The sequence below is a fragment of the Malus sylvestris genome, chromosome 6, assembly GCF_916048215.2.
Source record: "Malus sylvestris chromosome 6, drMalSylv7.2, whole genome shotgun sequence".
Taxonomy (NCBI): Eukaryota; Viridiplantae; Streptophyta; class Magnoliopsida; order Rosales; family Rosaceae; genus Malus; species Malus sylvestris.
In genome coordinates this window covers 5,530,040-5,651,288 of record NC_062265.1, presented here as the reverse complement: position 1 = coordinate 5,651,288, position 121,249 = coordinate 5,530,040, and the positions used below count along the sequence as shown (strand labels likewise).

Genomic DNA, 121,249 nt, shown 5'->3' with positions numbered 1-121,249 from the left:
AATATTTTTATTTAAAATTAAATATAAATAATACCTAACAAAAACTGACTACACGATTTACGATAAACGAACACAATTTACGAATCCGCACGATCCTCACCAAAAAGATTTGAAGAGAATCCTGTTGGATTTTAATTTTTTAAACTTACTAAAAAAACTTACTATAAAATACAATAGATAAGTGGATATGTATATATTGTTTATTAATTATTAATTTTAAAAATTTAAGTTTTATTTATTTATTTATTTTTATAGAATACTATAGGAGATTTAAAAATTATAAAACACATTAAAAATAAAAATATCAAGTAATTTAAAAATACCAAACACATTAAAAAAATTAATTAATTTATAAGTGCGAAAAATGTGAAAAAAAACTTGCAAATGCTTGTAATCACATCCTCTACGCTTTGAGGATTGTTACATTGTCGTTTAAATTTTTAAAACCATACAAACCCTCATGAATAGTATTTTTAAAGGAGTTCAAAATAAATAAAATTCATAATCATTAATGTATAAATCTGAAAAATGTGAAAGCATATATAAACACTCATGATTGCATCCTCTACACTTAGACGATGGTTACATGGTCGTTTGGATTTTTAAAACCCTCCCAATCTCATGAATAGTGTTTTTTATTTGAGTGCAAAATTAATAAAATTAATAATAATTATTGTAGACGTGTGAAAAATGTAAAAAAAATAAATACAATAACTCGTAATGACAAACTTTACAACTTTTGTCACAGCCCGTCCCGAATTATTTTATTGATGGCGTGAAATGACTAAATTGCCCTTGGACGTCGAGTACGTTATATAGTGTTGTGGTTTGAGTTTGGGTTATAGACTAATCTAGTTAGTTCCTAAGTTTTTGGAACTTAAAGTTAGTGGGTTTAGTTGTTGTTAGTAACCCAAAACAGGACCGACCACACACATACTTACTCATACCCATACCCAACCCCGTTGACTCTTTTTTCTCTCCCCCTCTCGAGTTTCTTCCATTGTCTGTACAATATGTATGGACAAACCTCACCAAACAATTTCTTCACGGATCGAGGTTTTGGAGGCCATATTCGTGTTCCTGGTGAGCTCAGGAACTCATCCATACCCTTAGTTGAATGTGAATCCTTAAAAAACTTGAGAACCCAGGAACGCTGATCGTGGGTACTGTTCATGCACTCGTGATAACGGCATTTTCTTCAAGTTTTAAGGTTCTAGGAAGCTTTAGGATGTCTTCACGAAGCTCGGGGAGTAATTTTGAAGCGTTTTGGACATTGGGAATCTTGGGTTTGGTGAGTTGCAGGAGTGATCGGAATATCAAAGGATTTTCCAGCAACTTCATGTTGGCTTTAGGACTTTTGAGTGGTAAGAACTTGTTCCTTTTGTCCCAAGCTTCATTTCGGTTTAAGTTTCATGAGTTTTGGTTGAGAATTGAAGAATATATGAAATTTAAAATTTTCCCAGTTTCCGACAATCGCAGTGGTGACCGACGCCGGACTCTAGCGAACCAAGGAAGAAGGAGGAGAATATTGACGGAATATTCTAACGCCGTCAGGTAACTTTAATGGCATATACTTATATTTAATGGAATATTCCCTACGTCATTAGGGAATCTGTTTGGTGTGCCAGACACGTGCTTGCGCGTGAGCAGCGCGTCTGGCCGTGCCTTGGCAGGTGCGTGAGGGCGCGTGGGTGCTCGAAATTTTTTTCTAAAAATATGGGAATGTTCCTGAGGTTGAGTAGGTCATAGTGGTATATTCAAATACCCCATTTGAGCAATGTATGAGAAGTTATTTCCTAGTTTTGTATATGTGCTTTAAATAACGCTTATTTAGTTATTTCGCATATAGGTGAAACCTATCCGGAGGACGAGTGCCATCAATCGAGACTTGGAGGATACGACCCTTCGACATACCAGTGAGTGGGCTTTTGGTTTTCCGTATATACACTTATATGCTTGAGATTTTCCCAGAAAATGAATTTGAATAATTATACGTTTTGAAATACCATGCAAAGTATCTGCGTATTTTATTTATGCATTAGTAGTTGCATATATTTATGATTGGTGATGCGGACGCACAAGTAAGTGCCAGGTAAGTTCATGAATTAAAGATATGAGATTGCTTCAATTATGTGAGATACGATGTGATGTATTGAGAGCTCATAAACCTGCACCCTGGTGTTAGTGCTCCCGCCTAGAGTTAGGGCATAATCATTCACGTGATGTTCACCTTCCGCACCATATGCTCACCTTGGATCCAAGTAGGTTCACATGCTTATCCTACAGACCACATTAGGTGGTTCCTACTCGTAGGTGACCCGCGATCATTCGCACAACCTTCATGTGATCGTAGCACTAGAGCATATTTATTTTACACCTACTCTTGTCGTACATACCACTTTAGGTGGTTCCGACTTGTGTGCAGGATTTGATATGATTAAGATTGGTTATGAGCTATATACGCAGCCGCGCAGGTGACATTAGGTGGATCCGGCTGATATGATATCTGGCATTGATACATTTTAACTGAATTATTTGTGGCATTTTATTGAGATACTTTGGCATGGTATATTTCTAAGGATTTTGTCCTGAGCATGATTTCTGATATAGCATATATTATATTTTCTAGGAAATTATACAGGTTTTACAGCAAGAGGTTAAAACTTTTGAGAAATGAAATGATTTTGAAAAACTTTGTTTTTGCCCACTCACACTTTATGTTTTGCGCCCTTCCAGGTTTTAGGTAGAAGTGCTTTGGTGGCTCACGGAGATTTCGACGGTGGTTTTGACAGAACATCTCAAATGTAGGATCACTTTTAGGTGTAGTATAATTAGTACTTGTCCAGTTAGACTGCACTTAGGCTATTTATGCTCTGATTGTATATTTCACACTTAATCTCGCACTTGCACCTTATCTTATTTAGTACTCTAGTTGAATTGGTTTTTGTTGATTCACATTTCCTTATATCTTTATTGCTTCCGTACTGTGCACATGGCTACGTTACCTTCACGTGATGGCTAGCATGCCTCCATTCTGGTCAGGGTGTGTCAACTTTCGTGAAGGGATCAACTTCGAAATTTGACACCAAAATCCATAAACCTTTGATTTAAATTTAACCATCCATTGTCGTTTACACTTTATTCTACTCACCAAATTTCATTTTTGAAAAATGGTCTTTTAGCAGATGTAGAAAAATGAAAGGTTCGGATTGTTGGTATGACATTCCTATATTTACGGTTAACTAAAACATGAGTTGATGTTATATAGTTTCTACAGACTTTATAAACTTTGAGCTATATTTTCACTAATGGTAAAACTCTGAACGTAATATCAATAATCCGAACCGTTCATCTTTCTGCATCCTCTAAGAGATCATGTTTTCAAAAAAGAAAATCCGAAAAAAAAAATTTGGTGAAAAGAATGGAGTGCAAATATAAACAACAATCAACGGTTAAATTCAGATCTATAGCTTATGGATTATGGAAAATCTTAGTGAAAACATCATCAATATAACTCTTGAAGATAATATATTAGCCAAAGTTGCAATATCATTTCTCTTGGTGATTGATGAAAATTGAAGGTTTTATTTTAAAAAACATGCAAGGTTCCTCAACCTTGAAACACAACTCTCTTCATTTTGCATATATTTGAACATTTGTATTTTGTAGTATGCACTAATGTTTTTTCACTAGCCTCTTATTTTGGGGTATGTAAACTTGAAAGACAAATGTTTTTTTTTATATTTTATTTTATTTTTTTATAATGTTTTGAAGTAATATTTATGTGACAATGTGATATGTATATACTAATTTAGTATTATGTTTTGGGTCAAATTAAGTTTTTCATTTTCATTATTTGTTGATTTAAGTATATTTTTCTTAACAAGTAACGGGTTTGGTTATATTACCTGATAATATTAACAGGTTGAGTCATATTACACGTTTATTTTAACGGATGTTACACGAGACGACCCGTTAAGTTATCGGGTATGACATAAAAACGAAACAAAGATGAAAAACATGGCACAAATGTCAAATCTAAGTACATTTCCACCCGTAAAATAAATTATCTCAAAGCTATTAAAACATATTATACAAACAAAAAAAAAAAAAAAAAATTTCACTTTCTTCTTCCTTTTTCCCTTTGCCCTTTTCTTTCTTTCTTTCCTTCACCTTCTCGAGGCCTCTCCCCCTCCTTATCTTTCCTTCCAGCTTCTCGAGACCTCTCCCCCGTCTATTTTTCTTTCTTCATATAGTAAGTGAAAGCTTTGAACATTGGAAGACCAACAACAATGGCTATGCTCTGAAAAAAATAAAATAAATTTAAGGTAACAAACATTTTGCCCATCAAGTTTGGATATAATTGTAACTTCATATGACATTTTTAAAACATTTTAATTTCATACGTCTAAAAAATCAGTTTCAATATAACGGAGTTGAGCAAGTACAATTAAATAGTTTAATTGTTTATGGCTATGATTAATTAATAAGTTAATTAATCGAATGAATAGGTTTGTATTAGACGTTGAGTTAGTATTGAGCTTTAAGGCCCAATGATATTCGAACTGTTAAGCCCATTAACTTAAGTTTTATAACAACTTAAAACTCAAAGGCCACAAAAGCTCAATGGCTTTACACAGCCGGTCATAGAGAGGGTAAAGATTTTTCTCTCTTAACTCTCTCCTTTCTCTCTAGTAGGCCGGCCACCATAGGAGAGGATAGTAGCATCTTCCTTTCCCTTGGTCACTCATCTCGCCAACATGGGAGAGGATACCATCATCTTCCTCTCCCTTGGTCACTCATCTCTTCTTCCCATCTCACATCAACATCTCTCTTTGATGTGGAGATATTAGAGGATCCCTATTTTGAGAAATTGGAGATTCCTATTCAACCATCCAAATTAAAGAAGCGAAAGGTCCAAATGAGCAAAGGAATGAAGACCCTGAACAGCCTTTGCAAATGCAAAGAGGATCTACAAAGGTATTATGGATTCTCAACTCTCTTGTAAATTTGAGTTGAGCCTTGGTTTACCACACCACTAGACTTTGAATTCCATGATTAATATTTGTTTTTTAATACATATGAACATACTTCCGCTTTTTAATTGTTAATATTTCTATGTATATTACTCGAATGATATTTGGTTTTCCTAAATTTATACTTCAATAATCCATGGTCCTTAAATCTTTATTTATCTGAAAATGGAGAAAATTGTACCCCCAAAAAGGAAATTAACGGACAAAATTGTGCTGAGCAGATTACTGCTTAAGGAATGGAGAAAAAAAGAAAGAAAGAAAATGCATGGTGGAAAGAAGAAAATGCATGGGAAATGATTGATTAGCCAGTTATGGCAGAGTTGAGAGCACTATGAACATCAACTCCAATCTGAGCCTCAGCTTTCTCCAAATCAGTGGTAGCAGAAGAAAGCTTCTGGGTGAACTCCGCAAGCCCCTTTTGTACTAAGCTTGCGTCAATCTGGTCAATCGGCACTGCCTCCACAGCCACTATATCAGCAACAGAATTTGCATGAATGAAAGCAAACCCGCTGCTCACAAAATACTTTGTCACGTCGCTGCCTTCATGCACCAATAGGACCCCGGGCTTGAGCTCCGCGATCGTTGGAACATGGCCTGGCAAAACACCCATTTGCCCAGTTGTTGCTGGTACCATGACCATGTCAACCTGACACACATTCTTCAGCTTGTTAATAAATTGTGGTTGGAATCCAATAAAACAACCATCAATGTAGTTAAGCAGCTAGCTATCTGAAAGTTTGAACATTATAAGTTAGCCAGTGAATATATCACGAATACTATATGTTCACCAAGGCGAAACCAATAAACTAGAAACAAATCGAGTGTCAAGCTGCATTTTCAAATGTAAGTTCAGCCCAGACGAGTTTCGAACCCTAGCTATGCAGCTATGCCGGCCGAGTTTCAAACCCTAGCTAGTCACACAGATAGATATGAGAGGAAAGATTGCCATGAAGGAGGACCTGCTACTTCCAATTGAACGGGGTGAAGCATGCATAATGATTGTATATGTTCCTGATGCCTCTCAAACAAAGCATACTGATTGTATATATTATGTTTTCTTCTTTTGGGTTGTCACACGATTGCTGTATTCATTTGGACCAAAAAAAAAAGAAAAAGAATACCGCAATCGTGTGACAACCCAAAAGAAGAAAACATAATACTAATATAATATCTGAATCATTTGACAAACTAAATCAAAATAATATCCAGATATGATAAAACTGCATGTATGTAGTGAAGTGAACCAATAAAAAAACCAAATGAATCCATGAGAATTAAGGCAAAATCCCACAACATAAAATAATCATAATTGGAACGTGAGAAGCAGATGAATAAGTATCTGCTTCATGAAGAAATTGAAGGATTTCTTGGAAATCCTACAAGATTTATTCGTTTTTTTTTTCTCTTACAGATGGTTAGAACTTCATCTGGGTTCGAATCGTAGTGACAGGTTCACTAGAGATTAGAAATTGTGGAAGAAATAACAAGATGTTTCTTTTGTCCCTTCTAGGCATCGGCAATAAAGAAATAGTTAATATACTCAAGATAATTACATATTTACAAAATACCGTCTCACTTCATCATATTTCATCATATTCATGATGTAATATGGTTCCGAATGCAGATAAAAACAATAAATGTACAAATCATAATAAAAATAAGGAAGTAAACAATCCAAATATGAGAAGATACAAACAATAAAGCAAAAAAAAAAAAAAAAAACCAAAACTTAAGTGGGAAATCACGTATTAAAAAACATGAAGGGTTAAGAAAAACAAAGCAAATGTTAAATCCAAAAGAACAGGCAATGGGGAGAAACGCAGACCGACCTCTTTGCCGGAGAGCTGGGAGGAATAAGGGAGGACGAAGTTGACGGTGAGTTTGGAAGGGAGGGAAGAAGGGGTGGGAGGGCGAGGTTCCATGTACGTTGATGGAGTGTGGGGTGGCTCCATGGTTGGACTCACTTTCTTCCATGCTTCCACGAAGGCTGAGTCCTTGTTGCTATTCGCTGGGACCTCCGTGCACATGGCTCGGACACTCGGTGGCCGACTGGATCGACCCAAGAGACGTGATGCTTGCCGGAACATGGTGCTTGCGTGCTGCCTTTCCGGGTTTCTTGTGTTAACCAAGGAATTCAGAACAAATTGAAAATGTTGAAAAAAGGCCTAGTCCCTTTTCCTAATGATTTTCCTCATTTTTATAGGACTCTGATCTGAAAAGTGAGTGGATTTTGGTGAAGTTGAGTGGATTTTGGTGAAGTTGTTACAGACTTTTGAGTTTTTTTGAAAAGAAAAAAAAATGCTTTTCATGCTTATTGGTTAATTTGAGTTTAAATTTAGTATTCATCTTCATTTGTAAGTGAGAGGTCTTAGGTTCAATTATCGCCAAATATGACTTTGAACTATATTATTGCTAGCCCAATGTTAGGCTAAGCCTAGCCATTCCCTTTTAGTATAAATGATAACGTTTGTTAAAAAAAGAACTCATCGAGCTTTTTTTTTAATAAAAAAATTGGAGTGCACAATAATTTTTTATGGAGCGTCAATAATAGCATATAAAAATAATGCATATCACTTTAACTTCTCTAAGTGTCAGATTCAAGCCACTTAGGGGTGGTTTGGTATTGCTGTGCTTTAAAAAAAAACTGCTATGAGAATAAGCGGCTGTGCTGTGAGAATAAGCGGCTGTGAAATAAAGCAGCAAAGTGTTTGGTAAACTTTTTTGTAAAAATGCTTTTAGAAAAAAAAGCTGTATGATAGTGCTTGGTAAACTTTTATGTAAAACAGTTGTAACTGTGTGAAATGATCAAAAAAGGTATAATACTCTAAAAATCTCTTTCCAATTTTATTTCAGCCATTAGAAAGTCCAACTCTACACCTTCACTCATATGAACTTCGGCTATCTATATAAACATAAGGTTTACAGCTAACATTAGTTATGGAAAAAGTAATTGTCAAAAGTATTGAAGCAAGAATTATGAAGGATGAAGCAAGAATTATGAAGGCTGAAACAATAAAATTCAAGCATTCCCCAGAAGAAACAAATGTAAATTGCATCTGGGTTCTTCTTCAAATTACAGAATTTACGAAATGCTGGCACATTCAAAGAATCACAAAAGCAAAGTGCTAAAGAGAAAACCTCAGCGCCAGTCTTGGCAGCCTTCTCAACCGCTCCAACGAGCTGACCAATTGGAATTGGTCCAGTTGAATTGGCCCCAACTTTCCCATACAGCTCCTGGTTCGGAATTTCAGACAGCACAGCCTTGGTGCAGAGACTTCTCGTTGGTTTGGCAACTGATAGTCCAAATCTTTGAAACCCATGTTGCAATTTTTGCTTTGAGTTTAGTAAAAGTGAGTGGTTAGGTCGATTGGGCGGTAAAATTGATCTAGGTATTTGAGAAATTCTCATAGGAACATTTGGGGAGAAACCTGGAGAAACCATACCCTCATTGTTTTTCCCGACACCCATACCCTCATCCTTTTGCTCTTCCCACCCCTCTTTCCCGTCAATCTCCCATCCCCAAATTGAAAAATCCAAACAAATTAATAACAAATTTTTACAAGAGAAGCTTACCAAAGGAACCTGGAGAAACCTGGAGAAGGAGAGAATGAGAGAGATCGCTGGTTTTTGGAACGAGAGGACGAGAGAGTGGTTTACGGTGCAGTTTGGGAGGTACGCGAGAGCTCTGAAGGCGAGAGCGGAGGGTAATTGAAAGTTTCATTAAACGTAACACTGTTCATCCGTGTTTTCAAAATAAGCTGTTTTTGGAAGCTGATATTTGCAGCTTCAGGTCTTCTTCACGTTTTGGGCTTTTTTTCACCCCTAACTTTGAAATAAAGCTGTTTTTCAAAGTTTACCAAACAACAAAAATTCTCATAGTTTTTTTTCATCCCATCTTTTTTATTAAGGAAAACTAATGAAAAGGGCTTGAAAACTTTGAGTTTTAATGATAAGGACAAAATAAAGGGTAAAGTGAATAGTACCAGGATTGACTTTTTAGTGTAAAAATGTGGTTTTTCGTTAAAGTGAACAGTACCGGATGCTTTTCGTTAAAGTTCCCTTTTTATTAAGCACCTCAATCCCAAACTGCACCTTAGTACTACAGTCTAATGGTCTATCTCTTTACTTGTAAATGAGAGGTCTTAGATTTGATTCTTACCAAAAACGAATATGAACCACATTATTGCTGGCCCATTGTGAGACTTAGCCTACTCCCCCACCCCCTTAGGTAAATAATATCGTTTGTTAAAAAAAAAAATGTCGGATTCAAGAACTTTTCCTTAAATAGGCGATGTAAAAAAACTTATAATTTATTTCTTAAATAGAAAGTGATAAATTGCCTTAATAGTTAAAACTCTCCCCCACTTTCCTTTGTGTACAATATCGCTTGTACACAAAAAATGGTGCTTTACTGCAACAATGGTGGAAAGTAATTACATTTATGCATCATGACGCGGGTTTGATCCTCACCGACTCTGATCCTCTTAATAATTAACTGTCTGACCCACTAACGATATTGTTCTACTAAAAAAAAAAAATCACATATCCATCGTCCACAACCACAAATTCTACTAATACAAAGTCAATATAAAAAGATTTCTTTTATCAATAATATACTAAGATTGTTTTAGCAGCTGTTATTGACACTCTAAAAAAAGTCCTCAGACACTTCTCCTAAGCATATTTTTTTTTTCTTCATATATTTCTACATGGCTATAGTGCAACATGACTTTTGTAGAGTACCAATAATATATTTTTTATTACAAACGGTATTCTACGTTAATAGGAAGTTTAAATCTAAGATTTGGTGGGTTAAAAACAAAAAAAAAAGGCTAATCACTAAGGCAATTCACTACTTGCGGGGTGACAAGGTTAACAATATTATACATATACTAAAACCCAGTTTCCTGTCACTGTTTTGCAATGTTAATGAACAGTAAAATGTCGAAAATGCCATTATTTTCTTCTCTGTTCTCCGTTGTTTTTCGTCCTTGGCACAGTAATTTACTTATTTGTCCACGCTGCCCACGTGTCGATCATCGTCGACTGCTCCGCTTCCACTACATCTAGAATCTTCCTTCCTTTTCCAGCCCTCCATTTGCTTCTGGAATCTCTCTATTTCTCTCTCTCACAAACCAGGAACCTAAACATCTCTTCTCTCAAAATCGACGAACCACAACACGATCTCGCTCAAAACCTGCGAACCACAACACGAATCCAACTGCCTCTTCTTTCCTCTCCACTTCCACCACAACATTTTCGGTAAGCTCTAAAACATTTTTATGAGTGTTAATTTCTGAATTCATGTCTAAACTTCATTTGGAATTTGGTTGTTTCCTCAATTTCATCATCAACTCCTTCTCACAAATTTCATGTTCGTGTAAGTCATTTCAAACGGATTTCAAGCTGGCCTGCGGAGATTTGATTCAAATTTGTGGATTTGGGTAAGAAATTAAGAACCCCTAATCTTTTCTTACGGTTTTAAATGCCACATCATCACAATGATCCATCTAAAATCGCATTTTATATGATTCATTTTGCTGATTTTATTTTCTAGGATTTGAGTTTTTATCTCCTGATTATTTTTTGTGGAGGTATTAATTTTCCTTTTTGACTGGAAATTTAAGGGTTTTAAGTATAATGCTATCAAATTAATTCTATTTTTCTAATTTTCAGATTTTGGTGCAAAGCACGAAGTGCTAATATACTGATCCTGGGATTTTTTGTCTTTGTAGGATTTTGGTCTTTGAAATGGGTATGTGTTGTTTTTAACATTTCGGTTCTCACGTATTCTGGTCTTTGATTTCAGTTGTCTGCCTCTTTGTAAAAATAGTTGTAGTTTTCTGAGAAGGTTGGGACTTTAGTTATATTTTCTGTGTAATCTCAATTGAGTTTAAGACTCTCAAAACAATGGAAAACAGATAAGAATGATTAAATTTTTGTATCCGAATCGAGGAATTGTTTGCAACACTAAATCATCATACTGTTCTTCATATTTTGGAAACAGATTTTTATTTTTTGGTTTTATTATTATTATTATTTTTGTTGTTGTTATTAGTATGAATTTTGTTTGATGGGAGGCTGGTTGAGTGTGGAAAAGATTGTATGGGTCCTCTGTATTTGAAGGAAGATTTTCATAAAATTCCAGTATTTTTTTGCAAGTAAGTACTTTTGTGTGTTTGAGCACTGTACTATTGTTTCTTGCCATTTCCATTCTTATTTTTGTGTTATTTGAGGCTAAGCTATACATATTTCTTAATAACGTACTACCAATTATGTTTCCATAATCTTAATGACTTGCAAAGATTTGTGTTGCAATTACTCTGTGAACTTTAGTATTGTATAATATTTCAATCAGTTGAATATATTTTCAAATTTTAGTATCAGATTCTTTTGGGGATGTGAGCAATCTATATAAATCCTTTGTTTCCCTTTTAGATTGTGAAAGAAAAGGGGATACTGGAACTTTCGTGACCTTTGATAATCAATACATTTTGGAAAGCAGTTTTTTCTGTTTCTTATTACTTGATGTGGAAGTGGTACTCGTATCAAGATTTTTTACCATAATGTTTAGCTTCATAGTTGTGCATATTTCAGTTGATCCTCTCTTTTGCTCATCTTCTGCAGAAATGGATGAGTTTGGGAAATGGGTTGTCCGAATCCAAAGCTAAAGACTTGAAAAGAAGGAGATTTGAGTAGTTGGAGCGTTTCCCAAAAGTTTGATTCACGAAATTCAGTATCTTACTAGCTTATTCATGAAAACGTTCTTATGAAATGTTATTACTGCTTCTGAGTAAGCCTTTGTTTGGAGCAGGTTGGAAAGGCTCGAGGTGTTGTGGTGTCAATAGAATTGTGCTTTTCCCCAAAGTTTCAGATGCTTTGAAAGGTTTTACTCTTACTCTCTTGCTTTTGTTCAACTGTTTTGCAGTGTGATTTGAGTTTTTGGATGGCTTTTCTGGATTGTTCTTAATTTTATATTTTCTGTTTGCATTTGATTTGGTTCTATGGAGCTAATATGTAAATTATTAGGGTTTATTGGTAATTTTACTGAATTTGGCAATAATGCAGAAAAGGGTATGAAGCAATCGCAGAATGCAACAACCGCCGCCAATTGGAAGGGTTCTTTGTTTCTGGACTCTAGCTTTACTTTTGCTTTAACTTTCAAATCATCAAATAAGCTTACGTAGAGACATGAGTTCAGCCTGAAAAGAAATATCCTAATATTGATTTTGGTTTAATTTTTGTTTCCTTATTCTTTTTATTTTTTTTATTAATTTTCTGAACAATTTTATTTATTAGTTTTAAGTCCTAATTCACACAATCAACCAACATGCTTGCTATTTTGTCTAATAGTCTAAAATTCATATAATCATTTTATAAAATGGGATGTGTGAGGAAGTGTATCTCAATTCGAAATTATACATTTATGTTGAAATTAAGCATGTGTTTGATATTTGTGAATTTACAACTGCTTAATGTTAAGGTAAATACTGATTACAAAATTTTTGTACGATTTTCAATCCCGCAGCATCTCCCGGGCTATTCTTTGCTAGTCTTTTCGAAAATCAACGTCTGAATCAATTCCAATGTTTTCCTAGATAAAGCAAAGTTAATAGTTGACAATAAGTTACAGAACATAACGGTGTTATAGTCAGTTCCATATAATCAAATGTAATTTATTTTGTCACTTAGTACTACAATTTAGTGGTATTCTTCTTTACTTGTAAATAAGAGGTCTTAGGTTCGATTCCCGTCATAGGCGAATTTGAATCCCATTATTGATAGTCTATTGTGAGGCTAAGCACACCCATTCCTTTTAGTTTAGATAATATGCTTGTTAAGTCATTCACTTTGAAAATAAATGTGGCTCAAACTTCCAACCACAATAAAATGACCAAAATAAACAAGAAATTATACGTATACGTCTATGGTAATTAAACTGATGTCGTTCTCCTATAAAACTGGATCACGAATCAATGATAATCAAATGTCGTTTTTCCTTCACTGTGATCTTCAGTTCTGCAGAACAACCCGAGATAAATTTAAATTTTGGTTAAACTTTCATGTACGTGAAATTCCGTCTCCGAATTTCACTATTTTTGTATTTTGCAGTTACTTATTTAGAATCTGTAGACCTTTTGGGAATCACTCCTAGTATTTTTTGGTAGAACACGATCTTATCAACGTGTAGGCAAAAACCGTCCACAAAACGGAGTGTAGGCAAAAACCGTCCACAAAACGGAGTAATAATGAAGGAGAAACAAGCAAGCAAAGGCAGGGTTAAAATGATCATTTGGACCATCTATTTCTGAAAGGCTGCAGCAAAGCCAGAGTAGCTTTCCCGTTTTAGAAAGCTACGTGTGTGGCCCATAAAGGTTTCCCACGTTGACCCACGACTGACCCGTTTCTGGGCAATTTTTGCAGGCAAATTTCCGGCTGCTTACGGTGGTTTGTCCCACTGAATTTATCCACAACCAAAGAAAGCTCTCTATATTAGAAACGGCGATTTTTTACATTAGACTATTAATTTCTAGTATAAACTAACTGATCGTGCTATCTACACATTCATTTTTATCGCTCACACACTATTAATTTATGCCATTGATCTTCAATTCATTCGATACAATAGAAAACCCACGAGAGGTAAAAAAAGGTGTAGATATAGCACCACCCTAAACTGACAACCTATGCTCTGTCGTCTTTAATTTGCCCTAAAATTTTTACACTCCATGTGCCTCTATGATTCCATGGAGGAAAGCTGCACACCTATAACCAATTATTTCATACAACTTTCAACCTATTTACAAAAGAAAGCAGCCACACCGATGCCGGAGCAGAAAATACCGGCGAAGAAGCCACACCGGTGCCGTGCCAATGCAAAACATAAAAGGATCCTTGCTTACAGCAGAATAGCAGAAAACCATAGAACCATCACGATCTCTATTGTCTTTCGTTTGTCTTACGGGCCAGACTCTTGTGCCCAAAAGGCGTCCGGATCTGGGATATATACAGAAGGATCTTCGATTTCCAAATTTGCTATATGCCAGTCCACAAACCGCGCTTGTATTAACTTCAATAGCAGGAGAATCGTTGGCAAAAGCCACCATTTATCATCATCCCTGAGACCACGCACAAGTCATAAGGAAATATACGTCACATTGATATGTATGTAAGATACAATGCACATATGAAGAAGATAAAAAGAATACTATTATGCAGTGGAAGAATACTAGTCACGCCAGGGCTTCTAGCAGCATAAAACCATCAGTGCAGTGAGAATATTCTTCAACTTCCAAGACTTCGACACAGTTTGTGCAGCTATGTGAGTAATAAAAAGTCCAAAAAGGAGAACCGTGTTGTGTGATTAAATTTGTTTTCTCAAAATTTTCAGTCTCTACCATAACCAAGCATGAACAGTCTTTTGGATGCCTTTCTATGCAACTACAATGGATGATTAAACTATTTTCTGTTGTTCGGTTTTGGATCCTTCACAAGGTTGTCACATTTAAGGCACTAAGGCTAACCATGATTGCACCCATCGGAAATTTAACATCAGCTCATTTCTAAAATTTTTAGTGGTTCACCAAAGTTGAGCAGAACAAAGAACTCTTCATGCTCTACAAACAGGTGAATATGGTAATGGCCACAAACCACAGATGAATTGGATTCGTCACCTTCTAATATTGAATCGATTACACTAATTTTGTAAACGTTCCCCTCACCTTGTCCTGGGCCTCCTGGCTATGCCAGTGCAATCACAGTTCTTATGGATAGAAATATTGGTCCTAACTACATAGTTTCCTATCCCAATAATGTTGTATTTGAAAAAGATTTGCAGATGTCCTATGAACTTTAGACACCCAAATCAATATAGCCTGGTGAAGCACAAGTCTTTCATTTATCGCATAGTTATGGAAGTGATCTTAATCCGCAAGGAGCACTATAAGCAATCAGGGTAAAGCGGAAGTTTTCACAGAGACATTAACATGCGTAACAAGGAATCTGACTATTAGTTTCAACTTTCAAGATAGAATGAAGTTGAGTTGAGGACTCACCTTCTAGTGTTCCATGTATCTGACTTGCCAGGTGGCCGGAAAAAGGAAAATCCATAATAAAAAATGCCACACATTAATGCGACCACCTGCAGAAGTCAAAATTGATTATATGATTATTAGAATAATACGCGACTGCAGAAGAACTGAACACTAATGCTTAGGCTCAGCCATGCATCACAGTAATTTTTAATGTGTATGTGTACATAAAAGAAGATATGTTATAATTAGATTAAGATAAAAGGAAAGCCAGGAGCATCTCATGAAACAAAATTTGCACTCTACAAGGGATGTGACATAGCTCAGCGTCTCATTTATAACCATAAGTTGGCCTAACTTGCGATAGGGATTTCTAAAGGCAATCCCGCTAAACCATATTTCAAGCTCTGAAACTCACCACATTAGAAAGGGATGTAGCATTCCACAATGCATATACACGAGCAAGTGAAGCTCTTCTAAGTTCCTTACTGAATAAAGCATTTAATCCAGCGAGGAAGGGAGAAAGCAAGGATAGAGGTAGTATAAGCAATACAGCAAGGAAAGCCCCCAGAGATATCCAGTAGAACTGAAGCAACATAAGAAGAGTGACAGAAAGGTCTGCTAAAAGCATGAAACTTATCAGCAGCAACAGGGTGTCCTGCAACATGAGTTTTATTAGGTCTTGGACAGCATCGAGATTCAGCCTACATTTAAACACCACAGAAGACCTATTTGAAGTACCTGATGACCAACAGGTCTTGTGTTGTGCAGTAAGAGAGAAAGTGGAAACAGGAAGTCCCTTTTATAATCCAAAGATTTCAAGGTAGTATGATTTATAAGACCTCCATTAATTCCTCCAGTTATCCTTTTAACAGATAATGCATGACCTACCAACGGCCAACTTTGCTGCATCTGCTTAAGACATTTTCTTGTACATGCAACATTAGACCTGAATTTTGATAGACAATGTAATCAATAATCAACCATACTAAACAATAGATACAGGGTTCAGAAATTAATCATGTGAGCATTATAAGGGTTCTAGCAGGCTATTTACTTTATCTCCAAATGACGTCAGTTACTCGGAAGTTTACACCTACAAATGATCAAATAAAAAAGGAAAATAAAAATTCATTGTTCCCTCCATATCATGCCAGTTGTACTAGTTTGATAAAATTTCCAATGAACACTGACATAATTGAATGGCGTCATCCTGATCTCACAATTGTACTTTTCGTTACTTTTCAACATGAAGATTTATTTCTTTGGTCCCACTATTTTTTCCTTCCCAGTTCTTGGTGGAGGGAGAATTTCTTCCATTCCAAATCAAAGTCCAGTGTTGGAATATATGTTGTCCCACATCCTAGCGGCTTAAGCTTTTGAGAATTTAAACAAACAATTTTATCATGGTATCACAGTGGAGACCCTTGTATCAGACTCAACAACCATCCCCTCACATTTGTCCAGACTCAGCCGTTTTGTGGATCAGTTATATCAGGTCATGCGCAGCATGCCTGGCCAAACAGAACATGTCTCGTGATAACATGCCCATGCAATACCATGTTCCATTTTAAAGCTTTCAACCAAAACTAATCGGCAAGAAGTGGAGAGGTCGAGGCTCTTATATTTATTTTATACACAGCTTATGATTCCAGATGTAGGATCGTATTTATGAACACATTGTACTTTCAGTTCCATTTTGTTTTCGATTTCTCAACTAAAGGAAAACTAATCTATTACCGTGTTCTCAACTTCAAATCAAACACAATTTTCATATAGGTAGATTAGACAAGGAAAATTAACATCTTCATCAGAAACAATCAGTCTGAAAGGTTCAAAGGTTGCATCTTAAATTGGTTGTGGAAACTCAAAATGGAAAACGGATAATCTCATTATATGTGTTTTGAAACATAAAAAATTGGTGATCCAGTGTCTGTTAGCAATCAACCTTCTCTTGAAAAAAAAGAAAAGAAACAAAAGTGCAATTGCTCAAAGTTACCTTGGTAGCTCGTTACCATTTCTATCCCCCATATCAGACTGGTGCACACTTTGAAGAGGATAATCCCCAACGACTACCAATATCCCCAGCTGATAATAACCAGTAGCTGTTGCTTGAAACCATCCAAGTTCAACTTTAACCCCATGAAATGCAAGTTGAGGGTTTGCATGGCTGTTTATCCAATTAATCACAGGAATGAGGTGAGAACGAATAGATCCATGCCTCACCATCCTCAACTGGGCATTCAAACCAGCCACCAAATGATTCCAAACAGTTTCTGGAACATGCTGAGAATAGAATGACATAATTTACATCAGATATAGATAACAAAAATAATGATTATATGGTTACTTAAGTATCATGTGAATCCACAGACCTGACCAAGGAGGTTGGTCAACAACGTATCATTGTGAAGATTGTAAGGTGACATATAGCTGCCATCACCACCAAAAATTATGCACATGGGAAACCTTTTCTGTATGATTGATACCATATCTAGACGCTTCTCATCACCACCAAGGAAAAAATCAATATATGCCACCATTAAGTCTGGTGTTGCTCCAACCTGCATCATTTTCAATTCTGAATATGAGAGATAGAAAACATAGACCATTGAATAGCTAAGTGCCAAAAATAGAAAAGTGAAGAACCAATGAAAACCCTATTACACAACAGAACCAAAATGACCAACGAAATTTGACAAAGTAGGAAAGGAAGTACAACCCGTTTACTCATTCATAATGAGACCTCGACATAACCAGTTCATACACTCAATGTTTGTTTCAATGCCTTGAGAGGATTTTTTTTTTCTACAGTTCCTCTCCTAAACAATCTACATAATCGAAGAGACATTGCTCCACAAACATCTACTTTTTTCTCCCCTAAGCCCACTTCTAATGCACCTTTTTTTTTTACTTTAAAGTGAAGTCAGTAGAGGAAAGATCCTAATCTATTAGTGAAAAGGAACAGGTAAATCGTGAATGCAGCTCCATTACAGACTGAGGTATAACCAAGGGAACTTTGGAAACCTAATAGAACCTACAATACTTACTTTATTGTTCACTACCAAGGATTTGCAGTTAAGGAACTTGATGATCAATTCAAAAAATCATCCCACTATGATTTTATGATATGCAAGCAGATTGATAGAAAAAGCGGCACATCCAGATAACAATGTTCAATGACATGTAAAATATGTTATAATTGCCTGACAACCTTTTCTATGGTCCAGATAATAACCTGCTAACTGATGGACTTATTTTATTTTCTTTGGTAAAAATTCTCACATAAAATGACCACTTGGGAGTTGGGATATAATCCTTGTGTGATTTATTTTCATTTCCAGAGATCGTACCATTTTTTTTCGTTTCAGCAGTGAATGATAGCTTTCACTAATGCTTGAGCTTGATTGATCCTAAGCTGATAAAGGAATGAATCTTGCCAAGAGTTGAAGACAGGAATCCGACTTTCACATTACATTACAGATGGATGCATCAAGAAAGATAAACGAAAGATCCGCACTCAATTAATGATGTTAAACGGCATCTGTAAGTTGTCTACTTCTGAGAGCTCGAGCAAGTTCCACAGAAGGTGTTGAAATCTTTTTGGATTAAATTTTCTTTTTTTATTTCTAAATCTGGTGAAATGAGCATCCAACTGAGAGGAACAGCCAGCATTAGTCTCTAACAACCACTAGAGGTTCGCCAATCTTGAAAACCTACGGAGTATGTATATGAACTATGAAGCTTGAAAAGAAATTATTCATATAATAAATGTAATTACAAAAATACTGGTAAGGAAGTGTAATAGAAAGAGTAAAACCTTCATCCCTTTGTACAAGGCTCGTGATCTGCAAGACCGAAGGCATGAATGGTCATATTCTGACTTCACATATTCCTGAAGGCGGTGAACTTTATTTCTTTGCCGCCACTGTTTCCAGGACCAGGAACAAGGATATGCAAGAACTGAAAGTATACTATGCACAGACCCTTCCCACCAATCATATGCAGCAACAGAATTGATCTCATCAATAAATCTGTTAAATGCATCTTCGTACCTGTACCAAAAGTAAGGGTTGAAAGTTGAAACACAAATAAATATTGTAATTTAGTAGACAGAACAACGGAATACTAACCTAAGTGGTGCTTTCGATTCAAGACTTATCTTGGACCAACAGTTAACTAATTATAGTAGTTTTAAGAGAGAAATGTGTTATTTACTAAAGCAAAAAGTCCGGAGAGAAAAAAAAAATCAAATCAAATGATTAGAACCAACATGTTGGTTTCAAGTGTACTGATACCAATGGGCAATACCCACCCCAACCATAATCCCAGTATCAGATATACTAATTCAAAAGATCAACACCGCATAAAAATTATAGTGTCGTATGGTCTCAAAGTTCAGTTATTTTCTTACACAATTTCAATGACCGCACTAGGTGGAGAGTATGGAAGATGCCATGGTTCTCTGAAAGTATTTGGACCCATAAAGTACATCCGATGAACATGGCTTTGAGTTTCTTCAACTCTGGTTCCCCGCACCTAAGTTATTATTATTTATGAAAAAAAACACATAAATAGGTCAAAAATTCTGAAAGTCAATAAAATCATCTCTGATTAAAAAAAAAAAAAAAAAGAGCATAAAAAATGAAGTGATACTTGTGTATACCTCAGATAGGGAAAGAAGATAGGGTAAGTGATGATGACTGTGCTGTTCAATTGAACCACCCCTCTGGTAAGAACAGGTTCCAACCAATTTGATTCTCAATGTACTTAACAACAGAGCAAGAATCCCCAAAATGCATGACAGTAAAATTGCAAAAGGCCAGGGACCCCCAAACGTATACAAAAGCTCCTCAAGAGGTGTATAGCATTTTGGCATCCTATACTTGTCTGATACACATTTATAGGGACATGATGGCTGAGTCACCCCACCTGCAGCAAGTGCGCACGATTCATGAGATGAAAGCCAGCATTTAAAAAGAAAGATCATAAGACAAAAACTCCATTGGTAAATTTGGGAGGGGGGGAGGGGGGGGGGGGTGGGGGTTGGACAAGGTCATCATAGTACCTCGCACATAGATAAACTCAGAACGACTGGGAAGAAGATCAACAGAACAGGGAGTACAAAGATGTGAATCAGAGCCATCAACATTTTTGAATGAGCCAACAGGACATTCCTGTAAAAGAAATCAATGCTCAAAATCCTTCAAACAAACCCAAATGGATCAATAAACCTCTGATTTCTATATATAGAATCTGCAACGCTGAGACTCAGCCCAATTCTGTCCAAGGGTTCAATCAATTCTTTTATGATGTCTTACCCAGAAAAGGAAGGGAAGGGCAAAAATTGTTGAAAAGGAGTCCAAGAAGTCAAGCTTGAGGCCAAGAAAAGCCCCTGCTGCTTTCCTTTCTGTTATAGTGGTTTCTCTGAATTTATTAGTAGAATAAAGCTAGTCGTGTCAAGGTGATGTGTTTCTTAGGTCCAAGGTCAAAGACACAACAGATGTGAAATCCAATTTTTTTAAGCATGTCCAATTGGTTTAGGTTGGGTTCATGTGAAAGTGCATGGGGTTTCCATCATTTGTTACGACAAATAAGAAAAGGAAATATCAATTACAAAAAATGCCACATGAATTCCTATTTAAATGGGTTGAGGTACATATCAAGCAGTCCTCTTTTAATTCCTTTCAGGTTGTTTTGGAAATCTAAGGTTGCAACCAAGATTAGGTTTTGTCTTGGTTATTGGTACACGGGAAGGTTAATACCTGAGATTTTCTCCAGACACATGCAATAGTTTGGGGGAGAATGCACCGTGTTTTCTTCTCTTGCTCTTTTAGCTCGAAGTTACAGCTTTTCATAAATGGTATAAAGTTTGTTCAGAGGTGGCAAAACACTGTTTTTCTTTGTTTGGTGAGAATTTTAAAGTATTGGGTGGTGGATAAAGGCTTAATACATATGGATCATATGATGATGTAGATTATTAGAGCTATTTGGACAGAAAGGAGTCAGCAAATCTTTGAAAATGTTAGAGGGTGGAAGTGGAGGAGATGTGGGAGAAGGTCAAGTATTGGGCAGCGCTTTGGTCTTCTGTCTCTCCTGTCGTTAGGCACATATCTCTATCTGATATTATACCAGGATAAGAAAGCTGTAGTGTCATTATTAATTTTGGTTTCTTAACCTAGAGACAGTTTCTCTTACGAAATAAAATTTCATTTGTTTCGTATAAAAAGAAAAGAAAAGAGACAATATCAAATAAAATTTACCTTGCAGAAGGTGCCGTATAGGCCCTTAGGGCATTTTTTTCCAGTGATAGTGCCATCATTTCCATGACGACCTCCATCATCCCCAGCACCTCCACTAGACACCACCAAGAAAGTAAATGCTGTTATTGGGTTTTTTTGGTGCTATACCTTATTAAAAAAAGAAAACCATTCAAGAAACATTGATTCCAAGATGAAAATTCTGAGCTCAAAGATGCTTAAACCAATATGCTGCATGTAGATCTGAATGGAAACTTAAAAGACAACATGTAATATTGAAAACAGAAAAGCATGTTTTAAAACACTTTTAGCATAGCATATAATCACTTCCACATGCAGCGTATTGGTTTTAGCATAGCAAATTATTTTTTGTATATGGAGTTTCTGCATTTTATGAGAGGCCCCACAGAATCTGGCATTAAAATCATGCACAGAATTTGGGTGTAAGGAAGTGATAGTGCTGTTTTCCAAGAGTATAAGAACAAAAAGCTGGAAACAACACACAGCGTACTGTGTTAATTAACCATTTGTCATCCAAAAAGGATATTCAAAGAGTTGAAAGCAGCACCAAGTGTACCAATGTGCAGCTTATGTAAAATATAAAGAAACTAAATTTTACCTGCTGTTAATGGAGCCACTTATACTAGCAACCGGAACATATTCATCTCCAAAATCTATCTTAGACCAATGAAAATGAACTCTTCCACCCCCACCTCCACCTCCACCCAGCGGACCACCTTTTCCCCCAGCAACGGATAAAGATGAACTCTGTGTAAGTAATCTAAGCTCCTGAAGGAAAATAAGGATTGTCCCACCTGAGCCTCCACCAAGTCCACCAATCGAAGAACCATTACCCTTTCTAGCTGCTTTATCAAAGCTTTGACCATCAGCACTCAAAGTTCCAAAGACATCAAGCCTTAAGAGTGGCCACTGGATGGACCCCATGACTGACAAGCATGAGATTGATTGTAAGTGAGATCCAAGTACTATGTCAAATATATCTAAACTATTAATCCATAACTTCAGCCTCTTGGATCTTGTATCAACAGAACAACACCAAATTGCATGGCGCTACAATACATTAGTCCCACTAAAGGGGGTTCTGGGAAGGCATATCTAGCTATGGTCCCAACATTTGACATTTTTATATTAATTGACTGTTAGAAAAATATTAATAAAGTTATGCTGAACTGTGCAAGATCTTTTACTGTTGCAAAATCTTTGTTACGTCGGGGGTTAACAATAACCTTATATCCTAACACCACCCGCATATGCAGGACTCTTTCACCACCAGAGCCTAACACATAAATTTCAGCGTCTGTTGGCAGGTTGCAGTTGCATGGATTTGAACTGAAGATCTCACGAATACTATGAAAAATTGCTGGTTTACCTCTATTCTTAAAAGCTGCTATGATGTGGGCACAATTTAATCTATACTATAACATTTACCAATCATTCCCCCCTCCAACCACATATTTGAACTGAAGATCTCACGAATACTATGAAAAATTGCTGGTTTACCTCTATTCTTAAAAGCTGCTATGATGTGGGCACAATTTAATCTGTACTATAACACTTACCAATCATTCCCCCTCCAACCACATTCCCATACGACGGATTCGGACCCTCAGCTCCACTCCCCAATTCACATGGGAGATCTGCATTGCCATATTCATTACCACCATTGCATACCCTCCCATTAAAATATCCAGAGCCCCCTCTTCCCCCATGTCCAGCACCACTACCAGCTCCATTTGAATAGTTTCCACTTCCAATACCTTTACTGCAACCTGAAAAACATGGTTTTGATTTAGTTAGATGCTTAAAAGATTGCACATCTTAGTTCCCGAATAAACTCCTTTACCTAGTTCTGATGCAGTGATCAGGCCATTATTATTAACAATAATAGTCCTCGCCCTGTGGATGTGAATAACACTTCCCTTCACAATGCCATCTACAAGAAGATCCTCAACACGACATATCTGTAAAATGTTAACAAATATTATTTTAACAATAACAATGAGCCTACAAGTTGATACTTCAAGGGGTAACCAACTGGTAAGAAAAAGTTATTTCATTAAAGAGTTGAAGCCGGATATAGAAGAAAGTAACCAAAAACAGAAGTGTTGGTATTAGAAAAACTCATGGCCAGCACCATAAGACCATAAATGGAAGTCTGTACAAACTTGGACCAGTGTCCTGCTTTTACTCTACAGGGACAAAATATAGATAGATAGAAAGAAAGAAAGTAAGAAAGAAGAGACGGGAATTCCTCTTGCAGGTAAAAAATAACATTATGATTTATTATTTAAACTTAGTAACTAATATGGTTCCACCCAGGAAAGGTTAGATTCTGTATAGGAATTAAATGACTAGAAATCTAAGCATTCAAAAAATAGAGACTTCTAACCTTAAAAAGTAACAATAAAACATGCATAAGAAAATAAACAACAATTAATATACAGCAGATATCGCTGAATATGCATTAAAATCTCCATGTATCTCTAATAAAATTCTGCCTCTTACTTGAAGTGAAAAGGAAAGTGTATAATTAACATGGCAATCATCTGGCGGAGTAATCAAATCCAACGGGCATGTTTGACTCTCACACAGGGATTTTGTTACCCTACAAAATTGGATTCAAAACAAATATTCATAGAACTTCTCAGGCCAAATAAATAAGAAAACGTAAGCTGAGAGCAACAATACGCTAAACTTCATACTCACACATTTCTGCTAGCATCATCATCCAATGGAGCCTGAAGTAAAGAACCAGCACCAACCTGTTGTAAGAAGCATAAAAAGTTGTAAGGCGGTTTGACAAATGGAATTCAAGAGTTTCACATCCATAGAAAAGAATGTAGCAGAAGAACTCATACAAAAATATCCACTTTGGTCAGAATAAAGGAAACAAAATGGAGCACTAGGGAGAAAAACACACATATAAAGTTAGTAATAGCAAAAATGTCACAATCTAAAAGCATTGAAAACAAAAACTTCTCATAGGTTCTAGATAGGGCCAAGTGTCAATACCACATCTTATTTAAAACAAATATCATATAGGATTGATGTGAGGATGATGATGATGTTGATAATGATGACAACAACGAGATAATGTATACTTATAAAAGAATCGATAGACAAACAGGATTGATTTTGCAAATCTATGAGCTCTTGCTTTTTCAAATTAGAATTGCACTAAAATATTAGAAGCAAACTTTTAGAACATGATAGAAAGAAAGTAGTAAAATAATTTCTTGATACAAATTTATCCACGAATGGCTTACTGTTATGTTATAAAAGAGAGACAAGGAGAGTCGCTGGGCTTTTATTGCATCACCATGGCCGGTCAACTTCAGTAGTCCCTGACCATATACACCCAAGTTTGTATTTGAACTGATGACAGAGTTATGCTGCAAAACACAAAGCACCAACCCAGATTTTCAATTCCAAGAAAGGTGAAAGGTATAAGTGCAAGAAATTTAAAGCATAAATTAGGATGAGGTTCAGACAATCATACCCTCAGAACAATCAGATTCCTGACTTCAAGAACGGAAGCAGTAACAATGGTATTTCCACCACCATCTATTTGAATTTTGGAGTTCCACATGAGTAACATCTTGACAGAAACTCTAAATGCACCAAAAACCTTCATTTTAATTAAAACAAAGAGAAAGCTTCACTCAATTAGTTCATGAACAACACTCATGAGTCAGCTTATAACATAGGCAGACATGATTATATTACAGCTATAATACACAGAATCTAAAAGTACAAAAAAAAATTCTAATAAAACTACATATAGAAGTTGGATCCACTTTGGTGTTCCGCCTAAGAAACCAATTCTATTCCTTTTGACTTTCTTGGTCGGGTACCATAAAAAAGTTATGTTAGCAATTTGTAAGTGCCATAAAAAAGTTTGAACTTGAGCTTAGCCTCATCTTTCTAAGGCAGCTTGAGCTTTGGTTCGAGCCCCTTCATAGAGGTAATGGCTCAAGCTTAATTGAGATTAGATCAACCCAAACTCAAACAAGTCAGATAATGAACCTGTCTTGGCTTTCTTGGCTTGTTTTCATCAAGGATTTAAACTCCAGGCAATTGCTTGTAATTCAATAGAACATTCTATTTACGAAAATGAAATGTTCTAATAGTTGCTTGCCTTTATGATGGAATCACTCATCAGAAGTTCTTCAGCAACAAGCTCAAATTCTGAAATTGGATACTCAGACAGTCCAAAGATGATGCTGCCTCCACGGTATAGACTGATTTGGCCTCTCACCTTTCAATCAAAGAGGATGTATTCATAAGTTCAGTGCATGTATCTTCTGTACAGTGTATAAAATACAGGAATCCACTTATACTAAAGGTGAAATAAATACACGATAAAAACGTAATACTAGACACAACCTTCTTGAACAAGTCTATGGACATGCCATAGTACCTTTAAGATGAAAAAACAGGTGCCTGAATCAAGTCTATATAACAGGGGAGATCCCACAATGAAATGTTATGAAGCCAGATTTTATGCATTATATAATTGTCACACCACCGTGGGAACAGAAATATTTTTATAAAAACAAATAAATTGTCACATGAAAACTAATTAATTACTTGAGAAGACTTAAAATTGGCAACCTGAACTCTGGTCCAAAGAAGTGGAACCAACACTTTTGCATTATTCTCCACAAAAACATGAGACCATAACGGCCTGGTAGGAAAATCGAGCAAAGGGGTTTCAGTTGCTGTTGTGATATTGTCATTTCCAACTCTTAAACTAAGTAAATCTGCATTAAAGTATGTGCCAGCTGCTCCTGCATTCCCAGGACACCCGATACTCAAACCACCTGACATGGAAAAAGCATAATAAATTCAAAAGCTCCATTTTTCTGTAGAAAATAGCTTTACAAAAGAAAACGAATAGTTCTTGTAGAAATAATCAATGTTGGAAACTAGACATAAGCTTGTGTTTGTGAGTCTTTATAAACACTAGACGCTTAGAAACTGAAAAGTTTATTACTTGAAAGTACGTATAGCAATTAATAGAATAACACAGATATGCTTTTTATCATTAAAAAAGAAACAATTTTATTAGAAGCAAACTAGTACAGACAGTAAACAAATGTCCACCAAGAACCAGTTACATACAGATTAACAAAAACAATACCATAATGGTACCGTTATCCTAAAAAGGCCTTCCAATCTAGAAAAATAGACGACAGAGAACAATGAACAATCCATGTACTCAAGCCCAAAGTGAAGTCAACAACCTCATCCTTTCCCACACAGCTATTCCTCCATATGTTTTAAGGACGTATTTTCTGCATCTTGAAATAGGGGGAAACAATGACACCCTTGTTAAGGGCATATTTGTAGTAGTGACACCCCCTTATTATTGTTAAAATATTTGTATTGTGGTAGTGCTACCCCCTTATTATTTGTTAGAAAATTTCATATTGTAGTAGTAGTGCCACCCCCATATATCAACATAAGGCTCTGCCTCTAAAAGTCATACCATTAGAGGCAGGGTGCGTTATACAGTGGTGCCTGGATATATATTGGAGGCAACTAGCTACAAAAGAAAAGTGAGGCCGGAACATCCTTAGTCAGGAAAAGTTTTTACATCTGTCCGATAAACAATACAGATTGAAAGGTCTCATACGTATACTTTCTAAGGTTTCACATAAATTAGGACTTTTGATCTACTTTCCAGTAGATAGAACAAAGTATGTAAAATAACATTACCACATTATGAACAATTTCTTGTACGCAACCATTCAGATGGATATATTTACAACTCTAACATAAGAACCAAACATTTATAAGTTTAAAATTTTTTGCTCTATCTACCAGCTAAAGATGTCTGAAAAATGGTACAAACCATGCACAGTGACCGTTACATCTTCTTGTATGCTGTAGCAATCAAGTGATATTCTTCCACCACCACCTCCACCCAATCCTCTTCCGCCAGCAGCACTTACAGTACCATATCCCTTCCTGTGGACAGGACCAAAATGCAAACAATTGAAAAGAATCAGAGAAGTTAATTTAGTTTGAATGCATTCTTTGAAGTAAATAAATGCATAAGCATATCAACATTCATCTACCAACATTCTCAAGAAAAAAACAAAATGAAATAAGAAGAAAGAATGTTAATCCTATAAAGGTTTTGACGAAGTGTTCATCATTATGGAAATTGATATAATTTTAAATTGAAGGTGAAGTGAACAATGAACAAGAGAAACAAATTGTTCAGTGTCCATGTATCTCTATAAAAATGCCAGTGGATAAACATTTTCAGCCTTGTTGAGTGAAGGGCATGCAAAACTGGAAGGTGGGAACAGAATAACTTTTGAAAAGCATCAGGGCAGAGGTCGAAGATCTGTGGTATAGAGTGAATGTTCGGTCATCCTTATGGTCATCTTTCCCTAAACACTTGACTGACGTTCACGTTAGTCCAACTCATATTGATTTGGCTGGAATTTTGTAGTGTGTGGTTTTCTCTGTTTTGCGCTTCTTAGTTTCTCTTGCCTAGGTCAACTATTGTCCTCTATGAACTTTCTTTTCCAACCCATAAAATAATAACAAATAAAAAATGTATCGACCAGCCCTTAAACAGTTTTGTGCATCATCCACACCCAAAGTAGAAGGACAATATAAAAAGTATCTACTCACAACTTTACAGCATGTACAAAAATACTTCCACCAGATCCTCCTCCGCCAGTAGTCCCTCCGTCCCCTCCTTCTGCAGTTACAGACCCATTTATATATACCATATCCTTGACTAGAAGCTTGACACGTCCTCCACCATTCCCTCCAAATGGAATTTTAGTAGATGTACCACCACCCTTGCTCCCATAACTCCATGGCTCAGACAAAGTTGACCAAGTATAAACATCACCACCCCAGTAACTTGTCTGGTTATTTTTCAAGCAAGAAGCACCTCTGCCGCCATGCCCTCCACCACCTCCATCATAGCCCACTGGAGTCCCACTAGTTTGAGAAGGCGGCAATCCACCCAAAGATGTTGTATTAATAGAAGAGTTGTATTCCATAGTCAGATTTGCCGCCGAAAAAACTACAGAACCAGCAACTATTTCCGCAGAGTGACCAATTTTAACATTTCCTGACATATTAAATGTAATCATGCAGCCTTCTATTGGACACACAATTGATACATGAGGGAGAATCTCCAAGTTTCCAGTCCCACGAATGTAAAGGTCAGAACTTAAATACAAGTTTGAGTTTAGCAAGCACGTAGTATTGAATGATCCAACACCCTCTAGGTCCTCACAAGATACTTTATCTTTCAACGGGGATGATGGCATTGGGATCTTGTAAGTTGAGGTGCTTCTTTGAAAACCATCTATTATATCTGAGCTGAGATTATGCAACCAGTCTTTTGAAACAGCTCTTGCACTTCTGTACTGCCCTGAAGTAAGAGAAAGGGCAGAAATGCAAACATGCCCCGCCAGAATGCAAAACCAAAGGTACCATTTCATTTGTAAAGGAGACATTACCACTCAGAGTGACGGAATAATTTACTCTGTCATATGCACATAGATTTAACATAAATGTAATTTTTCAGGTCAGCTTCAGCATGCAGTAGTAGTTGCACAAAAAAATATCAGGTTTGTCAAACCATCTTCATGAACATTGCCACTTCTACTGTCCATTAACATTCAATGTTGTCCTGCAACTACAGCCATCAAGTTAAAGATGACTTTGTATCAAGGAATGGAGAAATCAAATAAACATAAGAAAACAAACCAATAATCAGACTACAGGGTACAGGGAAACACAAAACAAAACGGACAATTTAAAACTCAACACCTAAAACAGCAGCTTCAAGTTACAAAACGTCTAAGTCTTGCAGCAGCCATATCCTTGACCCACCGAATCAAGAACCAGTAAAACAAGCACCACCTGATGGAGATAACTCAACAACACAACTCAATAATATAACTTTTACTCCCCTTTCTATTGTTGAGACTTGAGAGCGAGACTTCAACCTGGGGGGGCACTAAATAAAACCGCAAGAAAACCGCTTCAGCTAACAGTATCTATTTTATCCCCTTTTCTATCTTAAAATAACTTCTTCAGTCTCAAGCCTAGTTGATCAGAATGCATAAGATAAGATCTAAATATTATGTTGGCATAATCCTTTTAAAACCCACACTTTCAGTTACTGCCGCCTCTAAAAACATTATTATTATCAGTATTTTGCTATTTTTGTGGAGTAGTTTGATATTTTACCGCTACAAAATATGCTTCTATGTGCCCAATCTACCTTCCAGGCCGTTTTCCATTTAAAGCTGTTCAGCAGAATCTCATAATAACGCTAGACGTCTGTTGTTTAGTCTGTAAGAGTCATCCTAAACCCGAAAAACTGATGTAAATAGGAAATTGGAAAGTTCTTCTAGAGTAAGTACGACATGGATGAGACACCAATCATTGGAGGGGCCTAGATTCTAAGGAAATTCCTACAATACACTAATAACAACGGGGAGTTTCTACGAAACAGTACTTAATTACCAAACAAACAAAGAAACATTGCATAATTTTCTGATATTTCTAAGCGGCTGTTTAGTATCCCAACTCCCTAAAAGTTACACAATAAAAAGCTAAAAAGAATCCTTGACTATCCATTAGATTCCACAAGTGATTTGCATCAAAAACACGAGTGCTCAATGCAATGACATGAAACCACATTGAGTAAATTTCCTAAAAGACAAAGTTTTAATCACGTACAAATGCATTAGTTAGTTTACGTTCAACCCCACTAGATAAACACTTTGTGTGTAGAATACTAGAATGTCATACTATAAGAGAAAAACCTTAGTATGGAACAATTCATTTACATTCAAAGACTCTTTAATGCATTTTCAACACCCCGTCCTTTCGAAAATACCAGCCCCAATTCACTATCCAGATATCATACTAGTCTTTCCAATTAATCCCGCACCGCAATTACAAGCTTCATTCATTGCCCGGAAGAAAAAAGCACAATAACGGAAGAGAGCTAAACAATCACTCACAAATTCAAGAAGACATACACGCACAAACGCAATCACTCAAACCAAGTGAACACAGAAAACAGTAGAGAAAAGGGGATTCGGCGTTCCATGATGATCTGCCATTTCAGCTTCTGGACTCACATTTATACAATAACTAGCAGAATCAAGCAAACTAAACCACGAACAAAAAACTTCGAACACATCTATCAATTCAAGAAAGAATCAAACAATTCAAATTCCGAATTCAGTCAGCAGAAATAGCATGAAAATTGTACCGTTCGGGCGGAAGAGAGAAGGCAGCAGACGAAAATTCCCAAAGCGCTGGCAAAGGAAGCTTCGCTTTTTCTTTTTTCTGCGCTTTGCTTTTATGTACTGTTTTTAATTGGATTGGACTGTTTGTTTTTCCTTCTCTGTTTGTTTGTTTTTGTATTTATTTACAACTGTAGAGAGAGAGAGAGAGAGAGAGAAAGAGAGAAAGAGAGAGTAGAGTCGAGTGGAGAGTGAGTGAGAGAAAAGTCTGTTACGGACGAGTCCGAGGTCTCCACGGCGGCAGAGGCTCTCTTCTCCTCTCCCAAAAGCTACGTTTTGCTAGCTGGACTTTTATTATTATTCAATTCTTTTTTCCATATATTTTTAATTGTGATCATTTCCCGTCATTACAATTATCTTAAAAGGATATAAATTTAAATTTTCAAATTTTGTCTGTCATTTTTTTTTTGACTCCACAAAGTCCAATTTTTTCTTTTTAGACTAATCAATTTGGCGGGATATCTTATTCAAGCCAACTCCCAATTCTGTTTTCCATATATTTTTAATTGTGATCATTTCCCTTCATTACAATTATCTTAAAAGGATATAAATTTAAGTTTTCAAATTTTGTCTGTCAAAAAAAAAATTTTGACTCCACAAAGTCCAATTTTTTCTTTTTTAGACCAATCAATTTGGCTCTTATTTCTGCTGCCAAAATTTGATAACCTTCACTATCAAGCCAACTCCCATTTTTTTGCTGATTTTGGGGCATATGATTTGATTTGATTTGATTTTGGGGCATGTTTATTCGTAATAAAGTTATTTACTAAATGATTTGAAATTAGAAATGACGTTGATTTCAATTAATTGTTGACATTGTTTTTGGGAAAAAGAAAGAGATTTTATATGAGGAATTTTTTTTTTTGGAGTTGGCTACAATACATATATGTAATTAATACATTTAGGGTGTGTTTGTTTCATCTTCTTAGATGAGACTGGACTAGACTAGAATAATTACTAGTGTCGTCCCATGTTTGGTATGCACATGGATTAGGTTTAATGAGATTACACATGACCCCCTTGGATTATCACATTTTTCATTATTTTAGTGATTTCGATGACATTGATAATTATTTAATCTTGCGTTTGTTGCATTATTTAAACTTCTATATTCATATTCATCTTTTAGGGTTCATATTGAAAAATAATGCATAGTGGAGTAAATAAGTCATTTAATATTAAATTTTAATATGGGATGCATTTAACATTTTATTTTTTTTAATGCGGGTAGAAAAGAGAGAATATAAATTTTTTTTAAAAAAAAAAACCTAATAAGGTCAAAATTGTCATTGCATAGTGGAGTAAATAAGTCATTTAATATTAAATTTTAATATGGGGTGCATTCAACATTTTGTGGGTGTTAATATAAAAAGCCTTACTTTTTCTATTATTTTGAATGATTAAGTTTAGGGTTTGTATGTTTTTTTTTTTTAATATTTGTTTTATATGTTTTAACTCCGCTTGTGTAAGTTTATCTTACATTGCCGGTCCCAAGCCTGGGTAAAGGAGGAGGGGGAGGGCGTCTGGTAGTCGACAGCCGGCACTCCACAGTTACGTCGAATCCTTATGAAAATGAATCCAGAACGAAATCGCGCTAAAGCTAGGGCGTCACCCGTAAGTGGCGCGCTGTGTGGCCCGAGCACAGTGATAAGTGAGCAAGGGTCGCTGTATCTCCATCGGCACCCCGATGCAGTGTTAAATGAGCAAGGGGGCCATAGAAACTTCTTTTCGAACGACTCCACTCAAAGTTGTTTGGGAGCATATGCTCCTATCAACTTTACACAGGACACACAAAAGAAATACTTTGATCCTATTGGACGGGGGAGGGTGAAGAAGCTAGGACAGAAGGGTAGAGTTCAAGAGAGTAGAATGCGTTTAGGAACGTGGAATATAGGAACCTTAAAAGGGAAAATCTATGGAAGTAGTGGAAGTTATGGTGAGGAGAAGGATAAATATTATGTGCCTACAAGAAACTAAGTGGGTTGGTCTTAAGGCAAAGGATCTAGAAAATTCAGGGTTTAAACTTTGGTATTCGGGCACAAATAGAACGAGAAACGGTGTTGGCATCATCGTGGACAAGACCTTGACACAAGATGTTGTAGATGTCAAAAGGGTAGGAGATAGAATCATGGCAATCAAGATTGTAATAGGACAAGAACTCATCAATGTGATTAGTGCGTACGCACCTTAAGTAGGGTTGGGTATGAGTTCGAAGGAGAAATTTTGGGAAAACATTGGAGACTTGGTGCAAGGAATTGCCCAAACGGAGAAGTTATTTATAGGAGGAGATTTAAATGGACACGTGGGCAGGGAGACAGGCAACTATGGAGGTTTTCATAGTGGCCATGGTTTTGGGGAGAGAAACGAGGATGGGGAAGCTATCTTGGATTTTGTAATGGCATATGATCTCTTCTTAGCCAACACCTTCTTTAAGAAGAGAAAAGAACATGTGATCACCTACAAGAGTGGGTCGTCAAAAACACAAATAGATTTCCTTCTAATGAGGAAAGGGGATCGTATAACTTGTAAGGATTGCAAAGTTATACCGGGAGATAGCTTGGCTAATCAACATCGCTTGTTGGTGATGGATGTACATATCAAAAGAGTGAGAAAAAAGAACAAGATTTGGAAGTGCCCAAGGACTAGATGGTGGAATCTAAAAGGAGAAAAACAAGCCATTTTCAAAGAGAAAGTAATCACCCAGTGTGGGTGGGATAGAGAGGGGGAAGCTAGCCAAATGTGGGATTCCATGGCTAGTTGTATCCAAAAAGTAGCAAAAGAGGTATTAGGAGAGTCCAAGGGCTTTGCCCCACACAAAAGGAATCTTGGTGGTGGAATGAGGAGGTACAAACAAAGGTGAAGGCTAAGAAGGAATGTTGTAAAGCCTTATACAAGGACAGGACCGATGAAAATGGTGAAAGGTATAGAAGAGCGAAGCAAGAGGCGAAGAAAGCTGTGAGAGAAGCTAAATTAGCGGCTTATGACGACATGTATAAGCGACTAGATACCAAAGAATGAGAGTTGGATATCTATAAACTAGCTAGAGCAAGGGAAAAGAAGACAAGGGACCTAAACCAAGTGAGGTGCATCAAAGATGAGGATGGAAAGGTTCTTGCTACAGAAAATGGGGTCAAAGACAGATGGAGAGGTTATTTTCATAATTTTTTCAATTTAGGACATGAAAGGAGTACTTCTTTAGGGGAGTTGAGTAACTCAAAAGAGTGTAGAAACTACTCCTTTTATCGTCGAATCAGGAAGGAAGAAATAGTTGTAGCTTTGAAGAAGATGAAGCATAGAAAAGCAGTGGGCCCAGACGATATACCGATCAAAGTGTGGAAAGTCTTGGGAGAGACAGGTATAGCATGGCTCACTGACCTTTTCAATAGGATTTTGAAAACGAAGAAGATGCCAACTGAGTGGCGAAAGAGCACTTTGGTGCCTATCTACAAGAATAAGGGCGACGTACAAAATTGCATAAACTATAGGGGTATTAAGCTAATGAGTCATACAATGAAGCTCTGGGAGAGAGTCATTGAGCATAGATTGAGGCAAGAGACACGGGTTTCGGACAACCAATTCGGGTTCATGCCAGGACGCTCAACCATGGAGGCAATTTATCTCTTACGAAGATTGATGGAAAGATATAGAGATGGGAAAAAGGATTTACACATGGTCTTTATAGATTTGGAAAAAGCATACGATAGGGTCCCAAGAGACATTCTTTGGAGGATTTTAGAGAAGAAATGAGTACGAGTAGCATATATCCAAGCTATAAAGGATATGTATGAAGGAGCAAAGACTGCCGTAAGAACTCATGAAGGACAAACCGAAAGTTTTCCCATAACTGTAGGATTACATCAAGGCTCATCCTTAAGTCCTTACCTTTTTGCATTGGTAATGGATGAGTTAACAGGACATATTCAAGATGGTATTCCTTGGTGTATGCTTTTCGCAGACGATATAGTGTTGATAGATGAAACTCAGGAAGGGGTAAATGCGAAGCTTAACCTTTGGAGAGAAGTGTTGGAATCTAAAGGTCTTCGCCTAAGCCGATCAAAAACAGAATATATGGAGTGCAAGTTCAGTGCAAATGGAGGCCAAAATGAGTTAGGGGTGAGGATCGGAGATCAGGAAATACCAAAGAGCGATCATTTTCGTTACTTAGGATCTATCTTGCAAAAGAACAAAGAATTAGATGAAGATCTCAACCATAGAATACAAGCTGGATGGATGAAGTGGAAGAGTGCATCCGGCGTGTTGTGTGACCGTCGTATGCCACTGAAGCTCAAGGGAAAATTTTATAGGACGGCAATAAGGCCGGCGATGCTGTATGGCACAAAATGTTAGGCGGTGAAGTATCAACACGTACACAGAATGGGTGTAGCGGAGATGAGGATGCTTCGTTGGATGTGTGGGCACACGAGAAAGGATAAGATTAGGAATGAGGATATCCGAGGTAAAGTAGGAGTAGCCGAAATTTTAGGAAAATTGAGAGAAAATCGGTTACGGTGGTTTGGACATGTGCAAAGAAGGTCTACTGACGCTCCGGTTAGAAGATGCGACTACGGGACAAAGGTTCAGGGCCGAAGGGGTAGAGGAAGACCTAGGAAAACTTTGGAAGAGACTCTAAGAAAAGACTTAGAGTATTTGGATCTAACGGAGGACATGACACAAGACCGAGCACAATGGCGTTCTAAGATTCATATAGCCGACCCCACTCAGTGAAGAAGACTTTGGTGTATTTAACACAATACATTGAAATGAAGCAAAGCTTATTTATTGATATCTCCGATAAGTTACAAATATGTACATATACATGAGTCAAAATAAACAAACAAGAAGGAGCATTCACAAAGGTTGCTTAGAAGAAGTCTCAGCAGTCGGTAGAGCCCCAGAAAGAGAAGGCACCGGAGGGGGATCATTCGGAGCCTCAGTACTGGACAGAACCCTAGAAGGATGAGGCATCGAAGGTTGATCATTTAGAGCTTCATTACGCGGTACAGTCCCAGAAGATGAAGGCAATAAATGCCTTTGGAACAAACCCACAAACCGCTGATGATCAAGTAAAACCTGACCATCAGATTCCTTCATCTGGTCAAGCTTCCTCTTCATGTTTGTAGCATAGTCATGTGCGAGCCGGTGCAACTGTTTATTCTCATGCTTGAGCCCTCTAATCTCCTGTTTGAGACTCATCACTTCAGCCGCCAATGATTCAACTTGGCGGGTTCGAGCAAATAGGCGCTGGGCTATATTAGACACTGAACACTTAGAGCCAGAGAATCCTTAATAGCCAACTCATCAGACCGTTTGGAAAGTAGTATGTTATCTTTGGAAGTGAGAAGGTTCCTGGCCACCACCGCAGCAGTCATATCATTCTTCATCACAGAATCCCCAACGGTAAGAGGACCAGTAGGGGATAAGAAGGATGGGCGCCATATGTTGTCTGGAGAAGGCGTGGTTGTCTCTTCAACAAGGTTCAAGTCAAAACAACGGTCGGATGGGCCAGACATTTTCAAAGGTGTTGAAGAGAGAAGAGGTCGGACAAATCAAGATCTTAGAAGTGCAAGAAGGGAGCTTCTACTGGTGAGGATTCAAGTGTGCTTTGGAACTTAATGCCAGCCTTTATAAAAATCTGCACTCGACGGAGCTTCAGAAATCGAAGAGGTGCCTGCCCAGAAATCGAAGAGGCGTTTGCTTTCTCAAAAGCTGGGCTGCTCAGAGACCACGAGGGCCGATCTCAGAAATCGAAGAGGTGTTTGCTTTCTCAAAAGCTGGGCTGCTCAAAGACCACGAAGGCCGATCTCAGAAATCGAAGAGGCACTTGCTTTCTCAAAAGCTGGGCTGCTCAGAGACCACGATGGCCGATCTCAGAAATCGAAGAGGCACCTGCTTTTTTCAGCCTTGTCAGCACCTGTCACATGCACACTCAACTTTGCTGAAATTACGGGCATTCTGTTAAAGATTTCTGGTGAAGTAGAAAGCACATGAATCTTACTGTTCAATCATCCACTTTCCATACGCACCATCAGCTCATGGGTACCACAGATAGTTTTGCTAAAGATCTCTGACAAAGGTTAGACACGTGAAGCTTGCAGCTCCCACTACATCGCTATGACCAAGAAGGGTAAAAGAATAGCAAATAAATAGCACTAACAAAGTTTAGACACATAACTTTTGAAGGTCTAGCTACCATATTATTACTCACAAGGGTAAAGGAACAGCACCGTTGCTGGATAATTGGAAAGTCCCTGTGTGTCAACCTTTGTGCTCTGTGGCAAGGTAGACTAGCAAACATGCCCAACCTTTACTTACATTCGAGAAAACACTCCCACCAAGATTGCTTGCTCCAAAATCGAAGAGGCACCGTCCTCCGAATCTCTAGAGCCAGACTCCCAACATGATTACTTTCTCAAAAATCGAAAAGACATCGTTATCCGAATCTCGAGAGCCAGACTCCCAACAGGATTGCTCTCTCAAAAATCGAAGAGGCACCGCTTTCTCAACTTCGAGAGCCAGATCTCCTTAGATAAAGCTTGTCTGTAATCTTCACATGCAACATCAGCTTTCCCGATACCACAGACCACCTTTTCAAAGTGCTCTGACACACGTGAAGCTGGCAGCTCCCACTACCGTGCTATGACCAAGCAGGGTAAAGGAATATAATTACTACTTGTTGTTAGGGAAACTCCTATATATGTCGACCTCCATCCTCAACGAACAGGCAGACCTGCAAAAATGCTCAACCCTTCCTCATATCTGAGAGGGCACTCCTAACGAAGCTTCTCGAAATACTCAGCTTTCTTTCCCCCCGATAATACCTCTGCAAACAAGCTACACCAGAGCAAGAATATCTCATATCATCAGGGTTAAAAGCAAGAGTATCCCATATCATGCTTTTTCCCTGTCTTTTCCTTTGACCTTGTTCTTACCTGCAAGACAAGGAGAAAGAGAGCAATCAGTCAGCACTTGGAATCAAGCTTCCAGTCAGGAGGATACCACATCTGCCTGAGGAACAGTCAGGAGGATACCACATTGCTCTCGAGTACTCATCTTCAACATCTTATGCTTCCAGGGAAGATACCACATCTGCCTGAGGAACAGATAGGGAAAGTGAGAAGGATACAAGGAAGCATATGGAGACAAGCGTAACAGAACACGTGCCGATACATCCACTACTTTGTCAACAGCAAAAGTATCTCATATTAGCAGGGTCGAACGTACTCTAGATTTGATGGACTTGTTTTGACCCTCAAATTCTTCAGTCGGCCTTATACTCTGGAGGAAACCAGACAATCCTCCAGCCCAGTTCAAGAATAAGCCTGTGGAAAGTTACTTCTTCAAAAGAAAAAATATCTCATATCATCTATTCTCCTTTTCTTCTCTTTATCCTTCATGTTGCCTGCAAGATAGGGAGAATGAGAACAATCAGCCAGAACTCGAAATCAAACTTCTGATCTGGGGCTGATTGCTTGGAGCTCTGATTGCTTACCTTGTCTGTCACCTCTTTCAGCAGATCCCCTAGCTCGGCGACTTGGGGGACTCCCACTACATGGTTTGTATCGCGCTTGACCAAGCCTGAAACTACAAGTAAGCTTCAAGTGAAATTGATACATTACCTTGTGCATCTCCACCAGTTAAAGATACCACCCCTGGATGGAGGAAGCGTACTTCCAGAGAAGATGCCACATCTACCTATGAGATAGATAAGGCAAATGAAGACGAGAGCTTGAACATATGTCATTTGTACTAAATCATTCACTTGTACTCACTAAAGGAAAGCTTGAACCTATGTACTTGTGTAAACCCTTCACAATTAATGAGAACTCCTCTACTCCGTGGACGTAGCCAATCTGGGTGAACCACGTACATCTTGTGTTTGCTTTCCTATCTCTATCCATTTACATACTTATCCACACTAATGACCAGAGCAATCTAGCGAAGATCACAAACTTAATACTTTTTGTTGTACCAAAGTCTTCACTGATTTTGTGCATCAACAATCCTTAAGTCATTACCTTTTTGCGTTGGTAATGGATGAGTTAACATGACATATTCAAGATGATATTCCTTGGTGTATGCTTTTCGCAAACGATATAGTGTTGATAGATGAAACTCATGAGGGGTAAATGCGAAGCTTAACCTTTGGAGAGAAGTGTTGGAATCTAAAGGTCTTCGCCTAAGCCGATCAAAGACAGAATATATGGAGTGCAAGTTCAGTGCAAATGGAGGCCAAAATGAGTTAGGGGTGAGGATCGGAGATCAGGAAATACCAAAGAGCGACCGTTTTCGCTACCTAGGATCTATATCTTGCAAAAGAGCGGAGAGAATTAGATGGAGATCTCAACCATAGAATACAAGCTGGATGGATGAAGTGGAAGAGTGCATCTGGCGTGTTGTGTGACCGTCGTAGGCCACTAAAGCTCAAGGGAAAATTTTATAGGACGACAATAAGGCCGGCGATGCTGTATGGCACAGAATGTTGGGCGGTGAAGCACCAACACGTACACAAAAGGGGTTTGGATATGTGCAAAGAAGGCCTACTGACGCTCCGGTTCGAAGATGTGACTACGGGATAGAGGTTTAGGGCCGAAGGGGTAGAGGAAGACCTAGGAAAACTTTGGAAGAGACCCTAAGAAAAGACTTAGAGTACTTGGATCTAACGGAGGACATAACACAAAACCGAGCGCAATGGCGTTCTAGGATTCATATAGCCGACCCCACTTAGTGGGAAAAGGCTTTGTTGTTGTTGTTGTTGTATTTGTTTTATATGTTTTCTTTGTAAAGATTTAGACAGAAAATATAAAAAGGTGGTCATGTGCCAAGCACATGACACTTTCTAACAGAAAATTAGATGGAGTTAAAGATATTTAATGGTAGGGGGTGAATTGGCCACTTTAACATAGTTTAGGGGGTCAATTGGCTGAAAAAATAGTCCAGGGGGGAAATTGACACTCACATGATAGTTTAGGGGGTTAAATGACAGTTTACTCAAATTTCAAAGACGAGATCCCTTGCCCCCTTAACTTTCCCTAATCGGTTGAGGCGGGGTTGAGTTTCAAATTTGACTTTAGCTTTGCTTATAGTCATGCTCTTTTCTTTCCATTCCCTTGGCTCTGATGGAGCATGTTCTAATTGGTTCTCTATTTAGTCTATGCATCTGGCTCGGTTTATTTTCTAAAAGCTTAAGTTTATAGTGTTTGTTTTCTGTTCTTTTTTTTTCAAATTGGAAATGTTGATGTTTCTTAATGTGTTTTGGTGTTGTCTTTGATGTATTTTGCAGTTGTCTTGGTGTAGGTAGATAATGTTTCAGTTTCGTATTTTTAGTTTTCTTCCTTTAGAGGCATCTAGTCCTTACCATTGTATCATCGCGTTTTATTAGTCAGGTCTTGTTTCCTATTAAAAATTTGAAAAGTGAGAGAAGTTGTTCATTTATGTCTTTCCTACTTTCTTTTCTGGCCATGATACTAGGTGTTATACATTTCTTGATGATTTCTTTCATACGAGATTTATAAAAATAAAGTTGCATGCCACGTGTAAGTTAGCAATCAGGGCCATGGCTCTGAGTTCTTTACAAAGGAAGATACTCAACTTTGCTCTGTTTTATTTTCCTTGCTATTGCTTGATGTTTTATTTTTGTTGTTGCTGTTTGATGTTTTGGTTCTCTTTATATCATGAATTCTTTTGATTTAGTTCATTTTATAGTATAATTAGTTCTTTTGTCAATGGCTTTAATAAAAGAGATATTATATATATCATGTCTTCGTTTTTTTCCCTTTTGTTTATAGTTTGAAAAGATATGGATTGAAGGAAGCTTTTTTTGATCTTTTTGTTAGAGATGTCTCATTTAGAGACCATTTCTATTTGTATGATTCTTGTGTTGATAATGCTAAAGGCCAAACAAAGACATGCTAAAAGACGCGCTTTGATTGACCATTCATTTGTTAGACGAGAGATTGGTTTGTGTTATCTGGATGGTATAATAAGGAATAGTGATACTGAATGCGTCAACGAATTAAGAATGGATATAAAGACCTGTGGTATATTATGTGATGTACTTTGTCAAGATTGGAGGGTTAAAAAGGATAGTTTGGTGTCTTTGGAGAAGTAGGTGTGTATGACCTTACAAATACTAACACATCATACTAAGAATCATAGTATTGGTGGTAGATTTATTAGTCGTGAGAGGCTATAAGTAGGTATTTTAATAGTCTGTTGCAAGGAATTTTGTGATTACAGTATCCCACTAAAAGCCCATCATCATGTGCCTAGTGATTCTACAAATCATAGGTGGCGAAATTTTAAGATATATGTGTTAATGATAATATTTTATTTTAGCTAATACTTTTTTTATGCATATGATTTTTATTATGCAAAATGATTGGATTGTAAATTATTGAATGTAATTCATTTTAGTGATTGAATATTATGCAAAATGATTGGATTGCAAATCATTGAATGTTATTCATTTTTATTGATTGGATCTTATGCAAATTGATTCGTTTTATTGTGCTTTAGTATTTTCAAATATTTGTTGTTTAGGTATGGATAGTGACAATAATCTGAATGCTACTCAAGAGCCGAAAGGAAAGAGGAGTAAATGGGAAGCATTTGAGGAAGAAGCTTGCTATCCATTCTTGGGGATTTTGTTACTAGGAAGCACCAGTGTGACACAAGTGCTTTCAAAGAAGGTACTTTGATTGTAGTTGCGAAAGCTGTCAATGTTTTATGTCATAATTCGAATATAAAGACAAGTCCACATATTGAGTCAAAGTTGAAGAAATGGAAAAAAAAACATATAGTCTAGTCCTGGACATGGGGATGATGTCAACAAGTGCTTTGAAGTTGACAATGATGAAGCATGACAAACTTATGTGCAAGTTCATATCCTATATTATTTACTGATTAGTTTTATTCTTGTAGCTCTATTTTTAACATATGCTAAATATTAATATTGCTATGTTGATATAATCTTAGAAAGATAAAGATGATGAGGGATGAAGAAGCACACATTTTCTACTGTATGATAGATTTGCATATATATTTGGAAAAAAATCATGCTATGGGTAATGTTGTTAAAACCCCTACTGAAATGATGGAGGAGCAAAACCATAATGAGGTTGATGCAAGTTATATTGGAAATAAAAATGATGTTTCTCCAATGAACCAGCAAATCCAGCAAAGCAACCAATCTGCAAGTAGTCAAAGAAAGGAAAAGAGGCATGAGAAGTTTAAATCATGGAACTGAGGTAATTATCATGGATTGATAGAATTTTATGTTGAAAGTGGAAAAAGGATGCAAAATGTAGGTACTGCAGATCATAGTGACATAGTTAACAAACTTAAAGCAATAAGTCTTTCTCCTATGGATCAAATTGATGAATTGACTCTTATTGTGGGAGTGTTCAGGTCAATAGATTCCGAACTCAAAAAAGTGTTCGTCCAAAAGCTTTTAAGCGACAAAGCAAGCAGATGATTATATTATGTGGTGCCTTTTGATATGGATTTTATTTTACAAATTGTACAACCTTAGGTTCTAGCTTCCAACTTAGTCTTGCACTGTGAAATATTTTGCCTAATGTTGGCTAGTTTTTTGTGAATCATGAAGATCTACATTTGAATGATAATATTGTAGTTAGCTATTGCAAGTATGTTGCAAATTATTGTAACTAGCGTATATTGTAGTTATTGTAAGTATGTTATTTGGTTCTTGATTTGCTAGAAAGTCGTTGGCTTTAATGGAAGTTTGAAGCAAATCTGGTATAAGGTTGTTTGCCAGTTTACAATAAGCAATTAAATTTTTTTATTCATTTCTTTTCAAATGTGGTGTCTGGATTTCAAGCTGAACAATTAAAACAAAAAAACAGAAAAGATAAGTAGGAAGCATCCAAAATTATCTTTTTATACAAGCATTTGTATTGTTAAGTTGATGACAATTTATGTAAAATAGCATTTTAGGTCAATTTCAAGCTGGACAATTAAAACAAAAAGAACATAAATAGAAAAAAAATAAACATTCACATTCCAATATCAAAGGACTTTTGAGTATGTTTAGGGAAATTCCAGTATCAAAGAACAAGAAAGGGTTGAGTCTCACTCTCATCCAATATTGTTAATTTTGATAATTTCTTTAAAATAGATCAATAATTTAGTCCCAGTCCGAGCATACACCAAAGTTGTGAAGACCCGTCCCTAATTTTTGTGTAATTTCTCCCTGAGTGTGTAAATTGACCTTTATGCCCTTGTTGGCAAAGTGACGTGGATGTACTTGTTTGACTTTAAATTATTTTCCCCATTATCGTGATTAAATTGTACTTGTTGTTACAAGTGTGCTTAAATTATTTAGTGTTAAAAACACTGTTTTTGATGAGGTACGGTAGATTTCTTGGGATTTCATCTGTACAAATCTTATCGCTTCTTTTCTTTAAAAATTGACCTGTGCCTTACTCACTTTCACCAACCCATCAAACTTTCCATCAAATCCTTCACAACCAATCAAGTATTTTCCTTCATTTCACTCCCTACCAATTAGAAATCACCATCACTTCTTTCCCCAATCAGATTTCATTCTCACTCTATCTTTCTTCTCATTCTTTCTCCTTCTAACTCGTACTTTACCCTTCTCTGCAACAAAGAATAACAACACCAAATCTTCACAAATCGAACCAGTGACCACCACCATCGTGCTCTACTCGACTTCACGAACACAACCGTACCAACTGATCACGAGTTGGTTGAATTTTGAGTGGTCAACGCGGAGCAACTTGGAAGCTTCGACTTGGTGGGTTTTGTTCCGACGAGTTTCAGGCCAAGTTACAAGGTTTTAGGACGTGGGGAAGCTTCTACACAACTCCTTAGGGTCCCTAGACTAGTTTTGGGGTCGAGTTGACATCGAAACCAGCGAGTTCGAGGAGTCGACGTTTAGGCTGAAAGCTTTTGAGGCTTTTTCAGTCCTCTTCCATCCACCTTTTGGACTTTTAAGAGGTACAATTTTGTTCTCTTTGTCATAAGCTTTAAATCCATATAAATTGCATGGAAAATGGTTGAGAAATAAGCAAGTTATGAAGGTTTGAAAATTTTCCAAAAACCGGCGAAAATCCCCAATTTCTGATGAACCAGATGGCAACGCCGGCTGCGGCAGACGGCGGTAGACAACGAGGGTCACCGGAGAAGACGACGAATATTCCGTTAGAGTTAATGGAATATTCTAATGGCGTCAGGTAACGCTGTTACTATTTAACGAAATATTCCTAATGTCTGTTAGGGTTCTGTCAAGCGCGTGCCTGCGCGTGGTCGTACATGTAGCCATGGGTTGGGTGGCTCGTGAGGGCACGTTCGGCCTCCGGCCGGCGAGTGGTTGACATGTGCGGGTCCGTGACTTCGAGTAGAACATTTTCATATATTCAAACCTTCCGTTTGAGCAAGCTATGGGGAGTTTTTCCTAGTTTTTCCGTATATGTGTTAATTAAGTAATTATTATTAGTTGTTTCGCATATAGAGAAGACTTATCTTAAGGACATACAAGGACAAGCGAGGTTAGGGGGCTACGATCCATCGACATATCAGTGAGTGGGCATTTTGTTTTCATATATATGTATATAACCTTTCTAGTTTCCATAAATGCTTTTAAATTGGTTTATGCTTTTATGCCATGAATTATTTAATTTTTAAAATGTTGTTATGTGGTTGAGATTTATATATTGTCATGGCATATTCATATGCATTTTTCCTACTCATAACTGTTGCACTATGTGAAATGCTAAAATAATCCTACGGGATGTGCAGGTAAGTTCAGGTAAGTTTATTATGCTGATTGGAATCATTGAATCATTATGGCATGCATATATTCATGTAGTTCGCTCATCATTGTTGCACCTCGATGTTAGTGCTCGCCCCGGGCTAGGGTCAGTCATTCACGTGATGTTCACCTCCTGCATCACACGCTCACCTTGGATCCAAGTAGGTGTCAGTCATGTCGTACAGGTTGTATTAGGCGACTCCGACTCGTAGATGATCGCGATTATCGCCAGTCTTCACGTGATCGTAGAACTAGAGCATATATTTATTTTACACCCAGTCATGTTGTATAGACCACATTAGATGACTCCGACTTGTGTGCTAGCATAGATTGATGATCAAATTAGGTCAGTCGTACAGGTCGCATTAGGCGACTCTGACTGGTATGCTATCATAGATTGTTGAGCGTTTGATTTCACTTATACTCCTGTCGTGATATCGTGATTTGGCTTGCTTTTGGTTTTACTGCTGAGTTGCATTTGATTTCATACCTATATGTAGTATGATTTTCTAGAAACTATACATGTTTTACAACGAGGGGTTAGTATGTTCGGAAAATAATTGTGTTTTACAAACCTTTATTTTTGTGCCTACTCACCCTTCTGTTTTTCGCCATTCCAAATCCTAGATAGCCGACCTACTCTGTGGACACGAGGATCACCCGACGATTCTGACATAACTCTTTTTAATGTAGGGACTGTTTCTAGTTGTCTACTAAGTACTTTTCTTCCACTGCACTATTTGTCATCTATGCTTTGAACATTTGTATTCTATGGGTCCTACACACTTCTGCATACTCATTTTAGTAGTTTAATTAAGTTCTAGTTTCAGTTTTAATTTATCCACATTTTTACATCATTCACACTATGGTTACGTCACATTCAAGTGATGGCCAACGTGCCTCGACTCCAGTCGGGGTGTGTCAAAATTGGTGACATTTTTATTTTCATTATCTTACTTCTTAGTCCGACACTGAAGTAAACGCTTCACTAAGTCAGTCAAGCTTAATCTATTCTAAGCAAATCTAGCTTAGTCCTTGAAGCTAGTCTAGTCTAGTCTAATCTGAGATAGTCTGGTGCAACACAAACTTATAACATTGATCATGAGATACATCCGATGGCCAGTAAAATTTGGATAAAGGAATTGGTTGACCCACAAAAGGAAGAGGTGGTTGTGTAGAGGAACTGGTTGACCTGCCAAGTATTTTATTTCTTGCACATATGTACTTGCAAGCTCAAAGACATTGCATCAACTCTAAAAACTAAAGTATTGTCCCAAACAACTTTAGAGAAATATTTAGTTCATCTTAAAATTTTATTTGTGAAATTGAATATTTTTGTACTCATTGACAATTATTGTGTAGAGGTGTGTTTCCTTGATATGGAACTAAGAAAAATTATAACTTATTATAAAGTGGAGTTTATTCCTATACATAACTCGTTCCAAGTTGAGGCCGGAATTTTTATGACTTTAAGGAGGTTATTCCTTTATAGAATACTACTCTAAGAGAGATTTTACTGTTTTGGTTTAGGGTTAGCATGACAAATCATGGGAGGTGAGGTCAGAGGTCACATCCATATTTATGAATTGTATTCAAAATATTGGAATTTACTATTTTGTTCCTAACTAAATAAATGATAATGTTTTGAAATCCTAATTAAGGAGGGCAAAATTTGGTACAATAAAACCTTTTATAAAGTCATAAATCTGGGATCAACCCAATTTTACAACTTTAGAAAGGTTATTAATTAATAGAGGTATTGACTTATTCATCCTTAATGGATATTGTATTTCCTAAATATGATTCATTGGGTGCCACGTATTTACTTCTTGCACATATGTACTTGGATGTTTAAAAGCATGACATCAACTCTAAAAACTAAAGCATACACCAAACAAATTTAGAGAAATATTTTAGTTCATCTTAAACTTTTATTTATGATATTGCTTATTTAGTGTTCAAAAAAGTAGTCTAGGCGGCGCTTAGGCGTTAAGTGGAGGGCCGCTGCCGCAATTAGTCACAATTGTTTACGAAATTAGAAGCCTATTAGGCTGCCGCTTGGGTAGGATTAGGCGGGGCTAGGCGAGACAATGTGGATCTAGGCAAGACAAGGCGGGATGGATGGGGCTGGGCGAGGCCATGTGTAGGACTTCATCGAAAACTGGAAATCTTTTAAGTGCAGAGGAGACGACAGAAACTCATAGAGAATAAGATGTTGAAGTTATTTGTTTGATTAATATAACGCTATGACGTCATCGTTTTTCAGCCAAAACTTGCCTCTTTTACTGACTTTCTTTCTTGTTTATATATTCAATTCTTTTCCTCTCATGACCCCACCATTTCATCATCCGTATAACTTTTACTTTTACTATCTCTTTCTTTTCTCTTGTAAGGCCCCACTTTCCCACCAAACAAATAAATATTTATAAATATGTTTCAAACTTAGCAACATATACTTATATTTTATCAAATATCTTACATGTTTTTATCAATAATAACCAAAATTTAACACCTAATTTCATAAATGTCACTTTTTATAACTTCTTTAAAAAATAACAGAAACCCCACTTAAATAGACTTAAATACCCTCCCTTGGTATTTAAACAACCAAAAGCTTAAATGCGCTCCCTTGGAAGGCAAGAGTAAAAAGATTCTTGTGCGATAATCAAAATCTCCCTTAAATAGACACAAATACTCTTAATTCATACAAATAACTAGTTGTTGATTAAAAGATTCTTGTGCGATAATCAAGCAGTGCTTTCCCTAATATTTTTCTCATTTTTTTATTAGTACAATTAATTGACAATTTGTAGACCAAAATAAGAAGAATAAAAACGCAAAGAAAGAAAATTTTCTATATCGTAAACCCTAATTTTTCTAATATGCACTAAATGAATTTCAATTAGCTTTCCACTAATAGATCAGCAAATAGTATTAGGTTTGTCAATCTTCTCTTGACAAAAGAAACATAATTTTTCTAATATGTACTAGAAGAATTTCTATTCTGTAAACATTAAAATTAAGTTATTTGCACTTTCCAAGAACACAACAGATCTCTCGATTCACTACCACAATCAATGATAACTTTCAAAATAGAATTTGGACAAGAACAACACCCTTAATAATGCAAAGGTGTGGAAATTAAATACGAAGCACATTTAATCTAAAGGGAAATTGAGATAAATAATGTTACAAAAATTGACAGTTCATTATTCCATAAATATTCAGTTGAAGTAAGAAATTACAAAAGTAAAGAGAAAACTTAGATGAGATAAAATGCAAAAAAAAAAAAAAAAAAAAAAAAAACCATGTACACTCACCTTCGTTTAGGGGTGCACAAGTCTCCACCAATAGTTGGTGCTTTTACTAGGTCTCCACCAATTTTTAGGTTTAATCGTGAGAACTCTTCATCTAATTGGGTTTTAGTTTTTTAATTTATTAGGTTTAAAGTTTAAGGGTATTTGTGTCTATTTAAATGATATTTTGGACATATTTGAAAGTTTTTATAAAAACTGACATTTTTTAAATTAGGAGCTAATATTTGATAAATACCCATATTATCTATATACTAAAACTGGGTTCTCCGGACACTGTTTTTCACTGTTTGTGAACAATGAAATGGCGAAAATGCCCTTTATTTATTCTCACTCCCACGTTTTGTTGTTTGCTTGGTACAACAAAATTCCAATTTTGCCCATCTTTACCACGCATCACTCATCATTTAACCCTCTTTTTTTGTTCATTTTTCTTGATCTTTCTTTTGGCTTATGCTTCTTTCTTTCTTGGCCATACGTCGATCATCGTCGAAGGCTCCAATCAGACTTTCTTCCCGACTTTTCCTCCCGTTTCCATTTCTCTCTCTGCAGTCTTCCCTCATCTCCTCTCCTCATCTGTCACTTTTCCTCTGACTTTCATTCTCCATTTAAAGGTCGGAGACCAAAGCTTAAATATGGTTCTTGACAGGTTGCTGGTTTTTTGGCCAAAACCATCGCCTCCACTAATTCATCCAAATCGAAAGAACCCTCTCAATCCCATAATTCTTTTCAACTTTTGCAGAAACGCTTATGTGCCGTTCACCGTCGGTCCCCTTTTGCCTCAAAGGTGTCAATCTCCTAAATAATCGACCGATTTCGACCTTTTTTTCTTGATTTCGATCAACTCCGACCACCTCTAAAGTCGGGTAAGGTATCAATCTCTTCTTCTGCTCACAAGAGGTAACTTCTCAAAATTTTCAATTTCAACTTCCGGATTTGAGAATTTCGAATTTGATTTTTCATCTTCTGATTATTTTTTTGCAGAGGTTGTATTAGTTTTTCTTCATTTGGAATTTTGGGTGGGTGTTTCTTACAGCATAATGTTATCAAATTTGATTTTTCTAATTTTTTATTTTGGGGTTTTGCAGGGAAACTCCGCATGTGTAAGTTTATCTTACATTGCCGGTCCTAAACTCAAATAAAGAAGGAGGGGGAGGGCGTCGGGTAGTCAACAACTGGCATTCCTAGGTTACGTCGAATCCTTATGAAAATGAATCCATAACGAAATTGCGCTAAAACTAGGGCGTTACTTGTAAGTGGCACACTGTGTGGCCCGAACACAATGATAAATGAGCAAGGGTCGTTGTATCTCCATCGGCACCCGGATGTAGTGTTAAATGAGCAAGAGGGTCATAGAAACTTCATTTTGAACGACTCCACTCAAAGTTGTTTGGAAGCATATGCGCCTATCAACTTTACACATGACACACAAAAGAAGTAATTTGATCCTATTAGACAGGGGGGTGAAGAAGCTAGGACAGAAGGGTAGAGTTCAAGAGAGTAGACTGCATTTAGGAACATGGAATATAGGAACCTTAAAGGGAAAATCTATGGAAGTAGTGGAAGTTATGGTGAGGAGAATGATAAGTTTATGTGCCTGCAAGAAACTAAGTGGGTTGGTCTTAAGGCAAATGATATAGAAAACTCAGGTTTTAAACTTTGGTATTTGGGCACAAATAGAACGAGAAGTGGTGTTGGCATCATCGTGGACAAGACCTTGACATAAGATGTTGTAGATGTCAAAAGGGTAAGAGATAGAATTATGGTAATCAAGATTGTAATAGGACAATAACTCATCAATGTGATTAGTGCGTACGCACCTCAAGTAGGGTTGGATATGAGTTTGAAGGAGAAATTTTGGGAAGAACTTGGTGCAAGGAATTGCTCAGACGGAGAAGGTATTTATAGGAGGAGATTTAAATGGACACGTGGGCAAGGAGACGTGCAACTATAGGGGTTTTCACGGTGGCCATGGTTTTGGGGAAAGAAATGAGGATGGGGAAGCCATCTTGGATTTTGCAATGGCATATGATCTCTTCTTAGCCAACACCTTCTTTAAGAAGAGAGAAGAATATGTGATCACCTACAAGAGTGGATCGGCAAAAATACAAATAGATTTTCCTCTAATGAGGAAAGGGAATCTTATAACTTGTAAGGATTGCAAAGTTATACCGGGAGAGAGCTTGGCTAATCAACATCACTTGTTGGTGATGGATGTACATATCAAAAGAGAGAAAAAAGAACAAGACCTGGAAGTGCCCAAGGACTAGATGGTGGAATCTAAAAGGAGAAAAACAAGTCATTTTCAAAGAGAAAGTAATCACTCAATGCGTGTGGGATGGAGAGGGGGAAGCTAGCCAAAGGTGGGATTCCATGGCTAGTTGTATCCGAAAAGTAGCAAAAGAGGTATTAGGAGAGTCCAAGGGCTTTGCTCCACACCAAAAGAAATCTTGGTGGTGGAATGAGGAGGTACAAACAAAGGTGAAGGCTAAGAAGGAATGTTGTAAAGCCTTATACAAGGATAGGACCGATGAAAATGGTGAAAGGTATAGAATAGCGAAGCAGGAGGCGAAGAAAGCTATGAGAAAAGCTAAGCTAGCGGCTTATGACGATATGTATAAACGACTAGATACCAAAAAAGGAGAGTTGAATATCTATAAACTAGCTAGAGCAAGGGAAAAAAAGACAAGTGACCTAAACCAAGTGAGGTGCATCAAGGATGAGGATGGAAAAGTTCTTGTTACAGAGAACGCGGTTAAAGACAAATGGAGAGGTTATTTTCATAATCTTTTCAATGAAGGACATGAAAGAAGTACTTCTTTAGGGGAGTTGAGTAACTCAGAAGAGTGTAGAAACTACTCATTTTACCGCCGAATCAGGAAGGAATAAGTGGTTGTAGCTTTGAAAAAGATAAAGCATAGAAAAGTAGTGGGCCCAGATGATATACCAATCGAAGTGTGGAAATTCTTGGGAGAGACGGGTATAGCATGGCTCATAGACCTTTTCAATAGGATTTTGAAAACGAAGAAGATGCCAACTGAGTGGCGAAAGAGCACTTTGGTGCCTATCTACAAGAATAAGGGTGACGTACAATATTGCATGAGCTATAGGGGTATTAAGCTAATGAGTCATACAATGAAGCTCTGGGAGAGAGTCATTGAGCATAGATTGAGGCAAGAAACATGGGTTTCGGACAACCAATTCGGGTTCATGCCATGGCACTCAACCATGGAGGCAATCTATCTCTTATGAAAATTGATGGAAAGATATAAAGATAGGATAAAGGATTTACACATGGTCTTTATAGATTTGGAAAAAGCATATGATAGGGTCCCAAGAGACATTCTTTGGAGGATTTTAGAGAAGAAATGAGTACGAGTAACATATATCCAAGCTATAAAGGATATGTATGATAGAGCAAAGATTGCCATAAGAACTCGTGAAGGACAAACCGAAAGCTTCCTCATAACTGTTGGGTTACATCAAGGCTCATCCTTAAGTCCTTACCTTTTTGCATTGGTAATGGATGAGTTAACATGACATATTCAAGATGATATTCCTTGGTGTATGCTTTTCGCAGATAATATAGTGTTGATAGATGAAACTCAGGAAGGGGTAAATGCGAAGCTTAACCTTTGGAGAGAAGTGTTGGAATATAAAGGTCTTCGCCTAAGCTGATCAAAGACGGAATATATGGAGTGCAAGTTCAGTGCAAATGGAGGCCAAAATGAGTTAGGGGTGAGGATCGGAGATCAGGAAGTACCAAAGAGCGACCGCTTTCGCTACCTAGGATCTATCTTGCAAAAGAACGGAGAATTAGATGGAGACCTCAACCATAGAATACAAGTTGGATGGATGAAGTGAAAGAGTGCATCCGGCGTGTTGTGTGACCGTCATATGCCACTGAAGCTCAAGGGAAAATTTTATAGGATGACAATAAGGTCGGCGATGCTATATGGCATGAAATGTTAGACGGTGAAGCATCAACACATACATAAAATGGGTGTAGCGGAGATGAGGATGCTTTGTTGGATGTGTGGGCACACAAGAAATGATAAGATTAGGAATGATGATATCCGAGGTAAAGTAGGAGTAGTCGAAATTGAAGGAAAGATGAGAGAAAATCGGTTACGGTGGTTTGGACATGTGCAAAGAAGGTCTACTGACGCTCCGGTTAGAAGATGCGACTATGGGACAGAGGCCCAGGGCCGAAGAGGTACAGGAAGACCTAGGAAAACTTTGGAAGAGACTCTAAGAAAAGACTTAGAGTACTTGGATCTAACGGAGGACATGACACAGAACCGAGCGCAATGACGTTCTAGGATTCATATAGCCGACTCCATTTAGTGGGAAAAGGCTTTGTTGTTGTTGTTGTTGTTGTGGGGTTTTGCAGGGAGTGCTAATATACTTATTTTGTGGAATTTTTGTTCTTTACAAGGTTTTTCTGGCTGATGAAATACCTTTGCCATCACTCTCTAGGTATGATTATATTATGTTATTTTCTATTTCCAAATTATGTATACTGAATATTGAAGTATCTAAACTTAAATTGGTATTACTTGACAGGAGGCTCCTGCTTATTCTGGAACCTGGAGCGGTCATATGTAGAAGCTACTAGGTTATGCATGCTCAATCCATTGGTGTATATAAAATGATTAAGGTATGAGATGCATTTGTTTTTACTCAATGAGTTGTTACATAGTTTGCCGATGTTAATTTTATTTTCTACATGTTAGCGAAGAGGGCAAATTTCAAATGTATTTGTTGAAGTTCCTGTTTTTGATTTTTGGAAAAGTGTCAAGTAGTTTTAATTTCTTTGTGCAGTCTTTGCAAAGTGTTTTTTTTTCAAAGAGATATTTCTTCATGATTGTGTATTGCTGCGATGGCGACTAGAGGCTGCCGGTGGCGGAGTACGTGCACCATGATACCCTTGCCAAACATCTCTTCAACTGTATGTGCCTCCTGTATTCAGTTATTCAATGAATTGTTTTTTTTTTATACAGTTTTTGGCCATTCTTTTCTGCACAAGACATGAGAACATGTTTGACACATTGCTTGAAATATGAGGAGGAACACTCTTTATTTGAAAGTTGCACTAAATTTCAACGAATACGAAAATAAAATGGTTGCATCCACTGTCTGTTTGTAATATGAAAAGCCAAGCAATTGAAACTTAAAAATTTTCAATCTCGATTTGATGACAGCCCTGCAAAGATATAATTTTCTCTTCTTTTACATAAGATATTGGGCGTTCATCACTTTAAAGAATGCATTTGTTCTACTTGAGCATAATATTGTCATCTCAAACCACTTTCACAAAGCTGATTTATTATCTACAAATGTGCCATTTTCATTTCAATTTGTGACTCCTATTTTGCTTTTCCCATTCTCATATTCTTGACAAGTGACCACTGAAATTTATCTCCGATAGCTATTCAAAGTGCTTCATGTATAAATTCATCTCACACCTTCTTGACAGGGGAGAATCAAACCATTGAGTGGGCTTTGCGACCAAGAGTTGCTTTGAACATTGCTGAAGCATTGTATTACTGCAGTAGTGAAGGACGCCCATTGTACCATGACTTAAATTCATATATGATTCTCTTTGATGAGGTGATGTCTCCAATTTCCTTTCCCAAATTTGTTTATTTAGTTATTCAATTTTTACGAGAAGAGAGATAATTTTAAACACGTATAATTGTGGACCTTTTTTTTTATAAGTAGACATATTTTGTTCTATGTTAAGACTTTTTATCTGAAAAACTACATGGATTTATATGAGATCAAAGTGGTAATTTCATGGATGGTGTTGCAGGAATGGCAATCCTCGGCTCTCGTGTTTTGGATTGATGAAAAACGGTAGGAATGGAAAAAGTTACAACACTAATCTTGCTCACACCCCCTGAATATCTAAGAAATGGTAATTGCCTATTTTCCTTATTCATGATCATTATTTATTATACCATTTTTTATACACCTTGCTGAGGGATAAACTGAATTCTGACCAAGTCAATGAGTAAACTTATACGAATAAGGAGTTATATTGTATAATCTGCTGAATATTGCTACGATACCCTCATCCTGCGAGATTTAGAATACTTGAGAATGATGAGTTGAGATCAATGTACCAATTATTGCTGTCACGTGCTGTACACTAAGACTAAAGTCTTAATGCAATTTTGAACTTTGCAAAATGAACTCTATGCACTGCAAACCCATCACTAAGACTAAATTCTCATTGCAATTAATAATGTGACTAGAAACTGTTATGTTCAGCTTTGGGACTGTCCTTTTGGATCTTCTCAGTGAAAAACACCTCTCCTGATCATGTTATCTGCTACATTTTTGAATCTCGATATCCCCTTAGTTTTGGTCTTTCTTTTGTTTTTCAGCTGTGTTCGTGCTGAATTGTTGCTCTTTGAATTGTTTTGAGGATACCCAATTACCCAAATTGTTCAAACTTGGTAATTCAGTGAGTTTTTATGTGCATTTTTGGTTTGGTTCTTCTTTGAAATGAATATAAAATGAGAAATTGGATGCTTTTTATCACAGTGGACAAGTTGTTACAAGCTAATCATACTGGTAATAGAAATTGAATTTGTACTTTAGAATTAGCGTTCTTCTTGAGGTTCAACTGCTTGGAAAGGTATTTTGAAATTTTATTTTACAATTAGTGTTCTTTTTGATTTAGAACAAAAGGTCAATAATTTCCTTCTTACATTCCACATGAATGTAAATATAGTATTGGCTATTGTAAATGAACAATGAGACATCAATCACATGTGCGTACATACTACATTTCCAATTCGAACTTATGACATGTGTTATAGGATTTTAAAACCCGCAGCAAGCACTAATCGCTAGTCCTACATACTAAAACTCAGTTTCGGGGGTATTGTTGATGACCAGTGGCCGGACGCTCTTGCCCTTTGGTTTCTTCTATGCTTGATTGTCCTGTTGTTCCTCTATTCCACAGTAAATAATCGGTTTTGCCCATATTGGCCATGCATCTGTCATCATTCATCTATACGCTTCGACTGGATTTCATCGCCTTACCATTTGCTTTGCCTTTGTCTCTTGCCAATCACTTCTTTTCTCCGTCTGGTCTCGCCTTCGTTTCCTCTGAAATCCTGTGTTCTTCGTTTCACAAAATATTCATCAAAGATATCGCCGTTTTCCTTTGTTTTTTTCTGGAGATTTTCTTTAGGTTCTCTGTTTTCAGAGGAGTTTTGCATCCCTGTAAACCTAGATTTCTCGGTGTTTTGTGGAAGGTCGTAAAATTGGTTTCCAAGGTTTTTTTTTTCCTGATCTTGCGATTGCTGAAGCAAGAGTTTCAAAGTATTTCCCTCTTTTTTTCGTCTGCGATTCCGCAGTTGCGATCGGCTTTCCAACGAATTTTTAGTACAGTCTAGGCACGATCTTTCTTCAGATCATCGTCAAAATAATTATATTGAACTCAGGTAGGTTCTGTAAGTGTATGTGAGTTCTGGAGTATTGAGAAGTACACTGAAAAGGTGAAAGCCGAAAAGTCCAATATCGTAGGCGATGCTTTACTTCCCCATGAGATCATAAGCTATGCGAATCCCTGGAATTTTGCACAAGCGGCTGAGCTTCAGTGGAAGACGATGGTGGAGCACTTCTTTTCAAAGCAAGGAAATCTGAACAACTGCTTGGCTGTGTGTGAAACGGCCTCGGTATACAACTGTAGGCACACCATTGACACGGTGGTGGCTTGGACACTCTTGTTGTCTGAGCTGAATGAAGAGCCATGGAAAGGAAAGACAATCAATTTCAGTAAGTCGCCTCAGGTGTTTGATTTGATTCTCCAAGAGGCTGTGAATGCTAATTTGAAGCCGGAGCAAATGATCAAGAAGGTGTTTGTGTTCACTGGGATTGAATACTTTGACGAAGCTACAGCCAGACGGTGGGACAAGGCTTATCCGGCCATACAGGGGCAAGTTTAAGGAGAAAGGGTATGAACATGCGGTGCCAAAAATTGTGTATTGGATAATGCAGGATGGTGAGCCGAGGAGGTGGATGGAGCCTCGTACATATCCAGGGGTGACCGTACTAAATGGCTTCTCCGACGATTTGCTCAGGTTGTTCTTGGACAATGATGGAGAAATTCGCCCCGACTTTGACATGGAAGCAGCCATCTAAGGGGAAGGGTATCGGAAGCTGGTTGTACTGGATTGATTACTGAGGAGTTTTGATAACCCTCAGTTATTATGTTTATTTAGTTGTCTTAACTTTTCTTGAAGACCAAAAGCATTAAGTCAATGCATAAGATCCACTTTTGAATCGCAGCAGCCTAAGGGATGCTTCAATTTCGTTGATTGCAAAAATGTGTATTGTTGCTTACAAATCCCAGCAAGGCTCAAGCCATTCGTTTTGGGGAGTGATTTTCGTACACCATTTTTCACCTTCTGCGTACTCCTCCTCTTTATTTAGCCCTAGATTCTCTTTTGATTTGGTGGCTAGAAAATAAAATAAAATAACCCCCGGTATTTATGTTTGAGCTCGTTCAAGTGGTTAAAAGCATTTATACCTCCGATCGGTTGAACTTTCTAAACCTTCTTCTTGCTTTCTTCCCAAGTCACTGCTTTAGCACAAGCTTCAGATGCCGATATTCCGACACCTCAACAGCCAGCACAAACTCTCATGCACCAGCTTTGTTCTTACTTTAAACTGTTACCAAGTTCTTCCACTTCAAAGAAAATATTCTCTGTCAAAAGAAAGTAACGAGAACAAAGAAAACCCTAATATATATATATATATAACATCGTAGCAACACTACCTACCAAGTGAATTAAGGAAGAGAGCTGACAGAATATGGGCACGAGACAAATCCAGGTTGCAGACCAAACCCTAGTTATCCACGAGCTAGACGACGTCAGTGACTCAACAACGGGTCGAGCTCTCACCGGCTTATGGGTTTGGGACTCGGCCATTGTCCTATCCAACTGGATGGCCACTCAAGGCGCAGTCCACTTTCACTTCCAAGATAAGTCCGTCCTCGAGCTCGGTGCTGGGGCAGGACTTCCCGGCCTGACAGCGGCTCGGCTTGGAGCGAGCCGAGTCGTTCTCACGGATATGGGGCCACTCCTTCCGGGGCTGTTGAGGAATGTGGAGGCCAACGGACTCGGGGACCGAGTCGAGGTGAGGGAACTCGTGTGGGGATCGGACGAGTCACCGAGTCAAATCAGCGAGTTCGACCTAATTTTGATGTCTGACGTGTTCTATAACCAAGAGGAAATGGTGGGGTTGGCCAAGACGTTGAAGAGCGTGTGCGGCAGAGGTACTACGGTTTGGGCGTCAACGGAGGTCAGGCAGTGGACCGCCGAGTGCTTAAGCGAGTTGGTACAGAAAGGTTTTGGACTCGTTGAGTTACCGAGTCAACTGGTGGAGGAAATGGAGGAGGGCTTGGATTGTTTTGCCATTTTCCAAGTCATACCACCACATGAAGATAACCAAAAAACTATCATTGTCGAGGGCTCTATCTAAAGTTTCTTTATTTTCGTCCAGTGTACTTATTTTGGTTCGTTTTTCAACAACTCTCTTCTGAACAAAATCATATTATCTACAAGTAATCATTTACCACAATGGTGATAAGACAATGGTGATAAAGTATTGAGTCCTTACATGACGGAATGAGTTCAAATTTTATCGGTAACTAATCTAACATCTAATATAACAAAATCAATCATTTGATAAAAAAAAATAAAAAAACAATATTGTCAACGCATAAAGCGTGGACTAATGAGTTAAGCCTCACAATAACCTAGCAATAACATGGTTCAAATTCATCTTTAGCAAGAATCGAACCTAAACATTTCACCTGCCAATGGAGAAATACCACTTAACCGTCATACTAAGTGGCTTCATTTTTTTTTTAAAACTTGTCGCCAAAGGAAAAGAGAAGGAAACCGAGAGGACATTCCTGGAGTCAATTACGCAGCATTTAAACGAAAGCAGATTACACAAACAAACCAATCATCAAACTTTTTATATACCACCAGACCGGGGTAAGGGTTCTACGCCGAGCAGCACAAGCACTGAATAAATACTCGCTAAAGATTTCATCATCGTCGTCTATGCGATATTAAAATGTAGAGTATAATTACATGTCTGGAGCCGAAAGGGTTAGGCGACTTTCCCCGAGCATGCTGTACAAAATTTGTTGTAGAACTGCTTCTGTATATGAATAAATTGGGTCATTTCCCTGTCAGTCAGTCGCATATACAGCGCGCCCCGCTCTTCCAGTGCCGGAACCCTTTCGCCAAAAACCATGCCATGTAATGCTCTCATTTCACTTAACCATCTTTTTCTTACCTTTCTTCGGAACAATACAAAACTTCAAGCAGGTAATATCGGGGTTATCCTTTTCTTTCTCAGCACCGGATGTGTCGCTCTTGTTTGCTCAGAGACCCCATATGCTCATTTGCCCACTCTATTTGACAGTATTCCCAAAACCCACAACATATCAACTAGAGGTTCTGGAGATAACCACACTGATCGCAACCGACAAATCTTCTGCAATTTAGGGCAGTTGTATTTGGGCACACAAGAGAGCACAAACCGAGTTGCTGAATGCAAAAGACTATAACCCATCACAGCCATTATTCCCTACTGTCTCTTAACCATTGTAGTGGATTTTCTGATTTTGGGAGGTCTGGCCCTGCTGAGGCTGAGGCTGAGGCTGCGGCTGCTGCTGCTGCTGCTGCTGCTGTTGTGGTGGGGCCTGTAAGTTCATTGGCTGTGTGTTGTAATGGGCAAAAGGCTGAGAGTACAGCGAGTTCATAAAGCCCTGAAAATATGTTGAACGTGTATTAGCACCGACGAGGACAGCCACCACCAAGCCAAACTATGACTTGAAAAAGAACAGAGGAAGAATGCAGTAAACATGTTGGTCATATGCCCAACCCACTAAACGCTGTTGAAGAACAATGTGAAAGGACTTGCTAATTACGGAGCCAAATGTCTCTACATCCCATTTTATTATTTTCCCGTAGTAATCTATTAAATAGCATTTGTATGAAATGAAACCTGGGACTGGAGTTGATTGGCATTTGCAACTCCATAGTGGCTCTGTGATGCTTCATCCTGTGATGGATCATTAAAGCCCACCTGAGTAAATAGGCCTTGTGATCCATGAGGCATGTAGTCCTGTAAGAAAGCTGTTGAGAATTGCCCAAAGCACGGTAAAAATGTAACGAAAAGAAGGGGAAACTAGCAAACCTGAGACATGAAGTCATTCCCTGTACCAAATCGAGAATATCCAGCTTGAGAGTTCTGGTTCAGAAAGTTCCCTGGAAACCCACCTTGTGCTCCTTGAGTAACATAATCAACAGCATATCCACTTTGAGAAGCCTGTTGACCAAGCTAGCATAATGTAAGTTTTAATTTTCGAATACATGACTAATTCTGTAATTGCAAGTAACAGAGGTTCTTAAATTACATAACATTGACGATGGGTACATTTGGAAAGAAAATAGTGTGGACACAAAAAGGGAAATCCTCTTTCTATGAATAACCTTTTCTTTTCAATTTTTGATTAGCATGGTGTAGAATCACTTCTTCCAAGGGAAAATAATTCATCGAAGATGAAAACAAAAAAGGTATTTAAATGAAAAACATTGGCTAACGTCCTTCAACAAACAACTTAAGGCATAGCCCAACACATAAAGGCCAAAAAATGCATATTTGGTCACACTATTTTGCCTCGATTTCATTTTCAGTCAGTGTGTTTGGTTTTGCTAGCAATTTAAAAACAATTTTGAAAGTGAGGTGATTAACAAGTTAGAATCCAGATTTTCAATTTGGGGAAACAATCTGTCTGTTTTCAAGAAAATGTTGCCAAGGGATTGAAAGACCGCATTATCGGCTTTCTAAAACTACCTTCACTTTTCGGGTTTATTTGATAGAAAGACTCTTTTCGGGTTTATTCAACTTTTGATAGTGATAAATTTGCCAACAAAAAATACACAGTGACTACTGATACAATTAAAACCACAGGACCAAAAGTGATTTTGAGTCAAAACACAGTGAACAAAAATATAGTTAACCCAAAAACTAAATCCAGAAGTACACTGCTGAAGCAAACAAATAATGTATGGCCCACGGCCCAGCATACACCGAAAAAACAACAAAAGAAAAAAGCACTGCAACTTCATACCTGAGTGGAGAAGTCAGCAACATTATAAGGAACATGTGATCCCTGACTTTTAAAGTCGTCACCCAAAAATTCCTGGCAACATGAAATTGAAGATGAAATTAAAAGATGAATATCAACATCACAAGTTACTAAAAATATCACGTTTAGTACGAGAAAAACCTGAGACATGCCCGCCATGGAAAATCCATCACGAAATGTTTGGCTTGGCCCTTGAACTGGCATCTGTTGCATACAACAAGACGAGCACATGCATCAGGTGGATGAAGGAACAAGAACTAGAAGAATTGGTATATGATAAAAATAAAAGGGGCCAGTACAAACATTATTGACAAATCCAGGTTGAGATAAGGGGCCACCAACAGATGGTTGGCTATTTGGATTTTCAAGAGTGGGAAAGTTGAAGGTAGACCCCATATTCCCAACATTCTGTTGTGTGCCCTGCTGGTGCGGAAGATGACTGCCAATTGGAGCACCAGCATTTCCACGTCCTGCCCCAAAACCACGACTTCCAGGTTGAGGGACATGAGGAACAGCTCCAACTGGTCCATGCACAGCTCCACGAGTTGGAATAGCATACGGTTGAGAAAGGGGTCCTCCGTGGAATGGTGAAAGAGGTGCCCGAGGCATTGGATATCCAGCCGGATGTACACCAGGCTTATGGGTACCATTGGGTGGGCCAGGAGGTAGGTAAGAACCTGCATTTGACATAAACAATTTAGACATAGGAGATGTTTACAATTAAGATTTTCTACTTATTATTGGATTTAAAACTTGGAATTTAAGGGTTAATTATTTTATTCTATTTTCCTTGTCCATGTCGGATTAGTTATTTTTAACTTCTAAAGAGGAAAAAAATTTAACATTTCAACACATGTGAAACCATTTATACACTAAACACTAACATATCAATAACCATTACGTTAAAAGCGTTGGCTTCAATTTTTCATTTAGATTTCTTCCCTTTTTTATCCCTACTAATAGGAAACGAAAAAGAAGTATCAAAACAAAGATAACAAGAAAAGAACACCATCAGAGTATAATGGAAAGTGTGGAGAAAACAAACAATGCACTTCATCCTACAATTCCTGGAGAGAGAAGGTAAAAAGGGAAAGATACTAGCACTAACATACCCCTACCACGATTACTTCTTCTGTCCACATTTTGGCCAGCTGAGGCTACAGACCCAAAACTGTCATTGGGGATAACTCCAGGACCACCTCCAAAGAATAGGCGCCGATCATTGTAGATCTGTGTCAACAGTAGAGCAAACACAACATAATTTTACATCCATCATAAATTGGTGATTTCATAATTAAGATCCAACTCCCACCACAAATTAAAAATGTGTACATTTAAAGAAAAGAATGAAAAATTAATTTTTGCCTTCTCCGCTAGTGACAAACCTTTTTAGGCTTTGGAAATTGCACCATACTCTGCTTCAGGTTATTTAGAGGCCCCTCAACCAAGCACTCGTGTTCCTAATGATGTATAAAATGTCAGTAATAGCAACACTATAGTCTGAATATCAAGTTATCAACCCAGACAGCACAATCATTTTTAACCAGCACATGACAATCAAAGAGAGAAGATAAATAGAATAAACAGGAGGAGGACATAAACAAAATTTGCAGTACATCATCAATTAGCATTAACAAATATGCTGCCAGCTGCCACCAATCATTCCCAAGATGACTTCCATATTTTGGAAATGGGCTTTTTTTTATTTCCTTTTTTGATAGTACACATAACTTTATCTATAAATGAAACACTACAAACACCATGAACCAGAGGACCTAAAAGGACTTGAGAAAAACAAGATGAGAACGAAAAAATACATATCAAACAGAAAAATTGTCAAGTTAAATCAGAAAAGAATACTTGAGGAAGCCTTAATTCTTTTTCTATTAACTGGAATAAAAAAACAAGAGGAACAGGTCAACATAAACCACCAATAACAGAATTGCAGAGAACAGTTAATACCTTGTAATGTGTCAACAAGCTATTCCACAGTGGCTGTTTACTAAGAACTTTAGGGTTTCCAAGAATGACAATACCATATCGAGCACGTGTTAGAGCAACATTGAGCCTGCGAGGATCATTAAGGAATCCGATGCCCTGAAAAAGGAATGTATTAGCCAGGAATCAAACTATCATAAATATACTTCCTTCTTCAAATGAAGACAGCTCTTTTGAATTTTTTTTATCTAGTCATTCTAAATTATCTTAGAACCAAAATCTGGAACTCATTGACAATGAAACAACTCTGAAGACAGCCTTCAATGCCATTCTGTTTAATCATGACTACTCAATTATCAGTAACAACATCCCCCTTAACCCCACCCCCCCACCCCCCAAAAAAAAATAATAATAATAATAAGCACAAAAGAAAGTATGTAATTTTCTGTGAGATGAACCAAAAAGTAGTGCACTGAAACCCCATATATAAGATTTATAACGTGAATAATAGGAAAATAGCAACAAAACAATTCGAAAAAAAGAAAAAGAAAGACGCATCTTTGGGACAACCGAAAGGAAAAAAGTACGTACTTCCCCCTTAAGTGGTTTTATGAACTCACCTGATGCTCATTACTCCTCACACACGAAAGGATGATATAATCCTTTTCCCTTCCCTGAAATGAATCTACGCTTGCAACCTGTAATAACAATAATGAAGCAATACAGTCAAAATAGGTCAAGAGCAAAGGCTTCTACATGTGACGAGTCAGATATATTACCTCAATTTCCTTATAAAGTTGCTGTCTGAGAGCACCATTTCGCGACATATAGTTCACAATATAAGCTCTCTGTCCCTCATATGGTGTGATCACTCCAATCTATAAAGTGTTGATATTTATTAAATTAATGAAACATGGAATCCATATATAAAATGCTAAACTCAAAACGAACGTTGTAGGTTCACCTGACTAGGGACTACACCACTCCTCAAGAATGTTGTGACAATCTTTTCAACATTAGCAGCCTCAGTTCTGTTCAGATAGGATGTTCCACTAGCACTTATCTCCTCTTGGCCCATCTATAACACAGATGCATGAATCCAGAACAAGTCTTCAGAGAAAATATGATTTTAAAAAAGTCAGACAGAAAACCATCCAGTAGACAAAGCCTAATTCTTTGCAATGCTATCCATATACCTCTTTTTCCCTCCCACACCCCCCCCCCCCCCCCGGTTAATTTCTGTCCTCTTCTCTTCAATTCATTCGATCCGACGGCCAAAAATTGAGAGATGTATGTGGAAGGTAAAAATGGGTGTGTGGATAGCACCACCCCAAATTTTTAGTTGGCTCAAACTACTTGACTGGCACTTATTGTTACCTGTACATAAAAGAACATGGGACGATTGGGAACCGGCCAAGGAAAATCAATGCCTGATGATTGCCTTTCATTGATGGTCACTCCATTTTGAAGCGTGCCCTCATAGAAGCTATTAGATGGAAATTCTGACAAGGCTGGATGCATTCGGTATTGAACCTAAAATTATATCACTCAAAATATATAAGTCTTGCAACATAACCATGCACGCAAGAGCAATTTCACTTTGAACGACATACAAGACAGAAAGTGTCATAAGCCTCTTAAGGGTGCACTGACAGCTACACTATGCAACTTAACATTTGAATCAGATACAAGATTGGTGACAGAAAATAATTTAAATAAAATAAGAAAGAATCCAACCAAGTTAAACGTTGAGAATAATCCAAACAAGTTAAATCACAGTGGAGTTGATTTGCTCAAAGAAGTTAGGGAAAATATATGATAAAAAGGAGAAAAACAAATACAGGGACCTAAATTCCAAAGCAACTAAGAATGAGTTAAGGTCAAATACATTGAGAATTGCAATAAGTTTACAATAAAGTAAAGTAAGGCAACACTTTATAGACGCATCTTAATATTGAATTGAATGTTCATGCAGTAACATTAAGAAGAAAAGACCAATATCATATCTATTGATGAATGGGTATACAAAACTCAGATATCATCACTGACTATCCAACATAAAAAAGTAAATAAACAAATATATTTAAAAAAAAGGCAAGTACATGTACACTAGTAGTGATACTATGCACAGCTAGCCATGCACAGACACTGTAAACTCTGGACCAATTACCTGCAATCTAATTGGTTTCACACCAAGTAAAACGAGGCGTTCAAAGAGAGACTGGGCAAGCCCAGCACGAGCTGCTTTCTTGCACATAATGACTGGACCAAGCTGGCAGTGATCTCCAACAAGAACAACCTAATATGGAAATTTCTCATTAGACTCCAGGCAACGATTTGTTAAAAATCAACCTCAGACTCAAAATTTAGCAACATCTATATATTTGACCTCAGAGTACCTGCTTTGCCCCAAGAACCAAAGGAATCAGGCATTCAGGCTCCGTAGACTGAGTAGACTCATCAATAAGTACCTAAAAGCAGAGGATAGATTTGTGTAAGCTATTTTTAAGTTGTGATAGATAGTAACTAACTGTTAATGTAAGACGTATTTCAACCTGACGGAACCTAAAATTGGCCAATCGTGGATCTCCAGCACCAACACATGTGCAACAAATGACATCAGCACTTTGAGAAATCTCCCTCTCGGTTGCCCGCTTCAGTGCCTTATATTTTTTCTCATCGCTACTAGACAATTCTCCTGTAAAATTTCAGGAACTAATTAGCATCAAGTCAGGACAATATACATAGAAGTTTTTAGAAAAGCAAAGTGACCTTGCTCATCCTTCAATTGTTGTAGCTTGTACAGTTCACTCTTTTCTGACGTGTCAAGATGACGAACCTGAGATTAACAGAGTCAGTAAGCATCCAGTTAAATAAGTGAACAAAGTAAAGCCAGACAATAAAATTATTAATTAAGTCAACAAGTCAACACAAACCTGGTAATGAAGGGTTAAATGCTCAACAGGAGAACTAACAGCTTCCCTTGATTTTGCACAAAGTCTAACAACCTTAAATACCAAAAGGAAGATAAAAATCAGACAAATTCATAAGAAACCTATCATTACCAAAGACACATATAATAAAAAAAACATCTGTTGCAATGTTTCATGCAAAATGAGTTCCGAAGCTCATAAACAGCACCCAACTGCTGTAAACCAACTTGTTTTAAACAAATAAAAATCAGATTACACACTGCTATGTTTTACAAAGCAGAACAAGTGGTACTTGAGAGACAGTCATACTAAGATGGACATAAATACGTTTAGGTACTCATATTCTGATTTCTTGCAGTTTGTAATTACTTTTCTTTGATAGATAGAGATTTCTACTTAGTACAAAAAGCAACAACACATGAACAGTGGACAACAGATCTATCATAGAGGAGCAATCTAAAATTCAGAAAAAAAGGAAACTACTGAACAGCCGAGCAACAAAACCATCATTTAACCCAGGCAAATAAGAAGCTCTCCAATCTAAAACTATCAGAGAAACAGAATCCAATTATGTGTCTGCACAACAATGCATACACAACTAAAAAGATATTTAAATATTCATTCAAGAAGAGCCGCAAAAACAAAGGGGACATTCTATAGAGTTAGTATAATTGCAGGCGACGGCCAAGCACTGGTCCTCTACCTTCAACCCAGTTGCACTTATCTTCTCAGCTAGTTGGTCTACAGCAACATTACTAGGAGCACAGACCAAAACCTGGTAAAGAGAGAAATTGTGATTAAAAGAGAGTGAGAAAGAGAGAGAGAGGAAATAACAAATGTGAGTTATTTTACCTGTCCCTGGCCTTGTTTAGCCATGTGATACACAATTGCTGCAGAAGTCACAGTTTTTCCTGTGCCAGGTGGACCCTGGATCAAACTTATAGGCTTCTGAAGGACACTCTTTACAGCAAAAACCTATCAAAAAAAAAGTGGTAAGACACTCAGATTAGACCAACGCCAACTACAACAAAGAATCCTCAAAAGGTCCCAGAAAATGCTATTATGAAATACTTGGGAAAGAAATGCATTTGAAGTGAAAAACTAGTATATAGAAAGAGAGGATAACCCATAAAAGAAAGTAATGTGTCATGAACTAGAGGATAACAAAAAAGTGTATAATCAAGATATCATACTTGAGATGCATTGAGCTCCGGAAGACCAGGTGCACCAAAACGACGGGGCAATGTATTACGGACCATTTGAACCTCTACTTCATGGCCTAACAAATGATGGTAAATATATCTGCACAAATAGTATAAAAGAACAATTAAGTTAAATGCAAAACATAAAACACCACTGCAGCTTGACATGATTTATTTATTTTTCTTTTTAACATACTTTCATTGAATAAAATACAACCTGAAATAGCCAATGCAATATCTGCCCTAAAAACCAATTTATGCTTGTCATTTCCATACAATATTTAGTAATACAAGAATTATGAACATAGAAGTAGAATCAACACTAAGTAGCATAATGATAAGCAAGTTATCAATTTTTTAATTTTTTTGAAACAAGACTTATTTCTAAAACTTAAAAGTCAAAAAAACAGAAGGAAGAAAAAAAACACTGCAAACCTACCCACTAACACTTGTCTCGTCCACTGCAAAAGCTTTCATGGCCCCCTGCATCCGATCAAAACTTGTACTCTTCCAGACAAAGTCAACACTGAAGCCATGGTTCACATCAACTGGAACTCCCTGCAAACAACATGAATACACATTAGTAACAACCAAGTTTACTGAATTAAATAACAATATATAAGCAGCACTAATACTAAAACTACCTGACTGGCACGAAGTTCAAGTGCAACCTCCTCTTGTGCAGTTAACTTGATCTGAAACAGCAGATAAGTACCATAAGTTCCACAAAACTACAACACATACACAACATATACTCTTAATGCTTCAGAGAGGAAAGAGGCATACAACATGTCCCACTGACTGCCATGCTGGATGAGCTGCATCTCCAGAATAACGAAGCCGCAACTCATCACCAGGTACAAGACGTAACTCATTGTCTTCCTGCAACAACCCAAGAAAAAACTGAATGTTAATAACACATAAATATGAGCAGAATGAAAAACATGCATATAGTACAAAAAGTATTCACCCAAAAAAAACCTCTCAAATTTTAGCAGACAATCACCTTTGGAAACACAAAATAAGCAATACGCTTCTTGTTAAGACCAATATCCCACCGAATTGTGACATTGTCTTTGCTTTGAGATTCTTTCATCATCTACAACATAAATAAGATCATAAGAACTTAACAACTAGCTTGTTCTCTACCACAGGGATCATAAGAAATCTTTGAATTGAGAAGAAAAAGGAAAACAGAGGTTAGTCTGCATACTTTATCATAGTCAGCTTCAAGTTTAATAAGTGGTGCAAACACATTTTGATACTGCATCAGAAACAAGAAAATCATCAGCTTATCAGCAAAACATCCATTTAGAAGATGCAAATTCTACAAAGGCTTCTCGTGTTATAAAATGGACACGATCTAAGCCTTGTCACATTTTAAAGTATATACAATGAATTCCAAACAGATTCACCTGGTAAGCATCTTCATACTTCAAGGCCACAGGTTGGGGTTCATCATCCACACCAGGTTTCTCAAGATCTTCAAGGGAAGCATCAGGATTGGACTTCCAAAGTTCTTCTACTTTATTAATTTGTTGAGCACTGATTTGGCGTGCCCTTAGCTGCTCCTGTTCAGACGGGACCTGCAAAGCACAGCATCTTAAAACTACTAAACAGAAATCCATAAATTGCCTCAAATGAAAATAACTATGAACCTGATGATAGCAAAATACCAAACCTTAACAAGCCACTGCAAGAAACACCTATCATCTATCAGGGGACACCACTGGCTCAGATCCCAGTTCATATCCTTCAATGCATTAACACTTAAGCAGGGTTCCCTACAAAGAAGAACAACAACACTCTCTGTCTTGGCTGAAATAAATCCAAGAAGGAATACATTACGACATCCACAGTTGTAGCATTCAAGGATTGTTTCTCCCAATGGGCTATCTTTATGAAGACAGACTTCCTTGTGTTTTGCTCGGACCTACAAAACCCAACATAACAAACCAATTAGGAAAAGTTATCAGAATATAATGTCTATCCCATATTAATAACATCAGCTTTCAAACTCGCATTTAGGAACCCACCATATGCAACCACCCAAGAATCAGCATACTATTAAGAAAAAAAAGTTATGTATGATATCAGGCTCCAAGAGCTGGTACTTTCATTAAATTTCACAGATTATTTGTGGTTGCATATCCTTAAAAATTTGTCCATGAAAAGGCTGTTCAAAGCATCAACAAAGATTAATTTTTCAAGATGAAAAACGAAGACGTGAATGGAAGATGCAGTTTAATTTCTATAAAAAATTTATGTCTGGTCAATGTGATGTGAAATCAAACGGGGCAGCTTATGGTAAGTTCCTGTTACACTAGAGAAAAGAAATTGAAGTCCATGTAATTTAGAGCCTCTCGGGATTGCTTCTGGAAGGGCTAAAAGCCTTGCTGACAGCCAAAAGTGCTTGCTGATTCCGTTTGGGAAAAAAACTGTTAGAATTGCTTCTGGGTCATAGAAGTGCTTTCTGAAGAAGCACCTGCCAGACGCTTCTCCAGGAAGCATTTTCAACAGCTTTTAGAGGAGGCATTTGAATATTTAATAGAAATTTCAACGAGTTTCTAGTGTAAGCACTTCTAGTTCCTACAGAAGCAATCCCAAACAAGGCCTCAACAATTATAGAAAACATTTACTGGCATCACCTAGATATTAAAATGTTCAAATCAATCAAACTCCATCATAGAAATTATGACTCCTTACTTTAGCTTGTAATTTAACTTAAAAGAATTATTTGGAATCCATCCATGATCCCACTAGAGCTAACATAAACCGAAAGAGGATATAAAGGATTCTCTAATGCTCTATCATAGATCATACAATGTAATAACGAGAGTACAATCAACTCAAGATCAGCCACATGATTGGCATAAAAGATGTACAGCATTAAATTAAATCATGCAGTCCTGTAAACACCAAAATCTGAAGCATAATGCTGGTTACTTAAATCATATTAAACAGATGTAACATTAACTCCATTCGTATGTAAGGTCCAATTATGTCCCTGCAGACAAATCAGAGGAATATTGATCCAGAATTGCTGGTCAAATGCCCTACCATTAATGGAAGTTTAATATTAAGTGGTGTGGGAAGTAGAAGACTTCTCAACTTTTGTGTCAACAAATACGTATATCTATAAATTTGCATAGATATATCAGAGCATGTTACTGCTTATGTTATAATGAAAAATTATTTAAATCAACCCATATATATATAGGGTTTCTAAAATATGAGGCCAAACCTAGCTGTAACATCAACACGAACCAAATGAATCACCAATAGACCAAAAAGTAGTCAACCCATTCATGCAACCAAATTACAACTCAACAAAAAAAAGTCCATCTGAGTATAAGGTGCCATGATTAATCGACAAAGAAAAATCATCAGAATCTAATTTCTCTTTACCCAGATTGCCTCCTATCTCTGCAATCCAATACCATGTTTGAACCAAAATCTCCCAAAATTTAGAACTAAAAACATCTTGAAACCGGGATGATAACCCAAACCATCATGAGGGCATAATAATGCAGCTCTAAATGTACCTAAAACTTAGTTCAATCTTCGTATAACCAATGCCAACACGTGATAGCGTATCAGCAAGTTTGTCTCTTAAAACAAAACACGCTTATTTCCCTGCATTCTCTAACTACTAAATTTCCTCCAATGACATCCATTTTGTGACTAGTAATTTCCAGTTCTTACCCAAATTCCCATTGGACTCATCCCAAAAAATTATAATCACAAAACCCAAAATTATAATTAAAAAAGCAGAAACAATAACACTCCGAACTGGGTGACTTACCAGGTGATTCACAATATGAGAGCCGGACGTGTTCCCCCTTGAATTACAGAACCATTTTCGACACGAAGGCACATTACACCTCACAACGCAAGCCGGGTTCGACACGCCGCAGTACCGGCACGCATGTTCTGTGAAATCCCCTTTTCCAAACTCGTAATTGTCGTCATCCCCAGTATCCTCAAAGTTAAGCACACTCATCCCAGCCGTTAGGCCGTCAACCACCTGATTATTGCCGGCGTTACTGCCCGACCCACCTGCCCTAGCCTTTGTGGCGCTGCCCGGGGCAGCAGAAACCGGCGACGCATCGGACTGGTGGTCCGACCCGACCCCACCACCGCCACGGTCACGGTCTGCAGGTTCCGATAAGGAATCTGAAGGAGTGGGCCAGGCGACAGGAGAGCGAATCGGGTCGCGGAACTCCGGGTAGTCAAAGTCCTCGCCCTGGGTGTTGAATTCGAGGAAGGTGTAGGCGTCGTTGGAGGTGTCGGGCTGCGACGCCGTGTCAAAGAGGTTGTTGGGCTCGGAATCCATGGTCGGGGTGCGGAATTGAAATCTTTTGGGGGTGGAAGGGGAGTTAGGGTTAGGGTTAGTGTTTGGTGAAGGAAAATAATGCGTAGAGAGAAGAAAGACGTTTAAGAAGAGTGTGTGGGAGGTGTGATGGGTGAAGACGTCGTGGAGAGAGAGAGAGAGAGAGAGTCCGCGTGAGGGGGTTTTTGTAAGTTTCGTTTTTGGACAAGTGCCCAAATGGGACCCACTTTTTTTGCAATATTTGGGACGCGCCGCTGTGATTGGGCAGTGGGTACTAGGACTACTTTTCAATGCGCACGTGACCGGGTGCGTCTCTTGGAGGTACGACGTGGCACGTATACATGTTGATGAAACAAAGACAAGTGTAAGCTTTTGTCTATGTGTTTCAACAACATGAAAAGGTTTGGTATATGTGACTATTTTGTTGAAGCGTGATGTCATGAAATAAAGTGTCATGTAAGTTATTCTCTTTGAAAAATTAAATGTTTGTATATCATGTCAGAGGTATCGCACGTCAACTTTCAAAAGCATTGGTTACCATGGTCTTGTTTAATATACGTAATTGGATTGCAATGGATAATACTCAAATTTTGGGCCTATTGAAGCTGGAAACAAATGCCTTTTCATTTATAGGGGATTAGAAGAGAAGAAGGAAATTTGTACCTTCAGGCCCTGTTTGGCAGCCCGTATAAAGCATCGGATAGGATAAATAATACGGACCCGAGTGTTTGGCGTTGTTCCGTACTAAATAGCAACCGGATTAATTATACTGGCCCCACATGATTTATACGGTACACACTTGTTAATTTATCTTCCCTAAAACGTAAGGATTATTAGTCGGGTGGGAAACAACAATCGCTCTCTCCCTCTCTTCCTCTCTGTCCCTTACTCGTCGCGTTCCTTTCTCTCTCTCTCGTATCGTTCAGCCGCCGTCGTTCGTCGTTCATCGTTCAGCCGTCGTTCAGACGTCGTCCAGCCGTCGTCGTCCAGCCGTCGTCGTTCTGCTTCTACTTTGCTCTGCTCAGTTCCTTTCTCTCTCTCTCTCATCGTTCAGCCGCCGTCGTTCTTCTGCTACTTTGCTCTGCTCCGCCCTAAATTATTGGGGAAGTTATAGATCCCTTCAAATTAAGTTTTAGAACTCCATAATTTCTATAAAATTCTATGAAATTACTGAGGGTTGGAAATCCAATTAATAGATTTGGTTAACAGGATTTGAAACCCAACAACCTGCAACCACCTATTCGCCGGAATCTGGAGTAGATCTCATCGATTCCCGGAAAACTTCAAGAGCCAAAAGCTCTGTCAATCCTCGCCGACGTGGCTGGACCTTCGTCTCCGTTTGAAGCCGCACCTTCACAGTGCCTTGATTTGTCGTAAAACACACCCTTAACGGATCCATGTTGTCTGCAGAAGATCAACCAAAAAGGGTTTTATGCCAAACATGAACGACAAATTAAAGGCACTGCCCTTTGTTGATTATTCTATCATTATTTTTCTTTTTTTATCATATCCGGTATAAAACCAAACACCGTATAAATAATACGGTCATTAGTCCGATACTGCACCAAACGTCCAACTAATTTAGTCAGTACTATCCGGTGACTATTTATCCTATCCGACAGAAATAGTCAGTACAGTCCGAGCTGCCAAACGAGACCTCAAATTCCACCATTTTAAACTAGATTGAATTGGTAAGTTTTTTTCATGAGTAATTCATCTAGGTGATCATTCTTTTACAATTTCTCTTTTAACATACATTTAATTTAGTGGGTTATCTATTCTAATTCAATCATGCGTACCAAACGAGTTCTATGTCTCTAAGCACATGAGAGGATTACATGCCAAAAATTCTTGTTATCATGACATGGTAGGGATACAAAATAAATTAGTTTTTCCATCTTTTTTAATTATTGAGTTTGTAGTGTTTTTCTAAGTATAATTTTATCAAAGTCTTACGTGTGAAAACAAATAATTTTTCTTATATGAAAATAGGGTAAAGTTTTTAGGATCGCTTCGGGCCTCAAAAATCTTAAAACCGGACCTACTAATTGGCAGACTAAAGAGGAAGAACATACGTTCACTTAATTAATAAATAAAATAAAGTAAACATTGGTGATACCACATAATTAGTATTTGAAAACTAAACCGACACAACTTTGAAAATTAACTCAGATTTAAATGAATTTGGAGAATACGTAGTATTAAATGCAAAAAACATGTTTGGGTTGGATGTAAATACCCCTAATTGTTTGATTATCCGCACCTATTTTGTTTCAACGATAGCTTCCAGACTTTTCTCTTAAAAAAAAAAATCTTCTCTATGAGAGTGTTTGGGTCCAAAACGATGTTTTGGGCCGAATGTAACAAATGGGCCAAGACTATTGATCCAGTGGTCGTAAGGTGGATCATGGGCGGGCTGGCTACTGGGAGTTGTCTAGTTGGTTTTCGATCGAGTCCCTTTATGAGAAGGACTGATTTGGATAAAGATGAAGGATGAATCCTTAAACCCCCAGGAGTGTTAAAGCTGAAGGCACTAAGGAACACAGAAAGAATCTGGTTCGTTGTGAAGATGTGTTCAAAGTCCTAATTGAATTAGGATTGACCGAGTTTTAGTTAGATTAGGATGAGGAGTCTTAATCCAAGTAAGGTTTTAACTTGGCCAGAAGAAGGTTCGTTCCTATAAATAAAGAGGTTGAACACACATTAAAGGCTCTCCCACTCAACACACAAACTACCCTGCACAAACTCTCACTCTACGTGAAACCTCTCAACAACCTTGAAATTTTTATTTTCTTTTTCGCCAACACATCTTTAGTTTGGATAAACAGCAATGTGAAGGCAACCGGCGAACATCTTCATTTTGGATAAACAGCACTGTCGCCGTAGAATCAGCCGACCGCGAAGCACCTTCAGTTTGGATAAACAGCACTGCGTCGAGGCCAACTGATTATCTATCCAAGTCTCGGTCAAGAAGGGTTTTCGAATCCTTATTGGAAGAGGTTATCTCACGAGCCTTCTCGGCGAAGTGAGGTGTTACGAATCACTAGACTCGGTGCATTGAACGCCGAGTTATTTTATGATTGGGTATTCACAAGTTGGATTTAAAGTTCGGCATTTTGACGGTCGAACCACATTTACGATTAAGACATACATCTGCTTTGAATACTTGTGTCCATATAGTTTGGTGTCGATTCGGCGTGCTTATACTCTTACTAATATAATCACCGCGACCGAATCCGACACCGACGATTTGTGAACTTCGTAGAACTAGTAGCCTTGTCTTCATGCTCTAGAACCTGAAGGCCGAGATATGTTCATTCCTCGGCCGCAGTTGTGAGGTTCAAAAGTCAGCAGCGCGCCTAACGCAACATCAACAAATTTTACTCACCGGTCGAGCTCTGTCGTTAAGTTGGCACGCCCCGCACACAATCGAAGGACTTAGTTAGCTTATTAATTACTCGACATGCGTACCATGTAGGCTTGGTAGTTTTTAGGGTCAATAGAGAGTTAGAGCTTTTTCTCTCCGTGAGTGAGAGCAATAGCAATAGCAATACTAATGATTTTTCCTCTTGTCGTCGACCCTAATTTTGATTAGGGTCGGTGGCAAGCCTTCCTTCTTCTTCTTTGCTTTCTCTTTCTTCTTCTTTTTTTCTGGTGTTTTTCCCTGCTTTCCTTCCTATTTTGTTTTCCTTTTACACCCCGATTTTCACAGGTATATCATGCTGCCCTCAGATCTCCATCCATCCATATACATGTTCTTATTTTGGCTTCCACCGACTTCATCTCCATTCCAATCTGCAATCAATTTTAACAGCGAAGTGAGGCAATCTTCAACTGAGAAGGTGCGTAGAGGCTGCGATCAGTGAGATGTTATATGTTGGAAGGCGAAATTCATCTTCTTTCCATCTCTGACGTGTGGGTTCCTGGTGAAAGTTGGTGTGATCGTGGAGTGCAGTTCCAATGCTTTCGACGATGTCTTTAGAAGGAAGCAGTTATGTTTAGCTTTTATGTTTTTTTGTTTTGGGCATTTGGGTTACTATTGAGATCCATTCTTTGGCTTATGGGTCTCAATTTGTGTAATTAGTTGTGTTGTGTTAAGAAAGTAACCTTTGACCAAAAAAAAAAAAAAATCATTTTTCAACGATAAACATGCTTACGTGGCACTGAGAGTATTAGGGGGGAGGTCAAATCTTCGTGCACCTAAAAAGTCATGTGGCCTCGTTGTGGCCTTTCTAAAAATGTGATATGTGTCCACTTGCTCAAAATCTTATAAGATAACAGAGGGTTAGTAGGTGAGTGAACACGTCTCATATTTTTAGAAAGGCCACATGACCTTTTGGGTGCAGAAGATTTAAACTCATTAAGGGAAATATGTACCCTCTTGCCCCTGTTTATTATTAGTAAATCTAATTTTAGGTGCAATTTCATCATCCGGCCTATGGTACTATTATATGCATATTTTTTCATTGTTTGCCCATATTATTATTAGAAACACTATTTTTAGGTAGGGGTGGTTCGAGTCGAGATCCTGAACCGAAACCCAAAGCCCGAATCCCAAACCAACTCTTTTCAAGATACGATTCTAAAACCCGAAACCGTACCCGAATTTTGGTATTCCCAAATTTCGGGAATCCCGAAATTGTTTCGGTTTTTCGGTTTGAGATCGAGAATGGATGTAGTCAAAAGATATCAACCTAATTTAGGAAGATTGAATGAATGCAGTCCCCAAATAACAAATTTCCAGTCCCCTAATCCTAAATTTGCAAACAACCCATAAAAAACCAGACAGTCAATGATCAAAGAAGTCGTCAATCAAAATTCAAAAGCAGAAAAATACAAAGCAATCAAGCATGCAGTAACTGAAATTAGGGGATTTTCAAAACAAAAATCCTAATTTTAATTCTAAATCCCCAAATTAAAGTTCAAAACCCTAATCCTCAATTTCAGAATCCAAATCCAAATCAAGGTACAATAATTTCATGAAGTTTGGCACCTTCAAATTAGAGAAGCTTCAATTTGGAGGTCGTTGGAGGTGGAACCATGGAAGTTTGGATTTGGAATATGGTGTAGTGGTCAATGACTCGACGGCCGACGTGTTGAGTTTGTGACAAAGGGAGGAGGAGGAGAGCAGAAAGTGCAGAGAATATTCGAGGGATTAGAGAGAGTGTTAAGTCCGAGGATGTTGACATAGCAGAGGAGGAGATGATATAGTGTAGAGAGATCCGAGAGGTTAGAGAGAGTCTGAGTGTGAGAGAGAGAGGCGCATAGATTCATTTGAGAGATAAGAGATAGAGTTGGCTCAGTAGTTAAATATAAGTAACTAATGGTTATTAAGCATATAAATATATTTTCTGTATTATAATTTCAACGATCGAGAGTTGGCTCAATGGTGAAGTTCCATGATTCCCAAGAGGAGATAAGGGGTTCGAATCCTTACGGCCTCATTTTTGAGGTAATAATCTAAAAGCAGTTCGGTTTGGGAAAAACCAAAATTCACAAATGCTATACCGAATACCAAACCAAACTGGGTGGTTCGAGACAATAACCGAACTGAAAATTTTGGGATAATTTCAGTTCGGGTTCGGTCAGGATCAAGATTTTTGGGATATTTTTCCAGCCCTAATTTTAGGTGCAATTACATCATCCGGCCCTCCTTACTGCCTATGTTTTCATTTTTTGCCCCTAATATCATCAAATAGATCAAAATATTAACGCCTCTACTTCTTCTTAGTTTCATAATGACAATTCAGCTCATTTTAAGCCACAAAGCCTTGCAAGGTTGCTTACGTTTGAGAAAAATTTCAGTGTGCTGGGAACACAGCTCAGTACACCAAGTCTCATAGTAGAAGTGGTTAAATACTTAAAAAATAAATAAATAAAAAACCTCCAACCACTTGTATTATAACATTTGGTGTACTGGACCATGTTCTTGTCACATTGAAAATTTTCTCCTTGCCTTGTAACATTGAGGGGTTTTATTCCTACAGTCAAGCCGTATAGCCTTGCTCAACCCTTTCTTCTCAAACTAATCTCAATCAAGGCCGCCACTTTTTTCTTCTTAAATTCCAATCAAGGCATTTAGGCCTTTATACTCAAACCAAATCAAAACACATTATTTGTGTTTTACTTATAAACCAAGTGGTGTGGCCTCTTGCCTCACAATCAGACCATCTTTTGTTCTTTCAAGGGCTAGTCATGAGATTTTTTTTTTTTTTAACAAATGATATTATTTACATTAAGGAGGAGGATGATGGGTTTAGCTTCATAATAGGCTAGTAATAATGTGGTTCAAATTCGCATTTGGCGAAAATCAAATTTAAAACCTCTTACTTACAAGTGAAGAGGAATACTACTAAACTGTAGTCCAAGAAATTTAAATATAAATCCAATCCTGATAATTCTTAAGCAATGAGCAGGTCGTGAGTACATACTCACGACCTCAATTGCAGTACGAAATGCATCATACTCACGACCTCAATTGCAGTACGAAATGCATCATTCAAATTCGGTCCGATAAAACACGAGGTCATTAAACTTTAGATCCAACTAGTTGGCTGTGAGAATGTATATCCCTCAGAGGCCATGCATTTTTTTTTGTTTACTTTTCTTTTTCTATTTAAGTATATAATGACCCAAGGTCCCAAGGTATAAGGCCTTGTAAAAAATTTCAGTTGTGATGACCTGCCACTTTTTTTTATTGGGAATTTTAACGAAAAGCACCCGGTACTGTTCACTTTAACGAAAAACCACATTTTTACACTAAAAAGTCAATCATGGTACTATTCACTTTACCCTTTATTTTGTCATTATCATTAAAACTCAAAGTTTTCAAGCCCTTTTCATTCGTTTTCCTTTTTTTTTTTTTTGAAAATTTTATATGTTTTTGCAAAAGGCCAAACTACCCAAATACAAATTATGGTGTTTTCGAAGGAATTTTCTTGTTCTCCAAACCTACTTGATTGGCCAATACTGATCTTGGGCTTGAGTTCGATAAACTTGACCACTTCCAAGTGTGATCAAGTCGGTCTTGTCTATTACGGTTGCATCGAGTTGGACAAAATTTTGGCATTTCAACTCTTGAACCATCTGATAGTTCGCAACTTCAGCTTTCTCACCTAAGGTGGTTGCCTCAATTTGAGTCGAGCCTAAGCTTCTAGTCTCTTGGGTGGACTCATTTTTCTCAACTAATGTGAGGTTGTCAATATATAAATCGGTTTGAAAAATCGATCTTAAGGTTGACCCAACCCCCACTTTTCTTACCCAAATACTCTCGGCCTCCTAAGTTATTCTCATGTTGAAGAGATGGAGTGAGTGGTTGCACTTGCATTGGAACCTCATTGAGGCATAGGTTCAAATCTTGCCCCCTGGTCGGGTGATTAATTTGTTCTGACATCTCGTGCAAAGTTCAGGTAAGAAGATCAAATGAGGCTCGACATCCCTCCTAAAAATCTTTAAGAGCAACATCCATTTTATCACAAGAATTGTTTATATCTCTTTGTAAAAAAATTGGATGTCTCTTTAGTGTCACTCCAATACTTTTCTAAAATTTGGTTGAGGCCATTGTTCGGTCTCTCACTCATACTCCGATTGTATTGGCTATTTTGACCACAAAAATTATTTATTTGGATGGTAATGGCCATACGAGTAAGTGGAACGTCTCCCGACCACTTGATTGTTTTGGTCACATAACTCATTTCGATTGTAGTGTCATTTGAACTATCCAAACACATGAAATCATTTCTCACTATGAATGAATGTAGTGACCGTATTGGCCACGTGAGTCATATTGGCCACTAGAACCACTAGGGAAGGCAGATTGCGCCCCAACCACTTGAACGTTTTTGTCCGATGACCCATTCAGGCTATTGTAGCCATATTGGTCATTATAACTAGTCACCATATTGGCCATAGGATTGGCCGCTAAAGCTTATTAGTTGTTGATTTGTTTACATAAGTTGGTGGTTGTAAAATTCACCTTTCACACCTAAGTGTAGGCAACTAGGCTAGGACCTATGTAGGTCTGCCCATGATCTGGGTTCTCCACTGCCATTTTTTATTGTTTGTCGTTGTTGGCATGAGTGGAAGACTGGAAGTGTTCATACTCAGTGGATGTTGTCGGTTTATCCTCAATATTTGGTAGATATTGTTAATATATCGTTCATATTTAGCATCAATATGTCAATATAGAGAAGTGATTTTTTCACATCCTTTTTAGCTTCTTTTTTAATTTATGACCATCAGATTGAACAAGTCAAATGAAATCAATGACTAGAATTGAACAAATGGTGTGTAAGATGCTAAAAAGAGTGTGAAATCACTTCCCGTCAATATAACTTTGTTAATATTTTTTATATTCAATCACGGTATCGTTGTTCATGTCTTTCCTATCACTATGTGCACTGTTTTTAGTCCACTCATACATTAACTTAATTTTGAAGGACCTGCCATAGATTGACTAGCTCTATGAACTAAACTTGGCCTGGTATGACCTAAGCAGTACTAGAATAATAAAGCGTTTGATGCAGTGCTGGAGTAATTAGGACTATTTTTTTTTTCTTTTATTTATAACTATGAAAAACTATATTCCACATTCTTATCTACAGCTCACCAGAAGAACGACGAAGTAACAATGTTGGTAATCCTAGATATTGCAGCTCAGAGTTATTTATATCAACATTTAGCGAGGTGTGTAATCGGGACGAGTCCGACTCAGTCTCCAATTCTGGCTTGCACTAAACGTAAGATAATAATCCTACTTAAACCAGTCCCTCTTGAGACTGTGAAACAAACACGCCGCAAAAGCTTCCCACCATACATAACACCAGCACAAGAAAGACCAAAACTAGGCCAGCCCAAATGTCGGATGATTGGCCATTTGTGTTCTCATTTGCTATATTGGGTTTGTTCGGCTCTAACTTTTCTTCGACAGATGTTTCCATTTGCCTTTCGGCTTTTCACGCTCTTACATTCCTTTTCAATACAAAATATCACTCTACTTTTGTGCTAATCCGTTGGAGTTTGGAATCTTTCGGAACGGCCCAATGTAACGTGAGGAAAACAAAATCAGTAGTAAAGTCTTTATTACTATCTAGTATATGTCCACACACAGTGTGTGAAATTTTTCTAATTTTGTTTTTAAAATTGGAGAAGAGAGGAAGAGAGTGAGAGAGAATGTGGGAGTGAGGAATGTTTATTTTTTTAATTTTTTTTAGATTAGAGATGATAAAATTAGTGTAGGTGAGACTTAAAAAAAGAAATGTTTTTTTAATACCTTAGTGGGTAGGTGTTGAGTTTTTTTTTTTTTTTTTTTTTTTTTGTCGAAATAGAGATTTTATTAAACTCGAATAGAAAAGTTTACATCAGAAGCCAAAGTGTTAAACAACCACTCTAACTTAAACGAATCCCATGTATGAAATCCTAGGGTGTAAAGTTTACACCTAGGCGTCCGGATTCGAAACTCTCCCCCTTCTTATATTATTTTAATAGTTTGGAACCTCTCCCATTCTCTTAATAATAATTAATTTAAAAAAATTATTATTTATAACTAATTAATTATTATTTTATTAATATAGCACCACACATTGATTGTAAGTTGGCCGTACATATCTTCAATATTTGGTTCGATTCCAAACACTCTTTCATAATTTGGTAAGTGGGTTACAGAGAATCTTTGGAAGCATTTAGAATAAATGAAGGTAGAGCTTTAGGATAGATTTAAAGACATAGCACATGTGAATTTCCGGTGGAGATGAATTTGCTTTGAACACTTTGAAATTCGAGACCTTGTTAGATTAATTTTTTTTTTCATGCAGCTCTGGTACCGTATAAGATGGCATCATACTTTTAACTTTTAAACGGTATGCTAAACCAAAGCAGGTGGCGAAAAAAGTATTCATAGAAGTTCAAACTCGAATTGATAGTTCCAAACTTTTGTTCTCTTCCCACTAAATTAAACCATTAGGTTTAACCAATTAAATACATGAGAAAAATTCAAAGATTTAATATGCGTTTCAAAAGTGTGATGTGTTTGGTTGTGGGATGATGGAGCATCTCTACATTATTTTGCTTTGCTTATTAATATTCACTAGTCGCTAAATATGTAATTATACTTTTCTTAATTGAAAATTATTATAATTTCTTACGGTGATATCCATAATTATAATTTCAAAGTGTTAATTATAATTTCTTACGGTGAATATCCATAATCCATAATTATAATTTCTTATGGTGAATATTCACTAATTACGCTAATATGTAATTATAATTTCTTTCGTGGAGAGAGAGGTAAAGCAATCGAGTTTGATGCAGCCAGCCTGTTATATTACATGCATATTGAATATTAAAATCAGATGGAATTATCACGGCCGCCACTAACTCCTTATCGTCTTCAAAAGTCCCATTATTATCATCCATCTTCTTTTCTTTTCATTTCTTCATATAAATATTGGTTAAAACTGAGTGTAGGGGCATTTTAGAATTCGGATTGAGATTATCTGCGGATTTCTTACTTCGGAGCTTGTGGAATGGATAATTTGAACCGTTCAAGAGAGAGATTTAGATATTAAAAAGAGAGATTGCGTATAAGGTAGGCCAGTAAAATATGCTAATAAGAACTGCATGATTTAAATTGAAAATCCCAATTACTCAGTTCACTAAGATTCATACAGGATCCTATTTAATGGGATAAAATTTTGCTGTTTTTGTTGTTGTATATTTTTATTGAAAAACAAAGAACTTACATGCATTCATCCATATATCCATCCGTTTTCCTTTGCGTGCCAAAACTCACATGCTATATATGTAAGAGTAATATAACAGTCACGTATCTTCATTGCTAAAAAACACATCAAAACAGAAAGCAAAAAGAACAACATGTCTGGTTTTCCCACAATGTTAATGATGTTCACTTTCTATAAAGACCGATCATCATTATATCATAAGATTCCACGACCAGCCTGCCTATTAAATTATACATAATGACATATATAGGATAATAATCTTTTACAAAATATTGTCATATAGTCCCTTCCATTGGGGGAGAATATTTGCTAGATCTTTGTTAGAGCTTAATCTCTAATATAATCGTTTGGTTTATCTAACCGTCATATGGTTTTGATTATTATGACATTAATTAAAATATAGACGATTCGGATCTTTAAATTCCTAAACTGAATCGAACTATATTATCATATACATTATTGAGCTTTTCAACTTATAACTTTGTTGTTTGAGGATGCATCCATCCATGCAAATCTCTGACTTTGTCCCTGGGGACCAATGAATAAAAAATAAACAAAAATCTGTGAAAGATAAAAAAGAGTGTGAATAGCACTATCCGTTCTAATAATCTACATAACTTTGATTGACATGTTATATTGTTGAGAGCGCACATAATTAAGTACGTGTGCTTATATATAAACAAGAGCCCTTCCCTCTCCAAAGCAACTCTCATGTTCAATAGTTTCTCAAAAGGCCCTTTCTCTGAAAAGAAGGGGGAAAATGAGGAGTCTCTTCTCTTCGTTTTCCAAGATTTTCATCACCATCACCATCACTTTTCTGATGCTCTTTCACTGCACAATTGGTTCTAATAATCTCATCCAAAACTCTTGCAAGAAAGCCTCAGATGGTGATCCAAATTTGAGCTACAATTTCTGTGTTGCAAGCCTTGAGGAGGCCAACTCTAAATCCCACGGCCAAAGTCCAGATCACCTTGAACAACTAGTCCTCGTTTCACTTAACCTTACCATATCCAACGCGACGAACATCAACTCCATCATTTCGAAGCTCTTGAAGGACAAACAGTTCGACAAGTACGCAAGGGATTGCTTGAAAGGCTGCTCAGAACTCTACTCGGACGCCATCCCTACGCTGCAAGAAGCTCTTTGCGCCTTTCGGTCCAAGGATTTTCCCAAAGCAAATGTGGAAGTCAGCTCTGCCATGGACGCTTCTAGTACCTGTGAAGACGGTTTCAAGGATAAGAAACGTGAAGTGTCGCCATTGAGAAAGGAGAATGATGTCTTCTTTCAGTTGAACGTCATTTCTCTTGCATTTATCAATACATTATCTAATTGATTGAGAAAGGCAAAATATATATAGATGTTAATTTATAGGTTTATGATATATAAGCAGTATTGTGTATAATATATTTCCACAATAAACAAGCCAATAAGCTCGGCAGCAGCCACTAATTTCTTTTTGTATATATTCTTTTATCAAGTATTTATGACGTACGTGCTTGAAAAAATGTTTATTGTTGACCTAATCATAACGCACTTCTCTGCGAACAAGTTCTGGGCGAACACAAAAATTTCTCTGGTTGACCACATTCCAGCTCACCAAAGATTATAACAAACATTAGCAAACTGTTCAACAAAAAATGACTTTGCCTTTTGCTTCGGGAGATTTTAGGGATTAGTTTCTCTCCATCACCATTTGTGCTAACCCCAATATTAACACATTTTTTTCGTAAGTATCTAAAATCGGCTCTGTTTTATTTGTATTTTTAAGGAAAAAAAAATTTACGGACGTTTAATCAACTTATCAAAACTATTACATCAGGAAATTTACCAAACCAAACACAAAGGTTTCTAAAGGAAGAGATAGTACGAATGACTAAAAGAGGCAAACGTCTTGCTTTTCTTTTTTGCAGTAAAGAATGTGCAAGAAGCCATGTAATCTCAATTTATATTATTCATTTGAGGATAGGTCTACTATTGTGTGGGACATTTTTTCTTTAGAACTGGTTGAAATTTCCGGTAAGGTTTTTATCAAGACCCAGTAAGCATATTATCCTTAATTTGTACGTATTCTAAGTTGCTTTAATGAATATTGTACTTCTTTCAAAAGAAGCCATGTCAAGTTAATGAGCAAGAAACATTTAGGTTTTAATTATGTATTTAAAAAACCTAGTTTAATAATGTGGCATAACCATCACAGCAGTCACGTCAAGTGATCAATAAATATGGTCTCTTTAACATTTTCTTTAAATTAATCAACGGAACGGAATCTTCACCTTTTCTTAATTTAGGCCATGTTAATGCTTATTCTCCATATGATTGGCTAGAAGAGTTCTTATTAATAATAAATCATTTTTTTTCTTTTTAGTTTTGAATTAGATCGACATTCCAATACACGCATGCATGTGAACTGGGTGTGAAGTCACACCATGGCTTTTGTCACAATTTGCTGAATACGTACTTGTCTTTGGTGGCGATGGATCGATATCGCCCATGTCGCCCTCGCACACAACTTTTTTTTTTTATCGAAAAAGACATCATCTAAATATGAGATGAGATCATGGGTTGGGAAGAAGAGAAAGAAACCACGAAGGGTCTTCCTTCCTCTATCCACACCTTATCCTCATAAAACAAACGAAACCCATATCAACTGCACAATTATTTGCTACATATGCTGGAAAATCCTCCCAATATCACACAATAATTTTCATATGCAAATTGTAAAATTGAAAGTTGATTGAGGAGAAAAAACTTAGACGTGTGGATGGCGTGTTACATCCCACATCGTCCAGGGGAGTGGATCCTGTAAGTCTTATATGTATATTCTCATCTCTACTTAGCACGAGGCCTTTTAGGAGCTCGTTGGCTTGGGGTTCCGTAGGAACTCTGCAGTTAAGCGAGTCCGCGCAAGAGCAATTCCAGGATGGGTGACCCACTGGGAAGTTCTTGTGTGAGTTCCCAGAAACAAAACCATGAGGGCTTGGCTGGGGCCCAGAGCGGACAATATCGTGCTACGGTGAAGTCGAGCCCGGGATGTGACAATTTGGTATCAGAGCCAATCCCTGGTCGGAAGTGTGCCGACGAGGAAGTCAGGCCCCCCTAAGGGGGTGGATTGTTACATCTCATATCGTCTAGGGGAGTGGATTATGTAAGCCTTATATGTATATTTTCCTCTACCTAACATGAGGCCTTTTGGGAGCTCACTGGTTTCGAGTTCTGTAAGAACTCTAAAGTTAAACGAGTTCGCGTGAGAGCAATCCCAGGATGGGTGACCCACTGGGAAGTTCTTGTGTGAGTTCTTAGAAACAAAACTGTGAGGGCGTGGTCGGGGCCCAAAGCGGACAATATCGTGCTACGGTGGAGTTGAGCCCGGGATGTGGTGGGGGCTTGGGTCGGGATGTGACAATTTGGTATTAGAGCCAATTCTTGGTCGAAAGTGTGCCAACGAGGACATTGGGCCCCTAAGAGGGGTGGATTGTTACATCCCACATCGCCCAAGGGAGTGGATCCTGCAAGCCTTATATGTATATTCTCATCTTTACCTAGCACGAGGCCTTTTGGGAGCTCATTGGCTTCACGTTCCATCAGAACTTCGAAGTTAAGCGAGTTCGCACGAGAGCAATCTCATGATGGGTGACCTACTGGGAAGTTCTCGTGTGAGTTCCAAAAAACAAAACCGTAAGGGCGTGTTCGGGGCCCAAAGCGGACAATATCGTGCTACGGCTGAGTCGAGCCCGGGATGTGGTGGGGGCTTGGGCCAGGATGTGACAATTTGATATCAGAGCCAATCCTTGGTTAAAAGTATGCCGACGAGGACGTCAGGCCCTTAAGGGGGTGGATTGTTACATCCCACATCGCCCAGGGGAGTGAATCCTGTAAGCCTTATATATATATTCCCATCTTTACCTAACACGAAGCCTTTTGGGAGCTCACTGGCTTCGGGTTCCGTAGGAACTCTGAAGTTAAGCGAGTTCGTGCGAGAGTAATCCCATGATGGGTGACCCACCGGGAAATTCTCGTGTGAGTTCCCAGAAACAAAACCATGAGGGCGTGGTCGAGGCCCAAAGTGGACAATATCGTGCTACGGTGGAGTCGAACTTGGGATGTGGTGGGGGCCCGGGGCAGGATGTGACATGGCGAGATAATAAAATAAATGTTGCTCAAATGTCTTGCTTGCTATTTGCTAATTGGTTTTGGAGTGGAAGGTTTGCCCACATATTAAACTATGACTCAATTAAAATTGGCCGCATGTTGGCCTTAAAAATTAGTCACATGTAAGAAGGCGTATGAGATTGTTGAAGGAACATTTTGGCTAAATAAAGATCATTTGAGCAACATACATAGAGCTAATTAACAATTGAAAGGCGAAAGCATATTCATATGCACTTAAAAACAAATCTTACCCATGATATTCAAAGGCTACTAGTGTGGTGAACTAAGACTCAATTCAGATCTACAAGAAATAGTTGAGAATTCATGATAATAGATTCCTATCTATATGGGCAAATGCTAATCACCCAAGAGAGGCCCTTCATTCTTTTGCTTCTTTCTCCATGGATTCATGATGAATAAAATGTCCAAAGAAACCTCTAATTTCTCCATAACAAGGCAAGAGATGTGAAGAGGAGAATAGTAACCTAGGAGGAAGATACATGCTAGTGAACTTCCTCCTAGGGGCCGGCTATGGTGAAATGAGATGACTATTTTTTATTATTTCAACTAGTAAGTTCTCATATGACATGAGTATAAGAACTCCTCTTTGATTGTGTTCATTGAACTCATTCTCTATTGAGCACCTATATACTTGCCTTGGTGTCTTTTAGACCAATGATTCGAGACCAGTCACTTTCTGAAGAGAAAAGACATAGTATGATATTATCTTACCTGATTGTTAGTCCCCAATTAGTGATCATATGATCAGGAATGTTTAGGATATGTGTTTGAGAAAGAAAGGTCTCATGAATCTAACTCTGTTGTGGATGCAAATTTCTTCCTCCTTGATCTTGGACAATTTTGCACCTACAAAACAATTAACACCTTAGGTTAAGGCCAAGAGACTCATGCACCCACGATGAATGAGGGGGCTTTGGCCGAAGAACCTCCGATGCCAAAGTTAGAATTTAGAAAGAAAAAGTGTTTAGAGAATTTTGGGATTTTTGCCAAAGTGTTGGAATGACTTTTTGGTGAGAATAGGTGCCTATTTATAGGATTAAACTTACCCATTTTTCCCCTTGGTGTGGCCGGCCTTGATGGTTTTTGTGGTTATGATTTTGGCTTAATTAGCCAATTTATTGGCTAATTAAGTATGAAAGAAGTAAATGGGAGGTTATAAAATTATTTATTTGTATAAATGGGGTAGTAAAATGGGGAAAAGTAAGAAAGACTAAGAAGAATGTGAGGTGGCCGGCCACTACCTATTTTTAGGGTGAATGGGATATATTTTGTGATTAATTGGGTAATTTAATTGATGTTTAATGGATTAATTGGGTAATTAATCCATTAATTAACCAATTAACATTATTTTGTAGGTTACCTTGCAAAAGAGGATTTGATGAGATGGACTTTGAATTGGTTACCTCTTTTGGAGCATTTTTGATTTTGTTGAAAGATGATTCTCCGCTACTCGCGTGTAGGAATCCCAATGTGCCTCAAGGGTATTCTTGTCCTTTTTTATCCAAAGATACACGTGTTGCCTTGTGATTATTTTTGGCTCCACAAATGCCCCCACACCTGTTGGGCTGCTCGTAAGAAAGGGCAGCAGGTGTAGAGATCTTCTTACTTCCGGAAACGTAGGATTGCTTCATATTTTGATGTTGATTCTCTTTTTAATTGGAAATTAGGTCATTCTAGGAAAGGGAAATAAACTTCTCTCAAAGCCTATTTAAGTCCACTTTAAGTGGGTTATTAAATCAACCTTGGAGAGCAATTTATTCTACGCCACAAGAGAGAGAAAGTTAGAGGATATTTGTTCCCCCTCATCTGGCAATATTCTACATCTTGCCCGTGCAAAAGACCGTCTTTCATTGATTTCTTCGTCTTCTTCGTGCCGCACTGAGGTAAGAAAAAATTAATTTTCCTTGTCTTCTTCTTGGATGGTGCTACTGCGGGGCAGCCGTCGGGGTGGTGCAGCACGTCGGTTAGCATGGACCAGGAGTCGGCTCGGCATGGGCCGATGAGGTATTGTGGCAGAGACCACTGCTTTAAGCTGCTCGACTTGGCTAGAACCAAGGGTAGTTTGTGTGGCTGGGGCCACGGATTGTGGCGCTGGGGCGCAGTACTAGGCGAGTCACATGGCTCATGTCCTTTTAGGCTTTTGGACATGACGCGAGCTAGGCTGGTGATTGAGAGAAATGAAGAGATTGCGGGCCTCATGAACTGCTAGAATGTTGGGTTGAACTCCCCTGCTAGGTACCACGAATGACGTTGGCAACTTTAACTCTATTCGTCAGGAGAAACATGGGCTGCTCCCAAAAGATGAGGTGAATAGGATCAAGGCGGATGCATTGGCTCGTCCAATCACTGTTGTGGATCTTACTGCAAATGAAGGTGGGAAAATGGATCTTCCCTGCCTGCTCAAGAGATGCCGGCTGAGAAAAAACCAAAGACTTCTTTCGTTCACGCAGGTTCGCCGACTGCCTCCAGGCTTGTGATTGACTTGACTTTTTCCAAGGGGATGAAAAATGAGGCTGCTAGATCTGAGCATGTGGTGCCTGCCATGTCAAGAATGGCTAGTACGATTGCTAATGGGATTGTTCGGCATAAAGGTCCTGTCATGCCCTTAGTGCCGAATTTTGTACCAAGACGTCTATTGGGGACTAAGTTCGGTTCACCTTTGGAGAGGCTTGCTATTATGAAGAGCGATAAGGTGGACTCTGATGCTAAAGTGGCGCTAAGGTCCATTCCTTATGCTACTGAGACTAATTCGCCTGCTAGGAATGAGGAGACTGCTCGCGTAGGCAGCTGTGAGAAATCCACTAAGCCTGCTTTTGGGAAGGCTGCTGAGATCTATGTGCTTTTGAAACTAGATCTCTTGAAAACATGGACGCTTGTGCCAAGTTTGTTAATGACGTCAGAAAGGTGTTTGCCCAAGCTCGTTTGTGAAGCATACGACCCAATTATAGAAGGACCGCTCTGCTTGCTATGATGCAGATATAGCAAGGCTGCTAAGGAGACGGCAAATACTATGGCAGATTCTGAGCTCGTTGCTTAGAAGGGGTTTCATACGTCTGCCCCCACTTCTTTGCAGCTTGAGACCTTCGCCAAAAGATCGTTGACTTGAAGACTAGGCTTGACGCGATCCAAGTTAAGCATGAAAATGCAGAGAAGGAGATTGGATGTTACATACCTCATATTCAAGATCTTGAGTTTGCAGTTTCTGAGCTTTGTTTCGCTGTTTATGCAAAGGATGAAAAGTTGATTGCTGCTTATAATCAAGTGATCCACTTCAAGAGAATCGTCGATAGACTTGAACCCCAAGTGTTGGAACTTCAAGGTGTACTGAAGATCAACAAAAGTCTGAAGAAGGAAGTGGATGAGCTGCAGAGCATCCATGTTGGTCTGCTCGAGGAAGATGAGCAGCTGAAAGGTGAAAAACTGGGCTCGGGGTTTCGAGACCTTCTCTATTTCTTCGGAAGACTTGCTTGATTTTACTTTTGAGGCTTCCATTGGTGAAGTAGTTGGAGAAGTTAGTGCCCAAGCTGGGGCAGCCGAGGGTGAAGCGCCAGATGAATACCGCTGTTAAGAGCGTCGCGACTGCTGAAGGTGTGGCGACCGAGTAGTCGTGGGATGTCCAAGCTGCTATAGTCTTCTAGGTAGCCTTTAGGATTTTATTTGTTTTTCCTTGTAGCTTTTGTTTTGCTTGAACTTCTTTGGCCTTTGCTAGTTGTTTATATACATGTTTTCCTTCGCTTTTCTTCATCTTTGCTTCTTTTGTTCATGCCTTAACCTTTAGACTTGATAGACCAGTGGCAGGCATGCTATTTTTTTATAAGCAGACAAGCCCGCGTAGCCTATGCAGCCGTAGGTGTTGGTGTAGAACTTTGCAAGGTTGTTAGCCATAGGGTTGGCAGCTGGATACTTTACTTACAGAAGCAGACAAGTCCGATAACCACTAGGCTGTTAACCTTGGCTTTCTCCAATTTTGTAGGTTGCATAGCAAGTATCGCAACACTTTAGGACTTAGTGTAGGTTGTTTCGCGCTTGGCAGAGGTGAAGCTTATCGACTACGTAGCATGCCGGCAGTGGATAAAACTTCGTATATGCACGCTAGCTTGTTTAACCTTTCACAAGAATGTGCGGTTGTATAAGTCTAGCGCAGTTTTACTGTCGAAGGGCAAGCCATAGACAGTCTTCCAGAATCTGTAGGCTACCTTAGTGCACTCGGTAGCAGCGTTAGGGTTCCAGGGCAACCGTTTGTAGGGTGTACTGCGTAATGTGCCCCTTCCGTCTTTAAGGCCCGGTTCCCTACGGATTAAGCCAAGAGACCAAAAATCCTTCAGTTAGCTAAGTCTTGACAAAGACCATTGTGGCTACTTTTAAGAATCCTAGCACAAGCCATTGTGCATCTAGTTATACTAAGGCAGCCAGGCTCATCCATGTCTGGATATTCGGAGTGTAAAGTTTATCCTTCCGTCTTGGAAAATTGACCCATATAGGTGTCGGGGAATTGGTTTACCCTCTCGCACTGGAGAGCATGGTTGGTCCCTCGAGGGGCGCAATTCCTACGATGAGTTCCTAAATATGGCGCAATTTTCTTTTGAAGTGCAAGAGTGATCAGTTGTTGTAAGTATGCAGCTGAGCCAATTTGTGATTACTTCTGAATTCCTTATTGAAAAAACGAGTGAAACGAACGAGAACTTAGTTGTAAGGTAGGAACTGCATAACAACTGGATAATCCTCAGCTTATGAGGTGGTGCCCATCGAGCTTCTTGAATCTTCGGTTTTTTATGTAGCGGGAGGTCACACATGGTACTTCTTCAGATTGTAGGCCATCCACTGCTTTTTGATGTTTTTGCCGTTTCATGGTGGTGATGGTGTAATTACTCTTGCCGCATTCTCTGCTGATCTTGTACAGACCTTCCCATACGAGATTCATCTTTTTAGAGCCTTCTCTGCGGGCAGTGATGAAGGCTTTAATACTAGATCTTTGGGCTGGAACTGTCGGATCTTGGCCCTTTTGTTGTAGCTGGAGAGGAATTGCTGCTGGTAGGCTACGATTCAAGTGATGATTTGCTCACGCTTCTCCTCTGCCAGATCTAAACTTGTGACCATCTCCTTACTGTTCGGTTGTTCATCTTTTGGTGGTACGATATGCCCATAAACATCTGAGGAGTTCGTTTAGCCATTTTCCCTTTTTGCTGGTGAGGGATTTTTTGAGGCAGTCGAGGATCGTCTTGTTGGATACTTCGGCTGCCCATTGCTTTGAGGATATCTCGGCGTGGACATGTGCTGCTAGATGCCATATTCTTAAGGCACTTTTATACCAACTCTTTAGCATCTTGGTGCATGGTAGGCCAATAATAGCTTGCGTTAAAAGCCTTCTATACTAAGGATTGGCCTCCGGAGTGGTTTCCACATACACCTTCGTGGATTGATCTTAGAACTTTCAAATTGTCGGGATCCGGTGTGGGATCTTTGGATGAGAATGCTATGACACTTAGGCTGCTGGCTCCATCTCTATGCTTGGCTTGTCAATATATTCCACCAGAATAGAGCGTTTTGAGTTGGTGATCGAGTGCGGAGCCTAGGCCGGCTAGTACGTCTGCATGAGCGTTGTCTGCCCAGAGAACTTGAGTGAGAGTTTAAGTTTGAAATGCCTCAAGCTGCTTGTGTACTTTCTCTAGGTATTACGTCATCGATATGCAAATGCCAGAAATCTACATTGAGGGAGCATGTGTAGCTAAAGTGTGCTCAGCTGCCTTCGGGGCGCCGTTGGGCCGCTCTGTTGCGTTGTCAAGGCTAGGTGTGAAGGTGCGGTAGGGAGTCGTGGAACTGGGGCCATGTTACATGTGGCAGGAGATGCTCAACTGTCGGTATTGGGCCACTCTAGAGCTAAATAATGGAGCAAAGGTTCGCTAGGGCCGTGTGACGCGCAGCAGAAGGTAGTGCTCAACTGCCGGTACATGTTGCTTTTATGTAAAATCTTTTGGGGTGACAAGGACAAAACTTGCTTTTGAGTGTTCCTTCCAGTGTTTGTCTACCCTTGGCGTGTATTTTGGGCCTAGTTGTTGCGTTCGTCAGAAAACTTTGCATCCGCCAAGGTCTACGCCTTTATCGTCGTGCGTCTGGATTCGACGGAATAGTGCGTCATGATGATGACTACATGCGTTTGAAGGTAAAACTTGAGCTTTCAGGTTATAACAAATATTGCCAAAGTTAACTTTTGAATTTCTAATAGCATTGATGAGAGCTTTTAAACTGTAGAATACAGGTAGTCGGGCCCCCAACTTTTCTCGCATGATGATAGAGCTTATTGTTGGTCTAGATACCGTCAAACATGTGAATAAGTCATCCGCTACTTCCGATTTGGATAGTAGGGATGTGACGTCGGGTACTTCTTCAAGTCTTTGAATGTTCATTGGCGAGCCTCGTCCCAAAGTGCATGCTTCTCTGCCAGAGCGAAAAAGTCTGCCAGAGTTTGATCTTTTTTCATGATCAATTTTTCGAATAGCGGGTGGTCTGCTGGAAGTCCTTTTTGGAAGGCTGTTCTAGCTATCGAGTCGTTGCATCCGACTATCATTGTCTTCTCTACTTTGAACCTCATCACATAGTCACGAAGCGACTCCTTTGGGTTCTTCTTGACGTCGAACAAATGGTCAGACTTCTTTTTGATCGAGCGATAGGATGAATATTCTTTGGTGAAAACCAAAGAAAGTTCGTAGAAATTCCGGATGGATTGTGGCGGCAGGGTGTAGAACCAATCTTGCGCCTCGTCTTGTAGAATGGTGGCGAATATCTTGCACATGAGATCATCATTGTTTCGATAAAGGATCATTGCGATTCGGTAGCGTTTTAAGTGTCTCTCCGGGTCTTTATCCCTTTTGAAAGATGTAAAATGTGGCATGCTGAACTCGCGTGGAGGCTCTGCCTGCTCGATCTCGTCCGTGAAGGGTGACCTGTTTATGTTGGTCATGTTTCGTCATAGTGCCTCGTCAGTGACCTCGTAGCGTTAGAAATCGTGCAATTGCTTGGTCAAGAGTCTCTTTACTTCTTCCTGAATTTGCCTTTGTTGGGGTAGCGGAGCTCTCGCCTGCCCCCAACCATGACTTGCTGGTCTAGGCTGCTCTTCCATGTGTTTGGCTCGTCTATACCGCGGATGCAGTGTATATGGTGCATTCCTAGCAGACGAGCGAGTTCTTCGCAGGCTGCTGGTTAAACTTGAGCTGGATTGAGTGACTGCTTCTCTCATTCCGTCGTGCTGCCTTTTCCGATGTGAGGTGGAGGATGCTCCTTGCGGGCTTAGCCACAAATGAACACTTCGCCTGGAAGACTGCTCATGTTGACTATCGGAGTGTGACCCCAACTGTGAATGTATGCTCATTTGTGAGCCTAGTCGAGAGTGCACGCTCTTCCACACTCTAAGACGGGAGTATACGATATCTCGGGGGCTCAATCGGGAGTGTACACTGCCTGAGCGCTCGGTTCGTGGCTGGTCGAGTGGCTGCTTACCGGGACACTGCTGGAGAGGTTCTTTATCTACCCTGTCCTACTTCGGGACACCTTGTTTGGGGCACGTTGCATCTTGGTGCACTGCAAGAGTTAATTCACCAAAGTCGTCTGCTGTGCAAGGGCACTCGTCAATTCTATGACTTGTCGAGACAAATGTTGTTCGCCACTTGGATTGGAAGAGCTTGGAAGGAATGTGCCTCCTTGGGCAATAGAAGGGTGGTAGACTCTGGGCGCGAGATTTGAGTTGGGAAATGTCAAATCCGTGAAAAAATATGGTGAGAATGCCCCCGGCTCGATGGTAGGTCCGGATGGTTGAGATAGTCTTGGGCCGACTTGGGCTACTTGGAAAGCCACATGAGCATGCTGGGCCATGAGAGTGGGCTGCTCGACGGGAGTAGGCTGGACCACGAGAATGGGCTGCTCGTCGGGAGCAGGCTGGGCCACGAGAGCAGGCTGCTAGGCAGGAACAGGCTGAACCACGGGAGTGGGCTGCTCGTCGAGAGCAGGCTGGGCCACGAGAGTAGGCTGCTTGACGGGTGCAGGCTGGGCCACGGGAGTGGGCTGCTCATCGAGAGCAGGCTGGGCCACGAAAGCAGGCTGCTCGGCGGGAATAGGCTGCTCATCGGGAGCAGGCTGGGCAATGAGAGCAGGCTGGGCAGCGATAGTGGGCTGTTCGTCGGGAGTAGGCTGGACCACGGGAGTGGGTTGCTCAGCGCGTGATGCATGCGAATACGAGACTTGGGCTCGGACGCGTGCATGCTTGGATGGCACGACTTGGGCTCAGACACGTGTAAGCTTGGATGACACGGCTTGGGCTCGGACGAGTGCAAGCTTGGATAGCATGGCTTGGGCTGTGGCCTTGGTGTCGTGAGCCTTGGATGGCACGGCTCGGGATATGGTGAAGGCACCATGGACCTCGCCACTGTGGTGGTTCCCGTGGTGGAAACTCGTGGTGGTGATGCTGCTCCACTTATTGTCGCATTAGCCTCACGGATCTCCGCAATCCCACTTCTTGAACATTAGAATTTTCACTTGTGGAATTTTCTAAATTTCTAGCCATTATATTTTGCCTATACGTTTTATCAAAGAACCTTTTTGTGCGAGAGTCTTCTACGAGTATGGATTTCAACTCTCAATGAAAGCACCAATTTGTGGATGCAAATTTCTTCCTCCTTGATCTTGGACAATTTTGCACCTACAAAACAATTAACACCTTAGGTTAAGGCCAAGAGCCTCACGCCCCCACGATGAATGGGGGGGCTTTGGCCGAAGAACCTCCGATGCCAAAGTTAGAATTTAGAAAGAAAGAGTGTTTAGAGAATTTTGGGATTTTTGCCAAAGTGTTGGAATGACTTTTTGGTGAGAATAGGTGCCTATTTATAGGATTAAGCTTACCCATTTTTCCCCTTGGTGTGGCCGGCCTTGATGGTTTTTGTGGTTATGATTTTGGCTTAATTAGCCAATTTATTGGCTAATTAAGTATGAAAGAAGTAAATGGGAGGTTATAAAATTATTTATTTGTATATATGGGATAGTAAAATGGGGAAAAGTAAGACAGACTAAGAAGAATGTGAGGTGGCCGGCCACTACCTATTTTTAGGGTGAATGGGATATATTTTGTGATTAATTGGGTAATTTAATTGATGTTTAATGGATTAATTGGGTAATTAATCCATTAATTAACCAATTAACATTATTTTGTAGGTTACCTTGCAAAAGGGGATTTGATGAGATGGACTTTGAATTGGTTACCTCTTTTGGAGCATTTTTTATTTTGTTGAAAGATGATTCTTCACTACTCGCGCGTAGGAATCCCAATGTGCCTCAAGGGTATTCTTGTCCTTTTTTATCCAAAGATCCACGTGTCGCCTTATGATTATTTTTGGCTCCACATCTGTTACATTACGTTCTCTCTATCACATATTCTTTAGGCTTATTGTCTAGGTGTATAACATTTAATGAGACAGCTTTAAACAATAATATTTGCCCTTAGATTAAACTAAATTAGTTTAATATGCAAAATGTTCTTAATGTATCATCTCTGATTGGCTTTTATAGCACATTTCTAACATAATGTGAATGTAAAAGGCAAAACTCAACATAGGAGAATCAAGAAACTTTGCAATGACTTATAAGAAGTTGAGTTGCTCCTCCAATTTTCAATTAATTTTGAAGTGAAACCTCAACTTCTTTCTATAAAGTGATCAAACCTTGTTAAGCCGAGTCTTTAATGTGAATTCTATTCTATCAATACCTTACAAGAGGTTAGAGATTTTAAAAAATTTGCACTTCATGTTCCTCACTTACAAAACTTCATAGGTGTCCAATTTAAATGGTATGTTCATATTCGTTAACCCATTTACATATCTCTATATATAAAGCCAATACTGTTGTGAATAATATTTTTTAGGGTCATAGGCTTCACAAAAAAAAAAAAAAAAATGAGAGGACAAAAATGCCCTCCAAACAAAAAAATTGAAAAGTAGCTCGAAATAATGCATCAAATGTGGCAAGCGTATTTTTGTCATATAAACAGTGTTTTTATATTATACTATCCAATGTATAGTGATAAACAGTGTTTTAATATTTTAATATTCAGTGTACAGTGATAAACAGTGTTTTTAATATTTAACTTTGGCTTTTTAGTAAAATGGTTCCTGAGATTTGCATAATACATCACTTTGGTCTCTGAGATTGAAAATCAATAGAAATGGTCCATGAGATTGTCCACCATCATGATTTTGGTCATTCCGTTAAAAACTCCGTTTAGTGTCCCGGAGCTTTTGGTCGAAAGTTTGGGCAATTTTCAAAGCTTCATAACTCAATCGTTTCTTAACCCAATTCGACCCATAATATATCAAAATGAAGATAGGAAAGTGTAGAACAAGATTATACCTATTTAGAAGCCCAATGGTTGTTGAAAATAGCTGAAAAATAGCCTGAAAGGTGATTGGTCCGCTGGAAAACTCGAAAATTCGCCAAAATTAGGTAAACTTTAAACGTTCATAACTTCTTCAATACTCAATGAAATCGAGTGATTCAAAACAAAAATCATACTTCTCGATGAGACAAAGAGAATGATATCTTTCTAGATGGCTAACTTGCCATGGTTTGGCTGGAAAACGGCTCGAAAGTGGCCATCTTGGTTTGGAGTTAGCCACTTTCGAGCTATTTTCTGGCCAAACCACGGTGAGTTCGACATCGAGAAATATACCATTCTATTTTTCATGTTGAGAAGTATGATTTAATTTTTGAATCATTCGATTTCATTGAGTATGGAAGAAGTTGTGAACGTTTAAAGTTTACGCAGTTTCCGGCAAGTTTTCTAATTTTCCCGCGGACCAGTCACCTTTCAAGCTATTTTCTGGCCATCGCCAGCAGCCATTGGGCTTCCAAATAGGTTTAAACTTGTTCTACACTTTCCTATCTTCATTTTGATATATTATGGGTCGAATTTGGTTAAGAAACGATTGAGTTATGAAGCTTTGAAAATTGCCCAAATTTTCAACCAAGAGCTCCGGGACACTTAATATAGTTTTTAACGGAATGTCCAAAATAATGGATGGTGGACAATCTCAGGGACCATTTCTATTGATTTTCAATCTTAGGGATCAAAGTGATATGTTATGCAAATCTCAAGGACCATTTTGGCTATAAAGCCTTTAACTTTTTCCTGTACAGCTTTATTTTTTTTAATAATTAGTACCTTGCAATGGGCTAACAATAATGTAATTCAATCAATTGTTTATTAAATATTATTTTCTCAGTTTTTAAATACGTTCAAAACATTTTAAGATCTGTGTACCACCAGTGATAAAAAAGGTCTTTCACATGCGCACAATAATGTGATTCAATCAGTTGTATTATTTTCTCTATTTTTAAACACTTAAGAGGCACATAGTGCTAGTTATAAAAAAGGTATTTCGCACGCACATAATAATGTGATTCAATTACTTGTGAAATTATCTTTTTTTTATTTTTATTTTTATTTTTTAATAAACGATGTTTTCTACACTAAAGGGTAGGGGTGGGCTTAGCCTCACAATGGGCTAGCAATAATGTAATTCAATCAATTGTTTATTAAATATTATTTTCTCTATTCCTAATGTAAATTAAATATAATGTAGATGGAAATTGAAAGACCAATTTTATTATATGGATTCAGTTGCTTTGATTGGTTTATGATGTGTTTCTTTTAGCATGGTCAAATATTATTTATTTACTTCAAATATTTGACTTTCTTTTTGTCATAAATAAAAGGGACACTTTGGATGCGGTCCCTATCTATCAATATTCTTTGATTGAAACCTTGTTAGTTTTTAGTTTTTGATTGAGGTCCCTGATATTAATGTAATAATGTAATAATGTAAGTTACTATATTTTTTTAATTAAAAATTAAAAATTGAAAATTTTAATTGTTTATATTAATGAGATTTTAAATAAAACCCATAATTTATGGGATTAAAAATAATAAAATATAAATTATTCTCTCTATTATATTGTGTGTGTGTGTGTATACACATATGTATGGGTACATTAACCAAAATTAACAAAAAAAGTTATTGTACCAAAACATGGATACATTCTCAAATCAACGAAAAAGAATGTACCCATATAAGTTTAAACATGGATTAAAAAATTTGAATGGATTTTATATTAAAAAAGGGTACATTTTACATATAACAAATTGATATATTTGAGAATGGGTACATTTAAGATTAAAAAAATTGAAAAATTATATGAATGGGTACATTTAAGATTAAAAAATTGAGAATCTTTTTATAAATAAAAAAAAAACTAATAGGTACAAACTTAATTTAATTTAATTTTTTATTATTTTGGAAATGTTTGAATTGAAAATTAATTAGAAGTTTAATAGAGGTGTGAGTATTAAACCCTAAATTAATTACTAATTTTTATATTAAAAAAATTATATAATAAACATGTAAATTCATTATCACATTAATGCTAGGGACTTGAATCAAAATTTGAGAACTAATAAGGTGTTAGTCAATGAACAGTAAAAACTAGGGACCGGATACTAATTTTTCCTAAATAAAATTATTGAAGCAATTCATGCATATAAATACATTTCAAATGTGTAAGTCGAGTGTAGCACGCCATAATTCAAAAAATGTCTTCTGCGGCATGAAGGCTAGTAAAATATTGACGCCCGTGTATGAAGACTAGTAAAATCTTTAAGGTACCATTTGGTACATATACGGGATGAGACGGAACGGAACGGAATGGGACGAGACGGGATGAGACAGGACGGGACGGAATAGAGGTTCCATGTTATGTTTGGTACGTGCCGGACGGAACAGGACGGTTGTTTCGTTCTACATTTGGTATTTGCTGGATGGAACGGAACCAAAAGATTGAATGACTAACTTACCCCTGTTCTGTCTGTTGTTTGGTATAATGTTTATGTGTGGGACGGAACGAGACATTTTTTTTGAACTTGTTCATATTTGAACACATATAACAATACCATGATTAGCTTTTGGAGATTGCAGAAGAAGCAAAACGAAAAACAATGGCAAAGAATTTAGAGAGAGAAAGTGAATGACTAAAGATTGCATTCCTTGAACAATGAATGAATTATAGAGAGAGAGAGGTGTTTGTTATTAATACAAGTATTCTTTGCTTCACTCATAAGCTACTAACCAACTAACTTATATCCCTACAATCCCAATAGACCTAATGTGCTGCAACATCCATACTAAACCCACTATGTAATGCTAAAGAATACAATTCATATCTTTTGAGCAAATAAAATAGCAGTGCACCATGTGTTATCTAATGATACAACAACTCTTAAGTTGTTGAGTTGTTAACATGATTAGAAATCTTTTGCAGGAATTCCAGTACCATGTCAGCCTAATAGTCATTCCCATAAATATTCAGATAGTTGAAGCATCTAAGTTCTCAAAAGTGACATGCAACTTACTATATTCTCAATGAATGCAACAAATTCTTCATTGGAGGGTTCCTCCCTAAAGAAATTGTCACTGCCCAACAACGGCAGAGGCGAAACCAGAGGCATGGATACTAACTGAGAAGAAATCCAATCTTTAAGGCTGTTCATCCTTCCTGCAAAATATTCCCAACTGATAAATCACATATCTGACTAACTATATTACACCTTTTTATAAATCTAATTCAACCATAATATAAGGTTGAAAATAGAGACAAAATTAAAAGGAAAAAAATGCCCTTTTTTAAATCCTTAGCTTATGCTTCCAACAACTGCAGCAAGTTTGCTTCTTTATGTAATTTTATGAATTTAATCCAAATTTTATGAATTTCTTGGCAAATTTGTATGAAAAAAGGATGTAGAATTTTACTTGGAAAATACGAATTTTGCAATGAATTTGCTTTTACTCTACTATTTGGAGGAGACGACTATCGACACCATGAGAGACGAAATCAAGGATTGGGGCAGCTCAGAAAACCCTAATTCACAGAGCCGTTGAATCAGAAGGGGTGACGAAATAAAGGGAGTGAGAGGCTGAGGACGAACAAGACGAATCGACGATGACTATGATAAGCTTAGATAGAAAACAAAATCAATCAGAAAATAAAACTCAAACCAGGAAGTATAAGGTTATTTGTTACATCCTACATCACCCAAGGGAGTGGATCCTGTAAGCCTTATATGTATATTTCCATCTCTACCTAGCATGAGGCCTTTTGGGAGCTCACTGGCTTCGGGTTCCATCAGAACTCCGAAGTTAAGCGAGTTATCGCGAAAGCACTCCCATGATGGGTGACCCCTAGAAAGTTCTGCTCCCGTGAGTTCCCAGAAACAAAACCGTGAGGGCGTGGTCGGGGCCCAAAGCGGACAATATCGTGCTACAGCGGAGTCGAGCCTGGGATGTGACATTATTCATTTATTTAACATCCATTGTAAAAAACCCAAAAACTAGAATATACAATTTAAATCTATAATATAGTTTTTCTTCATTTCCTACCATTTCTCAGCAACCAAACTGTGACAGCCCGTCCTGTGACAGCCCATCTCAAAATATATTTTTCGATGGTGTGAATTGACTAGAATACCCTTGGATGTTGAGTATATGGTGTAGTGTTGTGGTTTGAGTTTGGGTGTTAGACTAATCTAATTAGTTCCTAAGTTTTTAGAACTTAAAAATTATGGTTTTGTGGTTGTTAGTAGCCCAAAACTGGACCACACACTCACACTAATACACACCACTTCCGTTGACTTCTCTTTCTCATCCCTCTCTCGGATTTTCTTCCATTTCCGTACAACCTGTACAGACAACCCTTAAACCTTTTCAATCTTCACGAATCGAGGTTGTGATCGATGTTTTGGACTCCTTGCAAGCTTATGAGTCAAATGGTAGTGATGGTTGGATGTGAAAATCCCAAAAAACCCGAGAAACCATAATCTCCGATTTGAGCACTGTTCATGCACTCGTGATTTCAAAGTTTTTAGAAGATTTTAAGCTACTAGTGAGCTTTAGGACATCTTCACGAAGCTTGGAGAAGAAAAACAACGTGAATTGGACATCGGGAAGTTGAGTTTGGCGAGTTTCAGGTTTGGCCGGATTATCAAGGGTTCTATGGTGAAATCCCGTGGATTTTAGGGCTTTAAAGTGGTAAGGTTTTGTTCCTCTCATCCTAAGCTTCAAATTGGTATAAATGTTGTGAATTTTGGTTGAGAATTGAAGAAGATATGAAGGTTTGATTGTTTTTCCAGAAACCGGTGCATTCGACGATTTCCAGCGATCCAAGGAAGACGAAGAAGAATATTTCGTCAAGTCTGACGGAATATTCTAACGACGTAAGGTAACACCGTTAACTTCTGTTAAGATTTAACGGAATATTCCTAATGGCAATTAAGCTGCAGTTAGGGTTTGGCCACGCATGGGGGCTCGTCTAGGCATGCCTTAGCTGGCATGTAGCGGCGCATGGGAGGTCGAAATTTTTTTCTAAAAATATGGGGATGTTCTTGAGGTTGAGTAGATCATGGTGGTATATTCAAATACCCCATTTGAGCAATGTATGAGAAGTTATTAGCTAATTTTGGTTGTGTGCTTTAATTAACGTTTATTTAGTTATTGCACATATAGGTGAGACCTATCCAGAGGATGAGCGCCATCAATTGAGGCTCGGGGGCTACGACCCTTCGACATATCAGTGAATGGGCTTTTGGTTTTCCGTATATACCTATATACTTGAGATTTTTTCCCAGAAAATGAATTTGAATGATTATACGTTTTGAAATGCCATGCAAAGTATCTACCTATTTTATTTATGCATTAATAGTTGCATATATTTATGATTGGTGTTGCGGACGCATAGGTAAGTGCCAGGTAAGTTCACAAATTAAAGATATGAGATTGCTTTAGTTATGTGAGATATGATGTGATGCATTGAGAACTTATAAACCTGCATCCCAGTGTTAGTGCTCCAACCCAGAGTTAGGGCATAGTCATTCACGTGATGTTCACCTCCCGCACCATATGCTCACCTTGGATCCAAGTTAGGTGCACATGCTTGTCGTACATACCATTATAGGTGGTTCCGACTCGTAGGTGACCCGCGATCATTCGCACAGTCTTCACGTGATCGTAACACTAGAGCATATTTATTTTACACCAAGTCTTGTCGTACAGACCACGTTAGGTGGTTCCGACTTGTGTGCAAGATTTGATATGATTGAGATTGGTTATGAGCTATAGACTCAGCCGTGCAGGTCACGTTAGGTGGAGCCGACTGATACGATATCCGACATTGATATATTTTAACTGAGTTACTTATAGCATTTCGTTGAGATACTTAGGCATGGTATATTTCTATGGATTTTCATCCTGAGCATGATTTCTGATATAGCCTATATTATTTTTCTGGAAAATTATACAGGTTTTACGACGAGGGGTTAGCGCTTTTGATAAATGAAATGAATTTGAAAAGCTTTGTTTTTGCCCACTCACACTTTCTGTTTTGCGCCCTTCCAAGTTTTAGGTTGAAGTGCTTTGGTGGCTCACGGGGATTTCGACGGTGGTTCTGACAGAACATCACAAATGTAGGATCACCTTTAGGTGTTGTATAATTAGTACTTGTCCAGTCGGACTGCACTTAGGTTATTTATGCTCTGATTGTATATTTCACACTTAATCTCGCACTAGCACCTTATTTTAACTAGTACTTTTAGTAGTTTGGTTTTTATTCACTCGTAATTCTCCATATCATTATTGCTTCCGCACTGTGCACATGGTTACGTCACTCTCACGTGATGGCCAACATGCCCTGGCTCTATTGTAAGATCCCACATCACCAGGAGAGTGGATCCTATAAGCCTTATATGTATATTCTCATATCTACCTAGTACGAGGCCTTTTGGGAGCTCACTGGCTTCGGGTTCCATCGGAACTTTGAAGTTAAGCAAGTTCGTGCGAGAGCTTTCCTAGGATGAGTGACCCACTGGGAAGTTTTCGTCTGAATTCCCAGAAACAAAACCGTAAGGGTGTGGTAGGGGCCCAAAGCGGACAATATCGTGCTACGGTGGAGTCGAGCCTGGGATGTGGTGGGGGCCCAAGCTGGGATGTGACAATTTGGTATCAGAGTCAATCCCTGGCCGGAAGTGTGCCGATGAGGACGTCGGGCCCCTAAGGGGGTTGGATTGTAAGATCCCACATCGCTCAAGGGAGTGGATCCTATAAGCCTTATATGTATATTTCCATCTCTACCTAGCACGAGGCCTTTTGGGAGCTCATTGGCTTCGGGTTCCATCGGAACTCCGAAGTTAAGCGAGTTTGCGCGAAAGCATTCCCAGGATGGGTGACCCACTGGGAAGTTTTCATCTGAGTTCCCAAAAACAAAACCGTGAGGGTGTGGTAGGGGCCCAAAGCCGACAATATTGTACTACGGTGGAGTTGAGTCTGGGATGTGGTGGGGGCTCGGGCTGGGATGTGACACAAGCAGTCCATAAACATTAAAATAAAATTCAAAATAAACCTTGCACATACATTATATTCCAAATCATTTCATGAAGATATTACAAGAAAACAAAATTGACCATAAAATAACTACATCCAGAAAAATTAGGAATTTTGAATACCATAAATAGGGCAGCCAACATGATAGAAACCCCAAATTCAAGAAACTATAGCAAGAACAAAAATAAATACGAATTAAAGCAAAAGTGACACAAGCAGTCCATAAACATTAAAATAAAATTCAAAATAAACCTTGCACATACATTATATTCCAAATCATTTCATGAAGATATTACAAGAAAACAAAATTGACCATAAAATAACTACATCCAGAAAAATTAGGAATTTTGAATACCATAAATAGGGCAGCCAACATGATAGAAACCCCAAATTCAAGAAACTATAGCAAGAACAAAAATAAATACGAATTAAAGCAAAAGGGAGATCAATCGAGATCTTACAGAGGCGAGAATCGTGATCTAGTGAAGTCGAACCCAAAATTGCAGAATCAGACAAAAAAAAATCAGAAAACCTTAACTTGCAAAGAGAGAGAGGAAGAGAGGGGAGAGAGAGAAGGAAATAAAGAGGAAGAAGGGCGAGAGACATGAGGATGACGATGAAGGATGATGAGGAAGGCTACGCGAAAAGGAAGGCAGCGGAAGAGAATGGATTAGGGTTTGTTTTAGATGGTGTAAATATTGAAAAAGATAAGGGTATTTTTGTCTTAAAATGTTATAAATTTGTGTTCTACGGAGGTGGAACAAGTCGTTTCAGAGGGGTGAGACGGAATGAAAATTTACCCAAAATTCATCCTGTGGAACAACTCGTTCCACCCGTTTTAGGCGCACCAAATGTGGGACGGAATGCCTCGTCCCACTCCGTTCTGTCCCGTCCTACGTACCAAACGGTACCTAAGAGAACCTCTTACTTGGGCATGGCTTATCCCACATTTGAAAACCCTCAAGAGAAGTCCCAGATTTATGCTTGCATGACATATGTATGATTGACTTGTGAGTATCATCAATAGTCTGCACAAATGTAATTCTTTAGTGCAAGTTTGTTGACCGAAATAGCAGTTTGAAGACTAAAATTTCCCGCATCACAATTATGCACTTTTATAGACGAATTTTTTTAATATTATATTATTTTCTATCCAAAATGAGACAACTTGGTCTCACGTTTATTTTGTTATTGGACTAATTGAGGGAGATGGTGGACAAGGCACGTTATTGTAATAAAAAGAATGTTTGTGGAATAGGGTGAAGAGTCCATAGATATAGTGAGTGAGCTCAAGGTCCCAAATTTGGTGAGATGTGTTGAAGAGTCTGTTGGTTGGAGCTAGTTTATCCTATGTAGTTTTTTGTACTTAGTAACAAACACCATTCCATTTGGCAAGTCTGTTGGAGTTGCTCAAAAGTTGCTTCATCGAAGTAATCCAATGGCAAGGTTAAAATACTGACGCATATGTTGATTAGACCAGTTGAGTATGACAACATACTAGTAGGCCTGATAATTTCTGACACGACCCGATAACCCGACACGACACAATACGAAATTAATAGGTCTTCGGGTCGACACGATAACAAAACGGGTCGTTATCGGGTAACCCGATAAGCACCTGTTAAGATAACGGGTTGGTTAGGGTATACACGTGGGTAACACGATATACGATAAGCAGAATATTAATTTAATAATTTTATAACCCTAAAAAAATACTATAATAATTATATATATTAATTTAACAATTTTATATCCCTAAAAACTATAATAATTATATATATATATATATATATATTAAATTAACTATAATAATTATAATAATTATACCCCCAAAATATTAACTATAATAGTTATATATATATATATATTAAATTTTAAATTAAATTTTATACCCCTAAAAACTATAATAATTATACATACAAAATAAATAGATTTAAATCTACTTAATAAATATATATATACACACACACACCATTGAACTTCATGGGATTCGAATTATACGAAACTAATTTCAACAATCCAACCGTCAAACTTGTTTGTATATGCTTCGAGATCGCATCAACAAAAAATTAAAAAAAACAAACATTCACAGATCAAGCAATGAGACAAAACTTTTCGACGGTTATAAACGAAAAATCACGATTTAACGGTTATTTTAACTCCGATTTTGATGATTTTTTACAGCTATACTCCTTGACCCTATATGAATACAATGAATGAATCCGATCTTCAATTTAAAATATTTACACTAGGGGATACCACAAAATCTTATATTATACTTAATGAAAGTATGAATAAACTCTTAAGTGTTAGTGAATCTATTGTTTTGATGGGATACACATTCTAAGAAACTAGTTTCAACGATCGAACCGTCAAACATGTTTGTATATACTTCGAGATCGCATACGCCAAAAATTGAAAAAAACAAACATTCAGAGATCAAGTAACGAGACAAAACTTTTCAACGGTTATAAACGAAAAATCACAATTTAACGGTTATTTTAACTCCAATTGTGATAATTTTTTACAACTACACTCCTTGGCCCTATATGAATACAATGAATGATTTCGATCTTCAATTTAAAATATTTACACTAGTGGATACCACAAAATCTTATGTTATACTTAATGAAAATATAAATAAACTCTTTAAGTATTAGTGAATCTATTATTTTGATGAGATACACATTTTGCGAAACTAGTTTCAACGATCTAACCGTCAAACTTGTTTGTATATGCTTTGAGATCGCATATGCCAAAAATTGCAAAAAATAAACATTCAGAGATCAAGTATAAACGAAAAATCATGATTTAACGGTTATTTTAACTTCGATTTTGATGATTTTTTACATCTACACTCCTTGACCCTATATGAATACAATGAATGAATTCGATCTTCAATTTAAAATATTTACACTAGTGGATACCACAAAATCTTATGTTATACTTGATGAAAGTATGAATAAACTTTTAAGTGTTAGTGAATCTATTGTTTTGATGGGATACGCATTCTACGAAACTAGTTTCAACGATCCAACTGTCAAACATGTTTGTATATACTTCGAGATCGCATACGCCAAAAATTGCAAAAAACAAACATTCAGAGATCAAGTAACAGGACAAAACTTTTCGACGGTTATAAACGAAAAATCACGATTTAACAGTTATTTTAACTTCGATTTTGATAATTTTGTACAGCTACACTCCTTGACCCTATATGAATACAATGAATGAATTCGATCTTCAATTTAAAATATTTACATTAGTGGATACCACAAAATCTTATGTTATACTTAATGAAAGTATGAATAAACTCTTTAAGTGTTAGTGAATCTATTGTTTTGATGGGATACGCATTCTACGAAACTAGTTTCAATGATCCAACCATCAAACATGTTTGTATATACTTCGAGATTGCATATGCCAAAAATTGCGAAAAACAAACATTCAAAGATCAAGTAACGAGACAAAACTTTTTGACGGTTATAAACGAAAAATCACGATTTAACGGTTATTTTAACTCCGATTTTGATGATTTTTTACAGCTACACTCATTGACCCTATATGAATACAATGAATGAATTCGATCTTCAATTTAAAATATTTACATTAGTGGATACCACAAAATCTTATGTTATACTTAATGAAAGTAAGAATAAACTCTTAAGTGTTAGTGAATCTATTGTTTTGATGGGATACGCATTCTACGAAACTAGTTTCAATGATCCAACCATCAAACATGTTTGTATATACTTCGAGATTGCATATGCCAAAAATTGCGAAAAACAAACATTCAAAGATCAAGTAACGAGACAAAACTTTTCGACGGTTATAAACGAAAAATCACGATTTAACGGTTATTTTAACTCCGATTTTGATGAGTTTTTACAGCTACACTCATTGACCCTATATGAATACAATGAATGAATTCGATCTTCAATTTAAAATATTTACATTAGTGGATATCACAAAATCTTATGTTATACTTAATGAAAGTAAAAATAAACTCTTAAGTGTTAGTTAATCTATTGTTTTGATGGGATACGCATTCTACGAAACTAGTTTCAATGATCTAACCATCATACTTGTTTGTATATGCTTCGAGATCGCATACGCAAAAAATTGCAAAAAACAAACATTTTAAGATTAAGTAATGGGATAAAATTTTTCGACGGTTATAAACGAAAAATCACAATTTAACGGTTATTTTAACTCCGATTTTGATGATTTTTTACAACTACACTCCTTGATCCTATATGAATACAATGAATGAATTCGATCTTCAATTTAAAATATTTACACTAGTGGATACCACAAAATCTTATGTTATACTTAATGAAAGTACGAATAAACACACTAGTGGGTCACTTTCATTAAGCTTTGAGTTCCATTGGTAATGTTTAAACTTTTGAGAAAGGCTTCACAACCTTGAAAACAAAAACGCTTTCATTTTGCATATCATTGCACATTTAATATTTGTAATAGATTAGTAGTGTATGAATATATTTTTTATGAGGCTCTTATTTTTAAGTATAGATGTAGTACTTAAACGACAAATGTGTTTTAATGTTTTGAAGTAATATTTATGTGACAATGTGTGGTATGTGCAAATTTAAGAAAAAAAAATATTTTTCTTAACGGGTTATAACGGGTCGGGTCACTTTACCCGTTGGGTAAAGTGACCCGACCTGTTAAGGACCCGTTAAGGTAACGGATGTGACACGACACGACCCGTTAAGATAACAGGTGTTACACGAAAACAACACGAACACGACTGACACGATCCGTTTGCTAGGCCTACATGCTAGGCTCTCCAGACTCAAGATTGCATCCGGCTTTCCGTTAATTAAAGTAGTTTAAAATAGAATACGGCATTTTAAAAAGAAGAAGAAACTGGCACATCAGTACACCAGCTAACTAGTATAATAGATTGCGTGATCAGTTAACAAGGAAGCAGAAGAAAAAAGAGAACAAGTACCACAAATCCAGGAAGCTTCCTCTATATACTTTTCTGCAAACCAGATTCCATTTTTAGAACCATACCTCACTTGGTATTAACAAGAAAGCCAAAAGCAAAGGAAAAATGCATCGCATTTCTTCCTTTTCAATCTCTTTGTGCGGCTTCTTGTTTTTCCTGATGATTCCTCACGAAAAACTCTCCGCCGTTGCAATATCCGTTGACATAATCACCCAAACCTGCGAAAAATGCGCAGCTGAATCCGACGTGCTTAGCTACAACGTTTGTGCAGCTTCTCTTCAAGCAGTGCCTGTCAGCCATGTGACTAATCTTCAAGGACTGGCAGTGATAGCAATGGAGCTGGCACTGCACAATGCAACCAACACGCTTTCGACCATAAAGGAGTTGTCGAATAACAAAAGTTTGGATCCTTTTGCTCTGGTTTGCTTGAAGGATTGCTTGCAGCTATACTCGGACGCGATCACAACGTTGGCGGATGCGATCGGAGCATTTCTGAGTGAGGATTACGGCACGGCGAATACCTGGGTGAGTACAGTCATGGAAGCAACAACTACATGTGAGGGAGGGTTTAAGGAGAAGGAAGGTGAAGTGTCTCCATTGACAAATGAGAATTACAATCTTTTTCAGTTATGTGATATTGTACTCTGCATAAGTAACTTGCTTAATTACTCAAAGTCTACAGCAACTTGATTATTTCTCAGGTGGAATAAGAGCTCTGCAATTATCTGGATTTTTAATTCTTCAGTACATGATTTTTTATTTATTGCACAAGCGATATTGATGGAAAGGAAAATTGAGCTCGGAATTCGGGTGCAAGGGGTAAATGTCTTAGCCATCTGAGTTACATTTCTTTTCCTTTGCATGTACCCGTTATATGCAGCTAAAGAAACATACTTTGTGTTGTACTATGATCCTAATAATCAAATTAACTGTAACATTTTCTCTGTATAATCGTATGTAAAACTAAGTTTTTGGACATTAAATTAAAGGTGGTGCCATCCACACTCTCGTTTTTACTTCTCACACATCCCTTCGAATTTTCGGCCATTGGATTTGATGAATTGAAGAAGATTAATGACAAAAAAAATTTAACAAATGTGTGTGAGAAGTAAAAACTTAGACGTGTAGATGGTGAGATAATAAAACGAATGTAGCATCATTGTCTTGATTGCTATTTGCTAATTGGTTTTGGAGTGGAAGGTTTGCCCACATATTAAACCATCACTCAATTAAAATTGGCCGCATGTTGGCCTAAAAAATTCGTCACATGTGAGAGGGCGTATGAGATTGTACGTTGAAGGAAAAATTTGGCTAAACTAAGATCATTTGAGCAACATACATAGAGCTAATTAACAATTGAAAGGCGGAAGCATGTTCATATGCACTTCAAACAAATCTTACGCATGATATTCAAAGGCTACTTGTGTGGTGAACCAAGACTCAATTTAGATCTACATAGACCTGTAAACGGGTCGGGTTTATTAGGTTTGGGTCGGGTTCAACCCGACCCGTTAAGCTAACGGGTCATCCGAACTCAACCCGTTAAGCTTAACGGGTCACCCGAACCCAACCCGTTAAGCTAACGGGTCACCCGTTTCAACCCGTTTCACCCGTTAACCTTTTTTTTTTTTTTTTTTTTTTCCCACGAATAAGCTGCTTTGACAGCATAAATGTAAGCCAATCCACAACTTCCCTTCTTGACCTCCATTTAAAGTTGGCACTATTGAAGCTCTCGATTCCGTGCACTTGCAAAAACTCCTCAGAAACAACATAGAACATGTGCCTAACACTCCTCTTAGTACCCACAACTGCAAGAATGGATTCTCCAGAAGAATCCTTCAAGAAATAGTGAACCACACGGTTGCCCATCTCTTGCGAAACAAAGTGCTCTTTCCACTCCACGAAAAAGTGACAATTTCCAGGCATTTTGACCTAGTGCACAAAGAGGGCTTGACGAAACACCAGAAACCTACTTCAAGTTCTATTAAGACTGTTGAAATTACACAAAAGTCCTTACTAACGGGTCTTAACGGGTGGTAAACTGGTTTTGCGGGTTCACCCAAACCGACCCGTTAACCACCCACCCGAATACTAATTTTAACGGGTCGGGTCGGGTCGGGCCGGGTTAACGGGTCGGGTGAAAAATGCCAGGTCTAGATCTATAAGAAATAGTTGAGAATTCATGATAGTAGATTTCTATTTGCATGGGCAAATGCTAATCGCCCAAGAGAGGCCCTTCATTCTTTTGCTTCTTTCTCCATGGATTCCTGATGAATAAAATCTCCAAAGTTTCCAAGGGAGGAAACCTCTAATTTCTCCATAACAAGGCGAGAGATGTGAAGAGGAGATGAGTAACCTAGGAGGAAGATTCATGCTAGTGAACTTCCTCCTTGGGGCCGGCTATGGTGAAAGGAGATGAGAGTTTTTGGTTTCTCTTCATTAGCAAACCTTGGGGTTATGACGCATCATTAAATCACCAAAGACGTACCCACAAGATAATTGTGGTGACTCGGGTCACATGACTACTTTTTATTATTTCAACTAGTGAGTTCTCATATAACATGAGTACAAGAACTCCTCTTTCATGGGCGGAGCAACCCACAAGGCTAAGGTGGGCTATAGCCTAGGGAGGTTTTTTGTAAGTGTAATGTTATCCACAGACCCATTTTTATTTCTCACACATTTCTCTTCATTTTTGACTTTTGGATCGAATGAATTGAAGAAGATGAATGACAAAAATTAATAAGGGCGTGTAGGAGGTAAATATGGGTAAGAATAGGCTATTTAGAATAGCGCTATCCTTTTTTAAACTTATACCTTAATGGCTTATGTTAATGCATGTAGCATATTAGCATACTCAATTTCAATATAGGTTATTATTTCATATATATTTAGTTGAGGATACGTAATAAATAATACTTTTTAATAATAAATTAGTTCTATCTCTCCTCCCCCATTTTATCCTAGTTGTTAAAGAAAAAGACCATTTACTCTATGCGATTTAGGCTATTTGCTTCTTACCCAAGAAAGAAAAAGAATTTTTTTAGTCCACAATTAAATCCCTATCTCTGCAATTCCTTACTTTCCATTGCGATTTTTCAATGAATGTAACCTTTGGTACATTCTTAATCTCTTTATTTACTTATTTATTTATTTAGCAGGTAATATTATTTATACGGTCCTTGAATTTGGCGGTTAGGGTTATGATTTTGAGAATAGTTTATATTCTATTATTATTCTTTTATATTGATTATTATATAGTTTTTATAAGCAAAAGAAAAAAATAAACATATGATTTTATGGTATTAATTTCAGCTAGCCCACCCAAGAAAAAATTCGTGGCTCCGCTCTTGTCCTCTTTGATGATGTTCGTTGAACTCATTCTCTATTGAGGACCTACATATTTGCCTTGGTGTCTTTTAGACCAATGATTTGTGACCAGTCACTCTCTGAAGAGAAAAGACATAGTATGATGTTATCGTACTTGATTGTTAGTCCCAAATTAGCGATCATATGATCATGAATGTTTAGAATATGTGTTTGAGAAAGAAAGGTCTCATGAATCTAACTTTGTTACATTACATTCTCTCTATCACATATTCTTAAGTCTTATTGTTTAGGTGTATAACATTTAATGAGACAACTTTAAACAATAATATTTGCCCTTAGATTAAACTAAATTAGTTTAATATGTAAAATGTTCTTAATGTATCATCTCGATTGGCTTTTATAGCACCTTTCTAACGTAATGTGAATCCGACTCATGATTGAATCCGACTTTCCGTTAATTAAGGCAGTCTAAAATAGAATACGGCATTGTTAAAAAAGAAGAAACTCACACATCAGTAAACCAGTTAACTAGTATAATAGATTGCGTGATCAGTTAACAAGGAAGCAGAAGACAAAAGAGAACAAGTGCTACAAATCCAGGAAGCTTCCTCTATATACTTTTCTGCAAACCGGATTCCATTTTTAGAACCATACACACCTCACTTGGTATCAGCAAGAAAGCCAAAAGCAAAGGAAAAATGCATCGCATTTCTTCCTTTTCAATCTCTTTGTGCTGCTTCTTGTTTTTCCTGATGATTCCTCACGAAAAACTCTCCGCCGTTGCAATATCCGTTGACATAATCACCCAAACCTGCGAAAAATGCGCAGCTGAATCCGACGTGCTTAGCTACAACGTTTGTGCAGCTTCTCTCCAAGCAGTGCCTGTCAGCCATGTGACTAATCTTCAAGGACTGGCAGTGATAGCAATGGAGCTGGCACTGCACAATGCAACCAACACGCTTTCGACCATAAAGGAGTTGTCGAATAACAAAAGTTTGGATCCTTTTGCTCTGGTTTGCTTGAAGGATTGCTTGCAGCTATACTCGGACGCGATCACAACGTTGGCGGATGCGATCGGAGCATTTCTGAGTGAGGATTATGGCACGGCGAATACCTGGGTGAGTACAGTCATGGAAGCAACAACTACATGTGAGGGAGGGTTTAAGGAGAAGGAAGGTGAAGTGTCTCCACTGACAAATGAGAATTACAATCTTTTTCAGTTATGTGATATTGTACTCTGCATAAGTCACTTGCTTAATTACTCAAAGTCTACAGCAACTTGATTATTTCTCAGGTGGAATAAGAGCTCTGGAATTATCTGGATTTTTAATTCTTCAGTACATGATTTTTTATTTATTGCACAAGCGATATTAATTCTTCAGTACATGATTTTTTATTTATTGCACAAGCGATATTGATGGAAAGGAAAATTGAGCTTGGAATTCGGGTGCAAGGGGTAAATGTCTTAGCCAACTGAGTTACGTGTCTCTTCCTTTGCATGTACCCGTTATATGCAGCTAGAGAAACATACTTTGTGCTGTAATATGATCCTAATAATCAAATTAACTGTTAACAGTTTCTCTGTATAATCGAATGTAAAACTAAGTTTTTGGACATTAAATTAAAGGTAGTGTTATCCACACCCTCAGTTTTTACTTCTCACACATTCCTTTCAATTTTCGGCCGTTGGATCAAATGAATTGAAGAAGATTAATGACAAAAAAACATACAAATGTGTATGAGAAGTAAAAATAAGTGTGTGGATATCATTTTTCTAATTTAATAAGCACCCCCACATATTATTGGCTTGGCCTGCCATATGACAAATTTTATGACAAGAAAAAGGCTCGTCAAAAAGTTGATCATGCGTAGGGCTGAATCTGCGAAGCTTCAAGGCACTTTACTTCGTATGTCAAATCTCCCGCTCTACTGGTAGACTGCTTGATCACACGAGGCCCTTCTCAAAGGGATCCCGCCTCACTGTTTATGGAGCGTTATACTCGACAACATATCAAGATATATTGACACTAATTTCGACATCTATATAAACAACATGTTGAGAGAACGTATAAATATTCATAATCGACACCAAATTGACATCCCATATCAATACAGTACCATATCAAATTGAGTATCCCACTTTATGAACAATTGACCGTGATTGCCCTTCTCAACGGGATGGTCGATATGTCGTCAATATGGACTCGTTCTAACAAGTTGAAGAGACAAACAACTAAATCAACTAGCTAGTTGATAGTTCAGCTGGGCAGGACTAAACTCAACTTGGATATTGGCTAGAAACTTGGAAATCAAAACAAGGTAAAATCCAATCTGTTTCAGTAGAGTAAGAATACAAGGGAGGACTGCTAACAACATATGCAGCACCTGTAAGTTTAATCTAAACAGGCCGATAACATATCAAAGAGGATCGTTAACGGCTTTATGAGCCTGATTAAACTCTCAAAATTAAACGGTTTAAGCACTCGTATAAAAGTCATATACCTATCATTCAGTGACCACACTTGTTCAACAGAGTAGAATTAACAAGAGACCCCTTTAACAATCTCTCCCGCAATCTGCATAATTGCTACCTTTACCAAAAGATCGCTGAAAGTACAAACCTCCAACATGACAAATGTTCTATATTCACGTCACCTAACAAAGCAGAAATTAAAAAAGAAAAAACTCAGACAGAAAAACATCAAAATATGAGTTTAAAACCTTCTATCTATTCTTCCAATTTTTCTTCAACAGTACATAGCACTAAGTGGTATGAAAAGTGAATGGCTGAGATTGAAAACAGAGGATCTAATAGTTATGGAATTCAAATCTAATGGCTAAAATCCCTAAAATCCATGGTGGATCAGGATGAGAATGAATCCGGCAACCCAGGGCATCCTCTTATTGAAACCCTACCCTCTTCCAAACAATAGATGAACCCCAAAGAAAACATTCCTCCTTTTCTGTGGGCACCAGCCAGAATAGATCTCTTTAGAACGTTTGAAACTCCTAATTTATACAAATATAAACAAGTCACTGCAACGTTGAATGAAATCAAAAGGTAATCTAGAAGGATATCACACAACGTACGGACAAATAACATGATTTTCCAGATTTTGGAACTTACACAACTAGTTTACTCCTTAAGAATGTTAGATATGTCAGGCCTATTTGTACAGATATGGTAGAGGGGCGCATTCAATCCTTGTTTGTCCATTAATTCTCAGTTCTTCTATGCATCTCGGGGTAGTACAACAATTAAAAAAATTGCAAAGTTTATTGCAGGAAATACAGCTTTAAAGATAGTTGCATTTGATCTCAAAAGAACAACACTAATACAGAAAACATGTGCTATAAATGAACAGACTAACAAAACAAAAGGAAATCTACATTTTTATTAATGGTTGTTTGTAAGTTAATTCACGCTGGGTACTTACAGTTTCATAAAGTGTTTGTAACTTTGTAACTGAACTCATCTCTTTCGTTTCTTGACCACAAGATGAGAATTCCTAGATCAACTTTGTAAATGACTACAACTCCAGCATTGGCAATAAAGTAAAATATCAAGCATGTTATTCTACATCCCAAAAAGTGAAAAAAGGAAACAGAAGAAATTATGGAATTGAAAACTCAACAGATTACTGAAAGTTGTAAAAAGACAATTGAACAAATGATGAACAAGAAATTTCTGCGCTCAAAACGAAAATATGTGCAAGTTGTAGAAAGTGTAAACTTGATAAGAAAGAATAGCTAACCATATACCATTCCCCTAATAACGATACAGCTAACATTTCTATAACTTGCCAGCAAGCGTACCAGTAAAAGCCAACATAATGACATGCCACATGAATAACTTCACCTTATTACTGTGGTAGTAAAAATTTTACATCTGTGATACACAAAACTGTTTATCATTTTCCTCCTCTTCTTTAGTCCTATGCTCAAGTTTATCCTCGTTCGATCCCAGCAGCAATAGTTTATCTCTTTCAATGTTAGTGCTACCACTATTGACCAAGGAAAGTTGATCCAACGTGCCAGCATTCCTTTTGTAGTTCCAAACAAGCATTGAAACGTAATCCTGAGGTGAAACAAGACCTTGGTCCATGATGCACCTACGCTGCTCCTCAATAGTTTTTGGATCATCAAGCCTTATATATTCAAGTAATGCCTTCTCATGATCGGGCCTCCAGTTACTTGGGAAAGGGCTGTAATCTGTCTCAGGAACAAGAGACATCCTGGTATACTGAAGCCCATCAATTGACTCGGCAAGACCCATCCTCAACAAATTATGGTACTCAGGTGACTGCCCCTTCTTCTCCTTCAAAGGACGACTCAGATTCCTTGAACCAATCTTGTACACCTTTGCACGTGAACGGAGCTTGTACTTTGCTGCATAGAGCTTCGCAAGTGAACCCCTTAAAATGTAAGAGCAAAAGTTCACAATTTTTTTTCGGTTATCTGCAAATCTATACCACTCAACCATTGTGGACAGAAACTTGTTCATTTGTGCATTTGTATGAGCTTGGGTGGCATGAAACATTCTGAAACAAGGTTGTGGGTCTGGATCCCTGTCTCCCTTTAGAAAGCTCAACTTCCTAAATTGCTTGATGCACTGTTTCAAGCTTGCTGTAACTGACAAAAGAGTGCCTACACCCTTCTCACTAATGATTTTCCCACCAGTAGCAGTGTAACGAAGCGTTGGGTACACAACTCTGCGACACAACACATGATCTAGAAACATTATGCCCTTTGTTATGTGTTCTATAGGGAGGCTCTCATTGTCAAGCTTGAGCATATACTTCTGATCAACAAACTCAATCAACTGTTTTCTCAATGTGGCAGCATCTGATCGAGGTCCTCGAACACCAATTAAAATATGACCACCATATCGAATGTAATCCATCTTTCTGGTCTTATCTGGGCCACTTGTTGGCACAAATTCAGGCCAAGATGTATTTCCATGTTCTGCTTCACCTTCCGGGCTATTCCATATGACATCACTCTTTGACGGATGATAAAAGTCCTTAATCTTCCCCTCCATCCAGCGGTCCAGTTCATCCAAACAAACATTAGCCAAAAGGGGGCTAAGTATCCCACAATGGCCCCAAGAAGGAAGCTTCTCTGCCTCCTCAGGTGCAAACCCAAAAAAAGTCTCCAGCCAATATGGGTCTGGTTTCGGCTCATCCTCCGCCAACACCCTCTTCTTCTGATATTTTCTCTTCTTTTTCTTCTTCTCCACTCCATCATCCTTACTCGTAACCATTGGTGTAACCAACGCTGCCTTCACCAAATCAATGATCTTCTTATCCCTCACATCCCTGATCAAAGCATTTATCACCAAACCCACCTTCATCCCATCCAAGATAGTACTCAAATCGCCCTTTATATACCACAAGTACCCTGCAAAACTCCTCCTAATCACCCTCAACACTGTATGTGCATTCCTCCCTGGCCTAAACGCAAATGACTTTTGAGAGAACCGACCCTCATATATTGGCTCCAAAATCATTAACAGAACTTCCTGCACTAACTTATCTTGAAATGGGGCCGGTTGTGTAGTTGTCAGAATGGCCTTAATTTTCCTCTTAGACAAAGACTCGTATTCAGTCTTATCCTTGGGTGATTTAATAAAGAACTCTAGTCTAGCACCCCACCTAAACCTACTGTCAAGAACAGCATTACGAAGAGCTAACAAGTCCTCAAGCGCTGACCTCTGTATTTCACTGCGGGGCATATACGCACCCATCTCATCGGCGCAAACCTTCTGGTACGCCAATACCCACAACTCGAATCGGCGAAGGTAAGAGGACAAATTAGTCACAATCCTATCAGGTTCACGAAAATTCTCAATCCACATTTGGGATAAAACAGAAACGCCATCTTCTTTTATCAAATTGGAGGGGTCTTCGGGATCAGGTACGCGGCGGTTCACAGGAGAGTACGAAAGTAAGCGAATTGAGGCGAACCCATTGCCCCTGTGACATGAGGGGTTGAAATGGGAGCAGAGGAAGAAGGTGCTGTTGTGCTTGGTGGTGGTGGGGAGGATAGAATTGGAATTTGTAAGAACTTGGTGGGTAAAAATGGCAAGGCGGCGATGCATTTTGGAATTGGGAGTAGAAGAGTTTAGGTCATTTTCTGGGTTTGATTGTTCATCAACTAACGACAGAAGAGCATTAACAGTGATTGAATAAACCCTAGTAATAGAGAGAAAGAGGAATTTAAAAGCTTACTTGAATGGTTGCCATGGCAGTTCAACAGCCAAACGCTGCCGTTTTCGGAGCAAGGTGCGACTGCAACAGAGGTTGATGACGACAGGAGCAAAAACCTTGGCTTAAACCCTAGGGCCTCTGTCTTGCGGAAACCAAACCTGCAATTTTCTTCTTGACTGTAGTTGTGACCCGCTAACTTCTGGTATTTCTACTTTGCTCCTACAAACTTATCGGATTTATTTAGTGCGCCCTGGCACAGTGGCACTGGTCGTTGATCGATGAATTCTTGGCTGCACATCTAACTTTTTTTTATTTCATTTAGTGCATGTCATAAACAAAAGCATAGTAAATTTTCGCAAACGTAGTTCGTTATCCAACATGTTGGAGACTAAATAAATCAAACGAAATTAAGGATTAGTAGTAAACATAAGTGTGTAAGAGGCAGAAAATTGTGTGTCAAAGTCATTTCTCTTATTATATTACAGCTGAAAAGTTTTTGGATAAATTACACAAAACTATCTCAATTATAGGTCAAACAACAATCACATACCTTATATTTTAAAAATTACAATGTCATAGGTCATCTTATAAATTTGTTGCAATATCAGATTTTCGTCAATTTTTTTGTTAATTTCTCTACTAAATGCTTTTGTGGATTGAGCGCGGCCACTCCTGACCCAATTGAATTAAAAAATTAATTAAATATTAAAAACTTAAAATAAAATCATTTAAATATTTGTATAAAAAAATGTGGGACGCACCAAAATATTTAAATGATTTTATTTTTAATTTTTAATATTGAATGAAGTTTTTAATCTAGTTGGGTTATGGGTAGGTTTTGTCTCAAGCCACATCAACATTTAACAGAGAAATTGACATAAAAATTGAAGGAGGTCTGACACTGTGACAAATTCGTAAGATGAGGTATGACATTATAATTTTTTAAATATAAGGTATGAGATTGTGCTTCGACCTATAATTGAGGTAATTTGGTGTAATTTACCCAAAATTTTATCAAAACATGCACTTGAAGTCATAACTAGGTGGAGAGGTGTGTTTCTGCCAACAAAATAAAAAAAACCCAACTAATCAGACCGCCTAATTTCGTTTGGTTTGATTTTACATTCAATTTTAAAATTTTTTTGAATCAAACCGATTCTAAAATACATTCTGATTTGGATGAAGTTTTGTAAAGATGATCTTGATCTACAAAGTGAAAGACTCAATTATGTGAAATTATTGCTGAGTCAACTCAAATGTTGCATTTAACGGACTAAACGAATAATCTATTTAAGATGTTTGAAGAACTAATAACAATTTTCTTCTGAAAAACAGATTTTACAGAATGATCTATTAAATGATCATTTCCAATCATAATCATGAAATTACGTACTGAGAATTTTGAGTGGTAACTTGTCCGCCACAAGTTAGAATATCCTGAGTGCTTATTTTATTTGTAGATTGTGGTTTATAATTTAACCTAAAACTCCCACGAAAGGAAAATGCGGTAACCAAACTCACACCCACAGCTCCACGCCTACCAAGTGCTCGACGGAAAGCCCCAACCGTCGAAATCCCAGGATGGAGTCGAGCATCCTAGAGTCGATCGGCGTCGAGATCATCGGCGTCATGTCCCCAGTCTCGATCTGCATGCTTCTTGTTGTTCTCTTAGTCTACGCTCTCTCTCCCTCCAATCCCTTCTCCGCCTCCGCTCCTCCGATCCGCACCGCCGCCAACCTCGTCTACCTCGAGACCCCCACCGATTCCGCCGCCCAAAAGCTCGAAGGCGCCCTCCTCAACGCCCTGGTCTTCGTCGTCCTCATCGCCGTCGTCACCTTCCTCCTCGTCCTCCTCTACTACTACAACTTCACCAACTTCTTGAAGAACTACATGCGCTTCTCCGCCTTTTTCGTGCTGGGCACCATGGGAGGTTCGATTTTCTTGTCCATTGTCCAGCATTTCTCCATACCCATCGACTCCATTACTTGCTTTTTGCTGCTTTTCAATTTCACTGTTGTGGGCGTCTTGTCCGTCTTCTCCGGCGGTGTTCCCATTTTTCTACGCCAAGCTTATATGGTTTCTTTGGGGATTATTGTGGCGGCTTGGTTTACCAAGTTGCCCGAATGGACGACTTGGGTTTTGCTTGTGGCGCTGGCCGTCTATGATTTGGTGGCCGTGCTGGCACCGGGCGGCCCACTTAAGCTCTTGGTGGAGTTGGCCTCTAGCCGGGATGAAGAGCTCCCAGCTTTGATTTACGAGGCCCGCCCAACTGTGCCAAATTCTGGGCGTCGTGGGACCGGTTTGGAGCTTTTGGTTGCTGGGGTTTCGGATTCTGGGTCTGTGGAGCTTCAGGCAGTCCCCAGGGGCAATGGGAATCAAAATGAGAATGAAAATGGTGGTAATTCTGAGTATACCGCTGTTGATGTTGAGGTCGCGAACGAGGAAGGTGAGGGTAATAGAGATGAAGGGGAGAGATTACTATTGGAGGATAATTCATGGGGTAGGCCGTCGCCAAGTAGTGGTTCTTCAAGATATTCGAGTATGATTGTTCAGTCTGATAGAGCTACACAATATGGCAGTGGGGCTTCTGAAATTATTAGTGAGGAAATGTCTCCTCTTGTTGAAACGACAGTATTGGAGAATGAGAGAGAGCAATCGAGGAGGGAAGGTAGCGAAATGTTCAGTAAAGGTATTAAACTTGGTCTAGGGGATTTCGTTTTCTACAGTGTTCTTGTGGGCAGAGCTGCAATGTATGACCTTATGACTGTGTATGCCTGTTATCTTGCCATTATTTCGGGACTTGGGTGCACTCTTATTTTGTTGTCAGTGTACCATCGAGCTTTGCCGGCTCTGCCCATATCTATCATTTTGGGTGTTGTTTTTTACTTCTTGACTCGGTTATTAATGGAGCCTTTTGTTGTTGGGACAGCTACAAATTTGTTGATGTTTTGATAGTCCATTAGTTTTTGGTAAGAGAAAGATTACATTAAGAGGAAGCTAATGTTTTGTAGCATGAGATCTGTATACAAATTAAAAGGTATTTGTTCCTTTAACTTTCTCTCGTTGTTGCACATGTAATTGCTTGTGATCCATCCAGAATCAATGAATTGGATAATGTAGTCATTTGAGACCAGAAAATAGAAAGAAAAAAAATTGTTCTTGTCAGTCCGTTTTATAAGTTATTTTCGTCAGCTTGCTTCCATGTCCATTTGATACATGTTGACACTTTCATTTTGTTTGTGTTTTTGCAATGCTTTGATGAATACGTAAGTAATATAGAGAGAATACTCCATTTATTGTGAATGCAAAGCCGCCAAATATATGCATTCAAAATCTCAAATGGATTTGAAATCACAATGAACTCAGTGCAGTTAGTAGTTATTAGGCAAATGTGATCTTCTTTATTTGTAAGGTTTGAAACATCTTGCAGAATTTTTATAAGTAGGAATTTTGTTTTAAGTACTCTCTTTCGGAGTCTTAATTAAATGTTAGGGTCCCTAAATGTTATAGGGTAGTGCTATTCACACACCCCTTTTTACCTCTCACACACCCTTGTAATTTTCGTCCATTGATCTTCATCAATTCATTCGATCTAACAGCCGGAAATTGAGACGGGCGTGTGAGAGGTAAAAATGGGTGTTTGTATAGCACCACCCATGTTATATCATGCATTTCCTGCTTCCAATCTGACCAGTTTCGAGAGCTGGTGATACTAGTGAAGTCAAGAAAAACAAATTTTCTGGTCAAGTTTGAGCACTGAAGTGGTAATAAAAGCAGATTTTTTCCTCAGCTTATTTTCTAACAAACAGATAAAGATGCGCTGAGATAATCATATTTATAGTAAAAGGGCTGGGATTGTTGCTAGTAATCTATTGTTCCACTTTAATATCCTTCTCTTATCTCCTGTCTCACTAAGAGTTAACACATAAGCAACAAATGTATTGTGTTTTCCGTTAACCCTAGAAGTTGCAGACGAGAACACAGAGAGCAAGTTTAAGAGAGAGTG

General features: G+C 38.0%; 9 protein-coding genes and 3 long non-coding RNA genes across 24 annotated transcripts; 7 read left to right on the top strand and 5 right to left on the bottom strand.

Moving 5' to 3' along the window:
• Positions 1–5,154: 5,154 nt before the first annotated feature.
• Positions 5,155–7,231, bottom strand: LOC126626606 (ATP synthase subunit delta', mitochondrial). The gene is made up of 2 exons (XM_050295977.1): positions 6,866–7,231; positions 5,155–5,682 (listed from the first exon to the last, which is right to left on the bottom strand). Exons 1-2 carry the CDS (start codon positions 7,121–7,123, stop codon positions 5,338–5,340), a joined length of 603 nt encoding a protein of 200 aa, XP_050151934.1. The 5' UTR covers positions 7,124–7,231; the 3' UTR covers positions 5,155–5,337.
• A 2,898-nt stretch (positions 7,232–10,129) lies between these two features.
• LOC126626610 (uncharacterized) lies at positions 10,130–12,274 on the top strand. Of its 4 annotated transcripts, XR_007624738.1 has the most exons (6): positions 10,130–10,298; positions 10,422–10,480; positions 10,594–10,630; positions 10,713–10,791; positions 11,664–11,922; positions 12,105–12,274. It is a non-coding gene; the product is annotated as an uncharacterized LOC126626610 (long non-coding RNA). The 4 variants fall into 4 exon arrangements; XR_007624735.1 differs by lacking the exon at positions 10,594–10,630 and having other exon boundaries at positions 10,772–10,791; XR_007624736.1 differs by lacking the exon at positions 10,594–10,630.
• A 1,330-nt stretch (positions 12,275–13,604) lies between these two features.
• On the bottom strand, positions 13,605–30,910 carry LOC126626595 (uncharacterized). 4 transcript variants are annotated; one of them, XM_050295964.1, is made up of 24 exons: positions 30,617–30,910; positions 28,845–29,023; positions 28,000–28,756; positions 27,206–27,321; positions 25,963–26,171; positions 25,487–25,606; positions 24,848–24,976; positions 24,615–24,740; positions 24,055–24,110; positions 23,854–23,953; positions 23,192–23,309; positions 22,908–23,117; positions 21,947–22,274; positions 21,331–21,424; positions 20,136–20,244; positions 19,734–19,999; positions 19,482–19,606; positions 18,888–19,122; positions 17,443–17,631; positions 17,067–17,353; positions 15,809–16,016; positions 15,486–15,725; positions 15,092–15,177; positions 13,605–14,155 (listed from the first exon to the last, which is right to left on the bottom strand). In XM_050295964.1, the coding sequence occupies exons 2-24, from the start codon at positions 28,894–28,896 to the stop codon at positions 13,996–13,998; spliced, it is 4,320 nt and encodes a 1,439-aa protein (XP_050151921.1). In that variant the 5' UTR covers positions 28,897–29,023; positions 30,617–30,910; the 3' UTR covers positions 13,605–13,995. The 4 variants fall into 4 exon arrangements, with proteins under 4 accessions (XP_050151921.1, XP_050151922.1, XP_050151923.1 ...); XM_050295965.1 differs by having other exon boundaries at positions 28,845–29,017; XM_050295966.1 differs by lacking the exon at positions 30,617–30,910 and adding an exon at positions 30,363–30,586.
• A 3,448-nt stretch (positions 30,911–34,358) lies between these two features.
• LOC126626612 (uncharacterized) lies at positions 34,359–51,674 on the bottom strand. The gene is made up of 3 exons (XR_007624743.1): positions 51,546–51,674; positions 38,666–38,943; positions 34,359–34,532 (listed from the first exon to the last, which is right to left on the bottom strand). It is a non-coding gene; the product is annotated as an uncharacterized LOC126626612 (long non-coding RNA).
• LOC126626611 (uncharacterized) lies at positions 34,581–56,060 on the top strand. Of its 4 annotated transcripts, XR_007624740.1 has the most exons (4): positions 50,203–52,238; positions 52,326–52,419; positions 52,584–52,710; positions 53,239–56,060. It is a non-coding gene; the product is annotated as an uncharacterized LOC126626611 (long non-coding RNA). The 4 variants fall into 4 exon arrangements; XR_007624742.1 differs by lacking the exons at positions 52,326–52,419; positions 52,584–52,710 and adding an exon at positions 34,581–34,686 and having other exon boundaries at positions 51,421–52,238; XR_007624741.1 differs by lacking the exons at positions 52,326–52,419; positions 52,584–52,710 and adding an exon at positions 38,770–38,818 and having other exon boundaries at positions 51,421–52,238.
• A 505-nt stretch (positions 56,061–56,565) lies between these two features.
• On the top strand, positions 56,566–57,405 carry LOC126626604 (uncharacterized). Its single transcript, XM_050295976.1, has one exon. It carries the CDS (start codon positions 56,592–56,594, stop codon positions 57,261–57,263), a length of 672 nt encoding a protein of 223 aa, XP_050151933.1. The 5' UTR covers positions 56,566–56,591; the 3' UTR covers positions 57,264–57,405.
• A 330-nt stretch (positions 57,406–57,735) lies between these two features.
• LOC126626597 (regulator of nonsense transcripts 1 homolog) lies at positions 57,736–70,519 on the bottom strand. 3 transcript variants are annotated; one of them, XM_050295967.1, is made up of 29 exons: positions 69,831–70,519; positions 67,707–67,958; positions 67,441–67,611; positions 67,239–67,289; positions 67,032–67,124; positions 66,812–66,907; positions 66,670–66,720; positions 66,465–66,583; positions 66,017–66,125; positions 65,676–65,798; positions 65,527–65,598; positions 64,827–64,898; positions 64,663–64,729; positions 64,446–64,588; positions 64,290–64,361; positions 64,061–64,189; positions 63,268–63,423; positions 62,855–62,968; positions 62,670–62,768; positions 62,511–62,588; positions 61,915–62,049; positions 61,338–61,412; positions 61,065–61,182; positions 60,256–60,629; positions 60,094–60,156; positions 59,935–60,006; positions 58,998–59,129; positions 58,806–58,925; positions 57,736–58,566 (listed from the first exon to the last, which is right to left on the bottom strand). In XM_050295967.1, exons 1-29 carry the CDS (start codon positions 70,359–70,361, stop codon positions 58,396–58,398), a joined length of 3,858 nt encoding a protein of 1,285 aa, XP_050151924.1. In that variant the 5' UTR covers positions 70,362–70,519; the 3' UTR covers positions 57,736–58,395. The 3 variants fall into 3 exon arrangements, with proteins under 3 accessions (XP_050151924.1, XP_050151926.1, XP_050151925.1); XM_050295969.1 differs by having other exon boundaries at positions 61,071–61,182; XM_050295968.1 differs by having other exon boundaries at positions 66,815–66,907.
• Positions 70,520–81,780: 11,261 nt separating this feature from the next.
• LOC126626609 (putative invertase inhibitor) lies at positions 81,781–82,546 on the top strand. The gene has a single exon (XM_050295982.1). It carries the CDS (start codon positions 81,858–81,860, stop codon positions 82,428–82,430), a length of 573 nt encoding a protein of 190 aa, XP_050151939.1. The 5' UTR covers positions 81,781–81,857; the 3' UTR covers positions 82,431–82,546.
• A 25,143-nt stretch (positions 82,547–107,689) lies between these two features.
• On the top strand, positions 107,690–108,655 carry LOC126626607 (putative invertase inhibitor). Of its 2 annotated transcripts, XM_050295979.1 has the most exons (2): positions 107,690–108,287; positions 108,406–108,655. In XM_050295979.1, exons 1-2 carry the CDS (start codon positions 107,810–107,812, stop codon positions 108,483–108,485), a joined length of 558 nt encoding a protein of 185 aa, XP_050151936.1. In that variant the 5' UTR covers positions 107,690–107,809; the 3' UTR covers positions 108,486–108,655. The 2 variants fall into 2 exon arrangements, with proteins under 2 accessions (XP_050151936.1, XP_050151935.1); XM_050295978.1 differs by having other exon boundaries at positions 107,693–108,434.
• Positions 108,656–111,646: 2,991 nt separating this feature from the next.
• LOC126626608 (putative invertase inhibitor) lies at positions 111,647–112,357 on the top strand. The gene has a single exon (XM_050295981.1). The coding sequence runs from the start codon at positions 111,733–111,735 to the stop codon at positions 112,315–112,317; it is 585 nt and encodes a 194-aa protein (XP_050151938.1). The 5' UTR covers positions 111,647–111,732; the 3' UTR covers positions 112,318–112,357.
• Positions 112,358–114,750: 2,393 nt separating this feature from the next.
• On the bottom strand, positions 114,751–117,527 carry LOC126626598 (nuclear intron maturase 2, mitochondrial). The gene has a single exon (XM_050295970.1). The coding sequence runs from the start codon at positions 117,132–117,134 to the stop codon at positions 114,918–114,920; it is 2,217 nt and encodes a 738-aa protein (XP_050151927.1). The 5' UTR covers positions 117,135–117,527; the 3' UTR covers positions 114,751–114,917.
• A 1,041-nt stretch (positions 117,528–118,568) lies between these two features.
• LOC126626600 (presenilin-like protein At1g08700) lies at positions 118,569–120,408 on the top strand. Its single transcript, XM_050295972.1, has one exon. The coding sequence runs from the start codon at positions 118,825–118,827 to the stop codon at positions 120,193–120,195; it is 1,371 nt and encodes a 456-aa protein (XP_050151929.1). The 5' UTR covers positions 118,569–118,824; the 3' UTR covers positions 120,196–120,408.
• The last annotated feature ends 841 nt before the right edge of the window (positions 120,409–121,249 follow it).

What these genes read in the sequence shown, in the direction of transcription:
- LOC126626606 (XM_050295977.1), bottom strand. Translation starts at nt 7,123, where the DNA reads ATGTTCCGGCAAGCATCACGTCTCTTGGGTCGATCCAGTCGGCCACCG. An exon ending in CCCAGCTCTCCGGCAAAGAG is followed by an intron (nt 5,683 to 6,865) that starts GTCGGTCTGCGT and finishes AATGTGTGTCAG; the next exon opens with GTTGACATGGTCATGGTACC.
- LOC126626595 (XM_050295963.1), bottom strand. Translation starts at nt 28,841, where the DNA reads ATGTCTCCTTTACAAATGAAATGGTACCTTTGGTTTTGCATTCTGGCG. An exon ending in TTCTTTGGACCAGAGTTCAG is followed by an intron (nt 25,607 to 25,962) that starts GTTGCCAATTTT and finishes TTTGATTGAAAG; the next exon opens with GTGAGAGGCCAAATCAGTCT. An exon ending in TGACCAACCTCCTTGGTCAG is followed by an intron (nt 17,354 to 17,442) that starts GTCTGTGGATTC and finishes TTCTATTCTCAG; the next exon opens with CATGTTCCAGAAACTGTTTG.
- LOC126626604 (XM_050295976.1), top strand. Translation starts at nt 56,592, where the DNA reads ATGGGCACGAGACAAATCCAGGTTGCAGACCAAACCCTAGTTATCCAC.
- LOC126626597 (XM_050295967.1), bottom strand. Translation starts at nt 70,361, where the DNA reads ATGGATTCCGAGCCCAACAACCTCTTTGACACGGCGTCGCAGCCCGAC. An exon ending in GACGAGACAAGTGTTAGTGG is followed by an intron (nt 66,126 to 66,464) that starts GTAGGTTTGCAG and finishes CTATTTGTGCAG; the next exon opens with ATATATTTACCATCATTTGT. An exon ending in ACAATTGAAGGATGAGCAAG is followed by an intron (nt 64,589 to 64,662) that starts GTCACTTTGCTT and finishes GAAATTTTACAG; the next exon opens with GAGAATTGTCTAGTAGCGAT.
- LOC126626609 (XM_050295982.1), top strand. Translation starts at nt 81,858, where the DNA reads ATGAGGAGTCTCTTCTCTTCGTTTTCCAAGATTTTCATCACCATCACC.
- LOC126626607 (XM_050295978.1), top strand. Translation starts at nt 107,810, where the DNA reads ATGCATCGCATTTCTTCCTTTTCAATCTCTTTGTGCGGCTTCTTGTTT.
- LOC126626608 (XM_050295981.1), top strand. Translation starts at nt 111,733, where the DNA reads ATGCATCGCATTTCTTCCTTTTCAATCTCTTTGTGCTGCTTCTTGTTT.
- LOC126626598 (XM_050295970.1), bottom strand. Translation starts at nt 117,134, where the DNA reads ATGCATCGCCGCCTTGCCATTTTTACCCACCAAGTTCTTACAAATTCC.
- LOC126626600 (XM_050295972.1), top strand. Translation starts at nt 118,825, where the DNA reads ATGGAGTCGAGCATCCTAGAGTCGATCGGCGTCGAGATCATCGGCGTC.